At 41.4% G+C, this 109368-nt stretch overlaps 12 protein-coding genes across 12 annotated transcripts; 7 read left to right on the forward strand and 5 right to left on the reverse strand.

Moving 5' to 3' along the window:
* Nucleotides 1–14124: 14124 nt before the first annotated feature.
* On the forward strand, nt 14125–16688 carry fitm2 (fat storage inducing transmembrane protein 2). Its single transcript, XM_079273232.1, has 2 exons — nt 14125–14308; nt 15077–16688. Exons 1-2 carry the CDS (start codon nt 14136–14138, stop codon nt 15684–15686), a joined length of 783 nt encoding a protein of 260 aa, XP_079129358.1. The 5' UTR covers nt 14125–14135; the 3' UTR covers nt 15687–16688.
* Nucleotides 16689–20573: 3885 nt separating this feature from the next.
* Nucleotides 20574–31324, reverse strand: gdap1l1 (ganglioside induced differentiation associated protein 1-like 1; the record flags this gene model as incomplete). Its single annotated transcript, XM_079273456.1, has 6 exons — nt 31136–31324; nt 26219–26411; nt 23381–23554; nt 22374–22468; nt 21001–21115; nt 20574–20917 (listed from the first exon to the last, which is right to left on the reverse strand). Exons 1-6 carry the CDS (start codon nt 31313–31315, stop codon nt 20574–20576), a joined length of 1101 nt encoding a protein of 366 aa, XP_079129582.1. The 5' UTR covers nt 31316–31324.
* Nucleotides 31325–33508: 2184 nt separating this feature from the next.
* Nucleotides 33509–51713, forward strand: jph2 (junctophilin 2). Its single transcript, XM_079273535.1, has 6 exons — nt 33509–34416; nt 37204–38020; nt 46678–46796; nt 48940–49841; nt 51211–51311; nt 51400–51713. Exons 1-5 carry the CDS (start codon nt 34038–34040, stop codon nt 51289–51291), a joined length of 2298 nt encoding a protein of 765 aa, XP_079129661.1. The 5' UTR covers nt 33509–34037; the 3' UTR covers nt 51292–51311; nt 51400–51713.
* A 1965-nt stretch (nt 51714–53678) lies between these two features.
* Nucleotides 53679–56119, reverse strand: LOC306780965 (tubulin alpha chain-like). The gene is made up of 4 exons (XM_079273536.1): nt 56008–56119; nt 55055–55277; nt 54821–54969; nt 53679–54724 (listed from the first exon to the last, which is right to left on the reverse strand). The coding sequence occupies exons 1-4, from the start codon at nt 56008–56010 to the stop codon at nt 53747–53749; spliced, it is 1353 nt and encodes a 450-aa protein (XP_079129662.1). The 5' UTR covers nt 56011–56119; the 3' UTR covers nt 53679–53746.
* A 2141-nt stretch (nt 56120–58260) lies between these two features.
* LOC306781115 (tubulin alpha-1C chain-like) lies at nt 58261–62715 on the reverse strand. Its single transcript, XM_079273805.1, has 4 exons — nt 62582–62715; nt 60858–61080; nt 60616–60764; nt 58261–59457 (listed from the first exon to the last, which is right to left on the reverse strand). The coding sequence occupies exons 1-4, from the start codon at nt 62582–62584 to the stop codon at nt 58483–58485; spliced, it is 1350 nt and encodes a 449-aa protein (XP_079129931.1). The 5' UTR covers nt 62585–62715; the 3' UTR covers nt 58261–58482.
* Nucleotides 62716–63869: 1154 nt separating this feature from the next.
* On the forward strand, nt 63870–67132 carry LOC306781075 (tubulin alpha chain-like). The gene is made up of 4 exons (XM_079273741.1): nt 63870–64325; nt 65204–65426; nt 65519–65667; nt 65778–67132. The coding sequence occupies exons 1-4, from the start codon at nt 64323–64325 to the stop codon at nt 66756–66758; spliced, it is 1356 nt and encodes a 451-aa protein (XP_079129867.1). The 5' UTR covers nt 63870–64322; the 3' UTR covers nt 66759–67132.
* Nucleotides 67133–69308: 2176 nt separating this feature from the next.
* Nucleotides 69309–73067, reverse strand: LOC306781232 (tubulin alpha chain). Its single transcript, XM_079273982.1, has 4 exons — nt 72975–73067; nt 71019–71241; nt 70769–70917; nt 69309–70670 (listed from the first exon to the last, which is right to left on the reverse strand). Exons 1-4 carry the CDS (start codon nt 72975–72977, stop codon nt 69690–69692), a joined length of 1356 nt encoding a protein of 451 aa, XP_079130108.1. The 5' UTR covers nt 72978–73067; the 3' UTR covers nt 69309–69689.
* Nucleotides 73068–76257: 3190 nt separating this feature from the next.
* On the forward strand, nt 76258–79057 carry LOC306781302 (tubulin alpha chain-like). The gene is made up of 4 exons (XM_079274087.1): nt 76258–76363; nt 77442–77664; nt 77760–77908; nt 78022–79057. The coding sequence occupies exons 1-4, from the start codon at nt 76361–76363 to the stop codon at nt 79000–79002; spliced, it is 1356 nt and encodes a 451-aa protein (XP_079130213.1). The 5' UTR covers nt 76258–76360; the 3' UTR covers nt 79003–79057.
* A 552-nt stretch (nt 79058–79609) lies between these two features.
* Nucleotides 79610–84604, reverse strand: pmelb (premelanosome protein b; the record flags this gene model as incomplete). The annotated part of the gene is made up of 6 exons (XM_079273156.1): nt 79610–79769; nt 80358–80490; nt 81088–81306; nt 81482–81811; nt 82263–82424; nt 84583–84604. The coding sequence occupies 6 exons, from the start codon at nt 84602–84604 to the stop codon at nt 79610–79612; spliced, it is 1026 nt and encodes a 341-aa protein (XP_079129282.1).
* Nucleotides 84605–84769: 165 nt separating this feature from the next.
* Nucleotides 84770–90580, forward strand: sarnp (SAP domain containing ribonucleoprotein). The gene is made up of 11 exons (XM_079274499.1): nt 84770–84815; nt 85749–85848; nt 86114–86157; nt 86250–86326; nt 87066–87117; nt 87356–87429; nt 88155–88192; nt 88651–88676; nt 88768–88836; nt 89229–89306; nt 89450–90580. Exons 1-11 carry the CDS (start codon nt 84783–84785, stop codon nt 89489–89491), a joined length of 633 nt encoding a protein of 210 aa, XP_079130625.1. The 5' UTR covers nt 84770–84782; the 3' UTR covers nt 89492–90580.
* A 1891-nt stretch (nt 90581–92471) lies between these two features.
* ccnt1 (cyclin T1) lies at nt 92472–100418 on the forward strand (the record flags this gene model as incomplete). The annotated part of the gene is made up of 9 exons (XM_079273235.1): nt 92472–92644; nt 93271–93352; nt 93443–93571; nt 95436–95496; nt 96184–96245; nt 96361–96416; nt 96601–96764; nt 96872–96942; nt 97045–100418. 9 exons carry the CDS (start codon nt 92472–92474, stop codon nt 98317–98319), a joined length of 2073 nt encoding a protein of 690 aa, XP_079129361.1. The 3' UTR covers nt 98320–100418.
* Nucleotides 100419–100651: 233 nt separating this feature from the next.
* kansl2 (KAT8 regulatory NSL complex subunit 2) lies at nt 100652–108424 on the forward strand. The gene is made up of 9 exons (XM_079273276.1): nt 100652–100725; nt 103209–103466; nt 103588–103760; nt 103931–104045; nt 104446–104609; nt 104750–104913; nt 105302–105398; nt 106467–106720; nt 108131–108424. Exons 2-9 carry the CDS (start codon nt 103216–103218, stop codon nt 108362–108364), a joined length of 1452 nt encoding a protein of 483 aa, XP_079129402.1. The 5' UTR covers nt 100652–100725; nt 103209–103215; the 3' UTR covers nt 108365–108424.
* Nucleotides 108425–109368: the final 944 nt, after the last annotated feature.

Consider the following 109368-nt stretch of genomic DNA (forward strand, 5'->3'; position numbering starts at 1 on the left):
CGTGTTTCAAACACTGTGTTGCGTTAACATCTTGTAAGTCTTTTGGGTTTTCTGTTTGGGGAGCACTGGTTTCTCCAGCAGGAGCCGCCGTAGCTGGACGGACAGACAGAACAAGGCTTCTTATAGGGAGCCTCTCCCACCCAGTTCCCCCTGAAACACAAATGAACATAATAATATAGCCATAATACTGATAACAACTTTATTTATGTACCACCTAAGACTGGCATTGTGTTATTATACTATATTTTTGTTGTTAACATAAAACCAAATGCTTCCTTCTGAACAGAGACCTGAACATACCTTTATTCTTAAAAAAAGATATATCAGACTTTGGATACACCGATAACATTGTGTATATGTTTTTCATGAGATTTGTTGACAAAAAGAAAAATATAGAATTTCACCAGAGTCGTACATTGAAAGAAAACTAAGAATACCTGTCTGATTTCCTGATGCTAGTGTCTCTGTGGTGTTGTAAAAATCACAATGTTTGCATTCATATTTTCTGTACAAGAAATGTGTTTCGAGTCGTTTTCTCTTTTTGAACAGCCAACGATCAATAAAGAAAAAAAATGTTAATGTTATGTTATGAATGGCCAATTTTTTAAGGAATTCCGATCACTATTGCAGAAGACTATTTTTGCAGAAATACACTTATTCTTATATCGTAACCACTTTCAAATCTTTACACTAAATATCATCTGGTTATCTTATTAGCAGACAGAGCTACAGAGCTAGGAAGTTGTTTCCCGCGTTTGTAGCTTTTCAAACTTCTCCTCTAACTCTCGACAAGAAAGTGATTAAGTGTATTTCCCGAATGTCAAACTCTTCCTTTAAGCGCTTCTTACTTTATGGAGTAGTTGCAGACCAGCAGTGTTGCCTCCTTCCACGTGCACGGGTAGAAATATATTGAAGTAATTTTATCTCCTCAAACTGTGCTTCCACATATTATAGAGATCACAAAATATATTAAAATGTATTACTTTATTTATATTGTGCGTTAATAACCTAAATCTGCAAAGTACCTTGTAACTAATGCTTTAAAATAAATGTAGTTGGATGAAATGGCTCGTTTACGTCTGCTGACAGTTCCAGTGAACATCCTGAAGTCTGACTGTGTCTCAGCTCCGGACCTGGTTGTGTTGAGCAGCTCTGTGGAGCTCGACAGCACAGCAGCAGCTCCCATGTGAGGCGTCATCCACAGGGTGGCAGCCAAGAGGAGCTGAACACCAGCAGCACCCATCTGAGGCCTGTGGAGCAGGAGGAGGCTGCAGCTGCACCACCTCCCTGCACGACTCTGCAGTGGAGACGAGTTTACATCAAGACTGACATTGAAAGAATCTCAAAGAGGTAATTACACGCAGTCTTTGCACGAATAAAAATAGCACTTCTTCGTTCCTGAACCTGCAGTCTGTCTCTGACTTTGCCTCCACTGGAGAGGAAATCACAACCACAGGAAATTGGCTTTCAGAACACAAGTCATGAAATATTTTACTGGTTGTTGTTTAAAGGTTCAACAGCATGTCGGAAAGAAATACACAAACACACATATATGTATATGTACACACATACATGTACACATACATATGAGAACAAAGATCAGACACATGGAGAACAACTGGAGCATGAAATGAAAGCTATGACACAAAATCCATTATGCAATTATTTTTGGTTACCATCGTGTGATTGTCACCTTTTGGAAACCCACTGCAATAATGTATTCATGCCCCTGACCCTAAATAATATGTTCTGAACCAACTAATGCCCAGCAAACTTCTGCAACGTGTGTGAGATCAGTCGAAATGTCTCGTGGCCTCGTGTGAAATATCTCAATTTCTGAAAAGCTCTGTGTGCACGGAACTTTTTTGGTTCACAGATTGTGGACGAGGATCTTGATCCATGTTGGTTCAACACGGTCACAAATGTCAAATACAAAGGACGCAACCTTTTCCCCGACATGACAATCATGAACACCATCAGTAATATACAGGCACAGTAACTATATGCAACACCGGCTTCAGGAACACCAGTGCTTTGAGCTAAACGCTAACAGAAGCATGCGGATATGCACATAATGAGGAGGCTAACACTCTGATGTGCAGCACATATAATGCGACGTCATGTGTTTGCAAGGTAACATTAGCCAGCTGAGGCTGATGGGAATGTCATGACCTATGCTGCTGTTTCTGTAAAGCAGGTGCAGTGCGACGCAACAAGCGAGGAGGGCAGGGGGGAGTGAGAATTTAAGGCAGACTTTGGGACTATTTGGTCACGAAACAAATTTGGACTCATTAAAACTTTGATCACCATATTTATTACAATTCAGTCTGAGGGGGACATTAATGTGCGTACTAAGTTGTATAACAATCCATTCAATAATTATGTCAATGAAATCAACACTACAAGGGGATTGCATTTTTTTTTATTCAAATGTATTTGTGTATCACCATCATACAAAGCAAAGCAGTTAACAGTGCAGTTGAGAGTGCTTTACATACAAATAAAAACAATACATACATATACACATGTACATACATGCATACACACCACTAGACAGGCTCCCTAGAGCAGCGGCTCTCATCCTTATTTGTGTCAAGGACCACATGGGTCATGGACCACCTTTATACTATTTTACTATCGAGTCATCCAAGAGTGCATTATTTTTTTCGAACATGAAAACTCGATTATATGTCAATCTCTTAAAGTATCCATTAATTTATCTAAAGCTTGCATTTTAATTGAAAAAGTGTACCAATTATAGTGTCGTTCCTTAAGCTTCAAAACACTTTAATACATTTTTGATTACAGTGCAAAAATGGAAACAATCCCTTTAAATAATCCCTATAGATGAGCCATTGGGAAGCCTTAATAAGACAAGTGTAATGTAAATTATAGATATGCCATAGAGAAGGTCACATGATCAGCTTCTCTGGATTTTTGGGTGACACCTGATCACTCAGGTAATCGTTAATATCGGTAATCGTTAATAGTTCTATCAGCCTAGCAGACAGAATGACACATGGAGGAGTGAGTGCAGTATGTTTGACTGAGGAGTAAAAGCCCTTGTAGATTAAACGTTTTTGGAAAATTCGTGCTGGATAATTTGAAAATCTGAAGTAAAGGAAAAGCGGTGCAGCCAGAAAGTAAATGTACTCAGTGAGTGAGCTGCTTCGCCCTGAGCAGAAAGAAGGTGGAAATGTGAAAATGATCCGTACAGACCAAATTCCATGCCAATCCGTTCCATATTTGCCATCGAGCAGTCTGTGGACTGGTTTCTGGGTAAATGACATCGCAAGGATGGCACAACATGCATTATGCCATATTTGTGTTGACGCTATAATGAGTGAATGCGCTGATACAATCCACAGCTTTAGCTACTTTGACTTGAACACAGCCTGAAAAATTGCAATAATTGAATTTCCTACTGTTTTGAAAACATGTGATGGGAAAATATGTCAGTCTACTGTTTTAGGGTTAAGGAATGTGAGTTTTAGAAGAGCAGGCACTAAAACTTGTGTTTTCTAAATGAGTCTCGTAAATTTCGGATCCAGGGGTCTTGTTGTTATGTTATCTTGGTATCTGTTTTCCTGTTTTATTTGTCTTCAAGGACGGCAACACAGATGTCTTGATTACAGTATTTCCTTGATGAGCATTAGCGGAAGGGCATGACCCTCTTCAGGCATATATGATGTGTGATGGTTCACAGGGTTTTTCCGTCTCTGCAAATACTGTGACTTAACTGTTTGACTGGTTCACGGGAACATCAAAGGAAGCATCTGATGTCTCCATAAATATTGTGGGACAAACTGATAACGAAGGGATTCGTAAACCGGCCATAAAAGCGCCTTCAGGGTATCGTAAAGACAGGACACTATGCTTCAAAGAAAAATATCTGCCTTGACTGTTTTCCTTCTCTGAGAATAAAGGTCCAGGCATTTGACTATGTTGTCAGAGCACCTCTGGCAGATGACGGTGATGTGTCTGTGAGACTGTGTTCTCTTTGCTTGCAAGCAAATAAATTGACTATTACAACTTTGATCGTTCATCCAGACTCTGTTTCATTTGACATTGATTTGTTAACACTTTAACACTCTTCTCCCGACTATTCACAGAAATATTCCACAACAATTTGGCGTTGTCGGCAGGATTCGCTGTCTGTCTATCAGAGCTCCAGAGGGACTGACCGGAGGAGAAGGCCTCTCCAGGAATCCAAAACTGAAGTTTCCTGTCTCATACCTCATTAGCCGAGAGAGAGAGAGCCGGCAGACCTGAGGGAGTTTCTGATTGACGGCACGCGAATCCAACGAAAAAGAATTAATTTCTACAAACGGGTAAGAAAGTTAAAATTCCAATTGTAAAAGTAATGGTAAAATTATACTAAGGTCATATGATTTAACAGACACAGATGAATGGTCAAGTAGTCATTTTTTTATTTTTTATTATTTGGGTAACAATTGTTTTTGACGTTCGTGATTTCGTTTTACATGTGGGTCATGTAAACTCCTTTTTTTCATTTTCTGGCATCTCACTATTTGCACGCTTTTACGTAGAAGACAGGATTGTGTTATACGGTGATAGTAGACACAGATCGCTTGACTACAATTGGTTTGTTGTAAGACCGTGGTTAAAATTACGTGAATTCTATACTGATAGAATAAGAATCGTGATAAATAACTAACGTGAACTTCAAATAACATTTGAAATAAGGTATTCGTGATGTTCCAACATAGCGTGAGTTTCAAATAAATTTGAAATAAGGTATTCGTGATGTTCCAACATAGCGTGAGTTTCAAATAGTTTGAAATAAGGTATTCGTGATTTTCCAACATAGCGTGAGTTTCAAACAAGTTTGAAATAAGGTATTCGTGATTTTCCAACATAACGTGAGTTTCAAACGAGGTTTTTTGCAAAAAGTTTTCCTTCGAGAGAATAAACATACGCTGTATGGTGACGACTGTACTGTAAAGGTAACGTTAACGTGTCCACGCCTGAAAGATGGGTGGAAAAAGTTGTAAAAGCGCAGCGCCCTCGGGCCCAATAATTGATATGATGCAACAGAAATATGGAAACTGGTGTTTAGAATGCCTCACGTGCTGGTAAAGGAGTTTGGTTTTCCTGAAAACGGCTGATTGAGCGCCGCTAAGCTCAAAATGTTAAGAGGGGATTTAGAAGGTAAATTGAAACAGATTAAATGTACAAAGAAAGACCGAGTCAAAGACTTAGAAATAAAAGTGAAACATTTGGGAATGATAAAAGTCATGGAATGAGTCTGAGCAGCCCGATGCCAAGGTCTTACCTCCGATAATAAATTAATGTGGGAGGACAATCACACTGCCAAATAATTGGAAGAATGAACAAAATTGGGATTCCCTGAAAGAGGCAGTTTTAGCCTACGATTAAAATTTGATTAACTCAAAACGTGCTTGGAGCAGAGAAAGAGGTGAAGCAGATACAAATAAGTTGATGTCCAAAAGGAAACGAAAATAGGTGAAACTGTTTAAAATAGACAGAGAGGCATATGAGCAGAGAGAGAGAGGAATGCAGGGGTGACACACACACACACACACACGCACACACACACACACACACACACACACAGACACCATGCTCGCTTGCAGCAGCTGAGAGAGGGGTCACACACACACACACACACACACACACGCACACACACAGAGGCACGCACACACAGGAACACAGAGATCTAAGCATTGTATCTCTACATGAGACAACGTCTAACATTTGCTGCTGAACTTTCGGCAGCTGTTTTGTTTTGTTTGTTTTGTTGATTTTTAGTCCTTGGTCCTGATCTGGGGATTCCGCTTCCTGCTGTATGCTCCCCAGCCACAAACAACTTGAACGACACCCACCACTCAACACGTCGAGGATGAAGAAGACGAATGAGACTCGTCAAAATCTACAGAAGGCTTTCCGCCATCCATAAGCCTGGAGAACATCACACAAGAGAGTTGTGTGACATGCAGCATGCTGAACATGAGGATCAGTTCAACAACGGAGAACAGAGAAGTTTCGTCAGCACAGATGCAAGCATGCCCAGCTGATAATGTATCAGGGCATGAGAGGAAGCTGAAAGAGACTTTGAGACTTTGACACACACCAACTGAAGACTTTGTGTGCCATAAATGTGGCAGCTTGAACATTGAGGAACAGATGCTCACGCTCCATGAACAAGGAGTGGTGGGAGGGCTCGACAATCAGCCATCAAAGGGGGGTGCAGCAGGGACCGGAGTGAGACCAGAGCTGGACCAACGACGCGCACACAAATACAACACAGAGGGTGAGTTAACTTTAGATTCTTTAGATGACAAACTTGTACATTTAATACACACATTAGGAACTAGACAAACACCATTCACACCCACATATGTATTCGAATGAGATTGAAGGATTTATAAAGTTACAGCAAGTCACGTTAACTATTAAGGAAAAAAAAAAAAAAAAATGTTTAGACTGTCACATGCAGGCTGATTCACTTCACTGCACAGCACATGGGTTACGTGAATGAGATGCAAGGTTAGAGGAAGTATGATTTAGAGAAGTGGAAATGATATAATGGTATAATAAGAGTTTGTTGGACAAAAAAGTACTGCTGCGGTCTGTTTCTCTGTGTCCCACACAATCTGAGTTTGTAAAGGGGGAGGATTCCACATGTTTCCACATGTTTCCACATGGTACAAGCCCAGGACTGGTGTGAAGGACATGTCTGACTGGCAGCAAGTCAGACTCAATTCACTGACTTCAGCAATATAGAGGATCCTGGTAATGTACAGTAACAAAGGTGACTTACACAAATCAATTTTATCAGTAAAAAGAGTCATTCAACTTATGTTTGATAAAACACACACACACATCTGTCAACATGACTGAGCTGTCTCAAATGAGAGGCTATTGAAAGTATTACACCTGTTTTTGAGTTTTTTATTGAAGGCTGTATTAATAATGGAGTGTGATGATTCACCAGTGTGCACACTAAAATTTACCGGTAAAGCAAATTCATGATCTGAGGGAACCAATTGAGTGACGATTTGGCTAACATTTGTAAGCAGGTTTGGTGCAGCCGCGAGCACCTCAAATTTCTAACCCACATACCATTATGTCACTCATCCCTCCAGACTTATTTCGTCGTCGACTTGGCCAATGCATATTTTATTTTATTTGATTTGATTTTTTTTATTTTTCCTGTACCTGTGCACAAGGACAGTCAATTTTTATTTTGCTTTCTCATAAAGGAAGAGTCTCTACCTGGACCCAGGTGTCCTTAGGGTTATTCAGAAAGATTAGATTAGATTAGGACAACTTTATTAATCCCCAGTGGGGAAACTCTTTTGCCACCCAAAAGCCCTGGTGTATTTCACAAAGCCTTGTGAAACAATCTGGTTAATTTACACTTACCAAATGGTTCAGCCTTTTTACAATATGTTGATGATATCATGATTTGCAGGCCAAAGAAGAAGCATGTAAATTAGAATAATTTAGACTTACAGTTGTCCTATTTAGGTTTTGGCTCAAGCCTAACCGTCCACATTGCAATTTGCTCTCGATAAAGTTTCATATCTGGGACATGTGATCACAGCAGAGGACAAAAACCCTCCCTCCCAAAATATTACAGGCAATTCAAACTGTGCCTAAACTATAAACTAAGAAACGAATGATGAGCTTCTTAGGAATGACGTCATATTATAGAAAGTGGATCCCAAACTAGTCAGAAAGAGAGGTACTCCTCTCTTCCATGATTCATGGTAATATCTTTATGCGCAAGACGAACTGACCCAGACTGATTACTTGACTGCTGTTTTAATGACATAGAGGACGCATTACTATCAGCTACACTTGGACTATCTGAACTTGACACACTGTTCATACAATACGTTGACCTGAGAGACGGTTACATTAGTTTAGACTTAGGAACATGGGGGAAGACAAAGGCCTGGTTACTCGACTAGGTTAGACCTCACAGCACCACGACCTCTTCTGTCTGCATGCTGTTGCACGCGATATTGCGACATGTTTCCTTATGCTGTTTTTTACAGATTAGAGCAAATTGATACAATAGATTTGCCTAACACTGCTTTGAAACGATGTACTACCCTTAATCCTAACACTCTTTTTCCTCCTCCAGCAGATGGAAGGCTGATTAACTATGTAGTTTCTCTTCAACAGGTCTGCATACAGAGACCTGACCTCGCCGACACTCCCACTAACGCTTTTGATCCCATTTCAACAGGAAATGCTGAAGCTGATGTTGTGAAGGCGATTTATTTTTTTGTTTTAGGTTCGGTGTGTCTACGGAAATATTTCTCACTTATGATATTTAATTGTTATAACATTATGTATGGCTTAGCTTAGATAGATTGCTATGTGGTCTCTTCCATAATTCCGCTAAATTAGGTTACAGCAGAGTTTATCGTACTCATGGAAGCCTGCACACTCGCAGAGGGTACCACTGTGACTATTCACACTGGCTGCAGATATGATTTTGGTGCATTATTGAAACACAGACAGTTTTCTAAAATCTGACGGTAACCATTGTTTGCCTAAACATTATTTCTCTCACTTCGCTGAGTTGACTCATGGGTTAGACCATGTGTCAAAAGGGGGGATGTTAAATGTTAAGCATTAAATGAAACACTTAAGACCAAGTTAGCTAAATGTTGTGCTGACACAGGTCTGCCTTGGACAAAAGCTTTGGTTTTCCTCCCCATGTGGGCACGGAAGCACCGAGAGCACCATTTCCCTCAAACCGCCTTATGCGAACATTTAAAATGTAAACATATTGTGCACAATTGTCGTTTGCTCTATCTCACATAAGACAACAGGTAGCAGCTGCCCTCCAGAGACCAGCTGAAGGACCTCTCCATAAGCTGGTGATTTCGAGGTGGTGAAAGACTTCAGAAGGAAGTCCATTCCAGGTCCTCCTCGTCACTCAGACGGCTGTCAAAGTAGCTGAGATGGCAACTTGGGTTCACGCGTCACACTGCAAAAAGGTTCCAGACCAAGGAGAGGCTTCAGGTGAGCGAACACCTACACCAAGTGTCAGCCAACCGGCACCACCGAGGGACGAGAGACGGACGATGGTGCCATCAACAGAGGAGATGCAGTGATTCACGGACGGGATCACGACGGGCAGTTAGCCGACAGACACGTGCGTGTTCTGTGTTATGTCTACAACTGGACGTGGATGCCACGCAAGAAAGACGGCTGGAAGAGCCCCTCTCGACACGTGTTTATGCCAACAAACACAAGAAAAGGACAGCGGTCAGGGTTCCAAAGGACGAAAAACTTTTTATGATAACTAAATTCACATTATTGCTCGTTTTGTTTTCATTTTATTTCTGTATAATTCAATCTGTCTGAGCGTACAAAGAGAGTGGCGGGATAACAGTGTCTCTGACAGTTTTGTGGAAACCTCACGGTGTCAACACAAGCAAAGCTGCTCACACAAACCAGTTGCTCGGGTGAACTCCATACAAACTGGTGGCTGTTGCACTCAAGACAGTTTTTGATTTTTAACCTTTGTGTTAATTGAATTATATTGCCTGCTACATTCATGGGATCTTTTATCTCACAAGAACAGTTTTTCTTCTGTTCTCTCAAGTGATGTATTTTTCAAATCATACTTGTGGGTAATACTTCTGTTGTTGTTGAAATGTCCTTATAACATATTTTTACCATATTGTGTGATTACTATGTAATCAAAGAGTGGAATGTGATGGGAAAATATGTCAGTCTACTGTTTTAGGGTTAAGGAATGTGAGTTTTAGAAGAGCAGGCACTAAAACTTGTGTTTTCTAAATGAGTCTCGTAAATTTCGGATCCAGGGGTCTTGTTGTTATGTTATCTTGGTATCTGTTTTCCTGTTTTATTTGTCTTCAAGGACGGCAACACAGATGTCTTGATTACAGTATTTCCTTGATGAGCATTAGCGGAAGGGCATGACCCTCTTCAGGCATATATGATGTGTGATGGTTCACAGGGTTTTTCCGTCTCTGCAAATACTGTGACTTAACTGTTTGACTGGTTCACGGGAACATCAAAGGAAGCATCTGATGTCTCCATAAATATTGTGGGACAAACTGATAACGAAGGGATTCGTAAACCGGCCATAAAAGCGCCTTCAGGGTATCGTAAAGACAGGACACTATGCTTCAAAGAAAAATATCTGCCTTGACTGTTTTCCTTCTCTGAGAATAAAGGTCCAGGCATTTGACTATGTTGTCAGAGCACCTCTGGCAGATGACGGTGATGTGTCTGTGAGACTGTGTTCTCTTTGCTTGCAAGCAAATAAATTGACTATTACAACTTTGATCGTTCATCCAGACTCTGTTTCATTTGACATTGATTTGTTAACACTTTAACACTCTTCTCCCGACTATTCACAGAAATATTCCACAACAAACACTAAAACACAAAGCAGTGTACAGGTGGTAACAGGGGACATTTCTGCAGGCATGAGTCAGGAAATGTGAGAAGAGAATCTTCTGCAGGACAGTCCAAAAGGGACCGGACCAGACCAGACTCCCTGCAGCATGACATCATCCGTCTGGTTCGAGATGCTGTCGGGCGTTCATGTACGAAAGCTTGCAGTGACCTTGTCGTGTCTGAAAGGTGAAGAGGAGAACACAGTGGCCTTCCGTGTTTACCCGAAAGGGAACATAAAACAAACCTTGCACCAACTGTATTTGAGGTCCCTGAGCCGCAGCTTTTCTGGCGTCAGAGTGGCCTTTCAGCTGTCTGAGTAACAGCATATAGCAGCTGGTTCCTCTCACAGGGTTGGAGTACCACAAAACTCTCTCACAGCAGCACTTACACCAGAATTACAGCCCGTTGAATTCGATGGCGAGCCAGTGTTTCTGAAAGATTTATGTGTTAAAGCAGCCTAACCCTAAAACCTGTCATGGTTGGAACTAAATGCTTTTGCCTGAGACGTATGAAGAAGATGCATGCTTTAATCAATGATGAACTCAAAGAGAATCACTGAACTCTGCCATTCCTCTCGGCTTTAAAGAGCATTTTAGTGTCTTTTTGCTCGTTGTTTTGTTTTTCCAGTAACTTCACTGCTGTGGTTCACTCACAGCTCTTTTTGATGCTGTCCAGCTGCCGCAGGGAGACGGTATTAATCAAAAAAGCTGTGAACCGACTGTACGCTACCTGCTTAGCACCAAGCAGACAGGCTAGCAACTAGCTGGTGAACAGAGCGGAGCATTTATCAGTGAAAGAGACGGACAGTTCTCACAAAAGCTGGTTGAGACCGAAACAAAGCTAAACGGAGAGTGAATATTCATAAAGTGGCCGGAAACACAATTTCAAATGAATGCTGCATGTAACTCTGTTTCTGCTGGAGGTGCATATACACGGTAGGCAACAAGTTACACTTAGAATCAATGAATAAACCTAAAGTGTCCCAGAGGAGAAAGGGGGTTTCTTCATCCAACAAAGTACTCCCACCCTGCAGAGTCCTTGGTCTCGGTTCCTCTCTCCTACTCCGGGCCCCCCTCCTCTGCCGTGGTGCTCTCCCCTTTATTCCGTTTCCCAGCCCTGCCTCAATTAGGGGCCTTAAGCACCTGCAGCTGGGTGCATGATGAGGCAGTCTGGGAGCTGTAGTCTCTAGCCCGGCGGCCATTTTGGGTTGTGGGCCCTGATCCTGGGTGAGGATGTAGCGCCCCTCCACAACATGTCCCCTTGTGATGACACAGCGTACATGTTTCATAGTGTATAAAGGATTTAATCTGACCACAGAAATACTTTAAATTCAATTATGTTGGTGAGATGTCTGCACTGTAATATGAAACCATATGTTTAGATGCATTTATTTGTGTCCTGCCAGAGTTTGTAGTCTTGCATCAGTGCTTAAAGAACAATCCGCCAAACACCAGACGTGCCCGGAAAATGTCCTTTCTAGATGAGGCTTGTTTGCCAAGTCGGAGTGCATCAAGGACAAACGTTGTCCTGCATTCAGATGGGAAAAGATGTATCTTCCTCCAGTGCGATCGTAGTGACTCAGCTAGTTTTCCGTCATCTGCACCAAGCAGTGCATGAATTAGAATGTTGCACACAATCAGTGAACATTTATCCAAGTTGTTTATTTTTTATCATTTACTTAATCCGTTTATTCAAGTACTCAAATTCAAGATATCTTTTTCAAGAAAGACGTGAGCACAAGATAAGACGTAAGCACAAGCACAGAAAGTCACTCCAACACATCATAAACATACACAAAAGACCACATTACAGTCAACAGTTACAAGAGGCATTCAAACGCTTGAGTACAATGTTTGATTTGTTCAGTTTGAACATGCAGTACAGCTCAGATCAGAGGTTGGGTACTTGTTACAGTAGAGCTGTATCGATAAATAATGTAGAAAGTAAGATACCAATGATGAGTAAACTATGTATTCCCTGTGACAAAGCACAGTGAAACGTAATTTATTGAGATCTTTTTTAAATTCAATTTTGACTTTCCGTTTTCTTGTCCATGGGTCTTAAAAGCGAGTCTGTCGTCCACCCAGGGCCACAAATATTTGCAACATTTTTATTATTTCTATCTTACATTGTGTCTGTGACTGCGGTTTCATTGCATTGTGGTGGTCTCTTGTATTGAGGACAGCTTGTGCCATAAAACCTGACACCGTGACCCCCTGACTTACATCCACATGCCACACTACAAAGCTCCGTCTGAGCAAACACGAGCCTGAGCAAGAAAGGAGTGTCTGGCTGAAACTATCTCTCATTCAATATTAAAATGTCTCTCATATGTTCAAATATTTCAAACAATGATCCTGAAAGATACTGGATTCTAATTTATGTCAACGGTCCTTTTTTGCAGCCAATATATAACGGCTTTGACTTGATTTGACTCGATTTCATTTCTGTTGGGAGTTTGGAAATCTGTTTGTGTTCTTATGGACAAAAAAACACACATCTACACATCTTGGAATAATTATTTCTAACTAAGGCTAATGGTTGATTTTGACTTACCCTGACTATGTCCCAACATTCGTGCTGCCGAACAGTTGCTGGAAGAAAATAAATTACCACCAAAATAACGACAAATAGGACACAGCCTACAGGACTTTATATGTGTTTCTGCCTGATGACCCCATTGAAAGCGAGATGGTGTATCTCAAGTTTAATTTTATCCTCAAGTTAAAAATGTACATAAATTAATGTACAAATACAAGTACAAAACGTGTACTTAATTACAGCACTTGAGTACTCAGTTACATTCAACTGGTTTATTCACTTCCTTCTGATTGGACATATTTTCAGACTCATTTTGGCTGTTTTTGCGGGTGCATTATTTACAGATCTGACAACATATAATAAGCATTTAACAGTGGGGGAAAGTAAGTAAGATGAGGTACGTAAGTAAGTACATTCACTCAAGTACTGTACTTAAGTACACATTTGAGGTACTTGTACTTTACTTGAGTATTTCCATTTCATGCTACTTTATACTACTTTATACAAATATTATACATTTTACTCCTCTGCCTTTATTTTAAAGCTTAATTTACTTTGTATATTTATTTTATTGATACACAATATAAATACCAATGTACAAAAACTATTACATTATTATGTTTCATTGCAGGTTAAGCTATACCCAACTATATATAAAATAATTAAATTCAAGCCCACCCTCACCAGCTGCAACATTTAACATGATGTACACATTAATGCATCAATAATCATCACACATATAACTTAATATACATTCATTCTGCATTATGAGTACTTTTACTTTAAATATATTTTGATGACAATACTTGCGTACTTTTACATCATTTCCAATGCAGGTATCTTACTTGTAACATAGTATTTTACACTTTTGTAACGCTACCTTTACTTGAGTAAAATATCCTACTTCTGCACCGCTGTTTACACTTGTGTTTACATATCTATAATAAAAGTATAATAAACATGTAGTCACAAAGCAACTACTGTGATATGGTAATACGGTCGTACACTATTATGGACAGTAGGTGGCGGTATGCACCTGAATTCAGCGACTTGCTCTCTACATTTAAAGGCTAAGCGAAGAAGAACACCCGGCCGAAAAGCCTCATTGGTTGAGCCGCAGTGACGTCAGAGTCACTCGGCAGATCAGCGCTGTCAACATGGCGGCGGTGGATGTCATTGTGGACAACTTGGTGACTCTCTGGAGGATACCAGCCGTCCGACAGAACTTCCACTGGATATTTTTGCTGATTTCGGTGGTGGGATCGATCCTGAAAGAGCTGGAGCTCGTCCCGCAGACATATTTCAGCAGCAGCAGAAATGCGCTGAATATGTGAGTAGTGGGTTGTTTTGCTAGCTGAGGGTTGACGTTAGCTAACAGAAATAATGAGTTTAAACGCTTGTGCTCACTGTGGTTAAACGCTTTGTGGTGACCTGCTGGTAACAGTGAGGTGAAACAAGCATCTTCTGATTTTCCCGGACTGCGTTGTAGTTAAGCTCCGCCCACGTAATTTGGGTCAAAGGCAGAATGTGGCTTCTGCTGATCGCGTGTGTAGGCTAATGTTAGCAAACTAATGGTAAATGATAACCTATAGTGTTCCTGCGATATGTTTTGGACTGTTGGTCAGACAAAACAAGACATGTGAAGTCGTCAACTTGGGCAGTGGAAAAATATACCAGACATTTTTCACCTTTTTATGACATTTTATAGCCAAAACGGAAAGCTGTTCTTAAAAAATAATCGTCAGATTAATGGATAATGAAAGTAAACAAAAGAAGCGCCCCTACAGTCTACCCAACTGTACTATTGAGGAACTCATTTTCTTCCAGTGTGAAATATTGCAGGAACACTTGTTATCTTTTCAGGGCTGGCCTCATTCTAAGGTGTGTTAAATATGGGAGTATTCATGAAGTAATAAAATGATTTTCATGGTTGGAATTACTTAAGATAGATACATTTATGTATTAATACCCAAAGGGGAAACTAGTTTGGCTGCCCATGCACAGTGGCAAATAAGAGTATAATAAGAATGCAGATAAATGTAGTCACGAATAAGTTGTGATAATTAGTGCTAATGTCAATGCCCCTTTCCTTTTGCAGGTATTTTGTCAAAGTGTCCTGGGGGTGGACGTTGCTGCTGCTGACCCCCTTCCTCCTCCTCTCTAACTCCTCCTTCAGCAGGAGCGCGTCCTTCCTCGGCCGGCGGTTGCTGTCTCTGGCGGTGGCGACGACCATCTGGTACGTCTGCACCGAGACCTTCTTCTACATCGAGGACGCGACGGGCTCGTGTTTTGAAACTGACGGCGTGGACGTTATCAACAAGGAGTTCACATCCAAAGCCAGCTGCAGGCGGGCCGGCTTCCAGTGGAAAGGCTATGACATCTCGGGACACTCCTTCATCCTGGCCTACTCGGCTCTCTTCATCGTGGAGGAAACGGCACCCATGGCCTTCCTGAAGACGGCCAGTCTCTCTGCACTGCCCAGGATGGTCCTAAACCTGCTGTACGTAGCCTTGAATCTGATAGTGATCGTTTGGGTGTGGATGTTTGCCTGCACCTCTGTTTACTTCCACGACCCGTCTCACAAGTTGCTAGGGACCATATGCGGTGTGTTGGGGTGGTATCTGACATATCGGGTTTGGTATCTCAAACCTCTGTCACCAGGACTCCCTCCTCAGCGCCACCCAAAAGGACTGAAACAACACACCTGAGCTGCAGTCATACGTTCCTATTGTTGCAGTCATCCTCAAAACAACGCACTACTTTTCACGTTATCTGTTGTCTGATCCGAGCTGGCCGTTCTATTTTAAGCTCACAGAAAGGTTGTTTAGTACAGGATGGTGTTTGGCAGCTGCTGTTCCCAAAATGACTCTTGGTAATCTGAGATATAAAGCAAGACGCTGCTCTACTGCCCAGCTTCAGCCTCTCACCTTCAGCCTCTGAGGCTTGCATGCTGCACCATTGTTTCTACCCCAGTTTGTTGCCTTATCGTGTTTGACTTTTGGATGAGTCATCACATCTTTTAGATGACTTGAGTGGGAACATTTGAGAGTGTTTACAGCTCCAGCTGCATAGGACTGATGTGTATTTTTTACCAATGTAAAGAAGCTACACTTTTTTTTAAATAGGAAACTACCTGCAGAACAAAGTCAGATCAGACATGAACTACAGTGGGCCTAAATGATTTAGTGATTGATGAGACGAGCATATGGTTTGGAGTTACTGTGACTGTGTGCCAACACTCTATGTAAAGTTTGCTCAGAGGATGGAGAGCTTGAATACCGGGTTTAAAGTTAATTTTAGTTGATCATCATACAGACTTTAGTTGTAAGCCAGCTCTGCACGTGGCAATTATTTAGAAAATGCGCTACGGTTTGGGCTGGAAATGTCAACAATTGTTGTCATTATTAATTAATCTGCCCAATATTTAAATGGTCAAAAATGTCCATTACAATTTGTATTCAAATGTGATGAATGCAACAAATCTTCACAATTGAAAAGCTGGAATCAGAGTGTGTTTGGCTTTTGTGCTTAGAAAAATAACTTGATGGATAATTTGATCATCAAAAGAGTTGTAGTTTAGTTTTCTGTTCTTGGACTAGTTTCAGTTGTAACTTGATTTGTTGTCAACACCACCATAAAGAGACCAAAACTGAATTGATCAAAAGCCTGATGTATACTGCTCCTCTGTACCACGGAGTGCCAAACTATTAAAAACACATCAATGATTGATATGACCACTGACCTTTTTATTTTCAGTCCCTTATACAGCGTCCCCCTCCAATACGTACTCACTGGATAATCTGTTTTATTCTGCATCTGAAAATAGTCCCCAACAAATGCTCTATAATCTATAATGGCCAGCTGCCAGGAAGTTACTTTTATTTTATAACCTGAAAGTTTAAGTAGAAACCAATGGGCTTGAGTCTGAGTGCCACAGACCGATCAGGAAAGTTATAAAGTATTAAAATAAGGTTTTAAAAAATGTTAGTTTTGGTACCAGCCTTTTCTATAGGTACATTGTAGATCATAGTGGTATTTTTTACAATGTCACAAGCAAATGACTGTTTTCTAGCATTGATGTGTGCAGTTTCTTGATGTGTCAAATACACAGTTACAAACTCTATAGAGCAGGAACATCGTAGGTTAAAATAAAAACCAGGATCCGTTTCTTCCATTTTCATTATTTATTTGTCATTGATGGCAACTGAATAAATTAAGGCTGATGAACAAACATCATGAAAAGCACCATAAATTAATGCGCATATATATATATATATATATATATATATATATATATATATATATATATATATATATATATATATGATAGAGAGAAACATAAAAAAAATACTATAGTGAAACATAATGGCCACAAATCACAACTAGGATTTCTTGACTTGAACTCTTTGTGTGTGTTCAAAGAAGTACAGATCCGAGCCCTCGGGCGGTGTGATTTCAGTCTGAAGAAGCAGTGGAGTCTGAACCGGTGTGCTTGTAATCGAGAAGCATTCTCAATGATTGTCTGATTGTGAAGACTCTTGACATTTCCCCCTGCAGTGTCATCTGCTGTTTCGTCAATTAACAAAAGAAGTGAGTGTCTGAGAATCAAAAAGTAAACATAAATAATAATTCAGCAAATTTTACAATTAAATGGCAACAGGAAATAGTACTTTGTGTCCTCTTCCAAACTGGGAAAAATTCATATATATATTTTTAAATCTTCTCTTTTGTGCCATTTACGTCACTGCTGGTAATGCAAAAACAGTTTGAAACCAAACACCCTCCCTGTTTCCTTTAATGCACATCTCAAACGGCTGTATAGCACTATCCAGATCAAACATGAAACTGAACACAGCGAACTACAGCTTCTACCCCTCTGCTTTCTGCACAACAATCTGATTTATTATCGGCTGTGACACAGCAAGTGGATGCTGCTATTAAAAGGAGCATTGGGCGTCGTCTTTGGTTCAACGTTTTCTGCCCCAGCAGCTAATCGCCACCTGCAGAGATGAGTTTCTGTAGCCAGAGGAAATGGTGAGCCTCCTAACTGGGGGAAAAATAAAATGAATGACCTTTCATTATCAAAGGCTTGAGCTGTACAGAAACACTGTACTGAGTCTTTACTGCAAGAAATGTCTGTATAACCAGCCATAAAACTAAAAGCAGCTTAGAGCTCCAGCCAGTACCTCGCATAATGAGTCAAACCTAAAGAGCGCACTGTTCAGGAGCAGAATTAGAACATGTTAAACCCTGGAATTCTGACGAAGAAAGGCTCCCATTAGGGGTGAACAGAGTGTGGAGCGGGAAATGTACACTGCATCGACAAACAGCGAGACAGCTGGCAAGGCTGTCCAAGGGGGGGTGGGGTTATTTTTTCTCATCGTACTCCTTTAAAGCCTTCAGATGAGTCAGCTTTTCCTCCCCTGTTCCCCTTATTCAACCTCTAATCTCATTAAAAGTTCAGCCCAGTAAAATGAATGAAACAAATGTATAATTAAAAATATCTATCTGTGAAAACAATCTTGCGTCTGTCAGGAGGAGTCGGCGACAAACAAACAGCAGTTAAATCGTTTTGCTTTGCTCCGTATTGCTGGAGGACCATTGTTGAACACACGGTACAGTGCAGGTGCTTCAAAGGTTACAGTTAGCCAGAGAATATTTAGGAACTCTGTGGTTTTAATGTTCGGTCGTGATCATAAATTCTGCCTCTGGGCAGCGTCCGTCCATCACGAAACGCTTACACAATGAGAAAGTACCCATGCGATGAGATATACATCCTAAACCTAATGCAACACTATTTGTGCAGAATTTAAAATGTTACTACCAGTTCAGCCAAAGTGTAACTTTTCAAACACCCAAGTTTTGTATCGTCTCGGCGACAGAGAGGGTGACGGTGGACGAGTGTGTGCCGTGTGATCCGTGGTGCTCTAAATAAACTGACTTCGTGCGTCTCTTGTGTTTTGCTGTGTGAACGGTGTACAGTTAGTTCAAAGGACTCGTTCCACATTGTGGGAAATGCAGTTATTCGCATTCTTGCAGAGAGTTAGACGAGAACATCGACAGCTCCAAGGCCCGTCCGTCAAATTGTATGCAGCAGCTTGATCATTTACTTTTTAACATATAAACCCCAATGTGTGCCCGTCATGTACAGTGCGTTCAGAAAGTATTCAGGCTCCTTCACTTTTTACATGGTATGTTGCAATCGTTTCTGCTCTGATGTGCATTCTCAGCTGTGAGTCATTGAATAGACAGGTTTCTGCCTTTCCCAATCATGTCCAATCAGTTGAAAATGACCTCAGGTGGAATCCAATTTTACAAGGTGTAAAAGCTTCTCAAAGATGATAAACGGGAGACACCTGAGCTAAATGCCAAGTATCATCGCAAAGGGTCTGAATACTTTTTAATGCTTTTGCAAAGCACACTCATGAATCTGTTTTTTGTTCTGGTCATATTTGGCTATTGAGTGTAGATTGATTTTAGCAAAAGGCTTCAACATAATGTGAAAAGGTGACGGGGGTCTGAATACTTTCTGAACGTATACCAGGTGATCTTTGATAAACCCAGAAGGTTATTTAATAAAATCGTTCCAATGAAATTTCCTGAATCGTCAAATACACTTCTGCCCATCTGGATAGAAGAAAGTTTTCTGCACAATAAATCAAAAAAAATAAGTGTTTCTTTTCAATATTTTACATTTTCAAATTAAATAATGTATATGTTTGACGAACCGAGCGTCATTTCTGGCTACTTAGATAAAAAAAAGAATACAGTCACAACTTGGGAGACAGGTTAAAAGAGTCTTTAAGCATTGTTTCCAGTAATAATGCTAAGCTAAGCTAACCAGCTGATAGGTCCAGCTTCAAAATTAGTGTTCACACACGATACCTTCAGAACAGGAGTCCATCCTTCTGGGTTTTGCAAAGATTGCTGGGTTTATATTTTTCCGAAAGCTAGCTTTGCAGTCTTTATGCTAAGCTAGGCTAACCATCTCCTACGGCTTCATATTTAACGGACAGACTTGAGAGTGGATCCACGGCTCTGTGAGAAAGTTAAAAACAAATTTCTCCAAATGTCAACCTATAGCTTTAAGTTTGCCTCCATCCTTTCATGATTTCTTCTGGCAGTTTCTGGCAGCAGCACTGAACAGAAAGTCTCTGTCATGTAACATCTTCCTGTGGTTTTTAGTGGGTGAACCTCAGGCTGATGAAGGAGTGAACAGCAGGTATGAGTAATGACTATAATAGTGGCATGCGACGGTTAACCCCTGTTGGTGTTACTGTGTTGAACATTTTGTCTGGGTTTCTCCTTTAAGTTTTAAGTATAAGAAGATCCGATGCATGCCTCCAACAAAAGTTAAGCAAGGACTTGTCGGCCGCAAGTTGCCAGAAATTAAACTCGATGAAGGCCTTGATTACCAGAAAATGTGCTGTCAACAATTTCTTATTATGGAATGTTTTAATATTCTTTGTTCACCCAGGTAAGTAATAGTGTTCTCTATATAGATTCATTATGTTTTCCTGCAGTCATAAAACATTACAGAAAAGTTGAAACATCACACAAATACACAGACATTTAACACAACAAGAGGGCATTCACTACATGTATTTCTTTTTTAAATACCAGTAGGCAAAGTAGCCCATTCCTCCCAGCGAGCCCATGAGAAAAGAGGCCCCGAAGAAGGACGGCGGCTTCTTTTTTACCATCCGGAAGGCATTGGGTAGGACTGCAGACAGAAGGGTTGTGTGGATGTCGCCCAAGACCTTGCGGAAAGCGTAGCGTTTTTGCACACGCACAAAAAAGGACTGCAGGTTGGCTCGGCTGCCGTCCTCCCAGTATTTCTTAGAAAGTCCCAAGAACTTGAGCCTGTGCAACAAAGCTCCGAGGCAGACGTCAGCTAGTGTAAATTCAGGTCCACATAGCCACAACTCACACTTTTGACCTGCAAGGAAATGAAAAATCCATAACTAAACGTTGTTGGAACATGTTTTGGTGCCATTATGATGGAAGATAACTATCACATACCTTGATACTCTAGTTTTCTTTTCTCCAGCTCAGCCTCCACTTGATCTAGAACCATAGCTAACTCCCCCAGAATTTTCTTCAGGTAGTTCACATTATCGTGGTCCAAGATTTTTGCCTGACAATCGTTTACAAAAATAATTTAAAAAAGATATAGTTGTATAAACTTAGATCCAGCACGCATAGCTATAGGAAGCCCATCATCATAAAGTAGAATCATTGTGATAAATATTGTGTTTTTCTCCAAGTACTTTAAGATGAGTGACAGCTGATTTGAAGTTCTCACTAATAAAATGTTAAACACAAGATATGCATGCCCCCAGTACTTGCATGTAAAGGGATGAAGTCCCCATCTTTGAAAATACCCACAGCCACAAAACCAGCCGCATGAAGCTGTACTTGTTGTTGTGTTCGACCCAATCAACATATTCAACATCCAGTCAAATTGCAGCGTTCATCCATGTCTGTCCAATACGTCATCCCTTCATTAGTTTATCTTATTAGAGATTTGTATGAAATTGTCAAAATTAGCACATTTATTTTTGAGTTATGGCCAAAAGCGTGTTTCTAATCAGGTCATTCTTAAGTCAAAGTGGACATCTGTTACAGGATTTTTCCTTTTTTCAGTTCTTCAGTCGTGTATTAAGAGGAAACTGCTGAAGGCTGTTCATTGTGAAACTTCTCTCAGCTACAGACATAATTAAATTATCTGTTCGTGTGTTAAACCTTAATAAAGACAAGTCTGACTTTTGGTGAGCTTGTCTTTCACAAAATATTAAGGCAGTAAAGCCAGTCGGGCTGTAAACATATATCCATTATAGTTATGCTACTGTTCATGGGTCTGAAGTATATTCAGGATCAGATTGATTATATTTTATTCGATTTTTAAGCCCTGGATTTGGCTGAATCAATTAACTTAAATATCAAGTTTTGTTTTTTCTTTTGAAAATAGTATTACAATTATGTTTGAATTTGTAACTTAGAAAGAACTGATGATATGTTTTCAGGGCTTTGTCTGTGAAGGGGTTTTAAGAGGATAACCTTAAAATTCCACCAATTTTCAACTAATTTGAAATACAAACACCCTCACAGTACAAAGTAAGGGATGGTTTTCATATTATTATTAATTTTGAGGAATCTTTACCCCTTAAACTGAAACTAATCCATCAAAGAATACCTTAATTATTACAAACCATTATTTAGTGAATTATTTTTCCCTTGAATCACATTAAAATGACTTGTTTCCATCATCAGTAATGTGCACATTACTGATGAGATTCAGGGGTGGTGCCGCCCTTATACGTAACATAATATAATATTATCATAGTTATAAATGAATGCATTTTAAATCACATTAATGAACACATAAAACTCACCATGAGCTTCTTCTGCTTGGACAGATACGGTTCTGTGAGCTCTGGCTCCTCATGGTCCAGCTTCATCAGCTCTGTTGCAGCATTAGCCAGATGTCCTGAACACACACACACACGCACACACACACGCTATGAACATGTTTTTAGCCTTCAATCAGCAACATCATATTACAACTCAGAAGTTTTAAATGTGACTCTGACAAGAGTGTTTTTAATACTGCAGTGAAATATGATTAAATGTAAAACAAACACAAGTAGATAATCACATACAAAAATCCCTGATTCTTTCTATTCAATTCTCCATGAAGTTGATATATTAAATACACAGACTTACCGGAGTTTCACTGTACAATAAAATGTGCTTCGGAATTGAATCTAGTCCAGCTCATTTGATTTGATTTACATGCCGAGGTCAATCACCTGATGGAAACTACAGATCCCTGATATCAGCTGTTGGCGTTTATAAACCTGGCATCACTGCAATATTCTGCATTTCGGCAATTCTGGTATTGAGTAGCGTTAAATTACACTGATGCACATAAATGCTGCAAGGAAGATGCATAGCTTTGCATTCATATTTTTGTTTTGCTGAGGCAGATCCTGGTCCTGAAGTTGGAGCTCATTCAGCTCACCACCTCGAGCTTGTCAATGTTCAGAATAGTGAGTTCAAAACACTGAAATCTATAGCAAATCAGAGTTTGTCCCAAATGTTAAACTGTTCCTTTAAATATCTTCCTTAAACATATTCCTATTGATTTTACATGAATCGTTTTATGTAATTATTTGACATACCTTAATACTGGAATTGGTTTTATCTATTTTATTAAAAAATCGGATCCATTTGAACTTGACTTTTCACTTTTAGGTTGATTAAAATTTTTAACGATAATATATACAAGTTACAAATTGTAAATAATAATACACACCAAAAAAAAATCCACGCTGTCTACTTGTAATGCTGAATTGTAAACAACCATGTCTACACAATACGGTGCGCTGGCTTCACTTACTACGTATTTCTGCGGTGGCGTACTTTGGGATCATAGAGTCGGTGGTGAGCTCTGGATGGAGGATGCAGCCGTGTGTGTAAGCGTCCATAGGCAGATCGTCCAGTAGCTGACGGTACTGCTGCACACGGTCGTGGAGAGGCGAATCTGCTTCAGGAACCAGCTGAGCCACCGTTTCTGCGGGGGCGAGACACCGATGTGACAACAGCAATACAGAGGAAATATCTTAATGCAGCTCAGGACCTTGTCATTGCTCTCTGAAGATGACAATCACAGGCACAGAAAAACATGCATCAAGTTTCAACAAAATGTGCAAACAAAACAATAATAAAATGAATCCTGAGCACAGTTGCACTTTGGTATTATTCTTGGTATATTTTCATAAACTTCCCTGAACACTTGAGGTTTCTAAGCAACCGTTATTAAGCTTTTGCTTTTACATCCCTCCAACATAGCACAATTCTCCCTGCTTCCAGCATGGCAACCTGGTAACAGACGACACCTCTCGCTCTCTGCAGCACACCGGCTCACGTTTCACAAAGCCTGACATTTAGACAATACAGTAGGAAAAAAACATCTGGAGACTAAAAAGTCTATTTGGAGTGGAAGAGTAAACAGGTTTAAACTAGAAACACAGTTCAACCCCATGAGATGAAATGCAAGCACAATCCAGTTGAACAAAAGCACAAAATGCTCGGGAACGTGTGGCCACAGTTTCATAACACACACGGGTCAATTCTTCTATGACAGCACCAATCCTCGACTGGCCTGATCTGCTCGATGCATCTGATGTTGCTCACGTCAAAGGAAAAGCGCTTATTTGCTGTCATGCCGAGAGCTATAGACGAGAGGATGAAGACGACTCTCACATGGCATCTGTCCGTTATACTGTACTTTTATTAAGTCACGATACTCGTAAAAGACAGATTTTAAAAATGTAGACATAATAAAGAGACAGATATTTGAGTGATATCGATTTTCTCATCCAACTCTCTGCCATAAAAACACTTTTCAGATTTTTGTACAGATCATTTCCCGAAATGTTGAACTCATACTTTTGGAAATGATTGAGAGAACCAGCTTTTGTATTTTGCTGTCTCAATTCTTGTGCAGACTTCATGATGCATGGCTGGCAGGGATAATGTTCAACGTAATGACAAGCTGCTGAGGTTCAGAATTAAGGAGGAAACAGGTTAGCAGAACAGAGTGAGCTTTTATCTCTGTGCAGGGTCACAGCCAGCCGAACTCAGGCGCGGCATGGCTGACAGTTGGCTGGTTGAGGATGTCCAGGCCGACGGAGAAGCTTGAGGAGGGGTGGAGCTGCGCCTGGCAGAGTTCCAGAAAGCTGAGTAATCACTCCCAGAACCTGCATGCTGACCTGGGCATGCCATGCGCCGGTCCTCTACGTGGTCTGCTGCAGCACAGGGGTGGCAGTATCACGTCAGCAACTAAGAGCCATCTGAAGAACAACGCATTGTCTTGGGGACCGCGACGCTCAATACAGATTATAAGAGCAACTGATTGTTTGATTGTTGGTCAACAAACAGTTTAACACAGTAAGAGCCATCTGCTGCATCTCAGCAACACAGTGGAGTGGTCTGAGTTGGCACCACGTTGCTCTGTGCCGGGATTACAGTCTCTTTTCTGAGACATCTGGACTTTCCAGGCCAGCTGCAGCCCACGTTGCCAGCATCCGTGAGAGATTTACACACAGAGAAAAAGCATTTATTTATGTCTTTTCTAGCAGGTTGACTTCTGGTTTCTAAACGTGTTGTGTGTTTCACAGAATACCCCAGCTGAAGTGTTACATTACACTTCATAGTTGCAGACTTCAAACCAACTTGTTCCAAAAGAAATGAATGCAATGACCCGCATGCAGCCCTCGATCAAACAGCTAAAATGAATGTGTCTGAACGAGAAGAAGACATCAAACACCAGGGTCCGTTACCGCCTTCTATTACTGAGCGAGCAGTCAACCAGATCTTCTGCAGCGCTTTCAAGCATTGCCGCTCCGAACGAGTGACCACAAACTATGCTAAGACAAGGGAGATAGTTACTGGCCAACATCCCTCAGGCCTTTACTGGTTTGAGGCTCGCCGGACAATTTAAAAACGGCATCATGTCTCAACTGACAAATAGGACATGCCACCCACAGAGAGTCAGAGAGAGCAGGATTTAGTGTATGCATCATAACGTGTGCTTACTCTTAGAACTGCATGGGCAGTGGATGCACCTGAGTCACCGCCTCACAATGCACATTTCACATATTTGCACATCTTTACTTATTCATTTGTTGGCCTCAATGTTTTAGTAATAATTCATTCAATCAATGAAGTTCTTGCCACATTTTTCTCCCAAGAGATCACTCCAGTTTCATCTGATCTAATCCGAGGAGTTCACATTGCTGCAGAGGCATCGTTTCAACGACTTGCACAGTTTCACAGCACAGTACACATCGACGCACACCATACAAGGACGACAGATGGCCACGAAATGATGGCTTTCAATGGTCTTTGCTACTCCAGCTCCACAAACTGGGAGCTTTGCAGCCTCATATTCTCAGGCAACTGCCCCAGAAAACAGATCAAATGTGTGCCAACTGGTTTGTAGTAAATTAATTGATAAATGGAAAGTTTATTTCACAAATGCACAACTAAAACTATGGCGAACCGGGTCAAACTGTTGCTGTTTGGGTCCTATATGTTATTCGTAATATTTGACAGAAGCAGACGTTTCATTTTTAGCTTTCTTTTTTGATCCATGAATTGGTTGGAAAAAGCTGTCTGTTTCTGATGTTTTAATATTTCCAGGTGACATGTTTTAAAACGGACCATACCATACCTCCCACAAAGTTTTTCTCCAGGTAATCTATAATCTGATTGTAGTCACTGATGATGGTGTCGCCGTGGAGGAAGACGGGCACCTCCTCACCCAGGTTCAGCCTCATGAACCAGGGCTCCTTGTGCTCCTGCAGCGGCATGCTCACATCCCTCTCCTCGCAGACCAGACCCTTCTCATTAATGACTAGACGTACCTGCAATCACAAGCACATGCAGCTGATGAGCAGGAAGGATGAGACGGGAAAAGCGTTGATCGTTGCACTGTCTGCCTTTTTGTTCTAGGGAGTCAAACTAAAAAACAAGACTGACAAGAGGAAAGAAAGGTTAGCCTAGGCGCTAAACAAAAGATATTGAATAATGAATCAATATACATGCGAATATCTGTATCAGGCAATATGCACATGGTGACATTTTGACGCTTTCGAGACGTAAAGACAGGAGGAAGACTGACGATCAATTTGATCTGAAATAAAACAAAGACATTGCACAATAATCTTGTTTGTTGCTTGTTGAAACGGAGTATTTGCAATGACCCCAAAGCTGTGCAGTGTAGCTAATACATTCAGCTGTTAGTTCATGACATAACACAACTTATCATGTTTGTGTTGTGTATAATAAATAACCTTATCTGAATTGTTTGTATGGTAACGAGATGCTTTGCAGCGTGCTAACGTTTCAGCAAAAACCTTCAGGGATGAAGGCTGAGCCAAGGTCCATGGAGAGCTATTAGTGGGAATAAGATTAGAGAAAGTAGATGACACTTGGGCTATAAAGTGCTACATTTGGCCGCTTCGAAAGAACAACCAACCTGCCGAACATGGTCAGACATGGTGTGATGAAATAACACTGAATGATTTAGTAACACAAGCACAGTAATTACAGCCCGACCGCTGGTTCAGTAAGAAGGAACTGCAGCTGCAAAGTCAAACAAGAAAAAACAGCTTTTTATACTTTGAAGTACGGCAGAACTTCACTCACTTCATCAAGGATGTCTATACAGAACTCTGTTTCAGGTTCCAGTCATACACTGCTAGGTGAAGCCCACAGAAACATAGTATCTGTTGCTTTAAGAGTTTGTTTTATAATAATATTAGTTACCTATTAGTAACGATGCCAAGTAGTTCAGCTGCCTGGGAACTACAAAATAAACACGTCTTACTTGACTTCAGCTACATGCATGTTGCTATGTTTGTGGTTAACAGTGGTGGAAAGGAATCAGTAATACTGAACTTAAGTACAATTTTGAGGTACTTCTACTTGACTTGAGGATTTCTATTTCATTTTGCTTAACACTTCTACTCCACTATATTTATCTGCTATAGTTAATAGTTAAAATATTACGTTTTTATATAATAAAAACATATGATAAACTTACAACATACAACATATAATTATATTAGGTGTGATGCCTTATAAAAAAAGCAGTGTCGAGTTCTTCGGTCATGGTTTCATTTAAATGGCTAGTGTGTAGGATTTAGGGGGATTTATTGGCAGAAATTGAATATTATATTCATAACTATGTTTTCATCAGTGTATAATGAACTGACACTAACAATCATTGTGTTGTCGCCAGCTCAGAAAAACCTAAACATATTTCCATATTTCTACAGCAGCCCAGAACGGACAAACCGAACACTGGCTCTTGAGAGGGCCTTTGGTGTTTTCACGTTACCGGGAGGGATGGGTACCGAAACCCGGTATTAAACAGGCACCGGTGCTAAATTATTAAAGACTGTAGTATTGATAACTTCCGACATTACCGATGCTTTTTATCGGCACTGTTTAATGCTTTGGTGCAATTTATTATCACGCTGCAGTGTGCATCTCGGGCTGAGCTCCTCCAACTACACACTAACACAAAGTGAAGTCAGCGATTACTTGAGTTGACGACAAATACGTGCGTTACTATAAGTACAAGAAAGCATTCGCAAGGAAAAACACAATACATCTACACATCAACATGTACAGAAAAGCGATGTAACATGCTGCTTACATGTTCCTGCATTAGGATTAACAATAATCTCATACAAATATCTGCAGAATGAGTACTTTTACTGCTAATACTTCTGTATTTGTACTTAAGTATGACTTTGAATGAAGCACTTTTACTTGCAAATTAGTATTTTTTCATTGTTGTATTAATGCTTTAATACTTTCTAAGATGTGAATACTTCTTCCACCACTGGTTGTTAAACTCTTAAATGGCTGACCAGATACTTGCTGGCGTCCTGACACTCTGCCCTCTACACAGACAGAAAGTGTTGCAGCCTCACAGGAGGTGTGTTGAAGGTGTACATCTCGAACCTGCAGGCTCTTAGGTTTTTGCAGTGCTCTATTGATTTGTGAAGCTTGCCCATAAATGTGCCGCTAATCCAGGGTACTGAGCTCTATCTGGCTGTCATCTTTATCATATTTGCTGTCTCCTCAAGACATCACTCATGTGAGGTAGATGAATATAGTGTATGACCCGCTTCAGACCATGGGAGCACAGTTACATAGGCAGTTATTCATGAAGCATTATAAACACAGGAAGGATAAAGAAAGTGTCGTGCAGGAGAAATGCAATGGCTCAGCTTCCCTCCTCTGCTCAGGAATTTGCTGAGGCATACAGGGACTTCCTCCTGAATATCCGATGACAATATTGTCTTCACAGGGTTGTTGATCTGTTGGAGAAGTGATTCCTTTGTCATTGTCACTTGCTCACTGTCTCATTGCCAAAGTGTTATGTGCAGGTTGTCTTTTTAGTAAAAGAAAAAGTGGTTTCATGTCACACAAGACTGACTAAATATAACACCACCTTTCAAGGTGCTGCGGAGAAACTTCGCCAATCACGACGCAAGCGTTTGTGTTGCATTTAGGCCCAAAATATGCAGTTCAATTCTGGTGGAGTGGACAACCTAGTGCTTGGCCCCTTAATCTCATAAACGCCATCTCCAAAATGCAGTATGAAGCACGCATTAGCTTGCATAACAACAAATGTCACACGCTGTTGTACAAAATACATAGAATCAAGAATTCCGTGCTGCAATTTTACTGAAATCCATGTGTGTTGTTCCTAAAAGAATGCATTCCAAAGTATCTGTTCATTGACAGCACAGTCACACATGATCGTGAAGTCACTTCAGCTACTCCAGCTCCAGGACTAAGGCAATAATCATGACAGTGAGCCTGGTGTTTACCCTCCGCTGAGTGACAACCGGCACAATCAGCAGCTCAGACTTCGGTGGCTGTGAGCAAACAATTGGTCCTCATAAGTGACGTACCGGCATGAGACTGAGCAGCAACTCAAGGTTGTTGGAGAGTATCTTACAGCGACCTTTACCGTATGCAAGTCCATGAGCAAGTTGAGGGCCCAGCTGGTTCAAATATGTATACAATCAGCAGGGCTACAGCTAACAATCATTTTGAATATAAATGAATCTTTATTCATGCTTTAATCTGTGAAATGTATAAATATACTGAAACCGGCAATCACAACTTCCAAAGTCCAAAGTGAAATTCTTCAACTGCTTGTTTTGTTCGACCATCGGTCCAAAACAGAAACATAAATGATTTACAATGATGTGTGACAAAAAGACAAGCAGCAAATCCTTGTATATAAGATACCGAAACCAGAAAATATTTAGCTTTTTCGCATTAAAAATGACTGAAACGGTTAACGATGTAAAACAATTCAATCAGAATAGTTGCCAATCGAATTTCTTTCAATCGACAAATTGTTGCAGCAATAACAGCGGGACAAAGGAACGAACACTGTGAAGGTTTTCAAACCGCAGACATTACAGATGAAAAGTATGAAAAGGATGGATGTCACAAAGCTCTTGCTGTAAATACCTGTGCTGGTAATCACTGTAGTTTTTTTCTGCCCTTGCAAAGAAAAATCACAAAAGGTTTCAGTTTCTATCAGCAACAGCTGCAGTGGATGCCAGTTTGTATTAGAATATGAAAAGCAAACCTCAAAACCAGCATATTATTTTCATAAAGACGAAACAAATGCTAACTGAGAGATTGCACCAAGTTATGGGAGCGACTGGAACAGAGACAAGACACGACGTGACATCAGGACTTCTGCTCTCTATCGGACCCTCTCTGTCTGGTAAATGTCCTTCAGACTCCACACCTCCAGTTTGACAGAAATAACCCCTGTGATACCATAGTGATGTCACCAGGGGTTATTTCTTTTAGGACTTCTCAAAGCTCCTCTGGAGCCACAGAACACACTATACATGATGCGTTTCCACAGGTGTGGCACTACCTTTGTTGACAGAACTTTATCTGTACGATTGATGGAGTGCCCCTTTAATATGCATGCTGCATGTGAGGTAAAGCCCTGTGGATCATACATAAGAGTACAGAGCAGCTTTATAGTTATTTCTGTGAATGAATTGCTTTCAGAGCTCTATTTTTTCAAACATGCTCATTTAATATGAGAAGGTACAGGTTACTGTCTACGTTACCAATGGCAGACGTAAAGAAGCCCTTGAAATAACAACTATGGTGTGATTCGGCTGCAGAATGGGGGAAGATGGTCTTTGGTTTGTTTTGCACATCATTTCAATCAATTATTTAGGATGTCATGTGTCAGAGCACATAGGTTGTAGACACATTTACCAGCCAGGGAGACAGAACAGCTTCAACGTGTCGTTAAAGGGTGGAAGCTCATGAGATATGGGGGGTGATTTATACAGTGGTAAATAAACCAATCCAGATCAATGTCGAGGAAATGAGCCCCATGCTGCAGCGCATTTCTAAGCGTCTCAAACGCTGCATGATCATATTCATATTCCGGGGCAATATGTGCAAGAATAAACATGCACAGAAAATCATGAAAACAAGAGCTCCATGCTGTAGCATCATGCAAAGGGACGTGGAGCCACCTCCATTTTCAAGCTCTGCCCTTTTTCTTTTTCTTTTTTACCTTTTGGGAGGTGAAAGACTGCGTCCAGTGGTACAAAACGAGCCTGTCTTTACTGAAGGGTTTGGGCTCTGCCGTCGGTTCTTCGCACTCCTCCCCGTCTGTGATTTTGCCGTCTTCGTCCATGGCTGAGATGGGCCACCAGCTACAGTTGGTGGGGGTAACATTGTTGGACGACGCCATGACAGAGCGTTTTGTGCGTGTGGAGGAGAGGAGCGAGGAGGGAGAGAAGAGGAGAGAGAGAGAGAGATAGCGAGAGAGAGAGAGAGAGAGAGAGAGAGAGAGAGAGAGAGAGAGAGAGAGAGAGAGAGAGAGAGAGAGAGAGAGAGAGAGAGAGAGCGAGAGCGAGAGAGAGAGAGAGAGAGAGAGAGAGAGAGAGAGAGAGAGAGAGAGAGAGAGAGAGAGAGAGCGAGAGAGAGATTTCGGCAGCAGCATCCGTCAGTTTCGGACAGCTCCGGTGCTGAAATCGGCTTCAACAAATGAAAACCAATACCGTTTTTTGTTTTTTTCTGAATCAAACAAAATCCATATGCAAATAGCTACTTACTCGCGTATACCGCTGCACTTTCGTTTCAATCAGTGTGTGACCGAGGGCTACTACGTCACATGATGAGCCACGCACAAACATGCGCGGTGAAACCCGTCCTGTGTGGAATTCTGCTCATGTAGTCGCTCGCTAGCTATAGCATGTAGCATCCTGGGCATCACTGGGAATCAAAACACCGCGGCTTTGAGAGCACTTGTTTGCAATTGTGCATTAACGTGATTAACCAGTGATTTAACTCGCTGCTAGGACCACTGATTCACCAAACCTGCTTGCTTGCTTCATTTTGTTTCTAAAGATAGATTTGATTTTGGAGCGAGTAACGAAGGTTTCAGGGGAAATGTATCGGAGTAAAAGTATCAGTTTTCTTTGCAAAATGTAGTGAAGTAAAAGTAAAAGTCAACAGAAATATAAATATTAAAGTAAAGTACAGATATCCAAAAAAACGACTTAAGTACAGTAACGAAGTATTTCTACTTCGTTACTATCCACCACTGCTTGTAGGCTGTTCTATACTTCTCCACTACATCTCAGAGGCATTTGGTACTTTACTGTTTTACTCCTTTGACTGCAGCTTAAGCTACTTACTAGATTACAGTTTTTCATACCCTTCCTTATCAGTGAAAACAAAATGTATCTCCCTCTGATTAACGATTTAAAACCAGTAGCTTAAATATACTAGTCACCAGCGCCATTCCTACTTTTTAGATGCAGCATTTTGACTGAAAATAGTATGATTTTTTACTTAAACTTATTACAATTTTCTGTAGGCTATGCTTTTAATTAAGTAAAATATCTGAGTAGTTATTCTATCACTGCTCATTTCGAAAAGTTTAACACAGTTTACAGACATTTTTGAGTAGGATACTTTATATTTAGCTGATTGTACTTTTGCCCAAGTAGAATTTTGAATACATCAATATATACTTTTATTTGGCATTAATTATTTTAGCATTAATGTATTTGTATTTTTATTTCAGTAAAAGATTTCAGTACGTCTTCTGTCACCGCTCAATTAGTATTCCAAAAAAGTTTAACACCAAATGTGAATATCTATGATGCAGTTACCGACATTTGCCAGCAGGAGGCGTGAAGAGAGTGAAGAAGGGACACTGTGCAACTTGTCCTACAGTGAGACACATTCATTCCCACTGTTAGTAAATGTAATTAGGTTACAATATTAAAAAAGGGATTGATTGGGTAGACTTAAGTAAACTCCTCTAGTTATCTGGCAAACTAACTTTGACTGACAAAATAATGAAAATTACAACATCCAATCTATGATAGGCCACATGCTTTTATATTAAAACAATAGGCATATCACAAAATGTACTGTAATGAGAACGTCATTATGAATATTAGATTATATAAGATATGAGACCATATGTGTTCAGCATAATTGGCCAAAATCGTTATTTTATATCTCAAAAACAAAACAAATCAAGATATAGCATGTTTTCTGGTTATTTAACAAATAGTTGATGGAAGAACCTCATGGTTCTGTACCCTTGTTTCGATTAAATATACTTGACAGCTGAAAGCACTGAGTATTTTATCGTTTAATTAAGACCTTTAGAACAAATAATCATTTTTGGTGCTTGTGATCAATTTAGACGAAGTAATGGTGTCACGATATGCCATTGAAATAAAATAAATCAGCCCTATAACACCACAGAAACATCAATGGGAAATAACAGGTCTGTATCAGATATATATCAAGCGTATCCTTTATTACATATAGTTACTGCATTAAGGGGGACATTTATTAGGGGCAGAGTCCTCAATGGCATGCACTTCAGCCCCGAGGTGGCAAGACTCTGGCATGGCTCCTTGCAGGCAGCAGCATAAGGATTGGGTTGTATTTTTGGAAGGGTGTGGATTGGTCGCCTTGTTGGGTCTGCTGAAATATGTCCAACGGCAGCGACTGTCAAGAGATAGCTGGGTGGCAGGGACAGGGGGAAAGGGGCTTTTCTCTGTGGCCACCTGGAAAAAGCCATGTAAGATCAGTGGCTCGTCAGGACATACATAATTCCATTTATTAACCCAGTCATCCAAAGAAGAAAGAGGAGATTGATGAGTGAATTCCACGAATCCAAGAAGAAGACACTGGAGTTCAAGAGGACGAAATAAAAGTTTCTGTTAAGGGTGAAGACGTGCGCACTGGAGCTTCATGGACACGCGCAGAAATCCTCAAACCAACTCCAAAAAAAGAAACCCCCACAAGTTCAGCACCAAGGATATCTCCAATCAGTTTTGATGTCAGGTGAAGGTGAAGTCAGACTGACGGAGGTTTTATCTTTAGCCAGGTAACAGACTCAAACTTAACTTTCCGATCGGTGGTTTGTAGGGCTGCGGGGAGGCATGAGTGGAGGTCGCTTTGAGTTTGACGACGGCGGAGCTTATTGCGGAGGCTGGGAGGGAGGCAAAGCCCACGGCCATGGCATCTGCACCGGACCCAAAGGCCAGGGCGAGTTCTCCGGCTCCTGGAACTACGGCTTTGAGGTGGTGGGAGTCTACACATGGCCCAGCGGGAACACGTATGAGGGGTACTGGTCGCAGGGGAAGCGTCACGGCCTGGGAGCAGAAACCAAAGGACACTGGATTTACAAAGGGGAATGGACTCATGGCTTTAAAGGGAGATATGGCATCCGGATCAGTATTGGCAGTGGAGCGAAGTATGAAGGAACATGGAATAATGGGCTTCAGGATGGCTATGGAACAGAAACATATGCTGATGGAGGTGAGATTTACAAATTGAGACTTTTGACTTTCTTATCATCCCAAAAAAAAGTACTCTAATTTGTAAAAGTAACAAATAATATCTTACAAGGTGAAGTTGTAACAGAGTTATATCCCTCTGAAATGTTGTGGAGATGTATAAAGTTGCATAACATGGAAACACGAAAGTAAAGTAGCCTTCCAGTACCATAATATTGTTCTTTAAATGCAGTGCTGGAGTAAATGTAGCCTACTGGAGCTCAGCTTTACTGTGATTACTCAGTGGTGGAAGAAGTATTCACATCCTAGTATTACGCCGATACCAAAATGTAGAAAGTCTCTACAAGTAAAAGTTCTGCATTCAAATGTTTATTTCACTAAACAAACAACAGTATTAGCATCAAATTATACTTAAAATTATTTAAAAGCTATTCCAAATTTGCTGTTTTCAGGAGGACCACATTTTGTCAGGAAGTTTAATCAATTATTATTTGTTTAATTTAAACTGCTTTACATATTTCTGGGTAGGTTGTGAATTTCCCTCTAGGGATCAATAAAGTCATACTTCATGATTGTATTTGTATTATCAATCTGAAAAGTAAAGTAAAGTTATCAAATAAATGTAGGAGTAAAACGTACAATATGTGCCTTTGAAGGATATCGTAGAAGTATTACCAGTAAGTACTGGGATATGGAACTACTCAAACTTAAATTGTAAAATGAAAAAAACTACAATACTTCAGTAAATGTACTTGCAATGTGGATGTGCATTCAAATTGCAACTGCAGCAGGATACATTCAGATCCTTTACTGAAGTAAAAGTGACTCCTAATTACTCTAGCCTAATCCATACAATGCATCATATTTTATTTGTCCATCATATGTTGTGTGTCTGAAATGTGAACCTGTAAAGTAGAAAGATAAATGCAGAGGAGTAAAACAAATAAAGTAGCATGTAATGGAAATACAGAAGTAAAAGACGGACCTCAAAATATTACTGAGGTACAGCACTTGATTACTTTCCACCACGGAGAGGATAATAACTAAATCATGCAACATTAAGACCAAAACCCCCAGAGCCAAGTGTGGCCATAAGGTCCATTGCACAAAGTTAATTGCAGGCGACATGGAGACAAATCACAAACAGGGCAGCATAATGATCCTCATGGTCGTTTGCGATGTCTGCGTGTAACCAGAAGAAAATATCACCCTGCTGCTGTCAGTCAAGAGCTGCTCAAAGCTGGTTGGAAATCAAAACCCCACAGGACGCTTTCCATTTTGTTGAGTTACACCATCAACAGTGGTGGTGGAAGTAATATTATAGACGTTTTCAGATGTTTTACTGAAGTAAAAGTAGAGATGTAAAAATACTTAGTCACAGGGGGAAAAAATTCATGATTCATGATGCTTATTCATGATACATTATATGGATTGCTGTATGAGCATTACTTTCATACACTCACACACACACACTCACACACACACTGTCATGTAGTTCAATCTATACAATGCATCATATTGTATACACTAATCAGTTGTATTTGTGTCTGTGAAACCTGGATCTGCAAAGTAATAACCAAAGCTGTCATATAAATGTAGTGAAATAAAAAATAAAGTAGCATAAAATGTAAATACTCAAGTAAAATACAAGTACTTTAAATTTGTCCTTTGGATAAAGTTCTTGAGTAAATTAACTGTTTTTACTTTCCACCTCTGATCATCAAGAAGTTCTTGTTAACAGGTCAGATTAGGCGAGATAAAATGAAAGGTTACAAAAAATCCTGAACATTTAAAGTTAAGTTTTACTTCCGGGAAGCTTCTGGTGCCCCACCATCCATCTGATCCCCCAGCTCATCCATTTGAATGTGTCGAGGAAACCAAACAGCTCAGACAAATACAATTGATTGTGTTGATCTCTGCTTGTATAATAGCGGTGGTTCCCCTCTTCAGCAGCTGACTCATCAGCTTTAAAGCCCAGTCTGGTGGAAGTTGCAGTGGGGGATGTGATAGCGTCAGATGTCAGGATGTAATAATAGCCCACAGGCCCCATGCACTCCTGGCCTCACGGGTTGAGGCCTAGCTGTCACTATAATCCACACTCATGTCAATTTTAGCATGAGACCAGACCTCTCGATGACTAGATGTCAGTGAGGGCATGAATGCACATTTCACACGAAAGATATCCATGACATTCTGGCAGAAGAAAGTGAATTATTTTCGCTCCAAGCCATGTTTTAAAGTCTACAGCCATGCTAGCAGCTCTGTGAGGCTGTAGACTAAATGCTAACATACTCACAATGACAATGCTAACATGCTAATATCAGGCAGGTAGAGGCTAATGCTCACCAGGTTCACCATCTTAGAATGCTAACATTAGCTAATACGCACTAAACACAAAGTACAGCTGAGGCTGATGGGAATTTGTTTTTGCTGGCATTTGGTATTATATTCATTCAAATACATTCAAATGTTCACTTGATAATGGTGCGATACAAAGTCAGGAGATCACCAAACATGAAGGGGTTTGCTGTCTCGAAACCACGAATGTCTGTTCAAAAATGTTGTGCCAATCCATCCAGGTGTTGAGATATTTCACAAGATAAGTGATAACTTTGACCTGCTGGTGGCATAGAAGTCAGGCGATCTGCAAAATTGGTAGGACCTCTATTTCAGTCTGGACCAAAGTAGTAGACAAACCAACCATGACAAAGCCATCTCGAGCTCCGTTGCTAGCATGGCTATAAAGTAGCTTCTGATTGGTCTGTGGTGCAGTTGGAAAACAATGATTCCCTGTTTTTTCTGTGTCCAGGTACTTTTCAGGGTCAGTTCACTGGCGGGATGCGGCACGGCTATGGGGTCCGGCAGAGCGTCCCTTATGGCATGGCAGCAGTTGTCCGCTCCCCTCTTCGTACCTCCCTGACCTCACTTCGCAGCGAGCACAGCAACGGCACCGTCTTGCAGCAAGACATCCCCATCATCACCACCACCAACGCCTCAGGTGAGGAGACACCCGTCGCCACCCCTACCCGTCTGGGACCGTCCCGCGGAGGCTTTGCCCTCACTCTCCAGGTGGACCCAGACACTGTGAAACCCAAGAAGAGGGGTCTGTTTCGCAGGGGCTCCCTTTTGGGTAAGCTGAAGAAGTCAGATTCAAGTACCTCGTTGTCCAGCCAGAAGAGCAAGATCAGCTTTCTGAGGACGGAATCGGCTCTCAGCTCCAACGCCAGCGACACCAACTCCACCATCAGCATTGGGGACGAAAGCCTAGCCGGAGCCGAGGATTACCCCCCAGTGGAGGCCGACATCGACGCCACCACCACAGAGGTCTACATGGGAGAGTGGAAGAACGATAAACGCTCAGGATATGGAATAAGCGAACGGTCCAGCGGGCTGAAGTACGAGGGCGAGTGGCTGAACAACCAGAGACACGGCTACGGATGCACCACCTTCGCCGAGGGAGGGAAGGAGGAGGGCAAGTACATGAACAACTTGCTGGTGAAGGCCATGAAGAAGAGAGTGATCCAGCTGAAGGGAACCAAGATCAAACAGAAGGTGGAGCGTGCGGTGGAGGGAGCTCAGAGGGCTGCAGCCATCGGCAAGCAGAAGGCAGAGATCGCTGCCTCCAGGTAAGAGCAGATGGGTGGAGACATGATTTTCCTTATTCATCTTGTTTGTAGAGGAAATATTTATAAAGACAAACAAGACTCTTGAGTTTTCTCTTGTCCTAGTTTGTATATCTCATGTAGTCACATTGCTACAACAACACTTTCTCGTTAGTCCAGTCCAGTTAGTCCAGTCCACTGCAAGTTTAAGGGAATGGTCTGCAGATACTACAGAAAGGAGAGATAATGTGACACTTTACATGAGGCATTTATTGCCAATTAGCGCTTTCTAAAAGCCGACAGTGTACTGCCACCGGCTGTGAGCACAGCTGCTCTGTCTGTCTGAGGTGGTTGAAGCTGTGGATGTGGTTGTTGCTCCGACTATGGCTGCACTGGTGGTTGAAAGCTACAACATCATCCGATTACTATAATCATCATCAGCTTTGGTTTACTTCTAAAAATATAGATTACCTGGTGATGAAAAACACAAAAAGTGATTTCACAAAACGTAAAGCTGTTGTGAAGGTATTTCCACAATACTCAAAGACTCCTCTAACCATCTGGATGAAAATATATTCTATTCACTATTGTTCCTCTTTTGCCAAATCCAAACTAAGATGGTACAGGAATTACATAAAGTGTGTCCATGCTCAATTTGTCAACATTACATTTAAAAAAAAGTTGTATTATCAATTTTCAGTGATATACTACATTGATGTTATATTCTATTTTGTGCAAAATAATTTTTTTTTGCCAAAAAAAAAGGAGAACAGATAGATTTTTTAAAAATCTAAATGGTCTTTAAGGATTCTGGAAATACCTTCAGAACATTGGTAGGAAACGTTAGAAAACCTTCCAGGCTTTTCTAAGATGACAGAGTATTTATTTTTCAGAGAAACTAAGGCTTTATTGCCTAGAGGCACAAACGGGGTTTTGGTTTATTCAGAGGGCAGTGTGTGAAGGTAAATGAGGTTCACGTAGACATAATAGCAATAAAAAGAGACACTTCATTCTTTCAGAGTCACTAACTCCCTTCACTGACTCTGGCTGCTGGCCACAATAATTCCCATAATAGAAAAAGCAATCAAAGAAATATTTTTCTATTACTGTATTACAGACAAGAAGTAATGAGCTCAGTGGTTGAAGAGGCTGTTTAGAGTCACACCGTTTGAACCACAGGATTGTATATCACGCTCTGGATTACTAAATGTTCAACCCATCATGGGTTTCTATAATAAATGTTGCAATGATTGCAGTGTTAAAAGAAAAAGAAAATGGAATTTCCCCCTCTGTTTCTCCGTTTCTGTAGCCGAATCTGTCAGAACAATAGCCGTAAATGTTAAAATTGGTAATTTCATCTTCACCAGTGTTCTTTGTGCATGCAGAGATGGTGGTAATATTAGCAACAGTCATATTTGGTGAGCCCAAAGATATGTTTTCATTAACGTTTCTAACACATTAAGACCACAATGCAACAGAAGATGGTTCCACGGATATAAATACAACACAGCTCATAAGCAAGTGGCTGGGTATGAAGGGTTGGCATATGTATATGTACCACACCTAGCTTTACTTGTGAGGCTTGGATTACATGCTACACTGTACAAGATCTTACAGTAAATCATAGAAGAACAGATCAACTCTGGGCTCAAACGGACAGATAATACTAATAAAATAAGACAAAAACAGAAAACTGCAGATAAATACATCTTAAATAATAAAAATTTGATCAGATTCAAAATGGCCAATGTCTATTCATTTCACCATTCAGTAAAATCTTTTGGCTTTATCTGACTCTTCCTGATTTAGCCGGTTTAGCTGATCACTTCCTGAGTGGCCCAAGGATTTTGCCACCAGTAAAAATATTGACCCCCGAAATGAATTTGAGCAATACAGTATGAACATTTATCGGATATCATTGCAGACAGAAATAGTTTGGGGATTTATTTCCGAAGTAAAGATATATATGCTTACAGGCAGGTACAGGTACAGGTACAGGTACAGGTACAGGTACAGGTAGCTACAGGCTCACAGTCACAGTCAGAGTCAGAGTCAGGTTCTGATGACTGGAAAGCAAAGGCCCAAAGCAGCATGGCAACTGTGACGATCTGGCAGAGTAGGAGTGGAAATAGGCCACTTATATACTGCAGACTGCAGACTAACGAGAGAAATTGGGAACAGGTGAGTAGGGGGGGGGTTCCTGCAGGGCAGATGAAGGAAAGTGGAAACCGGACAGAGAGACAGAATATGACAAAAAAAACTGTTGCTTAGTGCAAGATTAAAGGGATAGTATCTCGCCAAGAGTTTTAAGACAAGACCACTCTCATATCTGTCTGTTAAATATGAAGCTACAGACAGTTAGCTTAGCTTAGCATAACAACTGGAAAGAGACGGAAACAGATAGACCGTTCAAAGGTGACAATTTCTGTCTTGTTAGCTGGTAGATATTATTGTTCATCTGTCTACCTTTTACCGTTGCCTGTGACCGTACAAGGCGGTGATATTTTTCTCCGCAGTCGTCTTCAGCACCTGATGTAAGCTCAGTGTTTACAGCAGTGAGACTCGCACTGATGGACTGCAGACCTCTGTCCCAGCAGATTGAAATCTAAATATTGTACTCGCAAGGATAAGCAGTATATAAGAGTAATAGGCCAGTGTTCATGGCATCAGGGCTTTAAGCTCACCTCCAGCACATGAACAGGCGCCTGGACAGAGCTGAGACTGGAAGCTCAGTATTTATGTAGGACTGCATTCAGAAACACCTCGGTGGCCTTTACAAACCAAACACGACCTGATAGGAAATACAGTGTATCGTCAATGTGTGAAACTCCAGACTACTGGAAGACCAGAAATGGATTGTACATTTACTCAAGTACAAGTACAATTTTGAGGTACAAATACATAAAAGACAATAAAAGTATGGAGGCCTAGCAATGCCTTACAAAGAGACAGCTGTACCAATGTCGCCACAGCTGGGACTGGTAGCGTGTGGCTAGCAGTCCCAGCCAAACGTTTGCCAAACGTTTAGAGACAAACGTGGCAAAATTTCGAAATTAAAATGCATTTTTATTTATTAAACCAGTGGTTCCCAATCTTTTAGGCTTAGTGCCTCATATCATGTTTCACAAAACTTTGTTTAAGTTCCGGCAAAGAGACATTTTCCCTCTAAACTATACATGGTATTATTTGAATAATTATTTTTCTCCAATATTTCACAAACAAGCTGAGAGATTTAAGTCCAAAAAACGTATCTAATTTGTGTATAAAAACTTTCTTCTAACATTACTCATCTCAAGACCCCTCGCATTTACCTTGTGGCCCTTTGGAGGGCCCTGATCCCTAAATTGGGAACCACTGAACTACCATATACTAGTTAAACCTATACACAACTTACTGCAAGACTTAAATTATGCATATGAATCAGTCACAGCGGCCGTTTTCTGCAGAGAGTAGTTTTAATTTTAATACTCTAAGTGCATTTTGCCGATACTTTAGTACTTATCATCAACACTTTGAATGCAGGACTTTTACTTGCAATGGAGTACTTTTACATTGTGGTATTTTCTATCTTAAGTAATCTTAATACTTTTGACACCATACAAACTAAACAACAGAGTGTTCCTGCAAGTTGAATCGGAATCTGTTGATTATACAAGCAGTGGAGACATGACACATCTGTTCCTGGCAGTGGCTTCCTCACTCCGTGATCCTTTGGCAAGGAAGTCGAAATGTAAAAATACATGTGCAACCTGTGCACTGCATGGGATGCCAGACCTGGCCTCTTCAAGTCTAGTTAGCTGAGCGTTCACTGGCATCCAGTCACTCTGTGGACATTGTTCTGTAGCGTGGGCTGGCTGAAGGAGGACCTGTGTGGTCGAACAGGGTGTAAATGACGCACACACACACGCACACACACACACACACACAGGGGCCCTGTAGTCATGGAGGAGCCCTGACTAAATATGGGCAGGCGCACTCTTGCTGTATCACAATCACAGGGGAATGCAACAGCTGATTATCCCCCTCCCCCCTCCTCCAAACCCCATCTTTCCTGCCTAGTCACTGACACACACCCAGACTGTTTTCATAAGCTGAATCACAGCAGCTTATTGTCTGCATACCCATTACCTGTTGCTTTACTCACTCGTCTGCTGTTAAAGCAAATCAAATATTCGTTTAAATGGTGCACAACTCTGCCTGAAACAGTCGTCTGCTTGCTGATTTAGTTTCCATCACCCACTGCACGCTTCAGCGCCACTACTCGCCGTTAACAGTTTGAGATCACAGATCTCGGTCCATCTTGCGTCAGCAGTAGTGTCAAATGGTTCACGGATATAAATATGACACAGCTCAAAGGCAAGTGCTTGGGTATAAAGGGTTATATATGTACCACACCTAGCTTTAGTTGTGCGGCTTGGATTACATACTGTACTGCTGATACGAGCATTTTGTGTGCAACACTTGTAAGTAAAGTTCTAACCTCAGCTCAGGAGATCTTTGTGGCTATTCCCTGATGGGGAGTAACTAAGTACATTTACTTTTGAGGACTTTTACTTGTCTTGAGTGTTTCTATTTTATGGCAATACTTCTACAATTCAGAGGCATTCATTTAATAATGTTAGTTAGTAGTTGAAGATCCAGATTAATAACAACAAATAGATTATGATTGGTCCCTTGGTGGAATTCAAAAAGATATGCAAAGTTATCCTCACTTTTACCAGCTGCAACATTAAGGTGATGAACACATGAACGCATCACTAATTATAATCCAATACCACAATATATATTATTCAAAAATGGGCCTTTCTGCATAATAACTTTTTTTAATGAATGATATCTTCATGCTGATACTTTTGTACTTCGTCCACATACGGTAATCCTTATGTGGCTTCTCAGCAATGTGGCAATAATGAGTTTGCAATTAGCTCTTAATGTAGCCCCTGTGTATTTTGACAAAGTGATTTAATTGTAGTCAGAAGCATTCAGTCGTCTTTATATAGACATTAAGTCACTCTTTGACACACGCAACACTCACACAGATGAAAGGGGCCCTCCACAAAGATAACGTGACACATGCCAGAATGCCAGAATATCTTTGTGCAACTGCAGCATGACAAAAAAGAAAATGATTACAAAATAGCAGAACAGAATTACCTATCTGCAGTAACACGCCAACATTTTGCATCGGCTCCAATTTCAGATTTAAGGTGTAAATAGTTTTGGGTGTTTCTTCCCACCACAGCTGACGTCTCATCTATCCTCAGAGTACAACAAGCGTCTCCTTCAGGCCCTACAAGCATAAGGGGTATTTAGGTCACAGTGTCAAATGTCATGTTTGGTTTGCAGAGAAGCACTGGAGGACTATCACACACTGCAGCAGTTGAAAAACGTTAAGGTCTTCCTGACCTGAATCCCTTTGTTCTATTGTAGGAGGAAGGCGTGTACAAATTTGACAGATATTTCGAGAGAACGAGCACCCATACTTCCTCTTCCTGCTCCCTAATAAAAGATTACATGTGACTAAACTAAACTAAAAACAGCAACGCAAGTTAAATCTACAGCCTCTGTTTCCCCATTTTCACCTGGATCTTGTTTGATATTTTAATCACTCAACCAAGAACCAATTTCCAGCATCTGACGGACTAAAATCCCCCAAAGTTCTTAAAACCTTGTGAAATATTATAAAGAAATTAATTAAAACTACATGACTCCTCGGAAATGTTTGTCATTCATTTGATTTTATCTGTATTTCTGGCAGTTTTCTGCAGATGTCATGCTTTAAGATGTTTGTTTTGAACTTTTGTTTTCAATAAATGAAGTTGTTTTTTAAAGCTGGCATGGCAGTTAATACAGTGACTGAGTGATATACCAGAGCATGTGGACAAAAATGAAATTACAATTGGATTCAACAGCTGAACAACAGCATTTGTGTTCAGTAGGGAATCATGTGTCAAAACAATCCCCATATTAGCTCTGCCACCTACCATGCTATCAGCAGCAATGCTAACCAATATTAGCAACTACGACCACAGTGGAGACATAGTACTACACTACTCTACAAATACAAGGAAACACAGCTCAGTCTTCAGCTTAATTCCAGCCGGTGGTCCTGGTTGTTTTCAGATGATTCAGCATCTTCTACATTTGGATAACTTGAGTGGTTATTTTAGGGTTAAATCTGTTTTACTTTGCAATGCAGGGGTGAACTCTTGCTTCACTCTCAGGACGTGTGATGGTTAGCACTACTCAAGTCTGAGGTTTCTCCTGCACATTTATGGTGCTGAGAGTTGTGCTGGTCAGACACCCACACACACACACACCAGTGCATTGATACCAACACACTCTGTGAGGGTTGTGAGAGGTGGTGGAGTAGCTTCCAGTGAAGAATTATGGAGGCCACTGTGCTCTTGGGAACTTTCAATGCAGATCTTGTCTCTGAACTCTGCAGACTAATCCTTCAACCTCATGGGTTTTGTCAGCTGTGAGACCTTAAATAGACAGAAGTGACAAACTATTGCTCTGGGTGACATGTTTCTTCATTACTATGAACACACACACGCTGTAGTTTATTTTGAATGAATCATACAGCGTCCTGCTGACCCAAACACTCAATAGTGCACCAAATGTGTATTAATCCTCCAGCGAAAATAGTCCCCAACAAAGTTGTATTTGCTCCTGTTTGAGTCACATTTTTGAGGAAGAAAAAACACAGTGACCAGCTGTTTAGTAAATTACTGAGCCTATAAAACTATATCTTTGTGACCTGTTGTGGTGGACAGTTGGCCAAATTAAAATGTGTATTATGTGTGTTGTAGTTGAAAACCATTCGATTTAAGTTGTCCCATTGCCTTGGTACCAAAACGCTTGTTGTTGTTAGCATAAATCTACATTATTGAAAGATTAAACATTTGAGGGTGTATTTGTTCCTGGAAGAGGACGGAGGTGCTGACTGTGAGTGGACAGGTGGAGCTCATCTATCTGCAACAGGGAGCCTCAGGAGTCTCTAATTGTTCCAGTGGGAAGCACCTTCCCCACTGAGTCGTCAAGTGGACCAGGGATCTATTTTCAGCACAGTGTAAAGTTACAGTGTGTCAAGTATCCACAGAGTAATCACAATCAGTAATTATCCCTGAAGTGCAGCAGCGGCCTTTGGATCAGGTTTTTAGCTGCGCTAGCTGCCTTTTGGCCGTTAATTTTGTTCCAGACTGAAATATCCCAACAACTACTGGATGGGTGGCCATGAAATCTGGTACAGACCTTCATGTTTCCCAGTAGATTAAGTTGAGTGACTTTGGTGATCCCCTGACTTTTCATCCAGCACCACCTGCAGGTCAAACACTTTCAGTTATCCCAGTTGTCCCAGTCAGGATGAAATGTGGTAACTTTTATGATCTCTTAACTTTTCATCTAGCACCACCATCTGGTCAGATTGTAATTGTCCAATATTTTGTTCATGACTAAACACATTCCATCACACACAAAGCTACATGTCGGGATTTGTGCTAATTAACATAATATGCTAGCATTCGTTTTGACACACTAAACTACTGTGGTGAACATGGGAAACATTATGTCTGCCAAACATGAGCTTGTTAGCATTGCCAGTGAACATGTTAGCATTTAGCTCCTCTGTGCTAAAGAGCCTCACAGCACAGCAAGAGACTCCTTAATTTATGAGAAGACGTACACATAATAATGATAACAACAGCAACAACACAATAATAATCATAATTATAATCTTAATCATAGGAAGTAAATAGTGCTCCTATCTTTTTTTTGTGAAAGTGTGTGTGCCCATTTTTGCATCATAGTATGAAACCAGTAACTGTCAAATGGAGTAGAATAAAAAGCACAATATTCATATCACTGTATGTAATCAGATCTGTCCTGTTGGTTCTGTTCCCTGTTCAGAATTACATTAGTGTTGCATCAAATCCTCCAGATGTTCCAAACTCTTCTGAAGCTGATTGCATCACTCCAGTGATTTTTCTCTATTTCTCATCGAAATATGTGATGATGGAGTCTTCAACAGTCTTCCAGCTTATCCTGGCGATAAAAGCACAATTTATTTCCGTCCCAGCGCAACAGCAGAAAAGGACACCTCCTCTCTCGATAGCTAATAATACTAATGAGCTATCTGACCAACAGCCACCCACCCCTGATTGAATACTATAAACAATCCCTGTGGTACTTTTGGTTAAACTGTTTTAAGCCACCATCTCTTAAGGTTTCACATTCAAAGTCCATACTTTAAAAGGTCAAGATCATGGTCAGCATGCATTAAAGCACATGTAAAGATATGACTAAATGACATGTAACACAATGTAAAACACGTAATGTAAAAGTAAAAACATAAGTTATTATATTTTCATCATCGATTTATCTGTGGATTATTTTCCCGGTTAATCAATCGGAATTATCATCAGAAAATGATAATAAGAAATGTCTGTACAATGACAGTTGCAGATCCCAAGGAACTGTCTGCTAATTGCTTTTTTTTCCAACCAAAAGTCCAAAACCAAATATATTCACAATAGCACATGTGTAAAAAACAATCTAAGAAGCGGAACGTTAATTGCTTCATCAAAAGTTATTTGTATTAAAACACGAAAGGTAAACATCTCCTTGGCTGTTGTGGTCCCAGGAATTTATGAATTCTGTCGCATCTGTTCCCTCTGCAGGACGACCCATTCAAAGGCCAAGTCAGATGCAGCTGACCAGGCCGCCCACGCCTCCAACAGTGAGTCCAGCATCAGCCGACTGGTGGCCAAAGAGCTCTCCCCTTCCTTCTACCAGCCAGGTCAGTGGACTTCTCATCTGTGAGCAACACTGTCAAATGGACATTAACATGAAAAGCACAGCAACATTAGGACTCTTTGGAAAAGGATAATACAGAAATAGGTATTATTTTCACCTGAAATTGGATGCCATAAATCATTTTTCTTGAATGACGTGAATGCAACACAAAAGGCACACCACAGAGGAAATCCTCTTACTAGCTTTATATTTTTGGAATCAATACAAATCTAACATACATCAATATTTTGATCAATCTGGAGCAGAGATAATATGACATTAACATTACAATTAAGTTACTTAACTTACTGAAGAAAGCAGCAAATATGAACTGATAACTGATGATGCAAAGTGGTGCAATGTAAATAAATACTGTCAAGTACTGTACCTTAAGTACAATTTTGAGTTATTTTTACTTCACTTGAGTATTTCTGTTTTCTTCTACTTTATAATTCTACTCTACTACATCTCAGAGGGCAATTTTGACTATTGACTTTCAACTACTTTTACTAGTGAAGTATATGGAGTAAAAAATACCAGCTGCCACATTAAAGTGGCAAAAGGTAATATCTATTATTCTGAAACTAGCCATTCCGCATGATTAGTACTTTTATTTGCTGTAATTTAAGTATGTTTTGTTGCTAATGCTACATTTTTTAATTCACGACTTTTACTTTTGTATTGGAGTATTTCTACAGGGTGGTATTGCTACTTTTAAGTAAAAGATCTTAGTACGTCTTCCACCACTAAACACGCATGACGTTTATAGTGCGTCCCTGTGCATACCTCCAGCTTGAGAGCAGCAGATCTTTGGCTGCGGCTCATCACAGGGGTATAGTCGCATTTGAATGTCTAAAAAAAGAACATCTCATTGGGTCGAAGGGATCATATCAGTTTCATTGAGGGTCTGGCGACACTCACACTTACATGTTCAAACAAAAGCACACCAGCCATTTCGGAGCCTCTTGCTTTTTTTCTCTTGCTTTCTCCCTCAGCAGAGAGCTTTAAGGAATCAGACAGATAGTCATCCACATTTCTGAGTGCCTAAACAAATTGTCTCAGGCTAATCCTAAAAGTGGACGAAGCCTGGCTGACTCCTGCTGTGAAGCAGTCTCTCATGAAAGATAACACAGACATACATTGTCAGCGTGGCCACCATCTGGTTTATTTGTACCGGGGAAAGCAACCATTTAGCCTCACATTAAGGATAACTCTGGAGACATTCGTTTCATATTTTCAACAAATTCCATGAAAAGATCAAAACCAACAATGGCTTGATCCACTAACAAGTATTATTTGCATTCCCAAAGCCTGATTTATCTTATTCCTCTGTGCCCTAGAGCTCTAATGTTGTCCAACAAAACCTATTAAAAGCACTGTTCTTTCATTACCATGAACACACACACTGTAGTCAATTTTGACTCAATCCCACACACAGCGTCTTGCTGCCAAAAAAGACTCGCTAGAGCACCAAATGTGGATTAATCCGCCCCTGGAAATAATAGTTCAGTACTCTTTGGGAATAATTTAGCCTTTTTCTTTTTAATTAAAGAATATGTTTGTGACAGGCTGACAGCCGAAGACGAGCTGAGAAAGTGAATCACAAATTATGGAAAGAGAGACGATAATGCTTGATTTGTTGAATAGCAGGAATTTTCAATACCGCCAGCCTTAATCTTTCTTATTAGGAAGTTCATTTTTATTTATTTTTTTCTACTCATCTCATGATGAAGTGTTGTTCTTTTGTAGTTGTACTGCTTTTTCTCAAAGTGTGAGCAAAAAACAATAATCTTGTGAAAAATCTGCGTTAAAGTTGAGAGTTAGCTAGCAAACCGCGTCTGTGGTCACAGGAAATTAGTGTAGTTTGAGGACAGCAGTGGATTATTAAAAAGTCAGTTTTTAAAATGACTTCTATGAGCTACTATAGTCAACTTAATTAGTTTTGCAGGAGGAGAGAGAAAGGAGAACTCCATGATAACTGTTGACTTGGAAACAACAGAAGTTTCAACAGAATCAATCATTTTGACCTTTTTTCATGTTTATAATATCACATACTCTCCAGAAAACAGTGCTTATCTTTGTTCTTAACACATTGAGACTCTATGATGATAGAACGCTGATCTACTGGTTGAACTGATCTCAAACAGGTCCTGAGTATCTGAAGAAGAGAGTGTTGCTGGAGGTCCTTAAGGGAAGTGAGAACACAGAGACTGTCATGCACGAGCCGCTGTTAGCCGAAGAGGAGCCCCTGCCCACGCCACCCGAAAGCCCACTCATGAATGAACTGGACAGCCTCATGCCTGGCTCATCCCCAGCCCGCACCCCCTCCCCCAGCCCAGGCATCATCAGCAAGGAAGACCCCAAACTCCTCAGTCCAGGAAGCTGGAACGAAGACAAAACCATTAAAGGTGGTGGCAGTACGGGTAGCAGCAAATCCAACAGCAGGCCCAATAGTCGCCCCACTACCCCGTCAACCTCTCTTTCTGCTCCCGCCTCGGCTGCACCTGAGGTGGCAGGTGGCTCCTCTCGGACCCCCAGCCGCCAGAGCAGCAAGAACGAGCAGGGCTCTGACCTGGAGATAAAGCCGCTGCAGAAGTTTGACTCAGAGGTGGAAGGTACAGATTTCACTCCAGCCCCTGCTGCCCCTGTAAGGAATAGCCTCATCTTGTCAGATGAAGAAGAAGCACCACACCCCACCTCCAAAGTGTCCTCCAAAGCTGTCACCCCCGAGCCTAAAACCAGCGAGGGCAAAACTGAAAGAGCTCCATCAGTCCACGAACGAGCACCGTCCGTCTCTGAGAACCAAGTGGAGTCCAGGGAGGTGAGCAGGCCGTCCAGCAAAGCAGAGACAAAGCCATTACCAAAACGGCAACCCAGCCCAGCACCGTCCCCAAAACCTGCACCGAGTCTTGAACCTAAACCAGTACCAAAGCAAGTGGAAGCCAAAGCCACTGTTGCCAAACCAACCCCGAAGGTAGAGCCCAAAGCAGAAGCCAGACTGAAGGCCGTGGTGTCGAACTCAAGTCATGAGGAGTCTTTGGAGCTGGAGGTAAGAGAGTAAACACGTTGACTCGTATTTGATTAGTTTAAGGAATGTTAACAGCACGACGATATGGCTGGTAATGTGTGTCTGTCAGTTGGTCCACCACTTTGGTCCAGACTGAAATATCAACAACTATTCAAATTTTCTACAGATGAAATAGTTCTCTCTCCTTATATGACATCAGAATCAGAAAGCCAAGTACGTTACACATACAAGGAATTTGACGAGGTGAATGGTGCGTAACAGTAAACACAGTGCAGACATAAGACATAATTAAAATAGAAAAATGTGAAAATGTACAATAAAATATGGTGAACAAACAAACAAATAAGAGTACGTTAAAACAAGTATGTTATTAAAGTGTCACATGTATATTAATAGAGAAAAGTTTTGCAAGGGTGTGTAACTGTAATAAGTTGTCCTGTGGATGTAAGAGTCTGAGTCAGTGGGGGTCCAGGGCTTTATTGATGAGCCCAACAGCAGATGGGAAGAAACTGTTTTTGTGGCGTGAGGTCTTGGTCCTGATGGACCGCAGCCTCCTGCCAGACGGAAGGGACTCGAAGAGTTTGTGTCCAGGGTGAGAGGGGTCGGCTACAATCTTTCTGGAGGAGGAGAACAAGTCGTGGAGGGACGGCAGATTGCAGCCAATCACTCTCTCAGAAGAGTGAATGATACGCTTTTCTGCAGTGACTGCAGCATACCAGATGGTGATGGACAACATGCACTTCTTGTTGTCTATAAATCCCAGCTTTACACTTACAGGACTTTCATTTTTACAGTGTTGTTAATTATGGTCTCCATGTGTTTGAGGGATACATTTAATTCAAGTAAATCACTTAAAACTACTGTACCAGCACAAATTGTTTAGACTTTGCCATTAACCTTTTGGGAAATTTGCTTACCGGTATTTGCCTTCTAGCACAGAGTTATATCAAAATTTCAATACCACTCTCGTGTTTGCCTGTTAGATGTGAAGCTAAAGACAGGAGATGGTTAGCTTAGCTTAGCTGTGCTTAGCATAAAGACTGAATGGGGAAACAGCTAGTCTGGCTCTGTCCAACGCTAATGGAATCCTTCTCCCAGTACCTTTAAAGCTCACAGACAAGATACAATGTGTTAATTAGTGAGATTGACAAAACCAGGCTAGCTTTCCCTGCTGTTTCCAATCTTAATGCTGAGCTAAGCTAACCGTTTTATTGCTGAAACTTCTCATTTAACACACAGACAGGAGAGTGGTTTCAATCTTTTCATCTAATTCTCAGCATAATAATAAGCCTATCTCTCAAAATGTAGAACTATTCCTTTAAGTAGTAATTTTCCCAAAGCGACACTGAATTGACTGATCTCGTTCCTCATATGCTCCTTTCTCTTAAAGGGCCCAAACACCATCATGATCTGCATGGTCATCCTGCTCAACATTGGCCTGGCCATTCTCTTCGTGCACATTTTGTCATGAGACATTGTCCACCACCTCAGGTAATAAATAAATATGATGTCAAAAACCTGCCGGAAAATGATAATCAACAAATTCAAGTGAAAGACAAATTGTTTGTGCTGCATGCAGGTCACAAGCAGGCCGGCCTCCTCCTCAGTTCGGACCAGAGATCAACGATGAAGAAGCCTCATGCAGACTGCCGCAGCTCCTCTAAAGGTTTTTGCTGGTGTGACTGTGTGAGACTCTGTGAAGCTCCTCAGATCCCAGAGGTTTGATAAAGGACTGAAGGACATGAAGAAGATTCAGTACATCTGAATATGATGGTGTTTGTATGTTAAAGTCGGGGCTGGATGGTAGAACATGTCCTCAGTGCTTACGCTGGAGAAGCAAGAAGTCTCATTTCAACTTCGTCACTGTGTGTCACAAGTGTGTCAACTTTTTTTTTTTGCAAAAAAAAAAAGGCTTTTAACTCGACCTTTAATTGGCACACACTGGTTGATTAGACGATCTCAGTAGATAATTATAGTTTGTCACAAGATATGCTGGTATTATGAAGGAATGTTTGTGCAGACTGAATATTTTCTCCACTGTGCCTTTAATAACTTGGTTGATGAGACACAAATTCAACTGCGGTAGACGCGTGAACGATTTAGGAGTTATAACTCCTGCTGTCATTGTTTTAATTAGCAACAATGTCCAATGTGTGGTTAAAAAGCTGAAGAAGATTCATATAGGAGTCTAAAATGCGTCTCCAGAAAATACTTTATATTACTGTTGAAATACTTCAAACTGTAATCCATCGCTACTGTAAAGTCAGTTTATTGGTTTCACCTTGCTCTTCAGTCTCTTAAGACTAGAGTTACATTTCGGTTACATTTGAGACTGTGGTGTACTACACTGTGAAACCATTTATTTTCACTGGGATTTACATGCATTTACTGTTATTCTGCTGCTTTGATTTGAGAGCTGATACACCAAATAGAGAAGGCAAATAAGAAGCTTATGAGTGTCACTGTACTGTATCTTCCTGTGGTGTTTCTCATGCAATGCTGTTTAGCACCCAGGTGGTTTTAAATGAGAGTTGTGTATGTTTTGCAACAGAGTGAGCAAGCAGAAAATTGAAGGCTGGGATTTATCTTGTTTAAATCAATAACTATGTTGTAAGGTTTCTCCATCTCCAGATTGATATACAGTAAATAGAGTAGCAGCAGGAGGTGGGTTAGGATGTTTTCATGGTTAAATGTATGTTTCAGTGTAGAAAAGTGTCCACTCTGTTCCACGCTGCATTATATTTAGGGTCCGTTATGCTTCAGAGCCAAATAAGACTTCAACATTTGTACGCATGAGGGCACTTTGTGTGTATGCGTCAGTGTTTTTGTATAGTTTTGAAGTGCACATCTTTTCAGCAAAATATTGTCAGAGGCAAATATGCAACCCTAAATGTATTTATTTACCAAAAGGAGTGCGATAAACCTGTGATTGTGACATGGAGAAAAAATGGTTCTTAACGCCATGTCTTACATTGAGAAGAGCACTCTCCAGAGGTGCTGTTTTTTGTTTCTCCCTTGTTCTTTCAGCAGTGTAATGTGGCTTTTTAAAGAGGTTTTTAGCTGAAATTCTTTTTGCCTTTGTGTTTGCAGATGAACTCAGAACACTGGTTGTGCATTGTTCTCATGCAAAAAAAGGAAAATGTACAATGAGTTAATTTTGATAACTCTTGTATTCGGAATACACTTTTACCCAATAGTTTAGCCTTGATATAAAAAAAAGCCAATTGTAAGAGGACAATTGAAAGTGCAATAAAAATGTATTCACATAATTTTGTTTAATCTGTTTTAGAGCATTTAAATAATTTTGATTAAATTCATTTGTAGCCAAACCTGGTCAAAATAAAACTTAAACCAGATTAAAAAAAGATGTATATTTTATTGCCTCTAAATTTTTACTTTACAAAACATCCAGATTTATTCCGTGATTGTGTCATTCATAGTCTCGTCTGGTAAAAAAGATTTTATATATATATACATATATATACACACACACACACACACACACTTAACCACCACCTGTCTCCTTGTATGAGACAACACCCTATCCCTCCCTTGAGCCACAGTGAATACCACAGTATTTAAAAAGAAAACGGACCGAGGTTCTTCTCATTTGAAGCACAAATGACACTTTCAATGAGTAAATGAGAGCCCTGCAAATAGTACACTGAAAACACTGGATGCTGTAAACTACCTACAACAATTTGAAATTTTAGAGTAGTTTGCCAGTTCTGTTGAACACCACTGCCCCCAAGTAACGAAAGTGAGCAAGATCTCTGTAGTAAATGAAAGTCACTATCAAATGTGTGTAACCCAGCTTAGAGAAAAGTTAAATGTAACTTAAGTGTATTAAAGAGAGAAAAAACAATTAGTTCAGTCAATGAACAAACTTTATTTGCCACAGATCAATTAGAGGAATGCATGTCTGTTTAATACTCTTCTCCTTCTTCCTCATCGTCTCCAACACTGTCTGCTCCAACCTCCTCGTAATCCTTCTCCAGAGCTGCCATGTCCTCTCTGGCCTCAGAGAACTCTCCCTCCTCCATACCCTCACCCACATACCAGTGAACAAAGGCACGCTTAGCGTACATCAGGTCAAACTTGTGGTCAAGCCGAGCCCAGGCCTCTGCAATAGCAGTGGTGTTGCTCAGCATGCACACGGCCCTCTGGACCTTGGCCAGGTCTCCACCGGGAACTACAGTGGGGGGCTGGTAGTTGATGCCAACCTTGAAACCAGTGGGGCACCAGTCCACAAACTGGATGGAGCGCTTGGTTTTGATAGTGGCAATGGCAGCATTAACATCTTTGGGCACCACATCACCACGATACAAAAGGCAACAAGCCATGTATTTACCGTGGCGAGGGTCACATTTTACCAATTGATTCGCTGGCTCAAAGCAGGAGTTGGTGATTTCGGACACCGTTAACTGCTCATGGTAAGCTTTCTCAGCAGAGATGACGGGGGCATAGGTGGCCAGAGGGAAGTGGATACGGGGATATGGCACCAAGTTGGTCTGGAACTCTGTCAGATCAACATTGAGGGCGCCATCGAAACGAAGGGAAGCAGTGATTGAGGACACAATCTGACTGATCAACCTGTTCAGGTTGGTGTAAGAGGGACGCTCGATATCGAGGTTTCTACGGCAGATATCGTAGATGGCCTCGTTATCCACCATGAAGGCACAGTCAGAGTGCTCCAGGGTGGTGTGGGTGGTCAGGATGGCGTTGTACGGCTCTACCACAGCAGTGGACACCTGGGGAGCTGGGTAGACTGAGAACTCCAACTTAGACTTCTTGCCGTAGTCGACAGACAGACGCTCCATCAGCAGAGAAGTGAAACCAGAGCCGGTACCACCTCCGAAGCTGTGGAAAACCAGGAAGCCCTGAAGGCCGGTGCACTGGTCAGACTGAAGGAAGAGAGGGAGAACCAGAGATTATATATGAGATAGTCATGTCATTTTATTTTAATTCAAGAAAGGATCCTCTGATATCATGTTACCCACCAGTTTGCGGATCCTGTCGAGCACTATGTCGATGACCTCTTTGCCGATGGTGTAGTGTCCACGGGCGTAGTTGTTAGCAGCATCCTCCTTACCAGTGATCAGCTGCTCAGGGTGGAACAGCTGGCGGTAAATTCCACTGCGCACCTCATCTGCCGAGACAAAAATACTAAATCAGTTACAGCTACTATTTACATTTTCCAAAATGAATGTTCAGCCAGAAGTGATGACACTTACCAATGACAGTGGGCTCCAGGTCGACAAAAACAGCTCTGGGGACGTGTTTTCCGGCTCCAGTCTCACTGAAGAAGGTGTTGAAAGAATCGTCTCCTCCGCCGATGGTCTTTCCGCTGGGCATCTGTCCGTCCGGCTGGATGCCATGTTCCAGACAGTAAAGCTCCCAGCAGGCATTTCCAATTTGGACACCAGCCTGACCGACGTGGATGGAGATACACTCACGCTATGGAAAGACAGGGAGAAAAAAAGATTGTAAAGTAATTACAATAATATTTTCGAAGGGCATGCCTTGCTGGTTCTTGTGCTAATTTTAACCAATTAGATACTTAAGGCTACTCATCACATGTCAAGGACTGCTCTGACATGAAGAGGGTAAAACAGCTCTTCTGTAAAGAACCAGATACCACGCTCTCATGACTACAGTAACCTGACACACAGACACTGGCCCTCTGAACAGAAAGAGACTTTTGCCGACATGAGTACTTAAAGAAAGAACATTTTCCCATCAGTCTGTGGTGAACATTGTCAAACACAGCTGTAGGTACAGATACATACAAAAAGTAGTTTGATGTCTAAGATAAAATATGAAAGACTTTGAGTGAATAGATTTAGTTTGAAAAGCCTGTGGTCGCAGTTTAATAAAAGGCCTCTTCAAACTGGTGGTTAAAATGAGGAATGTTTCAGGCTGAACACACGATGACCTGCACTAACTGGGTCAACGTGCAGACATGAAAACCGGAAATTGGCGGAATTTGAATATGGGCTGTGCCCTCTCGATTTACACCAACTGTACAAACATCACCGTTAAAATGACCGTTCTACACATTACATTTCAGTTACTTCTTTAAAATTAATAACTGCGGTTAAGGTAGGTTGGCACGTGATGAATGATACTTCCAGAGCGTTGAATTCGGTACGAATAAATACACGATACACAATACTTTCATACTCACCATGTTTTCGTGATTCTGTATAAAATTCGATTTAGAAGAGGACAAAGGCAACGTTAGCGCTCACAGCAAGGGCGTTATGTGTCCAGTGTGAGAAGCAACTGACGTTTTTTTTTTCTAGGTGGGGCTATTTATACTCTCTTACCCGGCGGAAACATGCTGATGAATCCGATTGGTCGGGAGTGACATGGTCCCGTCTCCTATTGGTTAAATTGAACATTCATATGCCGCATGAGCTGCAATGCCCTAGTAGATGATTGGTTAACGTAGAACAGGAACGCCTACTGGCTTTCTTGCCCAGTAACTTCATTGTCTCCTTCCTGTCAATCAAATTGGTGGCATTAGATCCGTTTTACGCATGATTTAAGTCACTTTTGGTCTATTTCTTCAATCATTTGTTCCAGTATATGTGACTTTGATTAAACAAGTGGGGCAAACTAAGCTAAATAACTGCTGAGTGTTACATTCAGATGGGTAATTTGTACCAACTCGATTTAAACAAAGCCGGCTCGCGTGCTAGCTTAACAAGCTTCCAGCAATGAATCAACAGCCATTGATGCTAAAAATGTATTGGTCCTCACATAGCCTACATTAGATACCCATTGATAAGTCATAACATATGAATAAAGCTCATCGTGGTTTGTTGTCCGCTTTCATTTTGTGTGTCTTCCCGAAGGAGAATGTACGTTTCATGGATGTACTGAATGATTAATTATTTATAAGACCACAAATGAGACAGGTGTTAGCATTAGCTAGCTAGCGCACCCTGCGTTCTGCCTCCCCCCTCCGGATATTTCTTTGGCGCTTCCATCTGCTCTCCTGCCGTAGGTACCACAACTAACAGATTATTCTTGGTAGTCAATTCTCACTGTGGAGAATTGTGGAAGAACAGCATCTTTAATCAACTCTCTCCATCGTACTGCACTCTATATAAGCACATAAGTCAGACAATGGAGATCTACGAAGGAACTGTTCTAGTCGGCCTCAAATTCAACTCAAGAAGAAGAAGCTGTTTATTGTGAAATAGAAGGAAAGAAAGTGGGCGTTCCCGTACCCCACGAGCCAATCAAAGCAGTCTGTTCGTCACCATAGATAAGAAGTGGACGGAGTCATCGTGACGTCACTCATTCGTTTATGGACTGCTGTTATGAACAGTAACGTTATAATATGTTATTTTCCTACCAATTCACCGTCCAATCTCACGTTCTGCATTAACATATCTAACAAACCTCGAGACTCAACTATTTACATTTGAGGATCAAGCCATCACCTTGGTTTAGGGTCTCAATACTCTTAAAGGGTACCTAATGACCTTTACTAAAGATAAATGAAGCCTCGAGTTCGGTGATATCGCCCTCGCCATCTTGGCTGTTTTGCATCCGATGAACGGAAGTTACCAGATTTAGAATACGTGTCAGTGACGTGTGATTTTGGATACGGCTCTGGTAGCACCAGCAGCAACCTGTCAGTCACAGTAAGCCCGCCCTAAAACATACTCCGCTTTATGGTCTATTTTACTCCAAATGTGACCATAAGTCGCTAAATGAACATGTTTCATTTAAGACTTTAAACGAGCGATTGAGACGACAAACTCATGTTTTAAATGTTTACCAAGGTAATAAATCAAGTGAGAAGTTGGGTAATTTTCTCAGACTTCCATACGGAATTATGTTTGCTTCCAGAAGAGTCGCCCCCTGCTGATCAGTAGGGAGAATTAGAGTTTTAAGACACTTCCGCATCAGCGTCACGGGGCAAGACCGGAGGTTGCCTTCTGTGTAATACACGCATCAATCGTACTCTATTGGGGAAATTAGGTAATCAGGAGTGTACATTTTGGACCAGAAGTGAGACCTCAGCTCTTTTTGGCTTTGCTATTTATGCATCAGTATCTTGGCAGTCTACTAAATAGAGGTATTTCAGAGTCTAGGTTTCTTGTGGTTGATTAAAACAAGTCTATTTTATCCAACAGTGGTGGAAAAAGTACTGAGCAGGGGTGAAGAGTTAGTACATATACTAAAGTACTATACTTTAGTATGGAGGCCTAAAGCCACCATCATAATAAATAAGTCAATAAAGAAAAGCCAAGAAATAAATGTGCAGGTTTATTTGATGGAAATTGTTTTTGATTGAGTGTTAAGTTAGATAATTTGGCCATTAGTCTTTTCTCTGTATAAAGACCAGCTACAGCAGGTAAGACTGCAGAATCTTGGGACTGGCGTGAGACTTTAACTAAATGACTTGAGTCACATGTCTGGAGCATAGCAACTGTTCCCCTAAAAACTGTACAAACCAGTTTGAGACTGCCCAATATGGCATCATGCATTTCGCAAGAGTGACAACTACAGACATGAAAAAACAATCTGCACTGCTCTATTAAAAACTGTCCGACAGTACTTCTGCCCTTTTGAATGTGTATTAAAAGACAGCAAAGGTGGTTAATAAATGAACTTTATTTTTGAAGTGATTGAAAACACTAGTTTAATACTCCTCTACATCATCCTCATCTCTCACACTGTCGGCTCCAACCTCCTCGTAATCCTTCTCCAGAGCTGCCATGTCCTCTCTGGCCTCAGAGAACTCTCCCTCCTCCATACCCTCACCCACATACCAGTGAACAAAGGCACGCTTAGCGTACATCAGATCAAACTTGTGGTCAAGCCGAGCCCAGGCCTCTGCAATAGCAGTGGTGTTGCTCAGCATGCACACGGCCCTCTGGACCTTGGCCAGGTCTCCACCGGGAACTGCAGTGGGGGGCTGGTAGTTGATTCCAACCTTGAAACCAGTGGGACACCAGTCCACAAACTGGATGGAGCGCTTGGTTTTGATAGTGGCAATGGCAGCATTCACATCTTTGGGCACCACATCACCACGATACAAAAGGCAACAAGCCATGTATTTACCGTGGCGAGGGTCGCATTTCACAAATTGATTGGCTGGTTCAAAGCAGGCGTTGGTGATTTCAGACACCGTTAACTGCTCATGGTAAGCTTTCTCAGCAGAGATGACGGGGGCATAGGTGGCCAGAGGGAAGTGGATACGGGGATATGGCACCAGGTTGGTCTGGAATTCTGTCAGATCGACATTGAGGGCGCCATCAAAACGAAGGGAAGCAGTGATGGAGGACACAATCTGACTGATCAACCTGTTGAGGTTGGTGTAAGAAGGACGCTCGATATCGAGGTTTCTTTGGCAGATATCGTAGATGGCCTCGTTATCCACCATGAAGGCACAGTCAGAATGATCCAGGGTGGTGTGGGTGGTCAGGATGGCGTTGTACGGCTCTACCACAGCGGTGGACACCTGGGGAGCTGGGTAGACTGAGAACTCCAACTTAGACTTCTTGCCGTAGTCGACAGACAGACGCTCCATCAGCAGAGAGGTGAAACCAGAGCCGGTACCACCTCCGAAGCTGTGGAACACCAGGAAGCCCTGAAGGCCGGTGCACTGGTCAGACTGAAGGAAGAGAGGGAGAACCAGAGATTAGGGCTGGCGATACGGCCAAAATCTTCTATACCAATATAGGTAATTTCATATCTCGATAACTGTATAGCATAGCAGGTAATTAAACATAAATAATAGTTCTATGAAAATTCAGACGGTAACGCTTATTTTTGTATACGCCTTTGTGAAATAAACATTTTATTAGGGAATTTAGTGCAGAATTAACACAACAATGTCAAGTGAATTTTATCAAAACCAAAGAGGGTTTTAGAACTTTCCATGCAACCATCAGGTGACAGCAGAGTTTTTCTGTAGCCACTAAACATCCATACAGTGACCGGTAGTGTTTCACTGCCATCAATACCAAACTACAATTTTGATTATCATGACGACTACTTCGTAAACACTACTTTCCCCCTGACATGACGATATAGTTCATTACAATTTGTCCAAGGTTTGAGATCTTGTCTGAGGATTTTGCAATTACCCAAACACAAAAAGTAGGTCAAATTTAGATTTTGCAGCGTTGCTCACAGTATTTTTACAATAGCAAGGTGATATCTAGGAGAAGAAAAAATCTGCACCATGTTTTACATTCCAGAGTAACAGGGCCATTTCTGTCTTGAAATGGGGCCCCTATTTTTATGCTGTAAGCACCAGTAATTAAGTTACATTCACACAAACAATATTGGTCTGGAGACAGACATCTGATAGATCTAAAAACCTGGACAAATTACAGCAAACTATCCTGCATGCCTAGATACTAGTAGAGGCAAGTCAGCTAGTGTGTTGTAACCTGGATGAAATAACCCCTTAAATGCACCATTAGAATCTTAGTTATGGGTATTAAATGTCATTAATAATTAAACGCTATCCTTTCCTGATCAGCCACCCATTCCACCTCCGCTTATCCGGGGTCGGGTCGCGGTGGCAGCAGGCTGACCCAGACTTCCCTCTCAACATTTTCCAGCTCATACTGGGGGATCCCAAGGCATTCCCAGGCCAGCTGGGAGATATAATCCCTCCAGCGTGTTCTAGATCTTCCCCGGGGTCTCCTCCCAGTTGGACGTGGCTGGAAAACCTCCAGTGGGAGGCATCCTGATCACTACTTTAGAATTATACATTGTTTCAGGCTTTCAGCCATATCAGGGAGGCTTTGAATTTACCCACCAGTTTGCGAATCCTGTCCAGCACCTGCTCAATGACCTCTTTGCCGATGGTGTAGTGTCCACGGGCGTAGTTGTTGGCAGCATCCTCCTTGCCAGTGATCAGCTGCTCAGGGTGGAACAGCTGGCGGTAAATCCCACTGCGCACCTCATCTGAAGACAGTTTGAGTCAGAAATCACTTGAGGGTTTGACTTCATGAAATAATATATAGTGAGATATGGCATCTATATTAAAGGAGTGTTTACCGATGACTGTGGGCTCTAGGTCGACAAAAACGGCTCTGGGGACGTGCTTTCCGGCTCCAGTCTCACTGAAGAAGGTGTTGAAGGAATTGTCTCCTCCTCCCGTGGACTTGACACTGGGCATCTGTCCGTCCGGCTGGATCCCATGTTCCAGGCAGTAAAGCTCCCAGCAGGCATTGCCAATTTGGACACCGGCTTGACCGACGTGCACTGAGATACATTCACGCTGGAGGACAAGAATTTACATTTACCATTAAATATTTCCACACAGCTACATCTTTAACTATGTCTAATTAGATACTTGAGATAAACACATGTTGAAGAAAGTTAGAAAGAAAAACCGAACTTTTGTAAGAAACCAAACACCATGACCTAGTCATGCAACATATGTTAGTAAATCCATTAATTAAGACAAATAGCTGATGACAAATTATCATCTTGACAATATGTATAATTTAAAACAGGGTTGCCAAATATCTACGGCAATATGTATCTGTTGTGGTTTGCATACATTTATCGCTGGCTACGTTGACACCAAACGCGGCGCACGTAGATTACATACAAAGTCTATGCACAGACGCGTTGAGACTGCGGTGACGCGAATTGCCAAAAACGCGAGAGTTCACATTTTTCAACTTCGGCGAAAAAATGGCGTGACGCTGCGGCGCGATAGCCTATCAGCGTTGAGATGTTCCTCCTGTCATCACTGCCGTAGTTGAATCAGGAAACAAATACTGTATAAGTCTGTGTTCACCCAGAGTTCTACGATACCTCATATCAATAGAGACCGGACCAAACTATGTATATAAGTGTGTGTGTACACACCATATGGTACAAACAATGGATAGACGCTGCCGTATTTAAGTCTATATGACGTTATTGAAGGTGTTGAAGGCGCTGCTACAGTGTTAGCTTAGCACCGATCGAGCCGAGCTCCATTGAGAAAACAAGTATTTTAAAAGTAATTTGCTTGTAGTCTTGCGGAGAGAACTAACAAAACTGACTTTTTACAAATCGGCGTCATTACGTAGTGATTTCGGCATCCATTTTGTCCATTTATTGCAGTTAAATCACAGCAAAATCGGTTTATTTGGAGTTCATACAGCTGTAGTGAACCAGCAGACGTGCGGCTTGCTAGACAGTGAATACAGCTCGATAAAATCCACGGAGCTCATCTGGACTATGTTATGAACCCAGACATGACGTTTAGTTTCCCGTGATATCTGAGACTTCAACAACACGTACTAAGCAGTAATATAGGTTATTATTTCCATAGCGATACGCCACGCCCCCTATCTGGGGCGTCCAGCGCGATCACGCAAATTAACACAAATTGGCGCGACGCGATTAACTCGCGTCGCGTTTGGGGTTCTTTGTTCTCGGTTTCGTGCAACAGTAACTACAGAAGAAGCCGCTTGCTGGACTGACTCTGGCGTAACGACAGGTGGCGCGCGACCCATGCACGTCCGGTATGTTTACAAACGAAAAGAGAAAGAATAAGTCGACCACGTGGAGAATCATCTCTATAAAAAAGATAAGCGACGAGAACATTGTTACGTGCCACGGTCCTGACAAACCGACTCCATTAAAAGGAAATGTTAGCTAAAGCTAAACGTTCGGTAATGCGCATTAACGTTAGCTAATGCTGATAAATAGCTTAAATTGACAAAATTAATTGGCTGTGAGCCTGGTTAAATCATAAGAAAGCGTAACATTGTTCCACTCACCATGTTCCCCGACGCTGTGTCTAAAGAGGTTGAAATAAGAAAGAAGAGGACGATAAACTCTCACAGTTGCGTTTCAAGGAGTGCCGAGCGAGATGCTGTCTCATGCGTTCGCCTGGGTGAGGCACTTTATACTTCTCTTCCGGGAACGTAAACACTAGTTGAATCCGATTGGTCGAGAGTCTCAAGAGGTTATTTTCTATTGGTTAAACTAAACCACTCGCCCCCTTCATGGGTGTTTCCGATAGGTCAGCCATGACAGCTGTTTTTCCAAAACTTTATTCTGTCCCAACTTGATAAAAAACAAAATGACAGCGCAACATAACAGATAACTACGAACAGCAAACAAAACATGATGATGGAAAAACTATGAGAGATAAATAAACGGTCATCCTGCATATTTTGTTTCCAATTTGAATACAGTAAAAGTAAATTACACGATACTGTCAAAGAATGTTAACATTTAGATATTTGACTTAAGAGAAGTAACAATACCACAATTATTACAAATTAGTACAAATACAAGTGCTGATTAAAAATGTTGCTGATGTAAATGTACAAAAGTATTAGCATTAAAATATACTCAAAGTAATATCCCTCATTATGCAGAATGGCCCATTTCAGAATATTATAGATTATATTATTGGATTATAATTATTGATGCATTCATGTGTTCATCACTCTATATGTATCAGCTGATAAAGGTGGAGCTAACTTTAGTTTAACCATAATGTATGAATTATTCAGTCATTCTGTTTATTTTGTTTTCATACAATTAAAGCAATTGTAATGTAATGTAAAAGTTATTTACACTGTGCTATAAAATAAGATGAACATTTGGATATTTTACTTTCGTAAAATTACAAAAGTATTAGCATTAAAATACACTTAAGGTACCAAAAGTAATAGTACATATTATGCAGAATGACTCATTTTAGAATAAAATATATTTGATTGGAATGTGTGATGCACTAATTTGTTCATGTTGCAACTGGTTCTTATTAATTGTTTTCTGTATAAATAGGCCTCCAATGTTGAAGCACTTGATGAAGAAAGTTTGACTGGTTGTATTGGAAATTACAACTTCTTTTAATATAACATCAATGTCTCAAAGCCTATAATAACAAATTTAAACCTTTGTTCAGAGACTATACAATATTTTAATAACACACACAATAACACAATTATTGATTTAAGAGTATTCAAGCCAACCTTTCCAGTAGCTATTTAACCCAGACAGATAGTTTACAATGCTGAAAAGAAATATCAGAAATATCCAATTCATCATTGTGATGTCTTTTTGCAGACTATTCCACGTGACTGAAGCAGGAAACATTACGGTTTTTTACATCATTCTCAGACGGACTGTATATTTTGTGCATCCACATCCAGCTACTTTGACAGGGTAGGCTACCTTCTGGTTCCAGAACATCCCAGGTTAAATTTAAACCTATAATTTTCCCATTAGAATCTATAGCCACCTGTACCAAATCAATAAGACGTCTTCAAAGTCCACATATCTCGGTTTCGGTACCATCTTTTCTGGTTATGGATGTGAAACAATTACTGCGGCAGAAGAAGGAGGAGTTTTTTTGTTTCTGGCGCACTTCACCAGTTCTCCTCAAGAGGCAGATCGAGTACATGAGTGTGGTGCATCTGCAGATCTGCATCAAACACCGCGCCCCTCAGACACAAACACTCCTCTGGCTTGTCTCGTTACATTGCATAATATCGACGAGCCATCATGGTAAGTAACATTTTAAGTAAAAATGTCGTGTTTCCTTTCCAAGGTTGTTGTTTACAGGGTCTTACAGAACGGGAGTAAAGGAGGTAGCTCATATGATATTGACGTCATCCTGTCTCCTCTTTAGTGAATCGTAGCTGTATATAGCTTTATTGTCAATGTGGCTGCTAATAGACAACTGAAAATATTGGTGAATCGCATGCTTAATAGAAATGTAGTGTATTCCTGCACTGCAAGCTGACTCCCAATCCTCTCCCCACATATCTCTTTTTAATTAGCTTAATTAGCTTCTTAATCAATCTTTTATTAGTTTGTAATCCAGATCTGAAGGCACTTTTGTAGATTTTATATGATTATAATTTAGTACACCTTGTTCTAGGGATGTTCAATTATACATCCCACTGGCTCATCAAGACCGCACGCCTTCTTAAATATGACATATAGATACATTTAAAATATAAAACACCTCTGTTCATTCTTCACTGTTAAGAAATATGAAAATATATGTGAGCCTTCTATTCCCAGTGGAGGATGTGAATGTGGCAGCACACTGCAACATGTCTGACCCAGATAATCCTCTCCCTACAGTAATTATGTATGCAATACACCCGAATTTATGGGGCAGCAGAGAGCAGCAAAAATTAGATGTGTTCCTGTAAAATAAACGACAGACTGAACCTCGATGCAGACATGCTATCACAGAATATTAGAACTGTAAAGGCCTTTCATGCAGGGTGAGAAGAACGAATTGAAACAGTTTATGATGCACTGCAGTTTTATAGTTCTTTTAAAATCTATTTGACAAAACAAATGTATACGCGTTTAGCTCTTCTATTTCAATAGCGGTTGTTAAATAAACACCTTCTTTTTCTGCTCCACAGCGTGAGTGTATCTCCATCCACGTCGGTCAGGCTGGTGTCCAGATTGGCAATGCCTGCTGGGAGCTTTACTGCCTGGAACATGGGATCCAGCCGGACGGACAGATGCCCAGCGACAAGACCATCGGAGGAGGAGACGATTCCTTCAACACCTTCTTCAGTGAGACTGGATCCGGAAAACACGTCCCCAGAGCAGTTTTTGTCGACCTGGAGCCCACTGTCATTGGTAAGTGTCATCACTTATGGCTGAACATTAATTTGATAAATTAGGTGTGTTATAAGACATAAAAGATTCAATGTCTATTTTTGTCTCTTCAGATGAGGTGCGCAGTGGGACTTATCGCCAGCTGTTCCACCCTGAGCAGCTGATCACTGGTAAGGAGGATGCTGCCAACAACTACGCCCGTGGACACTACACCATCGGCAAAGAGGTCATTGACATAGTGCTGGACAGGGTCCGCAAACTGGTGGGTAATATGATGTCAGGAGGGATCCATTTCTAATTTTGATTTCAAATATTTAATTGAAAGACATAACATCTCATATGTAATCTCTGTTTCTCCCTCTCTTCCTTCAGTCTGACCAGTGCACCGGCCTTCAGGGCTTCCTGGTTTTCCACAGCTTCGGAGGTGGTACCGGCTCTGGTTTCACTTCTCTGCTGATGGAGCGTCTGTCTGTTGACTACGGCAAGAAGTCCAAGCTGGAGTTCTCCATCTACCCAGCTCCCCAGGTGTCCACTGCTGTGGTAGAGCCGTACAACGCCATCCTGACCACCCACACCACCCTGGAGCACTCTGACTGTGCCTTCATGGTGGATAACGAGGCCATCTACGATATCTGCCGTAGAAACCTCGATATCGAGCGTCCCTCTTACACCAACCTGAACAGGTTGATCAGTCAGATTGTGTCCTCCATCACTGCTTCCCTTCGTTTTGATGGCGCCCTCAATGTTGATCTGACCGAGTTCCAGACCAACCTGGTGCCATATCCCCGTATCCACTTCCCTCTGGCCACCTATGCCCCCGTCATCTCTGCTGAGAAAGCTTACCATGAGCAGTTAACGGTGTCCGAAATCACCAACTCCTGCTTTGAACCAGCCAATCAGATGGTAAAATGTGACCCTCGCCACGGCAAATACATGGCTTGTTGCCTTTTGTATCGTGGTGATGTGGTGCCCAAAGATGTTAATGCTGCCATTGCCAGCATCAAAACCAAGCGCTCCATCCAGTTTGTGGACTGGTGCCCCACTGGTTTCAAGGTTGGCATCAACTACCAGCCCCCCACTGCAGTTCCTGGTGGAGACCTGGCCAAGGTCCAGAGGGCCGTGTGCATGCTGAGCAACACCACTGCTATTGCAGAGGCCTGGGCTCGGCTTGACCACAAGTTTGACCTGATGTACGCTAAGCGTGCCTTTGTTCACTGGTATGTGGGTGAGGGTATGGAGGAGGGAGAGTTCTCTGAGGCCAGAGAGGACATGGCAGCTCTGGAGAAGGATTATGAGGAGGTTGGAGTCGACTCTATTGAGGGAGAGGGAGAGGAAGAGGGAGAGGAATATTAAAAGGGACAAAAAGGTACTTACCGGTAAACAGGAAAATATATATTTAATTAGTCCTGAAATACATTCCAAAAGACACATCTGTTAATTACCCGTTTGGCTGTTCAGAATAAACCTCCTGAAAATCACAATTTGGATTTTAATTTAATCTGATATCAGGTCAGAGAGGACATAAGGTTGTTAGGTTGGAGTTTACTCCTTCGCGGGTGAGGAAGAGGAGTATTAAAAGGGACATAAAGCACCATTTAAACAGAAAACAATTGCTTCAAATTAAAGGAATTCCAAATGAAACGTATGTCTATCAAATCTATGTTTGGCTTTTCAGACTAAGTGATCCAAGAAAAATGTCAGTTTGGCTCTGTTCTGAATAAATATCCTGTAACATGAAGTTGTCTGTTGTTTCTTATTTCTGTTTTTGGTTTAACAATGAAAAATAACCTTCAGTCAGGAGTTTAGTTCATGTAATTCGATAATGAAATTAATTTGACAAATTACTGAATATAGACTTCTCACAGTGTTAACATTCTACTTTAAAATCTTTGAAATGAGTGTTCTGGTTTGTTAAAGCTACGGTCAGCATATTTGAAATATGGCTTCCCTCTACAAATTTACAGTGTTTTCTTTCAAGCAGGATTTTTGTTTCGAAAGAAAATCAGGCTCTGTAGTTGATATAAACCTACAAGTTTAATTTGTGCCCCATTATGCAATTCAGTGTTTGATCTATGAAAGCTTAAGCTATAGATTAGCCTTTTTACTTGAGAAGTCGACCGTATTTGTTAAAGAAAATCCATTAAAAAAATGTGTGAATATTACAGAGCTCTTTTTTATCCTTATCCGAATTTTCAGAATTCATATAAATCTTGTTAAGACTGAATATGACAAAGTGGGTGATCTGCATTATAATCTGGATTATACACAGTCTGCCATAGACCAGTTTACACCGACTGTTAATCCCACTGGACAACACACTGTCTGAGCATAGTGTTTGCTTTGTAAATGCTGAATTTTCCCTTTTTATTACTACAGGGCCATACAACAATATGTTGACTTTAAGTTATCCAAACGTCTTAAAAGCAAAAGTGGTCTGGTGTTGTTGTTTTTTGCTTCAGAGAAATTTCAAAACAGTTCAAATTTGAGTCAGTGTGCAAGTTTGTTAACCATTCAACTTGGATTGCAGGGAAGGCAACTTGGTCAAAATATTACAATTTAAATGGGACCTACAATAGCTCTTTTTTCACTAGCAGGATTAGCTATTATAGGACTGCCGGCCTATGAACTTGGAAGCTGAGCTGTTTTTTGTGCTGAAACCAGCATTAAAACGGTACCTATAAAAACACATTAGACCACTGTCTAGTTGGTATATTTTTATGTTCGGTTCACTCAATTTTCAGTTTTAGCCCAACCGATAACGCAGTTTCTGGCCTTAGACCTCTAAGGACCTCTGGAAATGTGGCATAACATGCAGAAACCTACATGTTCAATGTTTTTTCAGTGAATTTCGTTGTTTTGTCTATCTGCATGTGTCTTAAATTGCAGTGCATTGATCTCTCCAGGCCACTATACTGTTGTTAATTCTGCCAGTGTATATGACTGCTACTGTGATGAATGAATCAAAGAAAGCAATCCAAGTTTGATGGTAAACACACTTACACACTGACTCAAATTCGCATGCAATAAAACCACAAGACCTCTAATGCTTTATAAATTATGTGTGAATAGTTCAAAGTAAACTAATTACTTTATCGCCTTGTGGTAATACAAATGAGAAATCCAGCATGAACAAAGCAAACTGTGTGCTCAAACAGAATGCAGGGGGATTAACAGTGTTTCTGTGGGGAACAGAAATAATTGGGATGTCGTGAGCTAGTCAGAGGCAGGTTGTTTATAATGAAGATCTAATGCCTCTTATATCTTTTGTAATAACCAAATGTGACCTATACGTCGTGGAGAATAACCCCTCTTTTCCTCTTTATAGGTTGTTCACCAATCCGGGACTGTCAACTACATGTAGCTCATATTTAGACCTTCGTAATAATGTTACGTTTCATTTGAAAATCAGACAATTCATTCGGACAAGCAGGTTAATGAGTACATGTAAACCCTGATACTAAAAACACATTGGTGACATATGTTTAGGATAAATTAGATACACTGTTCTCTTCTATAATTGCATTAGATTTGTTGGGGGGGGGGGGTCTCTTCTTTTCAAGAAAACTAAGGGTTATGTGCAGCTGTGCATTAAGTCACAGAAAACTTAAATTATAAGATGTTTTTGGTGTCTTGATCTGACACTTAAAGAAGCTTTAAAACATTACCATAGTAGTTCCCGATTACGGATGATTCACTTCGTTTAGCTCTGTAGCAATAACATTCACACATTTCAATAATGTTGATTTCTGATTTGGTAGAAAGGCTAATATTTAGCTTAAGTTTCCATAGATCAAACACTCACTTGCATAATTGGGTACAAGTAAACTTCCGACTGAAGGTTATTTTTCATCATTAAACCAAAATATAGAAAGAAAGAAATAACACGAACGACTTGGTGTTAAAAGTTGGAATTTATTTAGAACAGTCAAAATGGCATATTTTCGACAGCATAGTGTGAAAACCCAAACACAGAATACTATAGACATTTATTTTGGAATGCCTTTAATTGGAGGCAATTGTTTCCTGTTTAAATAGTGCTTTAAGTCCCTTTTAATACTCGTCTTCCACACCCGTAACAGAGTCAACTCCAACCAAACAACATGCTTATGTTCTCTCCAACCTTTCCAATCACATCAAATTAACATTTGTTAATGTTAATTTGATTGAATAATGAGTTTTATTGTGACAGCCAAACTTGTATTTAAGTGACAAATATTTCTTTTGGAATGTATTTAAGGATGAATTGGAGCAATTGTTTCCTGTTTAAGTGCCTTTTTGTCCCTTTTAATATTCCTCTCCCTCTTCCTCTCCCTCTCCCTCAATAGAGTCGACTCCAACCTCCTCATAATCCTTCTCCAGAGCTGCCATGTCCTCTCTGGCCTCAGAGAACTCTCCCTCCTCCATACCCTCACCCACATACCAGTGAACAAAGGCACGCTTAGCGTACATCAGGTCAAACTTGTGGTCAAGCCGAGCCCAGGCCTCTGCAATAGCAGTGGTGTTGCTCAGCATGCACACGGCCCTCTGGACCTTGGCCAGGTCTCCACCGGGAACTACAGTGGGGGGCTGGTAGTTGATGCCAACCTTGAAACCAGTGGGGCACCAGTCCACAAACTGGATGGAGCGCTTGGTTTTGATGGTGGCAATGGCAGCATTAACATCTTTGGGCACCACATCACCACGATACAAAAGGCAACAAGCCATGTATTTGCCGTGGCGAGGGTCACATTTTACCATCTGATTGGCTGGTTCAAAGCAGGAATTGGTGATTTCGGACACTGAGAGCTGCTCATGGTAAGCTTTCTCAGCAGAGATGACGGGGGCATAGGTGGCCAGAGGGAAGTGGATACGGGGATATGGCACCAGGTTGGTCTGGAACTCTGTCAGATCAACATTGAGGGCGCCATCAAAACGAAGGGAAGCAGTGATGGAGGACACAATCTGACTGATCAACCTGTTCAGGTTGGTGTAAGAGGGACGATCAATATCGAGGTTTCTACGGCAGATATCGTAGATGGCCTCGTTATCCACCATGAAGGCACAGTCAGAGTGCTCCAGGGTGGTGTGGGTGGTCAGGATGGCGTTGTACGGCTCTACCACAGCAGTGGACACCTGGGGAGCTGGGTAGATGGAGAACTCCAGCTTGGACTTCTTGCCGTAGTCAACAGACAGACGCTCCATCAGCAGAGAAGTGAAACCAGAGCCGGTACCACCTCCGAAGCTGTGGAAAACCAGGAAGCCCTGAAGGCCGGTGCACTGGTCAGACTGAAGGAAGAGAGGGAGAACCAGAGATTATATATGAGATACAGTCATGTCATTTAATTTTAATTCAAGAAAGGATCCTCTGATATCATGTTACCCACCAGTTTGCGGATCCTGTCGAGCACTATGTCAATGATCTCTTTGCCGATGGTGTAGTGTCCACGGGCGTAGTTGTTAGCAGCATCCTCCTTACCAGTGATCAGCTGCTCAGGGTGGAACAGCTGGCGGTAAATCCCACTGCGCACCTCATCTGAAGAGACAAAAATACTGAATCAGGTGTTGTTTACAATTTTCCAATATTTCACTTTTAATTTCCTAAATTAATGTTCAGCCATAAGTGATGACACTTACCGATGACGGTGGGCTCCAGATCCACAAAAACAGCTCTGGGGACGTGTTTTCCGGCTCCAGTCTCACTGAAGAAGGTGTTGTAGGAATCGTCTCCTCCACCGATGGTCTTGTCGCTGGGCATCTGTCCGTCCGGCTGGATGCCATGTTCCAGGCAGTAAAGCTCCCAGCAGGCATTGCCAATCTGGACACCAGCCTGACCGACATGGATGGAGATACACTCACGCTGTGGAAAAAGAACACAAGGGAGGTTATTTACCTGTATGCATTGTTCACATGTGACACTGGGCAGAAAAAAATAAACACTGTCAATCTATTCGTTTTTTTTCCGGAAATTGTTGGTGAAAGCATGTCACGGATTTAAAATATAACAACCAGTTATAAAACAATAGGAGATGAAGTTCCCCTTTACTCCGCAGCGACGCAGTGGCATATCAGGAGGCACTCAACAGTGTCCATTAATAACGAGCAGCATGATTATTTAATGCCTATTTATTATTTAATGCTGACATGTGCACTGAATCCATTTTGCCTCCGGACAGGCTTTCTCTGAGTGTGGGACATCTGAAGACGAGCATCCTCCCTGGCCGTATGTTACAGTGAATATCCCTGTAACAAGTGACGTGATGCCGACTGCTCATAGGTCAGGGGTGTCAAACATACGGCCCGCGGGCCGGATCCGGCCCACTGCGTCATTTAATGTGGCCCGCGAATCCGCCAGCCAAAAAAAAAAGAAGAGAATTTTTTTTTTACAAAAATTTAAAGTTAGATGTGAAAATAAAAATATCCCCATGGTCGAAATTATGAGATAGAAAGTCGAAGTGATGAGATAGCATGTGTGCCGACATTAAAACTATCACAACAGGTGGACAGGAGATGCAACAACCCATAAAGAGGATTTCCAACAAGTGATCGTGCCTTTCTCAACATGCGTACTTCTCTGCACTTGTGAACTCGTGGACTTGTGAAATGTCATCAGTGCCCAAGTACTGTTCCAATTCAAAGTTCACATCGAGCCAAGCACGGTCCTAATGCCCGGATGTGGCTCCGCCCATTTTACCGGGGATGCATCGGAGGTGACTTGTCTGTACTTGGGACAGCCAAATATCCCAGAATGCATTTTGTACCAGCAACAGTAAACAATGGCGGAGGAGAAATCACACAACTGGAAGTTGAAACTTTCAAAATACTACTGTTGTTAAGTCACAGAAAGTAATTTTAGGATGTTTTGAGGCGAGAAGTTAGTTGTTTAAGCATTTAAGTTGACCATTCGCGCCGCCGGTCTCGCCGGGGGCTATTTGTGTTCATTCGCAGTGGACGCGCCGGAGAGGGGGCGTGGCTTATCGCCCTGAAAGCCGTTCAACTGTCCGCCATTAACCATGGAAAAAAGAACCTATTTCTGCTTAGTAGGTGTTGTGGAAGTCACAGATATCCCGGGAAACTAAACTAAATATATTAGGAGAAGTTACATTTACACCATCTTACATTTACAACCGGCCCTTTGAGGGCGACCGTGATGCTGATGCGGCCCCAGAGTGGAAATGAGTTTGACACCCCTGTCATAGGTGCTCAGAGAGAACAAAATACCCCCAGAGAGCCGGTGATTGGGACCGAAGCCATCATTATTCATTCTGTCCACATTGCCAGCTTAACTGATGAAAACCTCTTTTGTTCAATCTGCCCACCACGTAACGTGAGCGAGCTGTTTCCCCATCCATAGCTCCGCCTTAACATCTCCCCACATCAAATCTTATATGATACGTTTAATGATTTAAAATGAGTGAATTAAGAAAGGTACTTTAAACCTTGTATGATGTCTCAAGCTTATTCCCGTTTTTCCATCAATGTTAATGTTCCCTCCCGCCCCCCTCCCATCACTAAAACAGATCTCAAATGTTTCTGATAAACATTTGTTTATAAGATGTTATGTTGTTTATAAAAGATGTGAAAAGAGCTTACCATTTTGTTCTGTTGCAGTTGCTGTGGAAAATCTTACAGTTCGACAGTTATGGGGTCGATGTAAGATATAATGGCGTGCTTGAGGATGCAGAGCGGTATATATACAAGTGCAGCGCCGGAGCCGGTGTCTGCTGTGTTTCTATTGGTCACTTCCCTGTCAGTCGGACGCTCCGAAGCCATCCGCGGCTTTCTATTGGATGAGCGTCTCTCTCGCTCCACAGACCGCCTCCCCGACCACACCCGAATCCATTCATCGCCCAGTTATTGTGCAGCGCGTCTGAAGAAAAAATGATGCCTCGTTTTCTGCATGCTGGTACCACACAGGCCCAGTTTGACATACAATAAACAGTTCGTATGCATGTCCACATTACAAACAAATGAATGCATGCAGCATAACATAACAGGTTATACAATACAAAAGATAAGATACAACTATCTTTGTGCATGTATTTATGATAGAACAGAGTAGAATAGAATAGAGTCTGCAATTTGGGAATATAGATATCACTCTGTTGTTAGGGTTAGTGTTTGTAGGCCTTATACACTACTGATGTCTGAACACCTGTCAGTGCACAATCAACCAGGCAATGAGTCTGGTAATCCAAAATATAAACAGTAACCATCTGCTTCACTGCCCAACCATCCAAATCATGTGTTTAGCTTCCAAATATTGGGACGCTGGTACAGTGTGTTATTATCTGCCTAAAGACAAAGATTCAGATTTTTATTTTCAGTCACAGACAAAAGAGGTCAAACTGTCCTGTCAGAGACGAGAGACATGTAGGCCACAGAGATCCACAGACGCCCAACCCCCCAGCCTCCCTCCTAAGATTTAACGTTGCTAGGAAATGAACAACATGGTTGCCTGGATACAGCCCAGTATCCAGACCGCCTTTATCTGACAGTCACGTGTCTCAGCTTAAATGGCAGCATTACCGGGCTGCAGTGCAGCTGCCTCGGTGGGGGGATGTGAGGCGCATCAGCCATCTTTTTTTCCAAAGATCTTTCCGCCTGATGTCCTGTGTACGTTAGGAAACACACTTCCGCTGGCATATAAATGCATGTGTTCTCCCTTTTCTCGTAAAACTGATGACAAAAATAAATAAATACAAATTATCTTGAGGATGGTAGGGTGTGGCCTCAAACTCAAGAGTCCTGGCATCAATATGGGTCAGCTCTTTTGTTCAGACACATTAAGGCAGTTCTTTGTGAAACAGTAAAGTAAATGCATGTACGTAACAGCTCTGTTTGTCCAACATTCAACTTTCAATGAGAAAGAAAATAAATTGTTCTTCTGTGGCTCTAAAGAAAAGAAGAGCAGACTAACAGTTAAGCCATATTTACTATACAACAAAGGAAACTATGACAACAGTTGTCCCAGAGGCAGAAATGATGCCTCTTTGAATTTGGTGTGCCTTAAAATAACCCACTTTGATCAAGAGAAGCTGATCTCTGTTTCAGTGATTGCAAGCTACCTGCAGCCACAATCACAGTGAAATCATGTTTTTTTCCCTTCTTTTTGAATCATTTTCAAGACGACCACTCAACCTGTGTTTTTATATGCAATTGCGTTTTTGTCTGATGACTGATGCTTTTAAGTTGTAGGCATTGAGCCAGCTGATATGATGTATTCATAATGAAATAATGAGTCATTTTTAGAAAGAGCTACATGCCATATATAATTTGAAAGAATACTGTGGCCAATTTAAATAGTAATTCGCTTGTAAACATTTTGCTGTCGTCAATTCTGCTAGGTCTTCCTCACTGGACACTTTAGATGCTAATTCAAATGGTTGACAGGTCTAGAAGTGGTTTGGTTTCCAACTTCTAAATATTGTGCGATCTTAATTCATAAGAAATATGATAATTTAAGTATCCAATTTTCTTTTGTCTGACAGACCACTTTAGGTAACTTGCATATGCATTCAAACATTCAACATTGTTATTGCAGATGGGAAATATGCTTTGTCACTTTGTTGGGTGTCAATTATGTCGTTGCAGGATGCAGTGCGGTCAGTTTCATGCTATTAAGGACCACTCCCATCTCCAGCATTCACATCCTCCCTCTCTCCTCTTGGTGTGCAGTTGCTCAGACCTTCCCTGTTTCACAGCTGCTGGGGAGGAGGAGGATGGGGAGTGGAGAATGTTCTCTCAAGAAGTCCTGGCTGAGAGCCATGGCTGCTTCCTGTCCTCTTTCATCCCCTGCAGTTCTCATTGAGTACAGCAAACACAAAAGCTGATTGTAGATTATACAGCTTCAATTCAATGCTGAATAAACAACGATAACTCCCACATTATGGTGGATCCTTTGACAAAAGCAAGTCTTGAGTCTGAAGGTGCTTATTATATTAGAAGCATTACGCAAGCTTATTTTCCTTCCCTGTAGGATTCCAGACAGCTTAATGGGCAGGGCTTTAATCTTGTAGAAGCCACAATGTGAGCAAGGACCTTATGCACATGAAGTGCTTCAGTGCAACCATTATGCCACATAGCTGCAACTCAGGCAATTTAATTTCCTCAAACAAGACATGTGGAAGTACGCCTCAAAGGCAGTGCAGCTGAATGGCACACAGAGGGACGGGCTGACATGCTGCCACGTGATCAGCCCAGGAATGACATCATTGCAGAGAATCTGGGACAAAGAGGGAGGGGAGCTGGCGAGCTGGCATGCCGGGCAGATAAAATGGCAGACGCCCAGCTGATATGAGCTCGAGTGGAATGGAAGCATCTTGTGCAGCAGAAGTATTCAGCCATCTTGCATCATTTATAATGCATCGGTTGTGCAGGCACAAGAATAGTCACGAAATTTGCTGAAATGCTTTGTATTGATTTGCAGTTTGCCACACATCAAAGATGTCCTTGCTCATTCCTCTGCCAACACATTGCCTCTGCATGCATAATAAATTGGCTTTGTTTGAACCAGTCCTTTGTCCATAACAGTTACCTTTAATGTATCCACACAAACAATATGGGGAAATTACATTACAACCAGATACTGTATAAAACAGATTATTAAAAATAAAGTGCCATCACATTATAGTTATGTTCCAATTCACATCAAATATACCCTGCAAATAGTAGGCTGTATCTTATTGCAGTGCACTTTAAGTCCAGGTCTGACAATTTTGTTCAAATTTGAATACAGAACAGATTGGTTTAAACAGCATTACCAAATGGAGGTAATAAAACCTTTTTTTTGGCCACAATGCACAGAAGCAAATCCCCCAGCCTGCGTGTGGGCCTATAAATCCGGTAGCACCGCCCTCCCAGTCAGCAGTTGTTGCATCGACCCCGTTGGGTACAACACGCAACGCAAACCACACCGTCGTTAAAAAGCCCCTTTCCTCACATTGTCTCCGTCTGCTTGAACCTCAATCGAAATAAAAATGGTAAGTCTATTTTTCTGTCTGTCTGAAGCAGTATCGTGAGGTACAGATGATCATCAGCCGGTTTTTCTGCTGTTACATTGCATCATTAACGAGTCTCCTTCTCTGGACGACCCTCTCCAATCGAACAATCACACCGATTTTTTTTTTTTTGCTATAATTTGAAAATATGGTCTACTATATTTTTGGATGAAAGTGAACAGTGTAATGTTGCTGTTGATTGATGGTCAGCAGCACTGGCACGGTGTGATTGTCATTGTGTAGATGAGAACAATGCACCGACTGTCTGCATTCAAGCTTCAGTAACAAGACGCTCAGGTGGATACATCTGGTGTTCTTTAGCAGCATTACTGTCTTTATATTTATATTATTGTCAAGTTTATCGCGAGAATACGCTAAAATTAGACACCTTGCAAATGGCCCCTGTTTGAAGGAAGGGAGGGGCCGATTGAGTCATAGATGGCATTAGATTGCAGCCATCATTTTTAAACTAAATATGTTTTTAATCTCATTCATAAAAAAAAAAAATGTATTCAACACAAAAGCCTCTATTTTAAGCATGACATGAAATATAAAGGGTTAACTTAAAATAAGTCCTTACTCATTTGATTTGATCTAAACTCCCGAATTTAATAATATGCAAATATAATAAAAAATGTTGTTATTGGGCAGATGATCTTCTTCAAGCATCCGCTGTGATTGTGCGTCCACAACAGCAAGTGGAATATTTCCAGCTGATGATGGGCAGGGGCAAATTAATTTGCATTTGTGCTGTGTGGAGGTAAAAAAAAGACAAGGTTCTGCAGGAAAGACGAGAAGAGTGTTCTGCCTCGGTGGAGGCTGCCGGCAGGCATTTCTGTCCCCTGCAGATTGTGGTGCAGGGATGTGCCTCCTGCTGCACCGCCTGTGTATCTCAGAAAGGGGGAGCAACTGAATGTTCACAATGATGAGAAGCATTTATGTTGCAATTACTGTGGAAGAGTTCACGTGAAAACCAGTAGCGTCAGACTGTAAATTAACGTGAAAACATCATTAAATGCATACAGGTAAACAACCTCTTGTTTTTGTTTTTTTTCAACAGCGTGAGTGTATCTCCATCCACGTTGGTCAGGCTGGTGTCCAGATTGGCAATGCCTGCTGGGAGCTTTACTGCCTGGAACATGGGATCCAGCCGGACGGACAGATGCCCAGTGACAAGACCATCGGAGGAGGAGACGATTCCTACAACACCTTCTTCAGTGAGACTGGAGCCGGAAAACACGTCCCCAGAGCTGTTTTTGTCGACCTGGAGCCCACTGTCATCGGTAATCTCCAATTAAATATAGATGCCATCGTTAGCTTTTGATTATTTTTTTTAAAGTCACCCTTTAGTCATTTCTGATCGACTCGGTCTCTTCAGATGAGGTGCGCAGTGGGACTTATCGCCAGCTGTTCCACCCTGAGCAGCTGATCACTGGTAAGGAGGATGCTGCCAACAATTATGCCCGTGGACACTACACCATCGGCAAAGAAATCATCGACACGGTGCTGGACAGGATCCGCAAACTGGTGGGTAATATGATGTCAGGAGGGATCCATTTCTCATTTGGATTTCAAATATGTAATTAAAAGACATAACCGTATCTCATATGTAATCTCTGTTTCTCCCTCTCTTCCTTCAGTCTGACCAGTGCACCGGCCTTCAGGGCTTCCTGGTGTTCCACAGCTTCGGAGGTGGTACCGGCTCTGGTTTCACTTCTCTGCTGATGGAGCGTCTGTCTGTCGACTACGGCAAGAAGTCCAAGCTGGAGTTCTCCATCTACCCAGCTCCCCAGGTGTCCACTGCTGTGGTAGAGCCGTACAACGCCATCCTGACCACCCACACCACCCTGGAGCACTCTGACTGTGCCTTCATGGTGGATAACGAGGCCATCTACGATATCTGCCGTAGGAACCTTGATATCGAGCGTCCCTCTTACACCAACCTGAACAGGTTGATCAGTCAGATTGTGTCCTCCATCACTGCTTCCCTTCGTTTTGATGGCGCCCTCAATGTTGATCTGACCGAGTTCCAGACCAACCTGGTGCCATATCCCCGTATCCACTTCCCTCTGGCCACCTATGCCCCCGTCATCTCTGCTGAGAAAGCTTACCATGAGCAGCTCTCAGTGTCCGAAATCACCAACTCCTGCTTTGAACCAGCCAATCAATTGGTAAAATGTGACCCTCGCCACGGTAAATACATGGCTTGTTGCCTGCTGTTCCGTGGTGATGTGGTTCCCAAAGATGTGAATGCTGCCATTGCCACCATCAAAACCAAGCGCTCCATCCAGTTTGTGGACTGGTGCCCCACTGGTTTCAAGGTTGGCATCAACTACCAGCCCCCCACTGTAGTTCCCGGTGGAGACCTGGCCAAGGTCCAGAGGGCCGTGTGCATGCTGAGCAACACCACTGCTATTGCAGAGGCCTGGGCTCGGCTTGACCACAAGTTTGACCTGATGTACGCTAAGCGTGCCTTTGTTCACTGGTATGTGGGTGAGGGTATGGAGGAGGGAGAGTTCTCTGAGGCCAGAGAGGACATGGCAGCTCTGGAGAAGGATTATGAGGAGGTTGGAGTCGACTCTATTGAGGGAGAGGGAGAGGAAGAGGGAGAGGAATATTAAAAGGGACAAAAATACACAAGTTAAACAGGAAAGAATTCTTGAATGCATTCCAAACAGAAATGTTCGTCAAATACCATTTTGTCTCTGTTCTAAATAAAACTCCTGTGAAATGTGAATGTGTTTGTCTTTTTATAAATTCAACCTACGGTACATAATAATGAGTATCTGACAAGATGTTGAATTCCACAGTTTTGAGCTATCCAATGTCATCAAGTTGGAGGGGTAGATCCGGGAGTCTATGTCATAACTTAAGGAGTTCATCTACATCATTAGTTTAGCTGCTTCATCAGTAAATGTACTGTCAGAAAAGTGTCATGAATCACAGTGAAACAAAACAGTTTTGAGCGAAGTTTATTGGAAAAACATTCAAATTCAGTTTTGTCCAAATTAAAGTATACACTTTTACTACCAAACTTATAGGTACAAAAGATCAGAGCATGTCTTTAGTATAATCCCGGGAAAACCCAAATATTACACACACATGAGTTTGTCATGAGAAAATATGTAATAAAAAAAAGTACAAAAAGACATCTCTGGTGCAAAAAACTTGCAAATCATAAGTTTCTTGGTTTTCTATTTGGTGGTGTGAGGCTGGTGTGAGGCTGGTTTACACCGGTCGGTCCTGCAGCAGAGGGCAATCGTCCACAGCTCCCCGACTGTTCAGAAGCTTCCAGAACGTCGAGGCTCCGGAGGGGACGTGAGACCGTCTGTCCTGCAGGTCTGCAGCAATCAGTTCTTCCTTAAGAGGACGGTAGGACTTAAAGCGCCTGTTGAGTGAAGCACACAATCCAGACAAGTTAATTGAATTGCACGTGCTTTACGGATAAAGCTCGTAATGAATTGTGCACTAGCACAACACTGTTTTTCATTCATTTGGAGTCATGTTTCATGGCAACTTGAATGCAAGCCAAAAACTCATTCTCCTTTAAAGGCAGGGTTGGTAATCTTGAGAAACTATAGGGTATGCTAGATTTTTTAAATGATCTCACCGAAAAACCCAGCCCAGTGTTGCTAACTCTTTTCCAGTGAAAGTAGCTATAGCAACAAGCTCCAAAAGTTGCTAAATCGAGCAATACAGTCGCCAAATCGACAACAATAACATCTTGTCACATCAGGCCGAATGAAATGATTGGATGGGCTTATTACAGTCATGCCACGGCCACAGATTTCTTTCTTTTTGTTTTGTCAGAGCATTTGATTCATTAAGTGCTGGTCAGGATGTAATGTGAGTTTTGAACAAAAATATCGAAAATATTTTTGAAGTAGATTACCAAACCTTTCTTTATAGCAAATACATGAAAACATTGTTTTCATTATTGTTGAACATATCGCTGATGGAAGGTAACTCACCAAACACTTCGATGACTGTGCAGAAAGAGCCATAACGATAAATCACGCAGTCGTCGTCGGACGGTGTGTCATCAGCATCCCTCTTAGCGAGGACTACCACTGTAGCTTGGCCTCGCAGGGTCACTGTTTGCTTTGCACCTGGAGGAAATAACCAGAGCAAGGGAATTAGTTTAATATAATGACAGATCATTTTTACTACTTGGTATAGTGGTTTGACCTTTTTTGATCTCTTGGTGAAATTTACAAGCTACCCCACAGAAAATAAAGTATAAAATCTCCACCTTTACCAGCTGCAACATTAAAGTGATGCATCAATGGTTATAAATCAATAATATAATACACATCAGAATATACATTCTGAAATGGGCCATTCATACTTTAACGTGTCCCTTGGATTGGTGTGTTTTGAAGGCCAATGAATAAATCAGAAGAACTGAGCTGACTCTCAGTCAGCATGCAAATCAGAATATAAACCATAAAGCACAACAGAGCATGTGCGCTGCGTGTTTAACACAATGGCAGTGCGTCTTTGGAGATTTACATCACATTTACATTTAAGGAAATCGGCCGATGCTTCTATCTGGCACATCTCGGTCAGCTGGTACCAACTCAGTATTTTTCAATTTCACAGGACACATTTCTGTTGTTGCACACACTGCCTCAGGTGGGCATTAAACAAGTTATCTTCAAGTACAATTATACCCTAAACTTCGTACAACTATTTGAACAGCTTACTCGTCCGTGCCCCATTGTCAGCTGGCATTTCATTGACGTGATTGATGGGGGAGGGAGTCTTGGCCACTGTGGCTGCTTCCTGGGCCGGCTGAGTGTTAGGCGCAGTGGAGGCCTCATCCTCAGTGTTGTCCTCCTCTGTGTCCGAAGATACCATGTTGACAGTCAGAGCAGTGGCCTTGACCAGTATGGGGACAGCAGACGCCAGTGCAGCAGCTTTCACTACACACAGGGAGGACTGTTGAGTGTGTGTTTCCATATGTGAAGCCGAGAGAATATACATGGCTACAAATACTGTGAACATTGTTTCAGAACATATTAGCAACAGCTGAGCTTAGCATAAAGACTGGAAGCACACCTTAATATGTTACATGTTTGTTTAACACTTGTTCTTTACCTGTGGTGCCCTTGTGAGTAGGTGGACCTGGGGCCTTGGTTGGGATATCAACTGGTGGGTCGCAGGCCTTATCTGGGATGACCGCCTGGATCACCACCTGAGGCTTGAACGAGCCAGAGTTGATGTAGGTGTGAGAGACAGTCAGCTCTCTGGATATCAGGGCTCCGCTGTCATCCCCAAAGTCCCAGTTGAAGGTGATGTCTGCGTTGCTGAGGTACTGGCTGGGGTCGTGGAGGGTGATGGTGAAGGCAATCGCCCTGTTCTGAATGAAGCGCAGGTCCCCGGCCATGTCGTTGACTTGGTCCAGGGAGACAGCGAAGGGGATTTGATCTGAGGAGAACACCAAAAAATGATGTCAACAAAAGTTTATTTTACTTTTTTAGGCTTTTAATTTGAGCCAATCCTACCTTTCCTATTGAAGGTCTTTAATGGATCAGTCAAATTGGTATATTTTAATGGATAACAATCCCTAAAATAGTTTAAAGTACTTTAAGTAAAGTGTAAAACCCCTTTAAATGTGCAAAATAACATTGTAGGTGTCTAAACTTTAATTGTTACCTTAAGGAGCTGTTTTAATTGTTTATCGCACACAGTATAAGATGTTTTTTTTTACGAATTTAGTTTCTTTTGTCTTTTAGTTTGAGCTGATCTTATGAATCTCTGAGTCATGTTTGAAAAAAACGCAGCGAAAGGGCCCTCTCAACCTTCTAGTGGAGAAAACCTCATGCAGTGCCATGAGGACAACATTTTTCAGTTTTTCATAAAGTCCCCTATAACTCACCAGCGATGGAGAACTGAGTGGAGGCATATCCCAGAGGAATGAACTTCTCTTTGCTGCGGTAGTGGTAGATAACAATGTCCATGGTGTAGGAGCCCAGCGGGATGTCATCTGTGTCGACGGTCAGGGAGGAAGAGGAGCCGTCTGCCACCTGCCAGTACTGACCTGCAAAACAAGCATCCAGAGTACATATGAGATACACTTTGTGCCCCTTCACTACAAGTAACTATACGTTTTCTTAGTGTGTTCATCGAACCACTTCAGGTTAAAAACTTTTTGTCTGTGGTGTACACTTCACTTTTTAATATGTCACTTTTTAGATATAATTGAAGCCTTGATGCTACAATGTAGAAAACGTCTGAAGGTTCCCCAAGGTTCAATACTGGGGCCTCTTCTGTGCAACATCTACATGCTTCCACTAGCTCAGATTATGGAAAACAACAAAGTGTGTTATCATAATTATGCAGATGACACGCAAATCTACATAACTATGTCACCAGGGGACTATAATCCCATACAAGGGCTGGGTAACTGCATTGAACAAACCAACAACTGGTTGTGCCAGAATTTTCTTCAATTAAACAAAGATAAAACAGAAGTAATTGTTTTTGGTACCAAGGACGAACAATTGAAAATCACCGCTCAGCTTCAGTCACTGATGTTAAAACCCACAAACCAAGCCAGAAATCAAGGTGTAGTTATGGATTCAGACCTCAACCTGAACAGCCATATCAAGACAATTACAAAATCAGCCTACTATCACCTGAAGAATATATCAAGGATTAGAGGACTTATGTCTCAACAGGATTTGGAAAAACTTGTCCACGCATTTATCTTCAGCAGACTGGACTACTGTAACGGTGTGTTTACAGGTCTCTGTAAAAAGTCTGTCAGAAAGCTGCAGCTGATTCAGAACGCTGCAGCTCGAGTCCTCACTAAGACCAGGAGGGTGGATCACATCACTCCAGTTCTGAGGTCTTTGCACTGGCTTCCTGTCCAACAAAGAATTGACTTTAAAATCCTACTGTTGGTTTACAAAGCACTGAATGGTTTAGGGCCAAAATACATCTCTGATCTGCTGCGACCTTATGAACCATCCCGACCCCTCAGGTCGTCTGGGACCGGTCTACTTTCTGTTCCCAGAGTCAGAACTAAACATGGAGAAGCAGCGTTCAGTTTTTCTGCTCCACATATCTGGAACAAAGTCCCAGAAAGCTGCAGGTCTGCTGAGACCCTCAGCTCATTTAAATCAAGATTGAAGACTTTTCTGTTTGCTGCTGCCTTTAATTGAACCACATTCAATTCATATATTAATCAATTTCCTGCATTTCTGCATTTTACTGCTGAATTTTATTTCTTACACTGTTTCTTTAATTGTTTTTAAATCTCCTTTTCTTTTGCCTTATGTTTTGATGCTTTTAATGGTTTTATGTGAAGCACTTTGAATTACCTTGTTGTTGAAATGTGCGATACAAATAAACTTGCCTTGCCTTGCCTTGAATCCCGAAACTGAAAATCATGGATTTTTACGTGCAAGTATTTGTACATTGTGTTATTGATGCTTTTATTTTAATAAAGAGCTGAAATACTTCTTCCACCACTGAATATACTGCAGTGCAGTTATATATGTGTAAATATGTGTTGTATCATAACATCAACTTTATGTGATTATTCTTTCTCATGCTGATTCTTAGGATCCTTACAGTTAACCTGTTTGTATTTTATTTTTGGCATGTGCATACTTTGAAATTGCAAACAGTTTTTTATTAATTAGGTTTTTTAAAGGTCAGTACAATACCAATGGATTGTACTGAAATCATGAGGTTACATGTCATTCAATTTTGGGTCTTAGGTGACAATATCACGTGTTTTCAAATACAATATGAATGGTCACCGAAATCTCTGCTAAAATCACCTGACACATTTGGGGCTGCCCGTCTAATTGTTCCTAATTATGTGCGGATTTACGCTGAAATTCATGTTGCTGCTGATGATTTAATCCATGAACTCTAAAAAAAACTTAAAATTCGTAGAAGTCATAGAAGCTGACATGCTTGAATATGACACTGTGATGAAATAGAGTGTCTTGAATGTTAAAGTGTCACGGGAAGTTGTTAATTTCTGTGTCATTAGAACAATAGCTCACACAGTCTGCTCAGAGACGCTGTGCTTGGGGGGGGAAAAGGGAGGAATGCAGCTTTAATGAGGATTATTGAAGCACTTGTGACTCTCTAAATTCATCCGGCTTTCTAGAATCACACGGTAAGTAAACACCAGTCAGTTAGAATTAAACTAACTAACTAACTGACTCGTGTTTACTTACCGTGATGGAATATTTTTTGCATTGCTGTTTTTTATCACAATTAAATACTTTTAGGTTGAGAAAACTTGCTTAACACGGGCCTGCAGTTCGCCCGTCCGTCCACCAGGAGGCGCTGTGAGCTATAGTGAGTGAGAGCGGAGGTGTTCAGAAGTAGAGCCTCTCCAGTTTGATTGGAGGAAGTAATACATCAACAAAGAAAGATGGCCGAAGTCATAGAGTTGCAGAAACTGAAGGTTGGTAGTGCCGTAAAGACGTATTTATATCACACAGAAGGTGCTTTTATTAGTAAATAATGTGTTGTAACCATTGTTAGTTGTGATAAGTTACCAGAGAGCGAAGTTAAACAGCGTTTTGAAGCGTTAATGTGTCCGTGGTGAGTGCAGGCTAACAACCGGCGTGTGTTCACGTTGTTCATTCAGACGCGAAGCGAAACGAGTCAATCGTACAAATATATCATTTAAAAGCTAACGTAGCGGTTAATACGCCGCTGGGGAAGTTAACTTATATTGTCAGGTTTAATTAAAACTCTAAATGTTGCGCCCTATGTTAGATATATATAACGTTAGTGTCCCACCATATATGTCGCGGGTACAATTAAATTAGCTAACTTAACATCGTGTTAGTGTGTGTTTGACCTCCAGCGGTCATATTACGGTAATTAATGTTATTAAAGTTTATTATCGTATGTTCGTCGTGTTGTCCAGTTCACGAGCCGTGTGCAAAACTGCACGCCGCCTATAAAAGCACAATGGCGTGATGCTAAACCACTTCCTACTCACGAGCAGTGGTGGAAAGTAACACTACAGTTCAGACACTTTTATTTTACTCGAGTGTTTTTATGGTTTGTAGACTTAGACTCATCTACATTTCAGATAGGAATATTATTTACATTTTTCTACTGCTGCATTTATCCGACAGCTGTTTCAGGTCAATATTTAACATTTGCTCTCTTTAAGAGATATTATTCATACTTAAAATATATTAAATAGTTAAAATCCACCACTGTACTTGAGTACTGTAGGTTACAGGGGATTATCCACATATGTCACTACGAGCCGTTTTATTTAGGACTACTTAAAGTAATTGTCGCATCAACACCAAGACTAGGCCGTTAAATGTTACTTGTTGTATTAAAAGAGCTGTTTCTGTTCCTCTTGTTGTTTTAGCTTGCTGAGCTGAGGCAGGAGTGTGAGGCCCGAGGTCTGGACACCAAGGGAAACAAAGGAGAGCTCATCGCTCGACTGCAATCCTATCTGGAGGAGCACGGTGAGGCGACATCACATTTAGACATCATATAGATAGATACAGTATGCAAATGGTTGCATGGGCTGTAATCAGAAACACGTGAAATGGATCAAGTTGTGATGAATTGTGTCTATGTGCAGCTCTGATATGAGATGCTGTTGGGTCCTGATATATAGTGAGACTGTGTCTTGTTTGTTGTCCTTTATGGATTTAAAAGCACTGATCTGTCCATCTGACCCTCTTTCTTTCTGCTCTCTGGTTTCTTTCTCCTGTAAACAAACAACAGAGGAAGATGTGGACGTGGATGACGTGCTGGCAGAGGACACAGAGGTAATGTGATTGTTGATACTTTCACTTGCTCTCTCAGACCTCATTAGACCATTCTGTGGACTAGTGATGAATGTTTCTATTTTCCTTTTTAGGACTCAGATAAAGTTGAGATTGCCAACGATGTAAAAGAAGAGAAGATTTCCGAGTCTACTGAGGATGAGCAAGAGCCGTAAGTTTATTCTCATTTAGTCTACAACAAACAAAATAAGCATATTTCCCCAAAATGTTGCACCTTTCCTTTGATTTTGGAAAGAATTGTTTATTTATGAGCCAAAAACTGCATTTATTCAAGAGGCTACTTGAGGCTCCAAAAGCAAGTCAATCCCCATAGACCCCCATGTTAAAATGCCAAACTACAGCAGAAATAGACACGTTTACAGCCGGGTACAAAAGCAGTTTGGGTCTCTAGCTAATCTCCCCGTTTATGACAACCATATGGGGGTTTGCATTTTATATAACCTATCTGTTTAAATTATATCAAGGCTTAAAGTTGGGGAACAGTTTAAGTTTAAGTTATAGGTGGGTGGCGTCTCAGATCGCCAGCTGCAAGCTGTCTGCTCTGCAGCGTCACCCGAAAACCGCCTCAGCGCCACCAACTCGTCACCTCTTTGCCCTTTTTTAGAGATAGGCTGTGTCGTCACAACCAAGATGGCGACGGCTGAAGCCGTGTCGGAGACTACCACCGTATTTTATACAGTCTATGGAAACAATCGAAGCAGTAGTCTTTAACCTAAAATTCGGCTTGTTACTGAAATTCTCTTGTGGGCTGTTATTAAACGGGTCGCTCAAATCAAGCAATCTGATGGGTTCATAACCGTGATGTAATAACCACCAGGTTTTTAATGGGTCTTCAGTTTTCACCACTCATCAATCTTGTGGTCATCCCACTTCTCCATATGTTCTTTCAGACCTGCTGATAAGAAGGTGGTGAAAATAGCTCCTCCATCATCTTCCGGTGAAGTACGTATGACATGTTTGCATGCGCTACTAATCCAATTAGAAGCCTTCAATCTGCATATTTTAATATTACGATCCATGTCATGTTTGTAAGTGATATCTGTGTGTGAGGGTGTAAAACCTTAGAACTCATAATAAAACTTAGTAGAGGCATTATTCCTTTGTAAATATTGATCAGCAGAAGCAACACCTTCGCCGACGGCTTGTGCTGTGATTTTAAATGTGACATTTTGTTGAGCAGAGACTACAGAAGAGGGCAGAACGTTTCAACATTCCTGCAACAGCCGAAAGCAAAAAGGCCATACGTGCAGCAAGGTAAGACTTAACCAGGTTCCTTTTTAAAGGTACTTCCTGCTTGTTGCAGTTTTATTTTTGTAGTTTTGGGTAACGATAACGTTGTATTCACTCACTGAGGTCCTTTCTGGGATTTGTGGATGTAGCAAAATCACTAATTACTTGATCGGACCGGTTTTAAATACAACCTGAAAAGAGCGTCGCATATGTGTAATTGTACAGAAACAAAGTCTTCACAGGGCGTCTGTAATGTGTAGTACTGTGAACTGTCACTAAATACCTCACACTAGCCATCATGGTGTCCACAGGACAATTTATCTTCCATTCAACAGAAATACGCTTGAAAGAAATCAGACTTCGCTTTATATTTGTTCAAAGATACTCTCCATAAACACGGAAAGTAAAGTGACTAAAGTCCAAAACTTCCCCGGTAAAAGTCCAGGATAAATGGAGGCAGTGCAGCACATTCAGCTGCTTTTGTTAAAATGCTAAATGTTTCCTTTTATTGGAAAGTGTACGTATTCTACATTGTGACCATTTCACTCCTATAACCAGTAGAGCAACCCGGTACACTTAAATAACGGTCTGTGCCCTACTACACATCACTGCATCAGTAAATAGTCCACTGTTATCGTAACTTGTTGCCTAAACTGTGAAAATAATAGCCAAGTTGCCATAAACTCGATTTATACTTGAAGTAAATGTACAATATGCCACGTTAAATGGATTATGCTCCTTTTCTTCAGGTTTGGTGAATCCACCGAGAACTCCAATCCCGCTCCAGGTGTGTAGTCTTTACTCTTCTACTTAACTGGCTTTCTATGTTCTCAATGGAGCAACAATAAAGGTGCAGTCGGACAGCAGTCAGCTGTTACCTGTTAGCAGTGGATGGGCAGCAGCTAACATAAATAAATACAGCTAACGGAGCGAAACACAGAGCAGGACTGACGGCTTCTGTTCAGAGGAAGCGTTAAACAGTCAACGTGAAGCGTTCCACAGCGAACCGTAGTTTAGCTGCACAGAGATGGTGCAGACGGCTGCATAGATTCAAATGAAACTTAAAACTTAAATTCTCAGGAAATACCAGCATCTCAATTCCCAGCCGCCAAACGCATTAACCTAATAGTACTTAGTCAGCATGTAGTTTTACTGTGTTTTTCATAAAGTTGTATGTTAAAGGCCTCACTGGTTTGTACCTGCTGCTTCTCACCACACCATTTTAATAATCTGTCTCCCAAACAGGTGCCGTTGCGAACAGTAAAGCTCCTGTAAGTGTCGCATCATTTACTCGACACATTTCTTAAATTCCTCCAGTTGATGAGATGATATTGATGGAGAATTTGTTTGCGTCTCATGAAGGTGAACGTCGATCAGCTGAAGAAGAGAGCCGAGCGATTTGGCATCAGCGTTTCCTCCGTTTCACAAAAGGTGACTATGAGCTGTGACTGAGCTGTATGGCCAAAATCTTCCATCACGTTTATCGGGTCATTTCATATCTCATAATTTCATAATTAAATACCTGACAAATGAAAATAATTGATTCGTTTCTCATTTAGTTAAGAACTTCAGTACAAAATAATCAAAATTTCTCCGAAATTTAAGTTATAAATAATTTAGACGTTATTGTTTATCACAATATCTCGATATGATTTCATCGTAATATGATTCCATTGAAGGACGATACATTATCATATTGTGTTTAACGCCCAGCCCTACTAAGAGCTTCTATTCATGGCTTATTTATGTTCTTATGTTGACATTTTTTCTGTCCTTTTGGAGTCAAACATTTGGCTTTAAAATGTTGTTGTTGTTTTTTGCAGATTGAAGAGGACGAAAAGCTGAAGAAGAGAAAGGAGAGATTTGGGGCCTCAGCAGGTCCTGTTTCAGCCGATGTTGAGGTGTGTGTGTTTTTGTTGTTTAACACAATTGTGGTAATTTATATTTTATAATGAAGCTCATTACAAGTAAACACACCAGAGGGAATAAAAAAAGGAGCGATTGGGTTTTAATGTCGAGGATTTATTTTTGTCTTTTTCTACAGGCAAAGAAAATGAAGCGCGCTGAAAGATTTGGAAAAGTTTGAATACTGTTTTAAAGCCTATGATTTTCTTTTTTTTTTGGAAAACATCTTCATTACTGCACAACAGAAATCCCTGCAGACAAATGTCACTGATAGGATTCCTGTAAAGCAAAGGGATAATTAAATGCAAAGATACATTTGTGAGTTGTCATTAAAAGGTTTGGAAAAAAAATAAATAAAAAGACGCCCTTGATTGTTGACTAAGCCTTGATGTCGGTGGATAATGCAAATTAGAAAAAACATTTAATACAAACCACCTATTTTAGTTTTTACTGGCGCACTGTTTTCTCAGGCCTTAGAGGCCTTCGATCGTGTCATTTTTAATTCACGTTCTTTTTACTTCAGGAATTAGAGGTGTGTTTATACAATACGTGGCCAGTGTTATTGGCTCATGTGTAACAGGTTTTGTTTTTCCCCTCTCTACTAAACGCACTGTTCACTGCTTCCTCTGAGCTGCAATGAAGTCCATTCATCAAGGCTTTATCCAGCAACCAGTCAAACAGCAAAAGCCTGTTCGTACGGGATGATTAGTGATCCCTGCGTCAGGTGATTCCTCACAATTTATTCTTAAATCAAAATGCTGCATTAAACCACTGGAAATTTCACAAACCAAACAGAAAATGTTGTTGGATAGAGACAAAAATAGAAACTGAACTCAAACTGTATCGACTCCTACAGTGTGCAGGAACTAAAAACCAACCCGGTATCTAAACATGTACTCTCGTTATCATACATGCAACAAAGAAAATAGGAACTTTTGGTCGTTGGAAATTGAAAACGTGTAACAGATTCCTTCAACGAACGAAGAGATAAAGTCAATTCTAACAGTGAGATGATCTAGTTCATGGTAGTTGAACGAGTACAAGGTAAATCCTTCATGCTAGTTCATTGTAAGTAATGCAATTAAACAAACCTTTTTTTAATGATTCATGATTTTTAACTCACTTATTTGTATTTAATTGTACTTTTGATTTTTCAGGTAGCTTATTGTTTTTGTGTTTTCTCTTTGGGAATCCATCGGTGCACTGCTTCAGTTATTTGTCCATTTTATAACATTTTGTGATTTTAAATAAATTGTTTTCAACTTTTTGATATCTGCTTCACTTGACTCCTGTTTATTTTTAAATCTACAGTATGTGTGTCTTTATATCCATGCAAGTGTGATAAATGTCACTCATGAATTCATACTGAAAGTTGTTTCAGTGTCAATAAAAGTACAAAACAAATGAAAGCTTTTGATTGTTTTTATGCACAAAAAGAAATAGCTTAGGTAATAACTCAGGAGTGTTAAGTCATCCTTTCTTATTTTTGTGACTTGATGGTTACCTTTTTATTTGATATTATATATTAAAGACTCATGTACGACTCCACCTGCAAGTGGATCACAGACTTCCTGTCTGACAGGAAGCAGCACGTTAAGCTGGGAAAACACGTCTCAGCCTCCCGGACCATCAGCACCGGTTCCCCCCCCAAGGCTGCGTTCTTTCTCCTCTTCTCTTCTCCCTGTACACCAACAGCTGCACCTCCAGTCCGTCAAGCTCCTGAAGTTCGCGAATGACACCACCCTCAATGGACTCATCTCTGGTGGGGATGAGTCCGCCTCCAGGTGGGAGACTGACCATCTGGTGACCTGGTGCGGTCTGAACAACTTGGAGCTCAACGCTCTAAAAACAGTGGAGATGGTTGTGGATTTCCGGAAGATTGCAGCCCCACCTGCCCCTATCACCCTGTGTGACTCCCTCGTCGACGTGGTGGAGTCCTTCCGCTTCCTGGGCTCCACCATGCTCCACCAGGACCTCAAGTGGGACCTCATCAGCTCCATCACCAAGAAGGCTCAGCAGAGGATGTACTTCCTGAGGCAGCTGAAGAAATGCAACCTGCCAAAGACAATGATGGCGCATTTCTACACAGCCATCATTGAGTCCATCCTCTGCTCCTCCATCATGGTCTGGCACGCCACAGCCAAGGACAAGGGCAGACTGCAGCGCATCATCTGCTCTGCTAAGAGAGTGATTGGCTGCAATCTGCCATCCCTCCAGGACTTGTTCGCTTCAAGGACCCTGAAGCGAGCAAGAAAGATTGTAGCCGACCCCTCTCACCCTGGACAAAAACTGTTCGTGCCCCTTCCATCTGGCAGGAGGCTGAGGTCCATCAGGACCAAGACCTCACGCCACAAAAACAGCTTCTTTCCATCCGCAGTCGGGCTCATTAACAGAGCCGGGACCCCCACTGACTCTGTCATCCCCAGGACAATTTCCCACCGGTCACTCCCCTGCATCCCTTCTATTACACTCGACACTTTTACACTACACTTACATCTCACTTGTTTATAGTCCTGTCATCTGTTTGTTGTTTATAGTATAGTCCTGTTAGCTGTTCGTTTGTGCACTTTATTTTATATTTCATTTATTTTATATCTCTTGTAAATTGTAATATGTTTCTACTTGCACTGATTGTTGTTGATTGTTAAATGTTTGCACCTCCCGTCACGCCAAATTCCTTGTATGTTCAACATACCATGGCAATACATTTTTTTTATACATTTTGCACACCTCACAGCAATTTGCACATTATATGCATGCAAGGCCACACTTTCAGTACTTGTATTTTTAATAATGGTTTCTCTGCTCTATTCTTGTTGAGTGTGGTTTCATTTGTGTACTACTGCTGCTGTGACATGATAATTCCCCCCAGGGATAAATAAATCAAGATCAGCTTGATTGATGAAGTATGTGTACACATAGAAGGAATTTGACTCTGGTTACTCAATGTACATACACAGAAAGACATAAAAACAAAGCTGGTTTGGCAAATGTGTGTATGTATGTATGACCAGCAGGGGGCTGATCATTAGCGGAATTACACCAACGGTACTACCCAGTGACCCCTGCTGGTCATTAACGGATTTACACCAACGTTACTACCCAGTGTGACGTATGTTCCTGTGACGCGCAGAAATTTTAAACTATCGTCCTTCTCAGTGATGGCGGCTTCGTCTCGTTCTCTCCCTGCAAGCTGTAATAACAAATGGTACTACACCCGACAACAGATCGACAACAGCCCATCTCGGAGAGCTGGACTTGATCCGGACAAGGAGCTGTCCTACAGACAACAGGCGGCCAACCTGCTGCAGGACATGGGACAGCGGCTCAATGTGTATCTTTTGTCGAGGGACGACTTGCTACCTAGCCAACATTAGCTTGTTAGCTAGCGAAGTTTAGCTTCTCGTGACGCCGGTTGGGCACAGAGCTACGACTTGTGTTTTGTTATTGTGTTTAGTTCGAAGGCTTTTTGGTTGGTTTTTGTGTTTCACGCGGTGGTTTGTGATTGTCAACGTTAGTTTGTTAGCTTTATCTGACAGCGGCGTAGTGGGCTAAATATACCGGAGCCACGAAGGCCTGTGTGGTCTGCAGGCCTTCAGGACGTTATAGCATTAGCTCTACCTCTTACTGTGAATGTTCGTGAGGAAAAGGTGGAGCTATAGTGGACCAACAACCATTACAAACATTATGTTTTAGTATGTTTAAGTGTTCAAATATTTTATCTATTGAGCCAACCCTGTTATTTGTTAAAATAGAGGCTCCCGGCTAACATCCGAAGCTAGCTATGGTTTCTGTTAGTCTCTGATGTGATATTTAGTTTCAGTCAGTTCAAACCTATTTCAGGTATATTATTTCACTTAAAGAACAATTACCCCATGTCATATACACGATATAGAATAATGCAAATGTTGCGATCTGTTAGCACTGTTTGCTACCTTGTCCTTAACTTCCATGTATCAGGTCCCAACTCACAATAAACACAGCCATCGTGTACATGCATCGATTCTACATGGTCCAGTCATTCACCAGATTTCACAGAAATGTAAGTGATGTCACCAGAAGTTCCACATACAGCTGTCGGTACTTAATGTTCAATCAACTCATGAACTTATTTTTGTTTTCCCCTCAACAGGTCATTTCTCCTGCAGCTCTCTTCCTCGCTGCAAAGGTCGAGGAGCAGCCCCGAAAGCTGGAACATGTTATCAAGGTGGCCCATGCATGCCTCAATCCTCAGGATCCTTCACCAGATGTACGCAGTGATGTAAGTGTTGGGCTGTTGTCAAAATTGCCTGCAATTGTGCTCTTGTCTCCCCCTGAGCTTACCTGATGGGGTAGAGGTTACATCTCTACAACACTACGGCTTAAAGGGAATGTATTGTTATTTGTCAGTAGAATTTGTGAAGATTAATATTGCTTTATTCATTTGACAGATTATTTTGTTGTTTTTCTAATTGCAGCTTCAATGCTGATGCTCTTATATGGAATGTGGTGTTTTGGCTGAGTTTTCTTCTTTATTCTTGGTTTTCACATTGGATTCAAACTGGGTACAATAACTTGACTTGGTGTTTTGTTGTGAGCCACTTTAGGTTACTTGAAGCTAGCTACTTGAAACTTGAAGGCGTCCACAATCTACTTTAAAAGAGATTGTGGTATTTTAATGTCTTACATCTTTTCTCAAACTTCACATAACCTCAGTGACCAGTGGAACAGCGCTATGTGAACAAACCAATAGAGTGATCCAGCTAAATAGATGACTATGCTGATCGGATGTGGCTCTTCTTTGGGTGATGTATTGCGAACAATGCAACATCAGTTCTAGCTATCGGCATGGTGGATGTAATCTTATAGGCAGCTGGATTATCACAAGAAAATTCAAGAAATACGTTTGATCCGGTAGGTCAGAGCACGGACTGATCAGTGTCCTGTGAGGGGCTAATGGCAGCTGTGGGTGTGGTGTAGGTGTGTGCGTGACGGAGAGGTGACTGTTCGTTCAAAACAACAATGGCAGCTCCTAAAGAGATGTAGATGCTGCAATCGTATCAGTTATATCAGAACTGGACAGTATTTCTTCATTGAAAGAAGAGGAAAGAACGGTACTGAAAGCTTTTCTCGGTGGAAAAGATGTTTATGGTCTTCTCCCGACTTGCTTCAGTAAAGGTTTGGTTGACAGGTGGTTTATCCAATCACATGCCAAGTATCCAATGACTGCTTCTCAGATGGTTCTGTGTAACAAACCATCTCGTGGGTCAGGTGATGGCGGATGAGGAGCTTGTGCCAAAAAAGATGTCAGTTGTATTGGAATGGTTTGGTTACGCGGTGTCAGATATTTCCCAAGCCAACTTTATCTGTACATTTTGTTGAGCAACGGTGGGCTGTTCTAGCGAAAACACAACTTCTTCAATCGGCTTAAAAGAAAGAACCTGAAATAATATGCCGACATCAGCTCATCACACCGAACAAAAACAACAGTTGCCATTGACTGTAGCTTATGAGCAGTTGAATACACATGACCAAAGCAGCAGATACCTGAGCCGTATTAAGCAAAGGATGTGCTGCCATTCAAAGCCGTTCACAATGTTGGATTTAAAACGCTGCTGAAAACTTCAGATCAGAGGTTTGAGCTGCAAATATGTTTCCTATGCTGACACCCAATAGTGTTATTTTCAAGACTTGTGTACCAGTGTGAGATTTACAGAATATGATATTTTGCTGCTTTGTTTTGAGTCCTTGAAAAGTGTTATTTTATGATGTTTTATTTTGGCTTCTGTGTATAAATTCAGGTTTTAATCACTGCTTTGAAACCTGTTTAGTATCTTAAGCAGTAACGCAACGGCGTAAATGGAGATTGTGATATTATTTTTTGGCCGTATCGCCTCACCCCCTACCTCAGGTGTTGTTTTTTGATACATGGGTCAAGAAAGCAAAAGACAAAAAAATGCATCAGAGTGTCTTTGTAGGTTTTCAGTGACCCGGGTTATGTGATGTTTAGTAGTAAAGCAAATGTACTCACTGTTAAGCTTTTAATCTGTGAGGCTCCGTCAACTCTACGTCAAAGGTGGGTTTAATGTGTTTGACGACGGATGGAGGCCTCTCAGTGAGTAACGTGCCTGTCTCCTCAACCTCAGGCCTACCTGCAACAAGCCCAAGACCTGGTCATTCTTGAGAGCATAATACTTCAGACCTTGGGTAAGTTGGGAAGGAAAAACTGGGTCCTTTGATTTCCCTCCTGGAACACATGTAACTATAAAACTAGTGCTAACCCGTTTCACTTTTGTCCACAGAAAGCACAGGAAAGAGACATTTACGCTTAATATTAGCAGCACTCACCCACTGTTGAATTACAGTGTTTCTGCTTTTGTTTCTATTATGTCCATAACTTTTTACATTGCCCCCCTTTTTTTTCTACATTTTTTTTTTTTTGCTATTTGTTGTTGAGGACTATGTGAAAAATCTCCTGAACAATGGCTTTTAGTATGTTTTTAATCTGATTTAACCCTTTCCCATGTTTTCAAGCTTGTAGGCAGTTGAAGAAGACAACTGGTTTTAATTAAATACACCAAATTTTTTTTTTTTTTTGTTAACAAGACTGTGTCATGCAACAAAGTTTGGGAATCAAGAAGTGTATCGGCATGCCTTTAATATTTTTTTTCACATTCATCTGTTTTCATGTCGTCCAGGTTATTATTGGGAGACCAGTTAATCCAAGTTAATCTGTGCAACACGTAGTTTGGTATAACAGTATTGATTTTCTGGTTTTCAGGGACTTTAATGATTGAAATCTCTGTGGTACACATCTGTTAGTTTGACTTCTGCATTTCATTTATCGAGCTTTGTCTCTTTTTGTCTTTTTATTTTTATTTTTTTTAATTACAGCTTTTGAAATCACCATTGACCATCCTCATACTCATGTTGTCAAGTGCACTCAGCTTGTCAGAGGTGAGCATCAACTCTTCAATTTTGCGAACTTGTGTTTGTATGTTTCAGCATGATGGGAAGAGTGCATGTTGCGTTGTTAAATCGCAGGTTTTAAGTGTGTTTTTTTGCTCTATTGTTGTTCCAGCGAGTAAGGATCTGGCTCAAACATCGTACTTTATGGCAACTAACAGGTATATTCACAGTTCCCTGGAAAATGTTAGCTTCTGTAGTTTGTTTGATATATGATGTTGCAGCATGTCTTCATATATTTTGTGTATATTGTGTACAATCCTCTAACTCAATATGTCTGCTCTCTCTTCTCTCTCTTCCTGTTTCTGTTTTTTATTGCCTTCTGGGATGTATCCTGCCACGTAGTCTGCACTTGACCACGTTCTGCCTGCAGTATAGTCCGCCGGTTGTGGCCTGTGTGTGCATCCACCTCGCCTGCAAATGGTCCAACTGGGAGATCCCCGTGTCTACAGACGGCAAACACTGGTGGGAGTATGTTGATCCCACGGTTACCCTAGAGCTGCTGGATGGTAAGTGTCTGAAAAGGAACTACAAGTCATCCATCAGTTACTTAATCTGAAGTTTTTTTAACTTCCTCCATTTGATCTCGGCTTCACTTCTTCATAACTTATTTCAGAGCTCACACACGAGTTCCTGCAGATTCTGGAGAAAACACCCAGCCGGTTGAAACGGATTCGCAACTGGAAGGTAGATATCTTTTTCTCCTTTGTGACCCAAGACATCCTGCATTGTGTGGACATTTATCGTTGAATGACTTTAACTGTGAGGCTCTGTTTTCTCGGCTCCCAGGCTGGAGGTCAGACGCCAAAAGCCAAGACAAAAGTTCAGGAGGAGGGCGACCAGAGGGACACCATGATGAGCATGATCTCCATGGCCTCATCGGAGAGCACCGTGGCAGGCTTGATGAGCCTCTCGGCTCCACCTTCCGGCTCCTCTTCGTCATCCATCGGCGACAAGGACGGGGGTGAACCTGGCAGTGCTGCGACTTGGAGTGGAAAGGGTCAGGCTGGAGCTGAGCAGCAGCTGCCCAACAACGAGGTTCACGCTCCAGCTAAGGTGTCGCTGAGTGAATACCGGGCCAAGAACGCAGACGTCCTGGCTGCCCAGAAGAGGAAGCTGGAGAACATGGAGGCCAGCGTAAAGAGGGACTATGCCAATGCTGCCCAGGCTCTCATTGGTCAGCAGCAGCAGAGGAAGGAGAAGCAGCAGCATCACCAGCAGTCCAGCTCATCCTCGTCCGACGTGTCCAACCCGTCGCCCATTATTCTGAAAATCCCCCTGGAGAAGGAGAGGCATGAGAGGACCTCTCTCAAAATGCGCTTTCCCCTTGCTGGGGGAGGAGAGAGCGGGCACAGTAGCAGTGCCCGAGGTCAGGAACAGGACATCAAAGTTAGAATACGAGTGCCTGAGAAGCAACGGGGGAGCTCGGGAGAGGAGGGCAAGAGCAGGGACAAGCACAGGGAACGGTCTAACCAACACCGTCATCACAACCACCACCACCATTCCTCCTCTACCGGCGCTTCACTCTCCTCCTCACACAAACATTCATCTAGTTCGAGCGTGGTTGTTGGAGGCAGCAAAAAAGTCCCCAGCGACTCGTCTCGAACAAGCTCTTCGTCCTCTTCTGCTTCGCGTAAGAGGACGCATTCCCAAGACCCCACAGCAGCCACTCACCCCACCTCGAAAGTCAGCAAGTCCTCTAGGAACCAGCTACCCTCCCTGTCTTCCTCCTCTGGGCAAACTCTGGGGCACGGCTCTGACATTCTCCCCGCCCTGGGTCTCCCCCACCACCAAGGGAGCTTTCCCCACTCCAAAGGCGACAAGACGGACACTAATGGGCACGGTGCAGCGGGGGGAGCCCAGTCGAACGAGTACCAAGACACTTTTGAAATGCTGAACTCGCTTCTGAGCGCACAGGGGGTCCAGCCGTCGCAGCCGTCCATGTTTAACTACAGATCCCAATATGGGGAGTACCGGTACAGTGGTGGCTCCAGAGGGAACAACCAGAGGCCCCCACCCCTCCCTTCAGAACCGCCTCCCCCAATGCCGCCGCTACCCAAATAGGTTCCTGATCGGAAGACGTGTTATGTACATCGTACTTGACATCCATCTTGTTACATAAAGTATTGTATGCTGTTTTCTGTTTTCTTTTAACTCACCCGACATTTTTTTATAGGTTTCAGTGTGACAGCAGTGAAATGTACCGGTGAGATAAATGAGTATTCAACTTTTTTGTTTTTACACTTTTTGGGCAATAATGAGTGGCTTCAAAAGCTTGCAAAATGTGAGGAAAAAAAATACAGGAAAGTGTAGATAATATTTTTTTGCTCTTCTGTTGAACTCAAATGAAAGGTGATAATGGGACCTGGTATTTTTAGCATTCACTGTTTTGGAGGAAGTCATTGTCTTGAAAGTATGAGGAAACTAAAAGATTTCCGTCACATACCTGTTAGGTCTTCTTTCCGATTGTCTTTTTATAATGTTTTTATAGTATGTTATTTATTAATTGAATGCTTTTTAAAAAAAACATCGCCCTCTTTTATACCTTTTTTTTTTTTAAAGGTTCCCCCTCTTTGTTCTTTAGGGCAGAGGGATATTTCTTCATCCAGACTGTACAGGCTAGTGTGTGTGCATGTCTCCAAAGCCATCTTTTCAATATTTTTGTCCTTTTTCTTTTTTTTTTTCTTTTTTTTTTTTTTCTTCGTTCAAACAGCCATAGCCTAAATGAAATGTGAGAGCCCATCCCTGGTGTTTATCTATTTTATGTCTTTCATTATTTGGTAAGCTTGTGCAAAGACTGTAAAATGTTTAAAAACAAACATGAAATATTTTTTACATTTTGTTATGAAAAATTGCAAAAAAAATATGTAAATTAAGGAATCTTGTACTTTTTGTTTTGTTTTTAGATTTTGCGTGTTGCAGTCATTGTTTTAAATGGTTGTAAAATATTCATATTCAGTTGTCTAATTATTACACTAATGGACAAAGTTCATACCAAGGATAGACATCTATGGTTTTATCAAAGGGTTCAAACATACACAGTATGGTCACAATGAAGGAATTGCCAACAAAAAAGAAATCCCTCTTGAGAAGAAATGTGAGTTTTTAATTCTGTCATGTAATTTAACACACCAGTCTTTTTATGATCAAATAGGCAGAATGTATAGACATACAACACTCTAAATGGTGTGGATAGCAGCACCCTAAAACTGCTGGTGCTCACCTGCTCTACCGAGTTTAATTTATGATGAATTTGTTTTAAAAGATAGTGGAAGAGGTGCTACTTCTTGGCAAGAGAATCGGGTATCATCTGTACATTTAATTCATACTAAGCTTTATGTGGTTTTGATTGTATAGTATTACTGCTCTTAACCTGCTTTCTTTTATCGTTTCAACTTAAAAAACACTTTATTACCTTCGTTATAGACATACAGGTACATACATGAACAATTACCTCTGTATTTAATCCGTCGTGAGCGTTTCAGAAGCGGTGGGCTGCTGTAAAGCGGCCAGGGGGCAACTTGGGGTTCAGAGGATCGAACCCGCCCAACCTTAGCCTCCCTCAAAAACACATTTGTTTTAGACAGTTCACAGTAATGCAGTACAACAAATCATCAGCCATATAATTGTAATATATTTTTTGTTCCTATGATTATATGGAAGATAAGCTGAAAAGATTACAGCTCTTTGCTCAGGCAGCAGAGGTTTAATGGTTGTAACAGGGAAACGGTAAATGCACTGAATATTTATCTCAGTAGGTACGCCTACAATGCAAATGACAGTGTTACATGTGTAATGGATAGGCTATTAGAGTAGATGTCCAATATATTACCATTTTTGAAAATTGTTTTAATTGATCTGGACACATTTTCAAATTTAAATATCAACTTTGTTGTGAGAAATTCTTTAAAAAAGGATGCTCATTTCAAACTAAAACTCATGTAGGACAATATGACACTCATTTCAAAATAGAACTCATATGTGAGAAATAAATGGAAGACACTCATGCAACCTAACAATGCAAAATCCAATAGCTACAGTAAGTTTCATGTCTTGGTGTTTTTAGTGACACTCAGGTCTTGAAATGAAACGTTTTGGGATTTTATTTTTATTTTCAGTTAAAACGTTATATTTGAACACTGTTCTTTTTTTTAATAATATGTGGTTGCTTTATTCTCAATTAAAGTCAATAAATATTTTAAGAAAACTCTTGCTGCATTGCATGTTTTAATAAAACTTCACTGGTGCAGTATTGTGGGCGGAGAAGGCCTTTTTTGTTTTACTGTTTACTACCTTTGATTGGCAGCTAGATTGGCCAATGAAATACATTGAGCTTTGACCAATCAGAGCTCTGAGTGGGTGGGCTCATATTGTGCTTGCAGTGGCTGTGGCAGTTCTTGGGGATTGCTGGGAAACCTATGTGGTGTGCCTCGGAAGCAAGTTGAACCTGGTCGGACATTTGTGACAAAGGTAAGCAGTTATAAACAATAAATGCAGATATATTCATTTTCTGGCACCGACGCATTTTGTCGATGTCGAGACGGACGGCCGTCTGTCGCCATTGTTTAGCAAAACTCCTTTCCTAGCTGCAAATTGTGGAAAGTAGCGGTTGGCTAATGTTAGCAACTGCTAAACAAAGATGGCCGCGCCATAACTGAAAGCCTGACGCAGTGAATGTTACGTTTTACGTTGGTACGGGTTCTATGGAGTGGTCTCGTGTGACGTCACAGTTTAGCTGTCGGCCATGTTGGAGTACACACAAAGCCACTGGCATGCACGGCTGAGTCGCATAACCTATCGGTGGTAAACTTTTGTGCTGTCTTTGGTTGTGGCAGCAGAGCTGATAGAGACAAGAAATCATTCTTTCGTTTGCCAGCGGTCATTACACATCAAGGAAATGACACGAAGGAGCTATCCAAGCGAAGTCGCGAGAAATGGCTGTCACGCATCTCTCGAGATATAACGGAATGGAATTTGGCGTACACTCGAGTATGTGCGGATCACTTTATAAGTGGTCAGTGATTTTATTTGCAAATTCGTTTGTGAACAGTATTTAATAAAGGAAATATAAATTAAACTTTTACATGAGAAGGTTACCGAAGCTTCATCGGCCCGTGACAGCAGTCGGTACCAGAGACGTGTCGAGCGCGTACAACAGGCGAAACACAGAGATGCAGCCTCAGCATTGCTTGATATGAGTTTAACGTCGGATCATGTATGTATGTATGTATGTATGTATGTATGTATGTATGTATGTATGTATGTATGTATGTATGTATGTATGTATGTATGTATGTATGTATGTATGTATGTATGTATGTATGTATGTATGTATGTATGTATGTATGTATGTATGTATGTATGTATGTATGTATGTATGTATGTATGTATGTATGTATGTATGTATGTATGTATGTATGTATGTATGTATGTATGTATGTATGTATGTATGTATGTATGTATGTATGTATGTATGGGGGGGGTGACGTTAGGAGTTAGTTTAAAGTGAATTCCTGCACACAATGACATGCACGTACAATGTAAACAAACACACGTGTCTGTTTGCACTGAGTAAACATTGAATATTGCTAAATATTTGACCAGATCTGTATATATTTACTCTTCCAATGACGATATGAGAATTCTCGACGACCGTTGCTTTTAACGTCTCGGACCCATCCACTGACAAACTGATTATAAGCGTCGAGCCCTTTGTAGCACTCCAGCTCGTCTTTTGTGTAAGGACTGGGGGTGTTCACGAGATACGTGTAGATGTTGGCGTAGTTTACCGATGGAAGATAAGTAGGATCGGCACTGAAACGATCTGCACTCATCGTATAGGGATCCAAGTTACCAATAACCTTCAATTTGGCCAGGTAGCGAACTTTTGATGCACTATCCAGTGACTCAAAGTATGGTATTTTCGCCGCACTTCCTTGTTTACGCGCCGCCATGTAGGATCTGTATGTACTCCAACATGGCCGACCGACCTCGTAACTAAGGAGATCGTGACGTCGGTTTTGATGTTAATGACTAATTCATGTTAATCATTTATATTAACTTACAAAGTTATGGTGACTGACGTGAGTCTTATTAGACGTTATTTTAAATAAAGAATAACTTAAATTCGATAAACTTTGGTTGTTTTGAGTGAATTTTGATACAACTATAACGTCGGTTCTGTTTGCTTTACTCTGACCTCTGGACCCAATTTATGACTAAAGGTTTAACTTTAAATAATTCATATGCAATATATTATTGGGTAATACATCATTTGCAATCTGTAGTTTGTGTACGTCTACCATTAGTATTATATCCAGACTCCAAAATGTGTTTTGTTTGACCAATGGTAGAAAATCTATTTTAGTAGGCTACATTTTCAGTATAATACCATAAAGGCCAAAGATTAGGGAAATAAATGGGATATATGTGGAAATCTTGGCATTTGATCTCGGTGTAGTCAGTGCAACTCAATCTTTTTGTCTGAAAATAACAAAAGATGTCCGACGGATTGAATATGGAAAAAATGTAATATCACAATTTCTTTTTTACCAAATACACCCATCGATATTGCGACAATATTGTAAGATTGACCATGTCTTTTAAACAAATTATTTCCACAATGAGATTTTTTATAAATACAGTCTGATAATGCAGCCTTTTAAAACCAGGAAAAGACAACACTTGCGTCATATTACAATATCTAGTTTCACGTCAAAATATCAATATAATATTGATTTATATCAGTACAATGATATTTTGCCCACCACTACTGGTGATATTTTCAGTCTTTTGTTTTGTCTGACTGACATCACACCCAAACATACTCTGTTTACTGTCATACAGGACAGAGGAAACAAAATGGCAAGATCCTACATTTTAGAAGCCAGAATAAGAGTGTTTGCTATTTTTTCAATTAACTAATTGTTTCAACTCTATCAATTTTTTGGCAGGCTTGCAATGAACAGGATACGAATCCATGTTTTGCCTTCGACTCGAAACCGAGTGACCCAGACGGCTCGTTCCCAGGAGCCCCAGGCATGCTCCTTCACCCAGCGGCCGTGCTCTCAGCCCCGCCTAGACGGCCTGGAGTTCTGCGTCAAACACATTTTGGAGGACAAGAACGCCCCATACAAGCAGTGCAGCTATGTCTCCGCCAAGAACGGCAAGCGCTGCCCCAATGCTGCACCAAAAGTCGAGAGGAAAGATGGGTAAGAAAGTAAAGAATTTGATTTGAAACAAGTTACACCTCTTATTTATTATGAACTGTAAGTCTCTGTGTTGAAGACACACTCTGACATTTCTTCTCCATTGACTCTTTGTGTTGTTTAGAGTGACGTTCTGTGCAGAGCATGCTCGCAGGAATGCCATGGCCCTCCGAGCTCAGATGAGAAAGGCGTCTTCCGGTCCGACCCCAGAGTCGCTGTTGTCTCAGCTTAGTGGATACAACCGTGCAGAGCCTAACAGCACTGACGGCGGTCGCTCTGAAGCGAGCCGTATTCTAGGTACAAGGTCTTGTTTAGACTTTGTCAATTGTTGACACAAGTTAATCTCATGTGCATTGATATTTCCTCTGTATTATGTTAGTGGTGAATTGATGTGGTTAGTTATTTTGCAGTTCATGTTAACATATGTAAATATGATTTTAATGTTTAACTTCACCTGCTCTGGACAGATGAGGACAGTCTGAGTGAGGAGGAGCAGTGTCCGTTGGTTCTAGACCAGACGTGGAGAGGAGACCCCGACAGTGAGGCAGACAGTGTTGACAGTGATCACGAGGATCCTCTGAAGTAAGCTAAATTAAGTTTTTAATCTATACTCGCAATTTGATTGGATTTAGATTGTCATGTAAAACTTCATTTTTGGATTTTGCTCAGACGTCCAAAACAAAAAGTATTGATTATACGGTAACACGTTTTTCTTTCTCTTTGTGAGGTTTAATTAGCAGCGACTTTCTAAAATCACAATTCTCTTGGAAGGCACACCTATTATATAATTTCCTGTTTGTATAAAACTATGTTGATTTTTTGTATACTAATTGCAAATACAATATACGGTATATTATAATTGTGTAAAATGTCTTGATTGTGTAGTCAGACTGGTTGGAGGTTGTTGGAAGAGTTGAATAAAGGGTGATTTGACCCTTCTCCGGTGAATACATTTGTTTATTTTTTCCTTTGTACATCGCAGACATGCAGGGGTGTACACAGCAGAGGAAGTGGCACTCATCACCCGAGAGAAACTCATCCGGCTCCAGTCCCTCTACATCGACCAGTTCAAACGCCTGCAGCACCTGCTAAAAGAGAAAAAGCGCAGATACCTGCACAACCGCAAAGTGGAACATGAAACTCTAGGTAAATATACGACTAATGGATTACTAACTACAGATATATTTTTTTGCTTTGTTTACATACCTGTTCAACGGTTCTTTGTAGAAAATGTTTACAAACTCACCGCCCTGAGCGTCATCTGTACTTGTTTATCTTGCTGTCAGGGAGCAGTCTGCTGACGGGGCCGGAAGGTCTGTCGATGAAGGAGAGGGAGAACCTGAAGAAGCTCAAAGCGCTGCGCCGATACCGTCGTCGGTACGGCATGGAAGCCCTGCTGCACCGGCAGCTCAGGGAGAGGAGGCAGGCTGTGACAGAAGGAGCTTCTCAGGTGTGATATCGCAGTGGTTGTGAAACTAGGAAGCCTTCAAACTAATGTTTGAGGGTCACTTCACCAAACTATATCTAGCCTTGAAAATAGTTTCAAGTTTGTCTGTACAGGTTTCAAGATATCCATGTCTCAAATTTTCGCGGCCATCCTAGTGTACGTGTGTGATATATAGCCCCATACTCATTTAGCAAACGATATCTTTGTAATTTGGTGCACCGGCCCTTTCTGAAGAGAACTGAGCCCATCAAAAACAACTACAATGTTCAGCATAAAGGGTTGTTCCTAACATTCAGGAATTATGTTTGTTTTTTTAAAGGGTGATTATAGTTATAAAGGAAATTCTAGATTGTGTTTTGACTTTATTTGACTCTTCTTTACTCCGGTGTAGCCACACTCAAGAACCTTGCACGAGAAGTGCATCTCCTTTGAGGAGGGAACCCGATGTACCAACCCCTGCCTGCCCATGACCCGTCACTGCGTCTCACGTATCCTCAATGATGTTTTCATTATGTGTCTGGAACATAGTGTGATCTGTTTACATATACAACAACCTGCGCCGTGTTTCAGAAAGCAGGTTTATTAAACCCTGAACTCTGAGTTGACTAACCCTGAGGTGGAAAACCCACCATGGCCTCGATCAAGACCAGCCGCTTGCAGTAGCTGCTGGTTTCAAAGGGTGCCCACATAAACTCCTTCCTGTGGTCTGTTGATTTTTCCCAGAGTTATAAAGGGACTAATCTGTTCAGTTGGGAGGAACAAAATCCCTTCTCCACCTGCCTTCATTCTCATGCGTCTCATATTTTCAACAAGATTTACGTTCTAGATTTTTTTTTCTCTGCTAACGAAATGAAAATGGTTTATATTGCAATTACTTAACTTTGTGTGCTTCTAATTGTCATTTTAGTTGGGGGGAAAAAAGTTGTACAAAGCCACTCGGGCACGACAGTCAAGCATTTTGCAATAGAGCTGGAGCGATGCGCTGCATAATTGACGTCATAGATGACAAAAATACATTGGTTGAAAAAGGTGGCTGCATCCGGTCAGAGCATGCATTCCCCTGGAGAACAAGCTGTAACCCCAAAAAGAACATTTCCATGACCCTCTAAAGTCTGTAAATTGGTAAAGGCTTATCAGAGCAGTACAACTGCTACGCACAAAGCGAAAGCATCCTGGAGCGCTTTGCCAAGAAGGCACCGTGTCCCGTACCGTTCTGTAATATTTTAATCAAAATATTTCTTTGGGGTAAAATAATTCTTAAACTAATACACTATTAAACTTTGTAATAATCAGTCATTTAAATCGATTGACTAATCAGGAAAATAATCGTCAGAATAATTGTTCGGTGGCGCCGTATAGAATATTGTACTCATTGGAATGATTTTAATACTTGCAATAATACTTATTATACTAACTCGTGAGGTTAAAATGTCCCATTAATCAAAACCACAGGTCAGAATTTAGTTTAACCTTTTTTAAGATGGGAGCCGTTCTCTTTTTTTGAATGCATGTGTTTGGACATCGTGCGTCATTGTCCTTGACACCCAGACACTTAGACATCTTCCAGGACGGCAATCAGGTGCTTTTCAAAATGTGCCCGGGCCTGAAAGACGTCCCATGTGAAAGCCCCGTGCACATGGGACAGTCCGATGATCCTCGCTGCCCGCTTCACCTCACCCTGCCTCCCCCCATGTACCAGCCCGAGCAGGAGCTTCCCCCACAGGAGCAGATCACCACTGCAACCAGAGACATGTATCTGAGTGCGGCCGAGCTTCAGCCCACAGAGAGCCTCCCCCTAGAGTTCAGTGATGTACGTAGACATGACATACCACTGTCCTCTAATCTGTATGCATTGTATTAAAAATGTGAGTGCCACACTTATTGTTAGGTAAGATTGCTGGTGTGTTCGGGGCTTTCACAACTACTGTAACGTCTGCTGGTGCGTTTTCCTGCGTCATCCGTGCTGCTCAGAGTGATCAGAGCCCTGTTTTTGTCAAATCTCAAGAAGGCAATACTTTGTTGCTTGCCTGGCTCAGACCTCGACACACTACAGGAGCTGTTTAGCTCAAACTTTCAGAGTACGCCGTGAAGTTGAATCAGAACCACGTTCCCACAACAAAAGATCCGAGACAGTTGTTTGTGACCGGATTGAGGCCACTTCTAAAGGGTCTAAATGTTGTTGTTTTGAGCCGCACTGAGTGCGATTGTTGTGCCTAAATCTGCCCAAATAAAGTGAACAAAGGGGGCAAAACGAACCAGCGGCTGATTACATAGCTTTGAAAACACCCTGAAGCCGAAGATGCACCAAGTGGTGGTTAAAGTGTGGCCTGCGGCGAGATCCAGTGCGATGTCTATTGAAAGCTGTGGCTGCTGCTCCAAACTCGGCGAGCTAAAACCGTTTGATTCTGCAGAGCAGTGCGGTCAAACTAAACGTTCTGGATAGTTTGACATTTGTTGGCAAATTGCAGCCAGAAAATACCCGTAAACCGACTCCTGACATGTCGAGCTGTGTTACAAAGGTTTCTTTCCTGCCTGAAGCGCATGAACACGCCTCCCGGCAGCAGAAACATTGCGGCAAGCCGCACTTCGCTTGGTGTGTTTCCGGCGTAACTAAACAACCCGACCTGGTCCGCTGTGTGATAGTGGAATTGGGTTTTGTTTTTTTTGCGAGAATTCAAAATGATTGTAAATTGTTGATATATAGATTGATTGGATGGAAGCTCTTGCTTTGTTTGTATAAAGTCGGTGTGAACAAGACCAGATCCATAAAATGTATCGGGGGGGAAAAGGTTGCTACACCCTTGAACTACTACTACCGGCACCTTTTTAGAAGAAGCAAAAGACTTGTTTCTAAGTGTAGTGACTGTTTACAACCCGTAACAAGCCACTGAGGGGCTGTTACGGTCTGATTTAGTTGTGATGTCCTGATGATCACAAATCTCTGCAGCTCACAACTTGCTGTTTTATTGTTGTACAATATTTTATAAAAAAGTATGAACACAGAATTGGGCATAATATAATGCTGGATCACAAGCTCAAAAACTGCATGCTTACAAAGCAGCGACACCTGAAGCTGATTGCATTGATCCAATTATCCCAAACCGAGGACGCTCCGCCTGGTGGTCGGAGGTGTAAACATAAATAAAAACGTATATACATACAACTTCAAATGGCTCCTACAAGTGTTATGTTAAGCTTTAGATTTCATCCTATTGTACAGGACCTGGATGTGGAAGGGGACGGTATGCAGGGTCCTCCGTCCCCCCTACAGTTTGACACGGCCCTGGCCCTGGAGGACCAGACCATCAGAGCCATCGCCGAGGGCCCGATGGACATCCTGACTGGAGAAGACCCAGACCAGGTGGACATGGACGCCTCGGGACAGGAGCTCTCAGAAAGAGACATGGATGCCATCATGAATGATCAGGTTAACTCTCAGTCGGGGCCATGTTGAGTCTTCCTTTGGAAGGCTTGTGTCCATACACTGTTCATTGTATGTAATGTATGGCTCTAATAAAATGTTGGTCACAATTTTTGTCAGGACTTTCATACTAAAAAGATGTACACGCATATTAGCTTCAGATACACTTTGGAATATACCTTTTAAACAATCGGCACCGTGTCTTCTGTCCCTCATCTTGTACATTGGGAGCATGTCAGGAAGGGATCTCCTCATCGGTCAACTCAAACTATTTGTTAATGAAATTTCTCTGCTTGCGTCACTGTTTGTAAAATGTAGGAAAACGATCAACCAGCTTTGGCTGTAGTGCGTCAAAAAACCTTTAAAAAGAGAGTGAAGCCAGTCATGTCCCGGTGAAAGAGGGGAATATGGATTGAGATGGTTTGATGTGATTATCTTTATCTTGTTTGCTCAGAGGTTTAAGGCGCCGACTGAACTGAATATCCCTGGTTCAAGTCTGTCTGATGACCTTTTGTTGCATGACATCTCTCCAATCATTTTCTGTCATCTCTACTGTTGGCTAAAAGTAACCTCCACATTCTTTTGTTACATTTATTTACAGGTTTAATTTTCTTCATCCCCAAAAAACATGACAATTAGTGTTTCCTTTATCAAACAACGCTGATTGACCAAAACATAACGTACAGTTACACATTAAATAAAACTCCAGGAAAAAAAACTATTTCATAATAAAACAGAACCTCTCACACTGTAAAATAACAGACTAAGATTAAAATCCTATTAAGACATTTCTGGTTGTGCTCTTTATCCCCTGGTCTTACTGGGAATTAAAGCGTCGGTTTACACTTTAACCTCAATTCCCCGTCCACTGAACCAGCTGTCTAACATCTGGCTGACTGAAATCTAAACGGAAATCTTTATTTGTATTCATAGAATCCTACTAAACGTCTAAATACTGAACGGAGTATGTGGTCCTGTCTGTCGTTGCAGCACGTTGATTGGTTTGCAGCCTTTGGTTGTAGCAGCCGTCACATTGT

The sequence above is a fragment of the Melanostigma gelatinosum genome, assembly GCF_949748355.1.
Source record: "Melanostigma gelatinosum genome assembly, chromosome: 8".
Classification (NCBI taxonomy): Eukaryota; Metazoa; Chordata; class Actinopteri; order Perciformes; family Zoarcidae; genus Melanostigma; species Melanostigma gelatinosum.

Bases quoted from the DNA above. Each gene is read 5' to 3' on its own strand.
- fitm2 (XM_079273232.1), top strand. From the start codon at position 14,136: ATGGCGGCGGTGGATGTCATTGTGGACAACTTGGTGACTCTCTGGAGG. The intron at 14,309-15,076 runs GTGAGTAGTGGG...TTCCTTTTGCAG, and splicing joins AGCAGAAATGCGCTGAATAT to GTATTTTGTCAAAGTGTCCT.
- jph2 (XM_079273535.1), top strand. From the start codon at position 34,038: ATGAGTGGAGGTCGCTTTGAGTTTGACGACGGCGGAGCTTATTGCGGA. The intron at 46,797-48,939 runs GTCAGTGGACTT...GATCTCAAACAG, and splicing joins CCCTTCCTTCTACCAGCCAG to GTCCTGAGTATCTGAAGAAG. The intron at 49,842-51,210 runs GTAAGAGAGTAA...TTTCTCTTAAAG, and splicing joins AGGAGTCTTTGGAGCTGGAG to GGCCCAAACACCATCATGAT.
- LOC306780965 (XM_079273536.1), bottom strand. The intron at 54,970-55,054 runs GTAAGTGTCATC...TTGTCTCGGCAG, and splicing joins CCTGGAGCCCACTGTCATTG to ATGAGGTGCGCAGTGGAATT. The intron at 54,725-54,820 runs GTGGGTAACATG...CTCTTCCTTCAG, and splicing joins TCGACAGGATCCGCAAACTG to TCTGACCAGTGCACCGGCCT.
- LOC306781115 (XM_079273805.1), bottom strand. The intron at 60,765-60,857 runs GTAAACACTCCT...AACTGTCTTCAG, and splicing joins CCTAGAGCCCACAGTCATCG to ATGAGGTGCGCAGTGGGATT. The intron at 59,458-60,615 runs GTGGGTAAATTC...CTCTTCCTTCAG, and splicing joins TGGACAGGATTCGCAAACTG to TCTGACCAGTGCACCGGCCT.
- LOC306781075 (XM_079273741.1), top strand. The intron at 65,427-65,518 runs GTAAGTGTCATC...TTGTCTCTTCAG, and splicing joins CCTGGAGCCCACTGTCATTG to ATGAGGTGCGCAGTGGGACT. The intron at 65,668-65,777 runs GTGGGTAATATG...CTCTTCCTTCAG, and splicing joins TGGACAGGGTCCGCAAACTG to TCTGACCAGTGCACCGGCCT.
- LOC306781232 (XM_079273982.1), bottom strand. The intron at 70,918-71,018 runs GTAAGTGTCATC...TTGTCTCTTCAG, and splicing joins TCTGGAGCCCACCGTCATCG to ATGAGGTGCGCAGTGGGATT. The intron at 70,671-70,768 runs GTGGGTAACATG...CTCTTCCTTCAG, and splicing joins TCGACAGGATCCGCAAACTG to TCTGACCAGTGCACCGGCCT.
- LOC306781302 (XM_079274087.1), top strand. The intron at 77,665-77,759 runs GTAATCTCCAAT...CGGTCTCTTCAG, and splicing joins CCTGGAGCCCACTGTCATCG to ATGAGGTGCGCAGTGGGACT. The intron at 77,909-78,021 runs GTGGGTAATATG...CTCTTCCTTCAG, and splicing joins TGGACAGGATCCGCAAACTG to TCTGACCAGTGCACCGGCCT.
- sarnp (XM_079274499.1), top strand. From the start codon at position 84,783: ATGGCCGAAGTCATAGAGTTGCAGAAACTGAAG. The intron at 84,816-85,748 runs GTTGGTAGTGCC...TTGTTGTTTTAG, and splicing joins TAGAGTTGCAGAAACTGAAG to CTTGCTGAGCTGAGGCAGGA. The intron at 86,327-87,065 runs GTAAGTTTATTC...ATGTTCTTTCAG, and splicing joins ACTGAGGATGAGCAAGAGCC to ACCTGCTGATAAGAAGGTGG.
- kansl2 (XM_079273276.1), top strand. From the start codon at position 103,216: ATGAACAGGATACGAATCCATGTTTTGCCTTCGACTCGAAACCGAGTG. The intron at 103,761-103,930 runs GTACAAGGTCTT...TGCTCTGGACAG, and splicing joins TGAAGCGAGCCGTATTCTAG to ATGAGGACAGTCTGAGTGAG. The intron at 105,399-106,466 runs GTATCCTCAATG...CCAGACACTTAG, and splicing joins GACCCGTCACTGCGTCTCAC to ACATCTTCCAGGACGGCAAT.